Source organism: Nerophis ophidion, linkage group LG11 (assembly GCF_033978795.1).
Source record: "Nerophis ophidion isolate RoL-2023_Sa linkage group LG11, RoL_Noph_v1.0, whole genome shotgun sequence".
Lineage (NCBI taxonomy): Eukaryota > Metazoa > Chordata > Actinopteri > Syngnathiformes > Syngnathidae > Nerophis > Nerophis ophidion.
The window spans coordinates 19,927,094-20,052,830 of NC_084621.1; the positions used below are offsets into that span (position 1 = coordinate 19,927,094).

The 125,737-nt window shown below is 37.9% G+C and overlaps 1 protein-coding gene across 1 annotated transcript; it reads left to right on the top strand.

The window, feature by feature from the left end:
* The first annotated feature begins 39,305 nt into the window (after window positions 1-39,305).
* prkcg (protein kinase C, gamma) lies at window positions 39,306-120,457 on the top strand. The gene is made up of 17 exons (XM_061915305.1): window positions 39,306-39,496; window positions 49,204-49,432; window positions 60,843-60,874; window positions 60,965-61,047; window positions 68,482-68,593; window positions 69,692-69,820; window positions 83,398-83,554; window positions 85,206-85,407; window positions 88,297-88,479; window positions 92,288-92,461; window positions 100,557-100,648; window positions 100,930-100,992; window positions 101,825-101,963; window positions 108,345-108,425; window positions 108,498-108,605; window positions 111,374-111,514; window positions 119,921-120,457. Exons 1-17 carry the CDS (start codon window positions 39,463-39,465, stop codon window positions 120,080-120,082), a joined length of 2,121 nt encoding a protein of 706 aa, XP_061771289.1. The 5' UTR covers window positions 39,306-39,462; the 3' UTR covers window positions 120,083-120,457.
* The last annotated feature ends 5,280 nt before the right edge of the window (window positions 120,458-125,737 follow it).

Below are 125,737 nucleotides of genomic sequence, written 5' to 3' on the forward strand. Positions count from 1 at the left end.
TTACAAAAAAGAAGAAGCTTTTTGTGTTTAATTAAAGAAATGATGAAATGGAAACCTTTTTTCTTTTTCATAAAAACAGGGGGCTTTATTATCAAAAAGGGAAACTGCTTTTTCATTAAAAAAGGAAGATTTTTTTTAAATAAAAGAAAAAAAAAACAGAAAAAAAGGGATAACTGTTTCACTTGAAAAAAGGGGAAGTTTTATTTTTTTAAATGAAACAAATTGGAAAAAGGCAAAGATTTTTGTTTTTTAAAGGGGAACATTATCACCAGACCTATATAAGCGTCAATATATACCTTGATGTTGCAGAAAAAAGACCATATGTTTTTTTAACCGATTCCCGAACTCTAAAAGGGAGAATTTGTCGATTTAAATGCCTTTTAGTTGTTTGCTGTCGGAGCAATGACCTTTCACCCGTGACGTCACAACAGGAAGCAATCCGCCATTTTCTCAAACACATTACACACACCAAGTCAAATCAGCTCTGTTATTTTCCGTTTTTTCGACGGTAGGGTGTAACAACACGAACAGAGACGGATTCAAGTTGACTTACGTGGAGTGTACATCGATTAGCACGGCATGCTAATCGATGCTAACATGCTATTTAGGCTAGCTGTAAGTACATATTGCATCATTATGCCTCATTTGTAGCTATATTTGCATCCAGCATTTCCCTCCACCCACATTTAATGCCAAACAAACACATACCAATCAACGGATTCAAGTTGCACCAGTGGTCAAAAGATGCGAAAGTCCCTCGCACACTTTACCGACGATAGCGATGCTACGACAGAGATGGCACAGAGATGTGTGGATATCCTGCGACACACAAAGCAGATGCATTCCCAACGGTAAAGTCAACGAAATCACAAAGGTGAGTTTTGTTGATGTTATTGACCTATGTGCTAATCAGACGTATTTGGTCAAGGCATGACTGCAAGCTAATCGATGCTAACATGCTATTTAGGCTAGCTGTATGTACATATTGCATTATTATACCTCATTTGTAGCTATATTTGCATCCAGCCTTTCCCTCCACCCACATTTAATGCCAAACAAATACATACCAATCGTTGGTTAGAAGGCGATCGCCGAATTCGTCCGCGCTTCCTCCCGTTCCGCTGTCTGCCGTGATATGGCTCAATAGCTTCAGTTTCTTCTTCAATTTCGTTTTCGCTATCTGCCTCCACACTCCAACCATCCGTTTCAATACATGCGTAATCTGTTGAATCGCTTGCGCCGCTAAAATCTGAGTCTGAATCCGAGCTACTATGCTATACCTTTCTGTGCTATCCGCCATCTTTGTTTGTGGTGATGTCACGCTGTGACGTCACAGGAAAATAGACGGGTGGTTATAATGATTGTTAAAATCAGGCACTTTAAAGCAGTTTTTCGGGATTTTGCGTGATAGGGAAAATTTTGAAAAAAACTTCAAAAAATAAAATAAGCCACAGGGAACTGATTTTTATTGGTTTTAACCCTTTTGAAATTGTGATAATGTTCCCCTTTAATAAAAAAATAACAAGAAAAGTGAAAACTTCTTTTGGTTTTTGGAAAAAATAAGGGGGAGGATTTTTTATATGTTTAATAAAAAAAAAGAAAGATTTTTAAAGTGAAAAAAAATGACAAATTAGAAAGATTTTTAAAAAAAATTTTTAATTAATACAATTAAAATAAAAGGATAAGCTTTGGGGTTTTTTTTAAATTGTATAATTGTTTTTTATTAAAAAAGAAATATTTTGTATTACAAAAGTTTAAAAAAGAAAAGCTTTTCTCTCTAAAAAAGAGAAAGCTTTTTTCTTTTTCAATAAAAAAGGGAAGCATTTGAAAAAAAGCGGAACTTTTTTTTCATTAAAAATGTTTTTAAAAGGATACCATTTTTAATTAAAAAAAATTAAAGCTTTTTTTATTTAAACTTAATAAAAAAGAAGAAGCTTTTTTAAGTAAAACATTTTTTTTTCTTATTAAAAAACTAAAATAATAGGGAGAGCTATTTTTTCAATAAAAAGGAAATATTTCTTTTTTTAACTAAAAATATAAAAAATAGATTTTTTTTTTTATTTGAAAAGAAAATCTTTTTTTAAATAAAGACATGTTTTTTAAAATGAAAAATGGAGAACCGTTTTTCTTTTTTTCAGTAAAAAAAGAATATACCTTTTTTAATTAAAAAAAAGGGTAAGCGTCCTTTTTTTAATTACAAAAAAGAAGAAGCTTTTTGTGTTTAATTAAAGAAATAACGAAATGGAAACTTTTTTTCTTTTTTATAAAAACAGGGGGAAGGCTTTATTATTAAAAAGGGAAACTGCTTGAAGTAAAACAATTAAAAGGAGAAGCATTTTGAATGTAGTTTTCTATTAATGAAACTAAAATAAAAAGGATACCTCTTTTTAATAAAAAAGAAAGCTTTCTTTTTTTTAATAAAAGGGGGGATTTTCTTTGTTTGTTTTTAATTAGAGAAATAAAAAAGGAAAGATGTTTTTAAATAAATAAAAATTTCTTTTTTAACTAAATTTTGTTTTTAATACATTGCTTTCAAAATAAAAGGGAGACTTTTTTTTCTTTCTTTAGTTTAGCTTTTTTTTAATAAAACGGGAAGCTTTTTAAGTTAAAAAAAATTAAAAAGCTTTTTTATTATAAAACCTACAATAAATAAATGTCTTAAAATAAAAGAAAGCTAAACTAAACAAAATTAAAAAGGAAATATATATACATTTATATACACACATACATACATACATATATATATATATGTATATATGTATGTATATATATACATATATATATGTATATATGTATGTATATATGTATATATATATATATACATATATATATATATATATATATATATATATGTGAGAATAGTGGAAGGAGTACCAATTACATTATCCAATGTATTGGAAAATCAACAATATTGTAAAAAAAAAAGAAGAAGGGATTCATTCGGGGTTAAAAATACCAAGTTTTATTGTCCAAATCAGGTCAAAATGTTTTAATGGCGGAATCATTTAAATTAGTTGACAAATGCGTGAACAATAGTCTGGGGGGGAAAAAAATGGCCCCAAAAGAAAAAACATGAAAATGATGCTTGACTTTGCTCAAAAAGGTTCATTATGTCTTCTTATTTATATACTTTTAAAAATGTTCTTGTAATCAGACCATATATATATATATATATATATATATATATATATATATATATATATATATATATATATATATATATATATATATATATATATATTTATTTTTATTTTTTTAAGTATATATATACCATATATTTCATAATATATATATTTGATATATAATTAAAAATATCTTTAATTTTTTATATTTTGTAATATATATATATATGTATATATATATATATATATATCTATGTATATATATATATATAATTATTGTATTATTATTTTATTTACAATATATATATTTAAAAATATTTTATTTCTATATATAATATAATATAATATATATATATACTTAAAAAAATATATATATATGTATAGTATATATATTAGAAAAATGTTTATAATTAAAAACAACATTTTTACCGTAAGAGCGGTGATATTGGAGAATGTTTTGACACTTCAACAGGATTTGGGAGTTAGAGGCGGACCTAAAACGCTATGGAAGAAAAATAAATAGAAAAATGTTGTTGCAGAATAATAAAGTAAAATACATTATGGACCCATTTTTATTTTATTTTTTGCAATATCGATTTTGGATTTATTTATTTTTTCAGGTGATTAAGACTTGTTTCAAATAACAATCACGACTCATTGGAATTTATTATTTTTTTCCTGACAGCCCTAAAACCTGATATAAAGTCTGCAATTCTTGAAACCAATCAATTTTTTTAATTGATAAAATCAATAGACATCCTCTTAAAAACGACGTCGGATCGACACCTACGGGAGGTTGGGTCTCGGTCGCAGTTGGGTGTTCCAAACAGGACAATGACCCCCCCCCCAAACACACCTCAAAAGTGGTAAAGGAATGGCTAAATCAGGCTACAATGAAGTTGGACAATGCTGAAGAAACAAGTCCATGTCAGAAAACCAAAAATGTAGCTGAAATGCACCAATCTTTTTAAGAGGAGTGGCCAAAAATATACAAAAAAGTGTATATTCCGGAACACTGGCACAACCCAAAGTGGCCCCCAGGGTCAAAAAGTTTGGGGACCCCTGGCTTGTGTTTTGTGGAACATTTTCTCATCAAATTCAGTTCAAACTACTTTTCCAAACATGCTCACGCTGTCTATAAAAAAACACGGCTTTCATTAAAAAAAAATAAAAATAAAGAGAAGTGAAGTCGTTAAGTGTGATTACTATCGTGGCCCCGGGAGAAAACGTACGCGTCACACCCGTGTCGGTGTGGCCAAGCCATGTTCGAGTCGCAGTAACCTGGGAGCTGCTGGGTTGTTGCCACGGTAACGGCTCAACATCAATCCATCCCCTGCCTATATGTAAGGAGAGGAACATGGGCCGGACAGAAAGACCGCCAGGCAACACCCCAACAGCACCCGGCCCCCTGCGGGGAGGTTATTGTGCGGCGTTCTACCCACCGCCTCCAGCGACACGCTTCTGTGATTGGCTAATTGCACCTGTTTTGTCAGCGTGACGGGCTAATGGCTAATTGCACGGTGAGGCGAGTGACTGTACACCCACTAACAACCTCACGCTCCGGTTAGATTGACTGACGGCCGTTCCTAATGCTGTGTCCCCCAAACGCTGACATGGGGCCAACGCCGCACTTGCTCAAAGGTTCTACGGGCGACAGGGTAGGATTCGGGGCCCTAAGCTGATGCAGCCTTCCCCGTGACAAAAAGTTTTTGTCAGGTTTATATGGATCTCTGATTAGTGATCGTGACTGACCACTAACCAGAGGCAGGTGCAAAAAAGATCAGGGATATATATATATATATGTAGTCTTAGACTCGGATTGGTCAGATTTACTCTTAGACATAGATCGGTCATACCTAGTTTTAGACCTAGATTGGTCAGATCTAGTCTAGCGGCTGGTGCCAAAACCCCAAATCTTCCCAAACTCCTAAACCAGGGGGATGTGCCCGGGTAAGGATGGCTTCACCTTATGGTAGTGGGAAAAACAGCTAGTTTTAATGCAAAAGAGATCCGACTCACCTAAGTCTAAGACTAGATGTGATCAGTCTAAGTCTGAGACTAGATTTGACCAATCTAAGTCCAAGACTAGATGTGACCAATCTAAGTGTAAGACTAGATCCGACCAATTGAAGTCTAAGTCTAGCTGTGACCAATCTAAGTCTAAGACTGGATGTGATTGATCTTAGTCCAGGACCAGATGTGACCAATCTAAGTCTGAGACTAGGTGACCAATCTAAGTCTAAGACTGGATGTGACCAATCTAAGTCTAAGACTACAATTGACGAATCTCAGTCTAAGACTAGATGTGGCCAATCTAAGTCCAAGTCTAGATCTGACCAATCTAAGTCTAAGACTGGATGTGACTGATCTTAGTCTAGGACCAGATTGTGACCAATCTAAGTCTAAGACTAGGTGACCAATCCAAGTTTCAGACTAGATGTGACTAATCTTAGTCGAAGACTCGATCTGAACGATCTAAGTCTAAGACTGGATGTGACCGATCTAAGTCTAAGACTACATCTGACGAATCTCAGTCTAAGACTAGATGTGGCCAATTTAAGTCCAAGTCTCGATGTAACCAATCTAAGTCTAAGACTGGATTTGACTGATCTTAGTCCAGGACCAGATTGTGACCAATCTAAGTCTAAGACTAGGTAGCCAACCTAAGTCTAAGACTGGATGTGAGAGATATAAGTCTGAGACGAGATGTGACCAATCTAAGTCTAAGACTAGATGTGGCCAATTTAAGTCCAAGTCTAGATGTGACCAATCCAAGTCTAAGACTGGATGTGACTGATCTTAGTCTAGGACCAGATGTGACCAATCTAAGTCTAAGACTAGGTGGGACTAATCTTAGTCGAAGACTCGATGTGAAGGATCTAAGTCTAAGACTGGATGTGACCGATCTAAGTTTCAAGTATTCAAGTATTCAAGTTTATTGTTCTTCGGTCAATGGTCAACAAAGCAAACAAACAGTTGTACATTCATAGATTGAAAATAAAAAATGTTACAGACCGAAAGGGTTTAGGCTGAAGTTAAACACTTATTGCGCCTAACCCTATAAACAATTTCAAGTACAAAATAAACTTCCGAAAGTTATAAAATGTCCTTTGCACAACTTATTATAAATACACATTATAAACAACATTATAAACAACATGAACGTAGTTCAATTTTATACACAGTACAGGCATGTGAATTATCCCTGTGTACATATAGACCAGGGGTGCCCATTACGTCGATCGCGAGCTACCAGTCGACCGCGGGGGGTGTGTCAGTCGATCTCGAGCCAGGCTTTAAAAAAAAATAGACCTAAAAATTAGTGATCATCAATCTTCACCAAGACGTCACTTAAATGACATTCACGGTACCGGAGGGTCTTGTGAGTTGACGCTGGCTGCTGCAAGATCATTATTATGAAAATATGACCGAGAGGAAGGCGAGAAACACTTTTTATTTCAACAGACTCTCGCGCCGTACCTTCCGTCAAAACTCTAAAGGCCGACTGCACATTTCCTATCTTCACAATAAAAGCCCTGGTTCATGCTGCCTGCGGTAACTAAATACAGAGTCTCGGAAAACTGGCGTGCACAAGTGATGTGCACGCCAGCTTTCTGAGGGATCGCTTGTGCACGCCAGCTTTCCGAGACTCTTATTTTGTTAGCGCAGGCAGCATGAAGCAGGGCTTTTATTGTGAAGTTAGGAAATGTGCAGTCGGCCTTTAGAGTTTTGACGGAAGGGACGGCGCGAAAGTCTGTTGAAATAAAAAGTGTTTCTCGCCTTCCTCTCTGTCATTTTTTCATAATAATGAACTGGCAGCAGCCAGCGTCATCTCACAAGACCCTCGGGTGCCGTGAATGTCAATCAAGCAAGCTACGGAGTTTGCCGCCAATGTTTTTCTTGTAAAGTGTATGGAAGCTGGATGAATTAGATGCCAAAAACCAACCACTTTCATGTGGTATTGTACAGAAAGGACAACTTTTTTTCTCCTCCATTTGAAAATGTGGGCGTTATCATCATTACTGTCTGATTCCAATCAATGCAAGTCATCAGAATCAGGTAATACACCAACTTATATTCTTGTCTTCGTGAAAGAAAGACATCTATATGTGTTACACATGCTTGTATTATCATTAAACACATTTAACTTGTTTACAAAAATGTCTCTTTCATAAATAAATAAATATAAATGATATATATAAATGAGGTAGATCCCCTCGAGTTGGTCAATTGAAAAGTAGCTCGCCTGCAGAAAAAGTGTGGGCACCCCTGATATAGACTTTTGCACTAATTATATATACAATATGTACAAACAATTGTACTTCTATTATTATTTATATCTCATGTTTAATTTTTAATTAACATTAATCATAGTATTAACTACAATGTTAATTCAAGAGTGATATAGTTTTTCAAGACATTGGTCTTAAAGTGTTTTTTAAATGTGTGAATGGAACTGGAACATTTTAAGGAATCATCCAAGCTGTTCCACAGTTGAACTCCTCTAACAGAAACACATCTACTTTTTAAGCTTGTTCTTATTTTTGCTTTCTGAAAGAAAGCTGAACCTCTGAGGTCATAGGGATTCTCTCTGGGTTTAAATCCCACTTGTAGACACCCAGGCAGCATGTGGTTATGAGCTTTGAAAGCCACAATAGTAGTATTGAGGTCAACAAGATCGTGCAGTTTTAATGTTTTTAATTGAATGAACAGAGCATTGGTATGGTCAAGATAATTCGCATAAGTTACAATTCTAATCGCTTTCTTTTGAAGTAAAAATATAGAGTTGATGTTTGATTTGTAATTGTTTCCCCAGATTTCAACACAATAGTTAAGATATGGGAGTATGAAAGAATTATATAACATGATAAGAGCCTTTTGATTAACAGAGTTTTTAATTTTATGTAACATAGCAATATTTTTTTGCCATCTTTGTCTTAAGTATATTTATGTACAGTTTCCAATTTAATTTATCATCTATATAGATTCCCCAAAATGTTATTGAATACACACTTTCTATCTCCATATCATCAATTCTTATATGACGCTGTATGTTATTTTTCCTATTTCCAAAAATTATATATTTAGTTTTATTTAGGTTGATTGATAGTTTATTGGCATCAAACCATTGCTTTAGTATGTGGAGTTTGATCTCTACAGTCTCTAGGAGTTGGTCAAGGTCTTGCCCAGAACAGTACAGACTTGTATCATCAGCAAAAATAATACAGTTGAGTTTTTTAAGGATTTTAGAAATATCATTAATATACAGTAAAAACAATTTTGGTCCCAGTACAGAACCTTGTGGTACTCCTTGTGTTATGATCTTTTTGTCTGAATCTACATTGTTCATATGCACATATTGCTCTCTGCCACCAAGATAACTTTTCAACCAATCATGAGCAAGACCTCTGACACCATACCTCTGCATTTTGTTTAAAAGTAATGTGTGATCAATGGTGTCAAAGGCCTTGCTCAGGTCAATAAAAACACCAACAGCAAACTCCCTCTTATCAATTGCAGTGGTTACCTCCTCAACTAGTTCCATCACTGCCATCGAAGTGGACCTGTTAGATCGAAAACCGTATTGGTGTTCACTTAGCAAGTGATGCTTATCAATAAAACTCTAATCGACTACTGTAACGTATTATTTTCGGGTCTCCCCATGTCTAGCATTAAAAGATTACAGTTGGTACAAAATGCGGCTGCTAGACTTTTGACAAGAACAGGAAAGTTTGATCACATTACGCCTGTACTGGCTCACCTGCACTGGCTTCCTGTGCACTTAAGATGTGACTTTAAGGTTTTACTACTTACGTATAAAATACTACACGGTCTGGCTCCATCCTATCTTGCCGATTGTATTGCACCATATGTCCCGGCAAGAAATCTGCGTTCAAAGGACTCCGGCTTATTAGTGATTCCCAAAGCCCAAAAAAAGTCTGCGGGCTATAGAGCGTTTTCCGTTCGGGCTCCAGTACTCTGGAATGCCCTCCCGGTAACAGTTCGAGATGCCACCTCAGTAGAAGCATTTAAGTCTCACCTTAAAACTCATTTGTATACTCTAGCCTTTAAATAGACTCCCTTTTTAGACCAGTTGATCTGCCGTTTCTTTTTTTTTTCTTCTATGTCCCACTCTCCCTTGTGGAGGGGGTCCGGTCCGATCCGGTGGCCATGTACTGCTTGCCTGTGTATCGGCTGGGGACATCTCTGCGCTGCTGATCCGCCTCCGCTTGGGATGGTTTCCTGCTGGCTCCGCTATGAACGGGACTCTCGCTGCTGTGTTGGATCCGCTTTGGACTGGACTCTCGCGACTGTGTTGGATCCATTATGGATTGAACTTTCACAGTATCATGTTAGACCCGCTCGACATCCATTGCTTTCCTCCTCTCCAAGGTTCTCATAGTCATCATTGTCACCGACGTCCCACTGGGTCATTATTGTCACCGATGTCCCACTGAGTGTGAGTTTTCCTTGCCCTTATATGGGCCTACCGAGGATGTCGTAGTGGTTTGTGCAGCCCTTTGAGACACTAGTGATTTAGGGCTATATAACTAAACATTGATTGATTGATTGATTGAAAACTGTCATGTCTTGACACAAATAATTTTTCAAGGACTTTTGAAAATTGTGAGGGTAAAGAAATAGGCCTATAGTTTGTGAACTGATGCTTCTCTCCACTTTTGAAGATGGGAATGACTTTTGCCGTTTTCATTTTCTTTGGGAAGACACCTTTTATGAAAGAAATATTGCAAATATAAGTGAAGGGAACAGCTATAAAATCAACAACTTCCTTGATCAGAGAAAAGTCCAAGTCACAGCAGTCTGTTGACTTCTTGTTTTCCTGAGAATTTACAATTGTTTTGATTTCACTTTCATTAACGAGGGAAATAAAAAACGATTCTAAATTGTTTTGAATGGTTTGTTCATTAAATTTTGCACTGTTTTCAGGTTGTACAATTTCATTTGCTAGATAAGTTCCAACATTTACAAAAAAAATTGTTAAAAGCATCAGTTATCCCTTTAGGGTCATTTATAGTTAGATTATTTTCTATAAAATAGCTAGGATGTTCCTTATGTGTCATGTTTTTTTTTTTAATGATACCATTTAAAACTTTCCACGTAACCTGGATGCTATTTTTATGTTGTTCTAATAGGTTACAGTAATATGTTCGCTTGCAGTGCTTTATTATTTGTGTTAACTTATTTTTGTATGTTTTATATTTGTGTTCAGTTTCTTTGGTTCTGTACTTTAAATGTCTTCTGTAAAGATAATTTTTCTTTTTGCAAGACTTCAGTATTCCTCTTGTGATCCACGGTTTGTCTTTAACGGTGCTGTCTTTAATGACATGTTTTTTTAATTGGACAGTGCTTATCGTACAGTTTTATGAAAATATTAAGAAAAGTTTCATATGCCTCATCCGGGTCTGTGGAGGTATAAACCTCCCTCCAGTCTTGGGCACATAACTCAGACTTGAATGCTGCCATAGTTTCGAGTGTTTGATGTCTAATAAATCTATATTGGACAGCTTTTTTATCTTTTCTCCTATCAAAGAAATCGTGGAAAATGCTGAATACAGGTAGATGATAGCTTATATCATTAAATAGTAATCCTGCTGTTATTTGATTCTCCGGTTGATTGGTGAAAATGTTATCGATCAGTGTGGCAAAGTCTACGGTTATTCGGGTTGGTTTTGTTATAAGGGGAAATAAATTATTACTGTACAATCCTGTTATAAAATCTGTTGTTTTGGTACTGTCCATGGAATTCATAAGATTAATATTAAAATCACCCCACACAATATGGATTTTATTTGACTTACTAAATAGATAATCAAGTTTTTCATTGAATGTATCCAGACATGATCCAGGTGTTTTATAGACACAACTGACGTTTATTTTTTTAAATTTTTCTACTTCGACACAATATGGATTTTATTTGACTTACTAAATAAATAATCAAGTTTTTCATTGAATGTATCCAGACATGATCCAGGTGTTCTATAGACACAACTGACGTTTATTTATTTTTATTTTTTCTACTTCGATTTCTACAGTTATACATTCCAATACTCCAGCAATAGCAGTATATTTACTGTCAATCTTCCAACATTTTAAATCTTTATTTACAAAAAGTGCAACTCCTCCTCCCCTTATTTCAACTCTGTTTGTGGTGAATAATTCATAACCATCCAATCTCATTTCTCAGCACTTGTTATCGTCGAGCCAAGTCTCTGAGAATGCAACAACACTACATTTTTTGAACTGGCTCAAATATTCAGTAATATTGTCAAGATTTTTAAACAAGCTTCGGTTATTGAAGTGTATTACAGTAAATGACACATTTATATTGTTCATCTGTGTAGTACTCACAGTTTCTGGTAATATTATTGTAAAGATTGCAATCGGGATCTATATCACTGCCAAACTCATTTGAATTACAGTTATAAATGATATTGTCATAAAAGTCTAGTTGGGTATAATTATAATTATTACACAATTCACTACTATAAATATTATCAGTACTTCTACGTTCAATTTCCTTATTACCAATATTGGTAAAGATATTTTTCAATTCACATTCCATTTTATTCTAGTTTATTTTTCTTTGTACAAATGACACATTTGTATCCACCTCCAGTGAGACATGTGCATACAAACACACACACATAATATGATCATACAGTTCAGGTCTTAAACTCACTGTGACTCAGAAACACAGTTTGTTGATGGGATAGTTATGGAGAGTCTTTATACGCCTGGATGTAGCTGTCAGCTTCGGCCACTGATCCGAGCCAAACGCGGATGCCGTCCGTCTTTGTGATGCGGAGCTTGGGGGGGAAGAGTATCGAGGGTTTGAGTCCCATCTTGTTCAAAGACGCCATCACAGTCCGGTAGGCCCTCCGCTGATTGACTACCTCATGAGAGTAGTCCTCGTACACCCGGAAAGCATGCCCGTGGAAGTGCAGCGTTCCTCTCTTTCTAGCCTCCCGAATCAGCAGGTCTTTGTTCTGGAAGCGGTGAAAGGAAAGCAGGATAGGTCGCGGCCTGTCCCCGTGTCCCGGCTTGGGAGCCAGGCTACGATGAGCGCGGTCCAGCTCAGGTGGAGAGGCGAATACTTCCTCGCCAAGTACTTCCTTCATCCATCCATCCATCCATCTTCTTCCGCTTATCCGAGGTCTGGTCGCGGGGGCAACAGCCTAAGCAGGGAAACCCAGACTTCCCTCTCCCCAGCCACTTCGTCTAGCTCTTCCCGGGGGATCCCGAGGCGTTCCCAGGCCAACTGGGAGACATAGTCTTCCCAACGTGTCCTGGGTCTTCCCCGTGGCCTCCTACCGGTTGGACGTGCCCTAAACACCTCCCTAGGGAGGCGTTCGGGTGGCATCCTGACCAGATGCCCGAACCACCTCATCTGGCTCCTCTCGATGTGAAGGAGCAGCGGCTTTACTTTGAGTCCCTCCCGGATGGCAGAGCTTCTCACCGTATCTCTAAGGGAGAGCCCCGCCACACGGCGGAGGAAACTCATTTCGGCCGCTTGTACCCGTGATCTTATCCTTTCGGTCATGACCCAAAGCTCATGACCATAGGTGAGGATGGGAACGTGGATCGACCGGTAAATTGAGAGCTTTGCCCTCCGGCTCAGCTCCTTCTTCACCACAACGGATCGGTACAACGTCCGCATTACTGAAGACGCCGCACCGATCCGCCTGTCGATCTCACGATCCACTCTTCCCTCACTCGTGAACAAGACTCCTAGGTACTTGAACTCCTCCACTTGGGGCAGGGTCTCCTCCCCATCCCGGAGATGGCATTCCACCCTTTTCCGGGCGAGAACCATGGACTCGGACTTGGAGGTGCTGATTCTCATTCCGGTCGCTTCACACTCGGCTGCGAACCAATCCAGCAAAAGCTGAAGATCCCGGTCAGATGAAGCCATCAGGACCACATCATCTGCAAAAAGCAGAGACCTAATCCTGCGGTTACCAAACCGGAAGCCCTCAACGCCTTGACTGCGCCTAGAAATTCTGTCCATAAAAGTTATGAACAGAATCGGTGACAAAGGACAGCCTTGGCGGAGTCAAACCCTCACTGGAAATGTGTTCGACTTACTGCCGGCAATGCGGACCAAGCTCTGGCACTGATCGTACAGGGAACGGACCGCCACAATAAGACAGTCCGATACCCCATACTCTCTGAGCACTCCCCACAGGACTTCCCGAGGGACACGGTCGAATGCCTTCTCCAAGTCCACAAAGCACATGTAGACTAGTTGGGCAAACTCCCATGCACCCTCAAGAACCCTGCCGAGAGTATAGAGCTGGTCCACAGTTCCACGACCAGGACGAAAACCACACTGTTCCTCCTGAATCCGAGGTTCGGCTATCCGACGTAGCCTCCTCTCCAGTACACCTGAATAAACCTTACCGGGAAGGCTGAGGAGTGTGATCCCACGATAGTTGGAACACACCCTCCGGTCCCCCTTCTTAAAGAGAGGAACCACCACCCCGGTCTGCCAATCCAGAGGTACCGCCCCCGATGTCCACGCGATGTTGCAAAGTCTTGTCAACCAAGACAGCCCCACAGCATCCAGAGCCTTAAGGAACTCCGGGCGGATCTCGTCCACCCCTGGGGCCTTGCCACCGAGGAGCTTTTTAACTACCTCAGCGACCTCAGCCCCAGAAATAGGAGAGTCCACCACAGATTCCCCAGGCACTGCTTCCTCATAGGAAGACGTGTTGGTGGGATTGAGGAGGTCTTCGAAGTATTCCTTCCACCTATCCACAACATCCGCAGTTGAGGTCAGTAGAACACCATCCGCACCATACACGGTGTTGATAGTGCACTGCTTCCCCTTCCTGAGGCGGCGGACGGTGGTCCAGAATCGCTTCGAAACCGTCCGGAAGTCGTTTTCCATGGCTTCCCCGAACTCCTCCCATGTCCGAGTTTTTGCCTCCGCGACCGCTGAAGCTCCACACCGCTTGGCCTGTCGGTATGTGTCCACTGCCTCCGGAGTCCTATGAGCCAAAAGGACCCGATAGGACTCCTTCTTCAGCTTGACGGCATCCCTCACCGCTGGTGTCCACCAAGGGGTTTTAGGATTGCCGCCCCGACAGGCACCAACTACCTTGCGGCCACAGCTCCGATCTTCCGCCTTGACAATAGAGGTGCGGAACATGGTCCACTCGGACTCAATGTCCAGCACCTCCCTCGTGACATGTTCAAAGTTCTTCCGGAGGTGGGAATTGAAACTTTGTCTGACAGGACACTCTGCCAGACGTTCCCAGCAGACCCTCACAATGCGTTTGGGCCTCCCAGGTCTGTCCGGCATCCTCCCCCACCATCGCAGCCAACTCACCACCAGGTGGTGATCGGTAGAAAGCTCCGCCCCTCTCTTCACCCGAGTGTCCAAAACATGAGGCCGCAAATCCGATGACACAACTACAAAGTCGATCATGGAACTGCGGCCTAGGGTGTCCTGGTGCCAAGTGCACATATGGACACCCTTATGTTTGAACATGGTGTTTGTTATGGACAAACCGTGACGAGCACAAAAGTCCAATAACAAAACACCACTCGGGTTCAGATCCGGGCGGCCATTCTTCCCAATCACGCCTCTCCAGGTTTCACTGTCGTTGCCAACATGAGCGTTGAAGTCTCCCAGTAGGACAAGGGAATCACCCTGGGGAGCACTTTCCAGTACTCCCTCGAGTGTTCCCAAAAAGGGTGGGTACTCTGAACTGCTGTTTGGTGCATAAGCACAAACAACAGTCAGGACCCGTCCACCCACCCGAAAGCGGAGGGAGGCTACCCTTTCGTCCACCGGGTTGAACTCCAACGTACAGGCTTTGAGCCGGGGGGAAACAAGAATTGCCACCCCAGCCCGTCGCCTCTCACTGCCGGCAACGCCAGAGGGGAAGAGGGTCCAATCCCTCTCGAGAGAAGTGGTTCCAGAGCCCTTGCTGTGCGTCGAAGTGAGTCCGACTATATCCAGCCGGAATTTCTCGACTTCGCGCACTAGCTCAGGCTCTTTCCCTCCCAGTGACGTGATGTTCCACGTCCCAAGAGCTAGCTTCTGTAGCCGAGGATCGGACCGCCAAGTGCCCTGCCTTCGGCTGCCGCCCAGCTCACATTGCACCCGACCTCTATGGCCCCTGCTATGGGTGGTGAGCCCATTGGAGGGGTAACCCACGTTGCCTCTTCGGGCTGTGCCCGGCCGGGCCCCATGGGAACAGGCCCGGCCACCAGGCGCTCGCCATCGTGCCCCACCTCCCGGCCTGGCTCCAGAGGGGGGCCCCGGTGACCCACGTCCGGGCGAGGGAATCTGGGTCCATGATTTTTCTTCTTCATAAAGGTCTAGTTGGGTATAATTATAACTATTACACAATTCACTACTATAAATATTATCAGTACTTCTACGTTCAATTTCCTTATTACCAATATTGGTAAAGATATTTTTCAATTCACATTCCATTTTATTCTAGTTTATTTTTCTTTGTACAAATGACACATTTGTATCCACCTCCAGTGAGACATGTGCATACAAACACACACACATAATATGATCATACAGTTCAGGTCTTAAACTCACTGTGACTCACAAACACAGTTTGTTGATGGGATCGTTATGGAGAGTCTTTATACGCCTGGATGTAGCTGTCAGCTTCGGCCACTGATCCGAGCCAAACGTGGATGCCGTCCGTCTTTGTGATGCGGAGCTTGGCCGGGTAGAGTATCGAGGGTTTGAGTCCCATCTTGTACAAAGACGCCATCACAGTCCGGTAGGCCCTCCGCTGATTGACTACCTCATGAGAGTAGTCCTCGTACACCCGGAAAGCATGCCCGTGGAAGTGCAGCGTTCCTCTCTTTCTAGCCTCCCGAATCAGCAGGTCTTTGTTCTGGAAGCGGTGAAAGGAAAGCAGGATAGGTCGCGGCCTGTCCCCGTGTCCCGGCTTGGGAGCCAGGCTACGATGAGCGTGGTCCAGCTCAGGTGGAGAGGCGAATACTTCCTCGCCAAGTACTTCCTTCAGCAAATGGGGAAAAGACTTTGTTGGTTGCGGGCCTTCTATCCCTTCAGGTAAACCAACGAGCCGGGCATTACTCCGCCTCTTCCTTCCCTCCAGGTCGGCTAGCTTAGCTTTTAGCTTCATGTTGTCGGCCTGCAGCATGTCACAAACAGCCTCTACTTGCTCCCACCGCTGATGTACGGATTCGGCATTTTCCTCCAAAGAGGTCAGTCTGTGGTTATGATTGCTGACCGTCTCTTGCAGTCCGTCCAGCTTCTCATTCACCTCGCAAAAGGATGTTTTGAGCTCATTTAGCTGGGTTGATCTGTGGTCCGATAAGATAGCAATCAGCTCGGATTTGCTAACAGGTGTAGCATCGGCATCTGCCTTTTCTTGTGATTTTACGGATTTGGGAGGCATTGTCCGTCAGGAAGCGTGTTGTTTGTGAGTTGTAGTGGTAGAAAGACATTACCAGCAGTAGATGCTCGTGAAATTCAGGTAGGGTGCATGTCAAAGGAAGAGTGTAGCAGGAGCTGGAGGCTAACACGTCTTCACGCCATGGTGGATGTCTAAGACTACATCCGACAAATCTCAGTCTAAGACTAGATGTGGCCAATCTAAGTCCAAGTCTAGATGTGACCAATCTAAGTCTAAGACTGGATGTGACTGATCTTAGTCTAGGACCAGATGTGAGCAATCTAAGTCTAAGACTAGGTGAGCAATCTAAGTCTAAGACTAGATGTGACTAATCTTAGTCGAAGACTCGATCTGAACAATATAAATCTAAGACTGGATGTGACCAATCTAAGTCCAAGACTACATCTGACGAATCTCAGTCTAAGACTAGATGTGGCCAATCTAAGTCCAAGTCTAGATGTGACCAATATAAGTCTAAGACTAGGTGACCAATCCAAGTCCAAGACTAGATGTGACTAATCTTAGTCGAAGACTTGATCTGAACGATCTAAGTCTAAGACTGGATGTGACCGATCTAAGTCTAAGACTACATCTGACGAATCTCAGTCTAAGACTAGATGTGGCCAATCTAAGTCCAAGTCTAGATGTGACCAATCTAAGTCTAAGACTGGATGTGACTGATCTTAGTCTAGGACCAGATGTGACCAATCTAAGTCTAAGACTAGGTGAGCAATCTAAGTCTAAGACTAGATGTGACTAATCTTAGTGGAAGACTCGATCTGAACAATATAAATCTAAGACTGGATGTGACCAATCTAAGTCCAAGACTACATCTGACGAATCTCAGTCTAAGACTAGGTGACCAATCTAAGTCCAAGACTAGATGTGACTAATCTTAGTTGAAGACTTGATCTGAACGATCTAAGTCGAAGACTGGATGTGACCGATCTAAGTCTAAGACTACATCTGACGAATCTCAGTCTAAGACTAGATGTGGCCAATCTAAGTCCAAGTCTAGATGTGACCAATCTAAGTCTAAGACTGGATGTGACTGATCTTAGTCTAGGACCAGATGTGACCAATCTAAGTCTAAGACTAGGTGAGCAATCTAAGTCTAAGACTAGATGTGACTAATCTTAGTGGAAGACTCGATCTGAACAATATAAATCTAAGACTGGATGTGACCAATCTAAGTCCAAGACTACATCTGATGAATCTCAATCTAAGACTAGATGTGGCCAATCTAAGTCCAAGTCTAGATGTGACCAATCTAAGTCCAAGACTAGGTGACCAATCTAAGTCCAAGACTACATGTGACTAATCTTAGTCGAAGACTCGATCTGAACGATCTAAGTCCAAGACTGGATGTGACCGATCTAAGTCTAAGACTACATCTGACGAATCTCAGTCTAAGACTAGATGTGGCCAATCTAAGTCCAAGTCTAGATGTGACCAATCTAAGTCTAAGACTGGATGTGACTGATCTTAGTCTAGGACCAGATGTGACCAATCTAAGTCTAAGACTAGGTGACCAATCTAAGTCTAAGAATAGATGTGACTAATCTTAGTCGAAGACTCGATCTGAACGATCTAAGTCTAAGACTGGTTGTGACCGATCTAAGTCTAAGACTACATCTGACGAATCTCAGTCTAATACTAGATGTGGCCAATCTAAGTTCAAGTCTAGATGTGACCAATCTAAGTCTAAGACTGGATGTGACTGATCTTAGTCTAGGACCAGATGTGACCAATATAAGTCTAAGACTAGGTGACCAATCTAAGTCTAAGAATAGATGTGACTAATCTTAGTCGAAGACTCGATCCGAACGATCTAAGTCTAAGACTGGATGTGACCGATCTAAGTCTAAGACTACATCTGACGAATCTCAGTCTAAGACTAGATGTGGCCAATCTAAGTCCAAGTCTAGATGTGACCAATCTAAGTCTAAGACTGGATGTGACTGATCTTAGTCTAGGACCAGATGTGACCAATCCAAGTCTAAGACTAGGTGAGCAATCTAAGTCTAAGACTAGATGTGACTAATCTTAGTCGAAGACTCGATCTGAACGATCTAAGTCTAAGACTGGATGTGACCGATCTAAGTCTAAGACTACATCTGACGAATCTCAGTCTAAGACTAGATGTGGCCAATCTAAGTCCAAGACTAGATGTGACCAATCTAAGTTTAAGACGAGATGTGACCAATTTAAGTATAAGACTAAATCTGATGAACCTACTTGGACGCGAGGCGAACTATCGTCTAAGACAAACCAAACAGTCCAGTCACGTTTTATTGAATGCTCTGAGATGACAATGACCTGATGAGAACATTCATAGACAAAAGGCCCTATTGTTTCTACAACATGTCCTGGGTTTTACCTGAGGTCTCCTACCGGTCGGACATACCCTGACTACGTCCTAACGGAGACCTGCGGGTTAGGGGATTCCGAATAGATGCTTCAACTGGCTACTCTTGTTCTGGAGAAGTGACAAAGCTTCTCACCCTCCTCAGGCTACTCGTGGATCCTAAAAACTAAGCACTTCTAGAGTGGTGGATGGTAAGACTTAGACCAGTTCTTCAACCCACAAGCTGTCACGACACTGGACTTCTGCTTGTGAGGTCATGTCAACGATATCGTGGGTCTCTCTCTCAGTCGTCCTCAGACGAGTTTCCATCGGAGTCTCCAATGATTACGGTTCTCCATACACCCAGCCAGCTCCATAGAGCTTTCAGCTCCCGCATCTTTCTTCAGGATGTCCACGTACGTTAGCGCGGGACGTCCTCGCGATCGATGCCTGTGCGTTGTTTCCCATAGGACCAGCCTGCCGGCCGGGGGCTCCCAATGTCTGTGGCAGTGACCGGACAGCCTCATCCTCCTAGCTGTTACCTGGTTGCTGAGCCTCGGCAGTTCCCCGTACAGGTCTCTTGTTTGTGGTTTGGATGTTCTGGTCCACATTCTGAACAGCTCGTAATCTAGGGACTTCTGCAGGGTGGATTTCAGGGTCCAGCTTTCGCAGCCATACAGGAGGACAGACTCCACAGTGGCGTGGAGATTCCAGCACCACACTCTTGACATACCGTTCAGGGCCCTCCACGCTGGTGCCTTCCTGACCTTAAGGTTTTGTTCCGTGGAGTTCATCCAGGAACCCAAGTACTTGAAGTCCTTGACCTCTTGCAGAGCTTTGCCATCTGATATTGTTATTGGCGGGTGGTCCATGTGTGGGTTGTAGGTGATTACCTCAGTCTTCAGTCTTCTTTGCAAGGGTGGAGCAAAGATACGGGACATCAATGACCTGAAACCAGAGATCACTGATACCATTGACGAAGCAATGCTACAATTTACAGACATGCTGTCCATACTGAGGCGTATTAAACGAAGAAAAACTCGTTTTGTAATCATTTCCAATGTAAGACATTTGTTAAATTGTGAAGAGTCTTCGAAGGGACCACAGGAATAAAGATTAGGAAATCCTCTGATTCTACCTTGTTCTTCCCAGCACCTCATCAGCCAGTCAGCTCTCTGAGTCTGAACCCTCTGGCCCTCTGTTCCCTCCAGCACATTTTTTTTTTGTACACAGCCGTCACGGCGAGAGCGCCGCCGCCGCCGCCGTCAGCGACTGAGGATTAGGCTTGTTAGCATTCTGCACGTTGCCGGCGTTTTGTTTATCGGCTCGCCTCGGACGCGGATCTCATTAGACGCCGCACGGGACATGGTAGCACGTGTTGGCGGGGCGGCGAACCCAAGTGTTTGCGCAAACAAAGGCAGCGGAAGTCCCGAAATGCAGAGTGTCCGAGTTAGAAGAACAGCAAAATTGCGACGAAGCGTAAAGAATTGTAAAAGAGGAGTAAAAAAAGGCTAAAGACACCTTTTTAATCATGCGTTTTTTATTATATTGTGTTATTTATAGTTTATTTTTTACATTTGTTTTGTTGTGTTTTGTGCTGTGTATATGCATACATAGTTCAAACCCCTTCCGAGTCATACCAAAGACTATAAAAATGGGAGCCATTACCTCCCTGTTTGGCACTCAGCATCAAGGGTTGGAATTGGGGGTTAAATCACCAAAAATGATTCCCGGGCGCGGCACTGCTGCTGCTCACTGCTCCCCTCACCTCCCGGGGGGGTGATCAAGGGTGATGGGTCAAATGCAGAGAATAGATTTGCCAGACATCGTGTGTTTGTGACAACCATTGGTACTTTAACTTTAACATTAACATGCATATATATATATATATATATATATATATATATATATATATATATAAATATATATATACACATATATATATCTTTATTTATATATGTATATATATATATATATATATATATATATATATGTATACATATATGTATATATATACACACATATAAGTATATACATATAGATACATTTATACATATAAATATAAATATACATATATGCACAGATAAAAATACATATATATATACACATACATATGTATACATATATACATCTATACATATATATGTATGTATGTACGTATATACATACATACATACATACATACACATATATATACATATACACATATACATATAGATACATATACATATATGTACATATATATATATATATATATATATATATATAAATAAATATATATGTACATACATATATATGTACATATATACATATATGTATATGTATATAAATATATATGTTTATGTATATATGTATGTATATATACATATATATATATATATATATACAGGTATATATAGTATATATATATAATGTTTTTTTTTTTTTTTTTTATTAATTTAAATTATTTACTTAGATTTTATTTTATTTTGTCATTGTTATCCGTGTGTTCATCTGTGCATATATGTGTACATGTTTTTATTTATTTTTAATTTTGGTCATTTAAACATTGTATTTTGTTATTATTTTTTTATTTTAAATATTTATTTATTTCAATACTATTTATTTAATTTGTTTTATTAAAAGTTACAAAGGTAGACGGTGATTTAAATGATCCATATATCACTATTGTTGGTCGCCCTGTGTTTTATGAACGTGTAAATGAGAATTAAGTATTTTATATATATATTTTTTTTTTTTACTTTATTTGTATTTATTAGGAATCAGAGTTATTTCGACAGAAGTTTTTAATTCAGTTTTAGTCAAAGTCGTTTGTTGAAAATGTATTTTAGTATTTGTCCTATTTTAGTCATCTAAGTTGATTTAGTTTTAGTCAACTCGACTCGTCGACATTTTAGTCGATTACAATCACTTCCGTAGACTTAAAAGAGTCGATCAAAAAAACTGGAGTCGTTCGCGAACGTCCCATCCAGAGATAGTAGCCATCAGTGGTTTTTGCTGGGGTCCAGACGTGGATTCAGCAAAGCCTGGTACGGAATGCAAGGGAAGAGCATCCACAAAGTGGGTCTAAAAGTGATGTATTGTCTTCAGTGGACACGATGCCCTTGTCTCGCCTCTATTTGTTGTAGGAGTTTGATCAACAGCGAAACAATTATGTGGCGAGTGCTTGTTCACACTTAGTTAGTCGCCGGTGTTGACGCTGCCTCGTCGCCTGCCAAATTTGTCCTCTGACCGTCACGCAGGTTTCTTGCTTTCCTGCCAAAAACCCAGCAGACTCGGTTTAAAAAAATAGGATTGCATGGTAAAAAAAAAAACAAAAAAAACGATCCAACGTGTCCAACAGAAAACTAGTTTGAGCAAAAATCATCTTTTGAGAAAGAACAGAAAAATAAAAACTCTCTTACATCATGGAGATAAAATATCAGAGCACCTGTAAGCAGGGGTGTCCAAACCACGGCCAACGAGGGGCCAATCCCGGGGCCTTCAATTTGGCCAACGAGGGGCCACTAGTTTTACATGCAATCTGGCTGGGAATGTTGTTACATAACAAAATACGAATAATTAGTGGATTAATGGACACTTAATTGCACTCGTCTTGTGGTTGACTCAGTCCAGTGACCAATAAGCGTCATTTATTCTAACCTGATGCACTGCGTTCACTTTTATGACCTTATCCAAACAACCTTCTCTAGTCACGGTGCAAAAAAAAATGGAACCGTACAAAAAGACAACAAACATGGTTAACCACAAAATCTTTTGTCTTCTTCTTTATTTTTAAATCGATTAAGAGTTGGTACAGAATTAAAAAAAAATAGATTTTTTTCTCAACTTATTTTGGTCTATCAAAAATCCATACACAGAACAAAATTGTGATAGTGTAAACTTTTTGTATTATTATTATTATTTTAATCAATTAAGAATCGTTACAAAGAAATATAATGCCATTAATCCACAAATCGATTTTTTTGTTTTGTTTTAATCGATTTAGAACCGTTCCAAAGAGTATAATAGCGATTAATGCAAAAAAAAAAAGTTCTTATGATCGATTAAGAATTGTTACAGAAACACATTGTAAATAATCTAAAAATGTTTTTAAAAACAATAATAATCAATTAAGAATCGTTGCAAGGAAAAAAATCACGATTAATCGAAAGAAAAATAATGTCATTAATCCAAAATTAGATTTATTTGTTTTGTTTTAATCCATTTAGAACTGTTACAAAGAGTATGATATCAATTAATCCGAAAAAATATTTTTTTTCGTATAATTGATTAAGAATCTCTACAAAAACTAATTGAAATTAATCTAAAAATGTATTAAAAAAAATATTAAGAATTGTTACAAGGAAAAAAAGTCGCAATTAATCTACGTTAAAGAAAAATGATGCCATTAATCCAGAAATCGAATTTTTTGTTTTGTTTGAATCGATTTAGAACCGTTAAAGAGTAAAATAGTGGTGAATCCAAAAATAGATGTTTTTGTTTTTTCTATGATTGATTAAAACTGGTATAATCGATTAAGAATCGTTACAAAAACAAATTGCAATTATTCTAAAAATGTATTTAAAAAAAAATCAATTAAGAATCGCTACAAGGAAAAAATTTACGATTAATCCAAAAATGTGTATTTTTTTTTTTACGTATAATTGATTAAGAATTGTATGATCGATTAAGAATTGTTACAATAAAAAATTGCAATTAATTTAAAAATGGATCAAAAAATGTCAATTAAGAATCATTTCAAGGAAAAAAATCATGATTAATCTAAAAATCTATTTTTTTTTAATCGATTAAGAATCGTTCCAAAGAAAAATAATGCCATTAATCCAAAATTAGATTTGTTTGTTTTGTTTTAATCCATTTAGAACTGTTACAAAGAGTATGATAATAATTAATCCAAAAACATATATTTTTTTTGTATAATTGATTAAGAATCTCTACAAAAACAAATTTAAAGTAATCTAAAAATGTATTTTAAAAAATATTAAGAATTGTTACAAGGAAAAAAGTTGCGATTAATCTACGTTAAAGAAAAATAATGCAATTAATCCAGAAGTCGATTTTTTTTGTTTTGTTTTCATCGATTTACAACCGTTAAAGAGTAAAATAGTGGTGAATCCAAAAATAGATGTTTTATTTTTTTTGTATGATTGATTAAAAATTGTATAATCGATTAAGAATCGCGACAAAAACAAATTGCAATTAATCTAAAAATGTATTTAAAAAATAAATCAATTAAAAATTGTTACAAGAAAAAAATTCACGATTAACCCAAAAATTTGAATTTTTTTTTGTATAATTGATTAAGAATTGTATGATCGATTAAAAATTGTTACAATAAAAAATTGCAATTCATTTAAAAATGGATTAAAAAAATGTCAATTAAGAATCGTTACAAGGAAAACATTTAAAAAACGATTAATCTAAAAAAAAATGTTTAATCGATTAAGAATTGTTACAAAAAATTATGCCATTAATCCAAAATTCAATGTTTTTGTTTTGTTTTAATCTATTTAGAACTGTTACAAAGAGTATAATAGCGAATTTTAATCGATTTACAACCGTTAAAGAGTAAAATAGTGATGAATCCAGAAATAGATTTTTTTTTTTTTTATATGATCTATTAAAAATGTTATAATCGATTAAGAATTATTACAAAAACAAATTGCAATCAATCTAAAAATGTATTTAAAAAAAAAATCAATTAAGAATCGTTACAAGGAAAAAATTCACGATTAATGCCCAAAAATTATTATTTTTTTCCGTATAATTGATTAAGATTTGTATGATCGATTAAGAATGGTTACAATAAAAAATTATAATTAATTTAAAAATGGATTTAAAATATGTCGATTAAGAATCGTTACAAGAAAAAAATTAAAAACACGATTAATCTAAAAAAAAAATGTTTAATCGATTAAGAATTGTTATAAAAAAATATGCCATTAATCCGAAATTCAATTTTTTTGTTTTGTTTTAATCCATTTAGAACTGTTACAAAAAGTATAATAGCTACTAATGCAAAAATATATATTTTTTCGTATAAATGATTAAGAATCGTTACAAAAACAAAATGCAATTAATCCAAAAATGTATTGAAAAAAATATATATTTTAAGAATTTTTCAAGGAAAAAAATCATGATATATATATATATATATATATATAAATATATATATATACATATATATATATATATAAATATATATGTATATATATATATATATATCTATATATATATTTCGATTAAGAATCGTTAAAGAAAAATAATGCCATTAATACAGAAATCGATTTTTTTGTTTTGTTTTAATCAATTTAGAACTGTTAATAGTATAATAGTATAATAGTGATGAATCCCAAAAAAATATATATATTTTTTTTTTCGTATGATCGATTAACAATTGTATAATTGATTAAGAATCGTTACAAGGAGAAAAAAAATCACGATTAACCTAAAAATCGATTTTTGTTCATTTTAATCGGTTAAGAATTGTTACAAAGAAAAAAATTGCGAATAACCTAAACTTTTTTTAATTTTTTTATTTTAACCGATTAAGAATCATTACAAATAAAAAAAACGCAATTCATTTAAAACACCCCTACAAATGGATGAATAAATCGTTTGTAAATCAAAAAGTTTGCAAATGGAGAGGTTGCTAAATTGAGCTTCTACTGAACATGATTCACACTAAAAACGAACCGTCACTCCTGTCCACTTCAAGATAATCTTTCTAAGTACGAGGGAATATTTTCAAAAAGTATTTAAAACGACGCTACTTAGCGTCACGGGCGCGAAGTTGAAGTCAGTCATGATTCTATCAGCTGCTCTTCTGCACGATTACGCTGAGTCGACATTTATCATTGTCAGATAAGCCATGTTCACACTACTTTTTTTATTTTTTACTGACAACAACACACACACACACACACGCGCTTATCTCACTTGCTGACACTATTTTGCTCTCTAACAATCTTGCTAATTATAATTGGTAATTAATTCTCTGCCAGTGTCCTCGTCAGGAGAGGAATAACCTACATTTCCATTAATTAGACCTTCGGCCCCCTCGTCTCACCGTCCCACTCCAATCCACACCGTTGTCCCCGCCTGCCCGCGTCCTTGCCCTCATCCCGTCCCGCATCCCTTCCCTCGGCCCTGCCCTCGTTCCAGTCCCAAACCAGGGGCCTCATGTAACAAGAGTTGCGTGGATTTTCCGGCTTAAAAACAGACGTTCAAATCCAAAGACGGTGTGCGCAAATAAAAATTTGGACGCACAAATTGCAGAAATCCAAGCATATTTTGTTGTTTTTTTTCATCGCAATCAACTTGAAATTAGGCCACGCCCCCTTGTATACACGCAAACCATAGTGAGAGTAGCGGTGTGGCACCTTCTATTAGGGTAAAAAGTACGTCTTTCGACGGAGCGATTACCAGTCTGTCATTGCCACGTCTCCGAGAACTGAACACAAGGGGAGTCGGAACAAAATGAATCGATGTTTAGGTTAATGACAATTCTCATTTATAACGAATAAAAAAATAAAAAATAATAATAATAAATCTTTTTTTTTGCTGTTTTTTTATTTCCTCTCCAAATGATATTGTATATGTAGATCAGGGGTGTCCAAGCTAAGGGCAGCTGGCGTCTTCAATTTGGCCCAACGAGACATTGCAAATATTACAAAGAATCGAGCCGAAGGGAGATTTCCATTGATTTTAAAAGTCGTTCTACATGCTGCTGCTTTGTCGCCGTCTTGTGGACAAGATTATCACGCATTGAATGTAACATTTGCAGCATTTACTTATTTGATCCGATGCAAACAACATTCCCCAGTCCATCCATCCATCCATGTTATAGTTGAAGGAAGGAGTTATGACGGCTCAGAACCACAAGGGAGCAACAGTGCTCTGTGTATTTATTATACATATATACATAGCTATATATAAATGATATAATATAATAAAGAATGAACACTATATTTTGTTAAACAACAAGGAATGGTGCGTGAAAAAAATCCAAGTGTATAGTGTAAGACTCTGTGTAGGAATTAATTGCTGAGTGTTAACCAGAAGTGATGAGTGAGAGGCGGAAGGTCAGTGGGACAGAGGAGATCGGAGGTCCGTGAGACGAGCAGCAAGTCGGAAGCTGAGCGGGGCGTCAAGAAGGTCCGTGTCCAAAGCGAGGGGGTCGAGATCCAAGGGCAGCCAGAGAACCAGAGAGGGAAAACGAGGACGGGGAGACGAAGACGAGACGCACAGCTCTCGCCTCGCAGGAATGGGGATTTGCTGCAGTAACGACACGACACGACACGACAATCAAACACGTACATAAATATATATATATATATATATATATATATGTATATATATATATATATATATATATATATATATATATATATATATATATATATATATATATATATATGTATAAATACAATGTTGGGTTAAAAATAACCACATTTTAACTCAACATTTTGGCAAAATTTTTTCAACTCAACTTTGGGTTGAATTATATATATATATATATATATATATATATATATATATATATATATATATATATATATATATATATATATATATATATATATATATATATATATATATATATATATGTATGTATATATATAAATGTATATACATACATATGTATTTATATATATATATATATGTGTCTGTGTGATGTGTGTGTGTGTATAGATATACATATACACATATATATATATATAAAATTGAGTACAGAATTATTGTATTATAATGGATGTACAATTAATAATTAACATTATCGTATAATATAAATATATAAAAGTTTGACTCGTACCATGTTTACTTCTGTGGCGACCTTCTTAAGGTTTTTTAATATCAAGCAGCTAAAATGTGCCAAACATGGATGTGTGTGGAAAGAGTTTTTTGCATTTTCCCAACATCCCTAGTGATGAATTTAAATAAGGTTAAATTGATTTTTTTTTTTTTTTTTTTTTTTGGGGGGGGTACGTTTTTTTAGAACATCCACCAAGTTCAATGAGCAGGTTGTGTTATGCGTGACCATGTTTGTCGAATTCATTCGCGGGTTTTTTTTTATTTATTTTTCTCTGCACCATGACTAGGGAAGGTTGTCTGGATCGGGTTTTGTGAGTGTGTCCCTGAAAGTACAATTTATTGTTGAGCTACTTTCATTGACCACCAGATGGCGATAAAACCGGAGCTATCAGTCCGCTGATATGAAAACTCCGCCCGGCCAAATTGCTTCTTGGACTCATCCAGTCTCTGAAGTTGGACTCCAAAGTCATTGCCATCTCAGCATGCCAATCACCATAAATGATTCCCGGGCGCGGCACCGCTGCTGCCCACTGCTCCCCTCACTTCCCAGGGGGTGATCAAGCGGATGGGTCAAATGCAGAGGAAAAATTTCACCACACTTAGTGTGTGTGTGACAAACGTTGGTACTTTAACTTGTGCACAGGACTCCTGCCTTGCACTGGCGCCATGGCAACTGGAGAGAGAAAGAAAGAGGCAAGAGCGAGCGCAGACAGGAGAAGCAGGGAACCACAACAAAAAAAACCAAGAATGTATGGTAGTAGTTTTTGCTTTTGTCTTGATCAAATAATTGTGTGCAAGACAAGAAAAAAGTAAGGACTTTGAATATTGTGTTGATATTTTTACATGAACCATGAACACATTCAAACATGTGCTCCATACCATGGATCGGTACTATATCAGCATAAAACCCTGACCAGAACATCCATACATACAGACTTCCCTCTCCCCAGCCACTTGGTCCAGCTCTTCCCGGGGGATCCCGAGGCGTTCCCAGGCCAGCTAGGAGACATAGTCTACCCAATGCGTCCTGGGTCTTTCCAGTGGCCTCCTAACAATTGGACGTGCCCTAAACACCTCCCTCGGGAGGCGTTCGGGTGGCATCCTGACCAGATGCCTGAACCACCTCATCTGGCTCCTCTCCATGTGGAGGAACAGCGGCTTTACTTTGAGTTCCTCCCGGATGACAGAGCTTCTCACCCTATCTCTAAGGTAGAGACCCGCCACCGGGCAAAGGAAACTCACTTGGGCCACGTGTACCCGTGATTTTGTCCTTTCAGTCAAAACCCAAAGCTCATGATCAAAGGTAAAGATAGGAACGTAGATCGAACGGTAAACAGCGCTTTGCCTTCCGGATCAGCTCTTTCTTCACGACAATAGATCGATACAGCGTCGGCATTACTGGAGACGCCACACCGATCCGCCTGTCGATCTCACGATTCACTCTTCCCTCACTCGTGAACAAGACTCCGAGGTACTTGAACTCCTCCACTTGGGGCAGGGTCTTCTCCCCAACCCGGAGATGGCAGTCCATCCTTTTACGAGGCGAGAACCATGGACTCGGACTTGGAGGCGCTGATTGTCATCCCAGTCGCTTCACACTCGGCTGCGAACCGTTCTAGTAAGAGTTGAAGATCCTGGGTTAATTTTTTTCAACCCAACTTTTGCGTTTAATTATTTAACCAAAAAGTTGAGTTATGATAACTTAATGTTGGGTTATTCCCAACCAAACTATTGGGTTGATTTAGTCAACCCGAAAGTTGAATTAAGATAACTCAATGTTGGGTTATTCCCAACCAAACTATTGGGTTCAATTATTTAACCCAAAAGTTAAGTTTTGATAACTTAATGTTGGGTTATTCTCAACCAAACTATTGGGTGTCACGACTTGGACTTGGGCGTGGATTGTTTTTCTGAGGCAAAGGAAAGTTGGCACGGGCAAGACGTGAATGTAAGTACATAATTTATTTTAACATTAACAAACTACAAAAAAAGAAAGCAGACAAAAGGCGCGCACAATGGCGGAGAACAAACTTGACTAAAGAAAACAAAACTTGCACTATGGCATGAATAACCAAAACACTTTCTTTGACTGAGACAAGGATATGAGAAAAAAACAGCCTGGATATCATGGGTGCAGGAGGTGATGTTGCCAGGATGAACAACAGAAACAGACAGGCTTAAATTATACTGTGGTGATTAGTGAAAACAGGTGTGAGACATGAGGACAGGAGAGTGACATGAGGACAAGGTGAAAACTAATGAGTTGTCATGGTAACAAAACAAACCAGGAAGTGCAAAAACCGGAACTGAGTGTCCAAAAAACCAAACATAATCACGCAGACATGACATTGGGTTGAATTATTGCACCGCAAAAGTTGAGTTATGATAACTTAATTTTGGGTTATTCCCAACCAAACTATTGGGTTGAATTATTGAACCGAAAAAATTGAGTGGTGATAACTAAATGTTGGGTTATTCCCAACCAAACTATTGGGTTGAATTATTTAACCTAAAAGTTGAGTTATTATAACTTAATGTTGGGTTTTTCCCAACCAAACTATTGGGTTGAATTATTTAACCTAAAAGTTCAGTTATGATAACTTAATGTTGGGTTATTCCTAACCAAACTATTTGGTTAATTTATTTAACCCAAAAGTTCAGTTATGATAACTAAATGTTGGGTTATTCCCAACCAAACTATTGGGTTGAATTATTGAACCCAAACATTGAGTTATGATAACTTAATGTTGGGTTATTCCCAACCAAACTATTGGGTTGGATTATTAAACCCAAAAATTGAGTCATAATCATTTAATGTTGGGTTATTCCCAACTAAACTATTGGGTTGAATTATTTAACCTAAAAGTTGAGTTATGATAACTTAATGTTGGGTTATTCCCAACCAAACTATTTGGTTAATTTATTTAACCCAAAAGTTCAGTTATGATAACTCAATGTTAGGTTATTCCAGACCAAACTATTGGGTTGAATTATTGAACCGAAAAAATTGAGTGGTGATAACTAAATGTTGGGTTATTCCCAACCAAACTATTGGGTTGCATTATTGAACCCAAAAATTGAGTTATGGTAACTTAATGTTGGGTTATTCCCAACCAAACTATTGGGTTGGATTATTAAACCCAAAAGTTGAGTCATAATCATTTAATGTTGGGTTATTCCCAACCAAACTATTGGGTTGAATTATTTAACCTAAAAGTTGAGTTATGATAACTTAATATTGGGTTTTTCCCAACCAAACTATTGGGTTGAATTATTTAACCTAAAAGTTCAGTTATGATAATTTAATGTTGGGTTATTCCCAACCAAACTATTTGGTTAATTTATTTAACCCAAAAGTTCAGTTATGATAACTCAATGTTAGGTTATTCCCAACCAAACTATTGGGTTGAATCATTGAACCGAAAAAAATGAGTGGTGATAACTAAATGTTGGGTTATTCCCAACCAAACTATTGGGTTGAATTATTGAACCCAAAAATTGAGTTATGATAACTTAATGTTGGGTTATTCCCAACCAAACTATTGGGTTGGATTATTAAACCCAAAAATTGAGTCATAATCATTTAATGTTGGGTTATTCCCAACTAAACTATTGGGTTGAATTATTTAACCTAAAAGTTGAGTTATGATAACTTAATGTTGGGTTATTCCCAACCAAACTATTTGGTTAATTTATTTAACCCAAAAGTTCAGTTATGATAACTCAATGTTAGGTTATTCCAGACCAAACTATTGGGTTGAATTATTGAACCGAAAAAATTGAGTGGTGATAACTAAATGTTGGGTTATTCCCAACCAAACTATTGGGTTGCATTATTGAACCCAAAAATTGAGTTATGGTAACTTAATGTTGGGTTATTCCCAACCAAACTATTGGGTTGGATTATTAAACCCAAAAGTTGAGTCATAATCATTTAATGTTGGGTTATTCCCAACCAAACTATTGGGTTGAATTATTTAACCTAAAAGTTGAGTTATGATAACTTAATATTGGGTTTTTCCCAACCAAACTATTGGGTTGAATTATTTAACCTAAAAGTTCAGTTATGATAATTTAATGTTGGGTTATTCCCAACCAAACTATTTGGTTAATTTATTTAACCCAAAAGTTCAGTTATGATAACTCAATGTTAGGTTATTCCCAACCAAACTATTGATTCAACCCAACTATTGGGTTGAATCATTGAACCGAAAAAATTGAGTGGTGATAACTAAATGTTGGGTTATTCCCAACCAAACTAGTGGGTTGAATTATTGAACCCAAACATTGAGTTATGATAACTTAATGTTGTGTTATTCCCAACCAAACTATTGGGTTGAATTATTTAACCTAAAAGTTGAGTTAGGATAACTTAATGTTGGGTTTTTCCTGTGATGTTTTTATTTCCCTGCCATCTTTTTCGTTGTGATTTGTTTCCTCAGCTCGTTAGCCTCCAGCGAGGGGCGGACACTAGACTAACCTGCAACCATTTTCAACCAAGGAGTATATAAGCTCGTCACCCACAACTGGTCCTTGTCGGTTAATTTTTGATCCTGCACCTCCTACGTGCATGTACCTGCTTCGCCCCGTCGGTGTCATGCCTGTTAATCTGGTTTTATGTTTGATCATGTTTTGTTTTGTTTTCTGTACTCTTGTTCCGTTTTGCACTTCCTGGTTTGTTTTGTTACCATGTCAACCCATTAGTTTCCACCTGATCCCTCTAGTCACGCCCCGATCCTCAGCCCCTCACACCTGTTACTAATTACCACAGTCTGTATTTAAGGATTTTACTTTCTGTCCATCAACCTGGTCACAGTAAGTGTTTTTGTTTTAGTTGTTCATAGTGCTGCCACAGTGCAAGTTTAAGTTTATAGTTCATTGTATTTCATGCCATCGAGCAGGTGTTTTGTTTTCCTGTTTGTATTTTTGTAGCCAAGTTTTGTACCTCCTTGCGAGCGCCCTTAGTTTGTTTATTTTTGTGTTTAGTATTCAAATAAACAACCATGTACTCAGACTCTCGTCTGGCTCGTGCCAATCATCCTTTGCGTAAAAGAAGAAGCAAAACCAATCCAAGTCCGGGTGTGACAATCAGAGCAGTATTTTGACTTTCCTTATTCTTGTATTTCCTAACTTTATTGTATTTTGTTTTCTAGCCTCCCTGAGGCAGTAGAGACTTTTTCCCTGCGCACTAGTGCGTCCCGGCTTTTCCACTGCCAATCACTGAGGAACCGGCTTCATTTAGTTTTCATTGTGTGCATTTTATGCCCCATTGCTTTTCGTTGCACTTTTTGGACTGATTAAATGTATTCCCTTTTGATATTCAAATTTGCCTCCCGTCTCTGCATCCCAGGGTCCCCCCTTGACCAGTTCATAACATTTCCCAACCAAACTATTGGGTTGAATCATTGAACCCAATAGTTGAGTTATGCCCACTTAATTTTGGTTGATTCATAACCCAACTATTGGGTTGAATTATTTAACACAAAATCTGGGTTATGCTCACTACAATGTTGGGTTATTCCAAACCCGAATATTGGGTTGTGCAATTTAGCGCTCCTTGACCCAATAGTTGGTTAAAAAATTTTAATTTTACGACCGGTTTGTCGTACTCTTTCCCAACTACCGATTAAAATATTTTTATTCCATTTAAATATACTCAAAAGCAAGATATGAGTGACATTTTTTTACAAGAATTGCCATTTATGGTCATAGTAGTTCCATACTGCATGCTCATATATGTTCATGTACATAAGGTGTGTGATTGTAAATAATCTTAATTATATTAATGCATAAACAAAATCTTCTTCGAGAAAAAAGTACATTTTAATTAAAAAACTAAAAAAAAACAAAGCATCTTACCCAAGAATGGGTTACTCATTGAAAAACAACCCAAAAATGGTTCATAATTTGGAAAACCCAGAAAATGAGTTTTAAAAAAAAGCCATTGTAGCCCAAAAATGGGTTGCTCTTTATAAAAATAACTCCAAAATTTTACTCGACACTGTCATGTCTTTTTGATCATGTCTTGTTTGGCTATGTTCTGTTGACCTTTGCTATCTGTCAGTTCCTGTTTTTTCCCTACCTGTTTTGTTGCCATGACTACCAATCAGTTCACCTGTCCTCACAACTCACGCACCTGTTTTCAATCACCACATCAGTATTTAAGCTTGTCATTTCCAGTCAGTCCATTGTGATCTTTTCATGCTCTGTGCATGCCAGTTTTTTCATGCCAAAGTCCATGCTCCTCTTTTCAAGCCATAGTAAGTGTTTGATTTATGTTCATAGTCTGTGTATGTGTTAGTTTTGTTCCTTGGCCAAGTTGTGCCTCCGCTGTGAGCACTTTTTGTTTGTACCTTTTTTTTAGTTAAAATTAAATCATGTTTTTACCTAAACGCCATATAATGAGTAGTCGGTCTGTTTTCCTGGGAGAACGACCCCGCAGCAAGCTTCGACCCCCCCATCTTGACAGACACGAGCAACCCATAAACATGAGCAACCCATAAATCGGGTGTGCAGGCACAAGACGTTGAAATAACGTTGAGAACTTGTTGATCTAGGTCCTGACGTTGAGCAACTCAAACTTAACGTTGAAACAACATGCTTTTTGACGACGTTTAATCAATGTTGGTTTGTGACGTTGATTCAACCATTGAAATGTTGTGAAAAAAATTATTTTAAGTGCGCATTATAGTTCGGAAAATACGGTATCTTATTTGTTCGTATCATGTGTTTTTGAGAGGTTGTATAGTAAAATGTAAAAATGACAACCTTACACTCCTTTTTGAGAATGTATGTCGATCCGACATTGTGGGGACACGTTTCCTTTATTGCTACAAAGCCCCCAAAAAAACTTCCCAAATATTTTCGCGTGATCCGAGATTCCATGCCTTCAAATGTTGGAGCTAGACTTGTCCTGATATCAATATTTTGGTTCCATCCATTTCTTACCGGTTTTTCCTTTCAAGGTCGCGGGGGGTGCTGGAGCCTAAGTCAGCTAGGAAGGCGGCGTACACCCTGGACAATTCTCCACCTCATCACAGGGCCAACACAGATAGCTATAACAAAATAAATTGTCGTTAAATATATATAATATATGATTTTGTTTTTTATAGTAAAAAAATAACAAAATGGCATCCCCTTGCTTGACTTTTTAATACGCGGCCCTTGGTGGAAAAGGTTTAGACACCCCTGATCTAAAGAGTTAGACGCAATCAAAATAATATCAAAATATACTTGAAGTATAAACAAAGTTAAGTTATGTAAAAACATCAAATGATACTACCTTATGAATTATTTACCAAAAATATCTAGATACTTTTCGGCACTTTTCCATACTTTTCTAAATAAAGGGGACCACAAAATTTTTTATTATTGGTTTATTTTAACAAAAAGTCTTAAGGTACATGAACATTTTTGTTTATTATTGCAAGATTGTCCTTGAATAAAATAGTGAACATACTCGACAACTTGTCTTTTAGTAGTAAGTAAACATATACTTTGTCAACATTATTAAGGACAAGCAGTAGAAAATTAATTATTAATTTACAAACGTTTGTAGTTAATTTGTTTGTATCGTGTTTTTGAGAGGTTTTATGGTAAAATGTAAAAATGACAACCTTACACTCCTTTTTGAGAATGTACGTTGATCCGACATTGTGGGGACACGTTTCCTTTATTGCTTCAAACCCCTCAAAAAAACTTCCCAAATATTCTCGTCTGATCCAAGATTTCATGCCTTCAAATGTTGGAACTAGAGTTGTCCTGATACCAATATTTTGGTTCCATCCATTTCCTACCGGTTGTCCCTTTCAAGGTCGCGGGGGGTGCTGGAGCCTAACTCAACTAAAATCGGGCGGAAGGCGGGTTACACCCTGGACAAATCTCCACCTCATCACAGGGCCAACACAGATAGCTATAGCAAAAAAAACTGTCTTTAAATATATGATTTTGTTTTTTATAGTAAAAAAATAACAAAATGGCATCCCCATACTTGACTTTTTAATACGCGGCCCTTGGTGGAAAATGTTTAGACACCCCTGATCTAAAGTGTTAGAAGCACTCGAAATAATATCAAAATATACTTGAAGTATAAACAACGTTAAGTAAAAACATCAAATGACACTACCTTATGAATTATTTACCAAAAATATCTAATACTTGTCGGTACTTTTCCATACTTTTCTAAATAAAGGGGCCACAAAATGTTTTATTATTGGTTTATTTTAACAAAAAGTCTTAAGGTACATGAAAAATATGCTTATTGTTGCAAGATTGTCCTTAAATAAAATAGTGAACATACTCGACAACTTGTCTTTAAGTAGTAAGTAAACAAATACTTTGTCAACATTATTAAGGACAAGCAGTAGAAAATGAATTATTAATTAACAAACGTTTGTAGTTCGGAAAAAATGGTATCTTATTTGTTTGTATCGTGTTTTGAGAGGTTTTATAGTAAAATGTAAAGATGACAACCTTACACTCCTTTTTGAGAATGTATGTCGATCCGACATTGTGGGCACACGTTTCCTTTATTGCTAAAAAGCCCCCCAAAAAACTTCCCAAATATTTTCGCGTGATCCGAGATTCCATGCCTTCAAATGTTGGAGCTAGAGTTGTCCTGATACCAATATTTTGGTTCCATCCATTTCCTACCGCTTGTCCCTTTCGGGGTCGCGAGGGGTGCTGGAGCCTAACTCAGCTACAATCGGGCGGAAGGCGGGGTACATCCTGGACAATTCTCCACCTCATCACAAGGCCAACAAAGATAGATATAACAAAAAAAATGTATTTAAATATATAAAGTATATGATTATTTTTTTCCAGTAAAAAAAATAACAAAATGGCATCCCCATACTTGACTTTTTAATACGCGGCCCTTGGTGGAAAAGGTTTAGACACCCCTGATCTAAAGTATTAGAAGCACTTGAAATAATATCAAAATATACTTGAAGTATAAACAAAGTTAAGTTAAGTAAAAACATCAAATGACACCACCTTATGAATTATTTACCAAAAATATCTATATACTTGTCGGTACTTTTCCATACTTTTCTAAATAAAGGGGCCACAAAATGTTTTATTATTGGTTTATTTTAACAAAAAGTCTTAAGGTACATGAAAAATATGCTTATTATTGCAAGATTGTCCATAAACAAAATAGTGAACATACTCGAAAACTTGTCTTTTAGTAGTAAGTAAACAAATACTTTGTCAACATTATTAAGGACAAGCAGTAGAAAATGAATTATTAATTAACAAACGTTTGTAGTTCGGAAAAAACGATATCTTATTTGTTTGTATCGTGTTTTTGAGAGGTTTTATGGTAAAATGTAAAAATGACAACCTTACACTCCTTTTTGAGAATTTATGTCGATCCGACATTGTGGGGACACGTTTCCTTTATTGCTACAAACCCCCCAAAAAAACGTCCCAAATATTCTCGCCTGATCTGAGATTCCATGCCTTCAAATATTAGAGCTAGAGTTGTCCTGATACCAATATTTTGGTTCCATCCATTTCCTACCGCTTGTCCCTGTCGGGGTCACGAGGGGTGCTGGAGCCTAACTCAGCTACAATCGGGCGGAAGGCGGCGTACACCCTGTACAATTCTCCACCTCATCACAGGGCCAACAAAGATAGCTATAACAAAAAAAAAATTATTTAAATATATATTATATATGATTTTTTTTTTTCCAGTAAAAAAATAACAAAATGGCATCCCCATACTTGACTTTTTAATACGCGGCCCTTGGTGGAAAAGGTTTAGACACCTCTGATCTAAAGTATTAGAAGGACTTGAAATAATATCAAAATATACTTGAAGTATAAACAAAGTTAAGTTAAGTAAAAACATTAAATGATACTACCTTATGAATTATTTACCAAAATCATTTACGTACTTTTCAGTACTTTTCCATTCTTTTATAAATAAAGGGGACCACAAAAATGTCATTATTGGTTTTATTTTAACAAAAAGTCTTCAGGTACATGAAACACATGTTTATTATTGCAAGATTGTCCTTAAATAAAATAGTGAACATACTAGACAACTTGTGTTTTAGTAGTAAGTAAACAAATACTTTGTCAATTTTATTAAGGACAAGTGGTAAAAATTAATTATTAATCTACAAACGTTTGTAGTTCGGAAAATATGATATCTTATTTGTTTGTGTTGTGTTTCTGAAAGGTTTTATAGTAAAATGTAAAAATGACAACCTTACACTCCTTTTTGAGAATGTATGTCGATCCGACATTGTGGGGACACATTTCCTTTATTGCTACAAACCCCCCAAAAAAACTTCCCAAATATTCTCACGTGATCCGAGATTCCATGCCTTCAAATGTTGGAACTCGTGTTGTCCCGATATCAATATTTTGGTACCATCCATCCATTTCCTACCGCTTGTCCCTTTCGGGGTCGCTGGGTGCAGGAGCCTAACTCAGCTACATTTGGGCGAAAGGCGGGGTACACCCTGGACAATCCTCCACCTCATCACAGGGCCAACACAGATAGCTATAACAAAAAAAAAACTGTCTTTAAATATATATAATATATGATTTTTTTTTTCCCCAGTAAAAAAATAACAAAAATGGCATCCCCATACTTGACTTTTTAATACGCGGCCCTTGGTGGAAAAGGTTTAGACACCCCTGATCTAAACTGTTGGAAGCACTCGAAACAGTATCAACAAAGTTAAGTAAATACATCAAATGATACTACCCTCATATCACGCCCCTGTCCTCAGCCCTCACACCTGTTTGTAATGATCTTAGTTATTATTTAAGCCACAGTCACGTGATTGTCGGTTTGGCAACTTTGTACCTACACATCCCGTATTCTTCTGCTTCATGCCTTGCTGTTCGTTTTCGTCCACGCCAAGAAAGTTTTTGTATTTATGCCTCGGTGCAAGTTTTGTTTTTGCATGCCACAGTGCTTTTGTTTCATGTTTGTAGTTTGTAGCATTGTAGTCTTTTGTTTTTTCATTAGCCAAGTTGGTTTTCCGCCCTCGTGCGCGCTCTTTATTTGCCTTTTATTATAGTCTGTTTGTTTAGTAATAAATCAACATGTACTTACATTCACGCCTGGCTCATGCAAATCATCTTTTGCGTAGAAGAAACATCCCAAGTCCAAGTCCTTGTCTGACACCCAATAATTTTAGTGTGATTTTTTTTTTTTTTGCGTCATTGCTAAAAAAATAATAACAAATTGAAATCAATGTTATGTGTTGACATTTTTAAGGCTCCAATTATTCTATAATCTCAAATATTCCATTTTACAATTCTATTGGGGGAAACTATTGCATATTTTGTGGTTTTTTGTCCATTACAAAACAGGGTTTTCTTTGACAAAAAAGGGCATAAAACTTAAATATTTAAAAACGTTATATTGACAGATAGACCTAATGTTGATCTAGAGATTTAAATCTTGAATGACAATAATACAAAATTTCACATTTTTAAATAATTTTTTGACCAAAATCCTTTGGGGTCCCTGGGATCAAGCCTGAGTGGAGGCCTAAATGTATATTGTATTGGTTTTTTAAATAAAAACATATCAAAATGGACCCTGCTTGCCTATATTTTTCAGTGTGCGACCCTCAGTGGAAAACATTTGGACACCCCTGGTCTATCTGTGTTGGCCCTGCAATGAGGTGGCGACTTGTCAAGGGTGTACCCCGCCTTCCGCCCGATTGTAGCTGAGATAGGCGCCAGCACCCCCCGCGACCCCGAACGTGAATAAGCGGCAGAAAATGGATGGATGGATGGACCCCTGGTCTACACATGGTCTGCTTGTGAGTACTCAGTGATCGTGTGCTGCCGAACATGCTCCTCTGTTTGTAAAACCAGCAATGTCAGGACGTGGCGACGACATGGGGTTGCAAGGGATGGGGGACCGTTACTTTTTAGAGGCGGTATAGTACCGAATATGTTTAGTATGGCGGTGCTATACTAGTATCAGTAAACCGTACCTCCCTAGTTGGAATTTCCCCGTTCAAATTTTTGCATCCCTTCAGGGCCCGCTCATCTCTTGTCCCCGCACTCCGGTTCTTTCTGTGCTTCTTTTTCTTACAATCTGGCCCTCGCCGCTTCGCCTCTTCCCTTCCGCCTTCCTTCCTCCGTCTGCCACTCCAAGACGGAGCGAGTGCCAAACGTCCCTCGCCCGTGGTGACAAAAATCGCCGCTTCCCGTCCCCTCCGTCCCCCCTTTTTGTCCCTGCGCCTCCCTCGCCCCCTCTTGAGAGAATTAACCCAGATTTGGAAATGAACACGTTTTTTGTTTTTTTTTCCCCTTGAATCTCTCTCTCCCTCTGCTCTCGTTCTCTCTCTTTCACGATCTCTCCTTCTTTTTGGTCCTAAAAACAGCAACTGAGTCTTGGAGAGAAGCGAGTACCACCTCCATCCTTCCATCTCGTCCTCCTCCTCACCCTGCCCGTGGGCTCGTGGATATTTACCACTTCTCTCTTGGCTTTCCTGGAAAGCTACGCTCGCACTGGCTTTTCTGCTGTTTTTTGGCCAGAAAGCGTTTTTGTTTCCTGTTTTCTCTATTTTTTTTTTCACTTTTCCCCTTTCTTCGTTTTGTCTTTCCCAGCTTTTTGAGGCGGATCCACAGGTTTCTCGGGAAGAGCCCTCGGACATACTTTCAGGTATCCACCTGTCGGGTTTCAGGCTCAAAGTAGCGAAGGCGAACTTATTTGGTTTCTTGAAGGAAACATTTGTATTTTTCATCACAGAACTTTGCCCGGTCAAACGAAATCGGTGCTCCCAAACGAATACATATTTTAATCAGTTAATCACAATTTTGAAATACGATTAATCGTGATTAATCGCAGTAAGTTACCTATGTGCATAATTGAAATACATTTAAAAAAGACCAATATTTTGACACACTTTCTATGGTAAAAATATCGAACAAATAGTATTTTGTTTGTTCAGAAATTGCTAAAAATTTGTGCTGTCAAACGATTGCATATTTTTATCCGATATATCGCACTTTTGCACTTTGATTAATCGCGATTAATCGCAGTAAGTATGACATTTTATAGTCAGAATGTCATACCTAATATTTTATTTGTTCCAATTTGCTAACAATTCCTGCTGTTAAATGATTATTTATTTTTATCCGATAAATCAAATTTTTGCGATGTTAATAATCACGATTAATTGCAGTAAATTACTAATATGCATAATTTAAGTACTTTTAAAAAAGAACAATATTTTTGACGCACTTTTTATAGTCCGAATATCGTAATTATATTTTATTTTTTCAGAAATTGCTTACAATTTGTGCTGTCAAACGATTGCATGCTTTTATCCGATAAATCACACTTTTGCACTTTGATTAATCGCGATTAATCGCAGTAAGTATGACATTTTATAGTCAGAATGTCATACCTAATAGTATTTTATTTGTTCAAAAACTGCTAAAAATTCCTGCTGTTAAATGATTACATTTTTTTATCCGATAAATCAAATTTTGGCAATTTTAATAATCACGATCAATCGCAGTAAATTACTATTATGCATAATTTAAATATGTTTAAAAAAGACAAATATTTTTGACACACTTTTTATAGTAAAAATATCGTATGAATAGTATTTTGATTGTTCAGAAATGCTAAAAATTTGTGCTGTCAAACAATTGCATACTTTTATCCGATTAATCGCACTTTGATTAATCGCAATTAATCGCAGTAAGTATGACATTTTATAGTCAGAATGTCATACTTAATAGTATTTTATTTGTTCAGAAATTGCTAACAATTTGTGCTGTTAAATGATTATATAATTCTATCCGATAAATCACATTTTTGCAATTTGATTAATCACGATTAATCGCGGTGAATTAATAATATGCATAATTTAAATACATTTTAAAACGAACAATATTTTATAAATTTTGACACATATTTTGTAGTCCGAATGTTGTACTAATAGTATTTTATTTTTTCAGAAATTGCTTACAATTTGTGCTGTCAAACGATGGCACAAATTCTAAATTCTAAATTCTATCCAATAAATCAAATTTTTGCGATTCACTTTTGCACTTTGATTAATCACGATTAATCGCAGTAAGTATGACATCTTATAGTCAGAATGTCATACTTAATAGTATTTTCTTTGTTCAAAAATTGCTAACAATTCCTGCTGTTAAATGATTACATATTTTTATCAGATAAATCAAATTTTTGCAAATTTAATAATCACGGTTAATTGCAGTAAATTACTAATATGCATAATTTAAATACATTTTAAAAAGACCAATATTTTTGACACACTTTTTATAGTCGGAATATCGCAGTAATAGTATTTTATTTTTTCAGAAATTGCTTGCAATTTGTGCCGTCAAACGATTGCATACTCTTATCCGATAAATCGCACTTTTGCACTTTGATTAATCGCAATTAATCACAGTAAGTATGACATTTTATAGTCAGAATGTCACACCTAATAGTATTTTATTTGTTCAAAAATTGCTAACAACTCCGCTGTTAAATGATTACATGTTTTTATCCGATAAATCAAATTTTTGCGATTTTAATGATCACGATTAATCGCAGTCAATTACTAATATGCATAATTTAAATACATTTAAAAAATACCAATACTATTGGCACACTTTTTATAGTCCGAATATCGTAGTAATAGTATTTTATTTTTTCAGAAATTGCTTACAATTTGTGCTGTCAAACGATTGCATACTTGTATCCGATAAATCGCACTTTTTCACTTTGATTAATCGCGATTAATCACAGTAAGTATGACATTGAAATATTCAGAATGTCAAACTCAATAGTATTTTATTTGTTCAGGAATTGCTAACAATTTGTGCTGCTAAAAAATTATTTCAAACTTCTATCCGATAAATCAAATTTTTGCAATTTGATTAATCACGATTAATCGCAGTAATATGCATAATTTAAATACATTATAAAAAGAACAATATTTTGACACATATTTTATAGTCCGAATGTCGTACTAATAGTATTTTATTTGTTCAGAAATTTCTGAAAAAATGTGTGCTGTCAAACGATTGCATACTTTTATCCGATTAATCGCACTTTTGCACTTTGATTAATCATGATTAATTGCAGTAGATATGACATTTTATAGTCGGAATGTCATACTTAATAATATTTTATTTGTTCAGAAATTGCTAACAATTCCTGCTGTTAAATGATTACATAATTCTATCCGATAAATCAAATTTTTGCGATTTTAATGATCACGATTAATCGCAGTAAATTACTAATATGCATAATTTAAATACATTTTAAAAAGACCAATATTTTTGGCACACTTTTTATAGTCCGAATATCGTAGTAATAGTATTTTATTTTTCAGAAATTGCTTACAATTTGCGTTGTCAAACGATTGCATTCTTTTATCCGATAAATCGCACTTTTTCACTTTGATTAATTGCAATTAATCACAGTAAGTATGACATTGAAATAGTCAGAATGTCAAACTCAATAGTATTTTATTTGTTCAGAAATTGCTAACAATTTGTGCTGTTAAAAAAATATTTCAAACTTCTATCCGATAAATCAAATTTTTGCAATTTGATTAATCACGATTTATCGCAGTAGTATGCATAATTTAAATACTATTTAAAAAGAACAATATTTTGGCACATATTTATAGTCCCAATGTCGTACTAATAGTATTTTATTTGTTCAGAAATTGCTGAAAAAATGTGTGCTGTCAAACGATTGCATACTTTTATCCGATTAATCGCACTTTTGCACTTTGATTAATCATGATTAATTGCAGTAGATATGACATTTTATAGTCAGAATGTCATACTTAATAATATTTCATTTGTTCAGAAATTGCTAACAATTCTTGCTTTTAAGTGATTACATAATTCTATCCGATAAATAAAATGTTTGCAATTTGATTAATCGCGATTAATCACAGTAAATTACTAATATGCATAATTTAAATACATTTTAAAAGAACAATATTTTGACACATATTTTTTGGTCAGAATGTCGTACTAATAGTATTTCATTTGTTCAGAAATTGCTAACAATTTGTGCTGTCAAACGATTGCATACTTTTATCCAATAAATCGCACTTTTGCATTTTGATTAATCGCGGTTAATCGCAGTAAGTATGACATTTTATAGTCAGAATGTCATGCTTAACAGTATTTTATTTGTTCAGAAATTGCTAACAATTTGTGCTGTTAAATGATTTCATACTTCTATCTGGTAAATCACACTTTGCGATTTTATAATCATGATTAATCGCAGTAAATTACTAAAATGCATAGTTTAAATACATTTTAAAAGATCAATATTTTGACACACTTTTTATAATAAGAATGTCGTACTGATAGTATTTTATTTGTTGAGAAATTGCTAACAATTCGTGCTGTGTAACCATCACATGCTTTTTCCTATTAATCGCACTTTTGCAATTTGATTAATCACGATTTCCATCCATCCATTTTCTACCGCTTATTCCCTTTCGGGGTCGCGGGGGGCGCTGGCGCCTATCTTAGCTACAATCAGGCGGAAGGCGGGGTACACCCTGATCGCAGTAAATTGCTCCCATTCATAATTTAAATACATTTTTTAAAATCAGCTCTATTTTACACACATTTTATAATCAGAATGTCATACTACAAAATTCTAAAATAGTGTTTTATTTGTTCAAAAATTGCAAACAATTAGTGCTGTTAAACAATTACATACATACATACAATAAATCATCTTTTGCAATTTGATTAATCACAATTAATTGCAGTAAATTACTTATTTGCATGATTTAAATAAATTTTAAAAACACCAACATTTTGATGCACTTTATAGTCAGAATGTCATAATGAAATATTTAATATTATTTTATTTGTTAAAAAAATTGCTAAAAATTCATGCTTTCAAAAAATTACATATTTTTATCTGATAAATCACACTTTTGCTATCTGATTAATTCACGATTAATCGCAGTAAATTACTTGTGTGCATATACTAAATACACTTTAAAAAGACCAATACTTTGACACACATTTTATAGTCAGAATGTCATACTAATAGTTTTTTATTTGTTCAGAAATTACTATCAATTTGTGTGGTCAAACTATTACATACTTTTATCCACTAAATCACACTGTTGCTATTCGATTAATCATGATTAATCGCAGTAAATTACTCGCCTACACAATTTAAGTTGATTTTAAAAAGACCAATATTTTGACACACATTTTATGGTCAGAATGTCGTTCTGAAAATTGTAACAGTTTTTATTTGGACTAAAATTGCTAACAATTCGTGCTTTTAAACATTTACATACTTTTATCCGATAAATCACACTTTTGCTTTTTTTTCCACTTACTTTTGTTTTACTATTTTGTCAAAAAATAAATGAAAAAAAATCAAATAAGAAATAAATACATTTAATAATAATAAAATAATAATAATAATAATAACAAAAAAATATATTTTTTCTTACAATATCTCCCACAGTATTTTTCAAGAAAATTTTATGTGTAAAACGGCATACATTTTTTGTAAAAATTTGAATTTTGTCCCAAAATATTCCCCCAGACAATGACAACTTTATCTCACTATATTGCAAATTTTTCCGTAATAAATTGGACTTTAATCTTGTAAAATTACATAATATTGTCTTGTAGAATGAAATAAAAACATTCTCTCAGAATATTCCTAAAATAATTGTATGAAAACTTTTCATCACAAAACTTTTTCTTCAAAAAAACAAACGTCCACTGCTGAGGACGAGTGATGAATTAGATGCTGCTGACCAGTCAGTGCAGCACATCTGCGGGCAAGTAAGGTGAGAGGGCCGATGCCGGGGGCGGGGTGTTGTCGCCATGGCAACGGGAGGCAGAGTTGACACGGCGACCAGGGCGGGGCGAGCGAGGAGAGATAGTCGGCCGTTATGTGGGACGGTCGTGTTAATTGTTTGGCGGCTCCACGTCTCTCAGGAGGGTTTTTGTCGCTGCGTGCGAATTAACCTCCGCCTTCCTCATTACCGCCGCTCCTCTCGTCCGTACTCGTGGCGTTACCGCTTAAAAATACACCCACGCAGGTTCATGTGTGTCTTTTCTTACGGAAGCTTTCTCGCGATGAGTCGTAAAAGTCATTGCGTGAAAATTCAGTGCAAAAAAAAGTTATTTGGCAGCAGTAAATCCAGAATGCTGCTGCTCGAGTCCTGACTAGAATCAGGAAATACGACCGTATTAGTCTTCTTGAAGATGTGAGACAGGCCTTAAGGTTGGTAAAGTTTAAGTCCAGCCTGAAAACACTTTTATCTCATTGAGCATATTTAAATATTTCATCTACACTCTTTAATTGATTTTAATTATTCATGATTGTTTTATGATGATTTTATTTTCTGATTTTGATTTACATTATTTTTCCTTATTTAAATTTTCTGTGAAAACAACTTTGTGTACAAAAGTTTTATTTAAGTTATGTTCAGCCTTGTGTACAAGTTGTGCTCTATAAACAAAAATAGTCCTAATTAACAGGAAGTGGGTTTTGAGTTTGGAAGCAACAAATCTTTCTGCACTGATTTTTTTTTTTTTTTAACAGAATTTCTTTACACCGACACTGAATTTTTCTCCAGCTATTTATTTTACACTGAATTTTTTGCACTGAATTTGTTTTAAAACATGGATGGATGGATTTTAATACACTGATTTTTATACAATTTGTTTTTACACAGAATTGTTTCACATAAAATATTTTTACGCTGAATATTTATATGGTGCATTTTTTTACACTTACTTTTTTGGACTGATTTTTTATTTATTTTTTTGCATTGATTTTTATACAATGATTTTTTTTTATACACTGAAGTGGTTTGCATCAAAGTATTTTTTTACATTGAATTTTTATACACTGCATTTTTTACACTTATTTTTTTGCACTGAATTTTTTGTCCACTGATTTATTTATTTTTTTTACACTGACCTCTTATAGGCAGATTTTTTCAAACAGAAAGTTGTTTTTTCGCACATTTTTTTGCATTGATTTTTCAACACTAAATTTACTTTACTCTGTATTTAAATAAACATTTTAATACAATGATTTTTTTACACTGAATTGTTTTACATCAAAATATTTTTACACTGAATTTTTATACACTGCAATTTTACACTTACTTTTTTTGCACTGTTTTTGTCCACTGATTTTTTTTTTTTTACACTGACTTCTTATAGGCAGATTTTTTCAAACGGAAAGTTGTTTTTTGTCCCATTTTTCTTTTACACAGAATTTTTTTGCACAGATTTTTCTAGACTGAATTTTCTTTACACTGTATTTAAATATACTGTTATACAATTATTTTTTGAAAACTGAATTGTTTTGCATCAAAATATTTTCACACTGATTTTTTTATACACTGCATTTTTTACACATACTTTTTATGCACTAAATTTGTTGTCCAATTTTTATTCATTTTTTTTACACTGACTATAATTGGCTAATTTTTTTGCAAACTGAATTTAGTTTTTTTGCACCATTTTTTTTTACACTGAATTTTTTGGAACCTATTTCTTTACAATTAATTTTTTTTACACTTAGTATTTTTTACGCTGAATATAACTAGTCAGCGTAACTATACACTGATTTTTATGCAATTATTTTTTAAGTTGAAATGTTTCACATAAAAATGTTTTACTCTAAATTTTTATACACTACATTCTGTTTAGCACTCACTTTTTTGCACTGCATTTTTTACACTGAATTCATTTGCACTGTATTTTCTACATTTAATTTTATTTACACTGTATTTAAATACACTGATTTTTATCCAGTCCATTTTTTTTACACTAAATTGTTTTGCATCAAATATTTTTACACTGAATTTTTATACACTGCATTTTTTACACTTCCTTTTTTTTTGCACTGATTTTTTTGTTAACCGATTTTTTTTTACACTCACTTCTTATGCACTGATTTTTTTGGATCAGATTTTTTTGCACCAATTTTTTATAATGAAGTTTTTTGCACTTATTTATTTACACTGAATATTTTTTTCACTGTTTTCCAAATGCACTGATTTTTCTTCAATTAATTTTTACACTGGATTTTTTTCTGCACTGATTTTTTTTTACACTTAATATATTTTTACGCTAAATATTTCTACACTGCATTTTTTACTCTGACTTTTTTTGCACGGAATTTTTTTGTACACTGAATTTTTTAATGCTGATTTTTTTTCCTACCCACCAACTTTTTGCACACTGAATTCTACTGCACTGAATTTTCTTTACACTAAATTTGGAAACACTGATTACTATTTTTTTTTTACGCCGAACATTTTTACACTGAATTTTAAAACAACATTTTAACAAATTATATTTTCAAACACATTTTGCTCAAAACATTTTTATTTAATGAAATTAAATGTGTGATGTCAGTAGGAGTGTTTTCATGCATAAATATGCATGCTGTATATTGGGTGCTACTGTAATGTAATACATTTCCACACAATTAAAATTAATACGTTTTAACTTCTTTCGTGTAGCCAAACTCGCATCTCCGGTCCTAGATGGAAGAGTCTGACTTCCGAGAACGGTCCTTTATAAGGGGCCGATATTGATTATATGGTCGGCGGTCTGTAGGACTGCCGACCATGTTTTAACCAACTTAAACATAAATTATAATATTGTATGTCTGTTGGATAAACTGTCAATAAAACAAAAGTGCAAATGAAAATACAGCTTGACCACTGTCAGGTTCAAACACTGATGACTTCTATTAAACAGACAATGAAGCAAGGAATCAAACAGAGACAGAATTCAATTTGGCTCAAATGAGGAGAAAAATCTGGGCTGTACTCTTGTACAGTCTCCCACCACGCTCTGATGAAATATTGTACGCATCCTCTTTTATTTAGACTTTCCCTAATTATATGGCAACAGCTGTTTCTAAAGGGAAGGGGGTCGTAAACAGCCACCACCTTTGGGTACAAAACAGTTAAAAGAAAAGGTGCCTGGAGGGTGGTCCTCCCCGCTTTGTAGATCTCGGGTCAAGACAAACTCTTCCTGTGGATTATAATACATCAAAGAAACCGACAACCTCATGTCGCTTACCATCCTACAGAGTGGAGTTTTACAAGCCTTTTGTTTGGTAAGATCAAAGACAGCTATTGTCTGCTCGCCGGGAACTCATTGAAACACAAAGTTTTGTGATAACTTAGATACAGTTATCCTGACAACCGCTTTAGTCTCGCTTTTTGCGCTTAAAAGAAACTCCGACGTCTTCTGTTTGTTATTGTCATTGCTACCACAAGTGGTGGAAAACTGTATTACAACTGCAACTCCATACGGACCAGAGCTAAGGAACGGATCATTTTGGGGGGCCCCCGAGTTAAAAAACACTGCTAATTTGTAAGAAATATAATCCATTTAATATAAATATTAAGCGAGTTATAAAATCTTACCGTACTTTTTACCTTCTCCTCCTACCTTCCATCCCGCCTCCCCCGTCCTTGCACACACCCCCTCCTTCCTCCCACTGCAGGCGTCATGTCCGCCTCAGGACCCCCTCCCCCGCTGACGCTAGCCTCCCCGACGTCGGCAGCCTCGCCCTTGCCCTTGCCCTCGCCCCTCTCCCCCCCGCCCAGGGTGCCCGTGTTCCAAAGGAAGGGCGCACTCAAGCACAAGAGGATCGTGGAGGTGAAGGACCACCAGTTCACCGCCCGCTTCTTCAAGCAGCCCACCTTCTGTAGCCACTGCACCGACTTCATCTGGTAGTGCACACACACACACACACACACACACACACACACACACACACACACACACACACACACACACACACACACGTCTTTCCTACTTTGTGTGGACCCACGTTTGGTCAGTAGGTTGTGAAGGCCCCCCTTTCCACTATAGCTAGAAGGATGAAAAAATATATATCCACCACTAGATGGGAGTAGAGAGTTGCAACCTCACTTCAGAATACAAAACACACAAAGTAAAAATATTTTACTTCTGTAGTTGTGGGGACCGACTGCTGTTGGTAGGTAGATTTGACCGTACACACATAGTAATAGGTTCTGTGAGTTGGCCATTTTTAAGGTAGTGCATGCACACAAACACACACACACACACACACACAAACACACATTATTGTTTTTCCTACTTTGTGTGGACCCACGTTTGGTCAGTAGGTTGTGAGGGCCCCCCTTTCCACTATGGCTAGAAGTATGAAAAAAATATATCTAGCACTAGATGGCAGTAGAGAGTTACAAACTCACTTCAGAATGCAAAACACACAAAGTAAAAAAAAGATTTTACTTCTGTAGTTGTGGGGACCGACCGCTGTTGCTAGGTAAATTTGACCGTACTCACATTGTAATAGGTTCTGTGAGTTGGCCATTTTTAAGGTAGTGCATGCACACACACACAAACAAACACACACATACAAGTCTTGCCTACTTTGTGTGGACCCACGTTTGGTCAGTAGGTTTTGAGGGCTCCCCTTTCCACTATAGCTAGAAGGATGAAAAAAATATACCTAGCACTAGATGGGAGTAGAGAGTTGCAAACTCACTTCAGAATGCAAAACACACAAAGTAAAACACATATTTTACTTCTGTAGTTGTGGGGACCGACCGCTGTTGCTAGGTAGATTTGACTGTACACACACATAGTAATAAGTTCTGTGAGTTGGCCATTTTAAAGGTAGTGCATGCACACACACACATGCAAACACACATACACACACACACACACTCACTCACAAAAACACACACACATACATGTCTTTCGTACTTTGTGTGGACCCACGTTTGGTCAGTAGGTTCTGAGGGCCCCCCTTTCCACTATAGCTAGAAGTATAAAAAAAATATATCTAGCACTAAATGGCAGTTGAGAGTTGCAACCTCACTTCAGAATGCAAAACACACAAAGTAAAAAAAATATTTTACTTCTGTAGTTGTGGGGACCGACCACTGTTGCTAGGTAGATTTGACCATACTCACATAGTGATAGGTTCTGTGAGTTGGCCATTTTTAAGGTAGTGCATGCACACACACACACACACACACACACACACACACACACGTCTTTCCTACTTTGTGTGGACCCACTTTTGGTCAGTAGGTTGTGAGGGCCCCCCTTTCCACTATAGCTAGAAGTATGAAAAAAATATATCTAGCAGTAGATGGCAGTAGAGAGTTGCAAACTCACTTCAGAATGCAAAACACACATAGTAATTAGTTCAGTGAGTTGGCCATTTTTAAGGTAGTGCACAGACACACACACACACTTTAGTGTATTTCTTACCTTCAGGAGACCTGAGAAAAATGCCTCCCTTTTTAGGACCAGCCTTTGTAGATATATAAAGATGTGTATTTACAACATTAATAAAATATACACACTATGCAAATATAAAAATGCTTGTTGTGAAAAATGAGTTACAATTTCCCAAGAAAAAGGTCAGTATTATAATAAAAGTCGTCATTTTATTCGGCGCAAGTCAAAATTTGACAAGAAAAGCTGAACATTTGTGTAAAACTATGAGAAAAGTTGGAATTTTACTGAATAGCAGTCGCCATTTTACAAGTAAAAGCTTTAAAATGTTGGCAATTTTATAAAATGAGTGGTCATTTTACTCCACAAAAGTCACAATTTTATAAGAAAATGTTAAAATGTTGGCAATATCATAATAATAATCGGACCTTTACTCGGCAAAATGATGACCAAAGTCATAATTTTACTCAAAAAGTGTCACTGGTTTAGAAGAACAAAAAAAAATTGGCAATATTGTGATAAAAGTCAGAATTTTATTGAGAAAAGTTGGAATTTTACTCAATAAGAGTCGCAGTTCTACGAGAAAAAGCTTAAAATGTTGGCAATTTTATGTAAAGAGTCGTCATTCACTCGACAAAAGTCACAATTTTATAAGAAAACTTGAAATGTTGGCAAAGTGGTTATAATAATCGGAATTTTACTTGGCAAAATGATGATGAAAGTCATAATTTTACTCAAAAAGTGTCACTGTTTTACAAGAACAAAAGAAAAATTGGCAATATTGTGATAAAAGTCAAAATTTTTGGTGACAAATGTTGCCGTTTTGCATTAAAAAGTCGTAATTTTATGTTAAAAAAATCATAATTTTATGAGAAAATGTTGCAATGTTACAGAAACAGAAAGAATATGAGAAATTGTTCTCAATTTCATAAGAAAAAAGTCGACTCATTGTGAGAAAAAAACAGCTTTTAGTTCATTACTTAACTTTTTTTAATTTTTTCTTTGTAATTGGTTTTTAATCTTCATTATTTCCTTCAATTTATTACAGTATGTCTCCATATACATATTTATTTATTTTTTTTTGTATTCATTTTGGCCAGAGGGGGCGCATTTCAATTTCTAACACACACTTGTTATTTCATATGTTGACCAGAGGGGGAGCACTTTTAAAAGCGACACACAGTCGATTTGAAAAATCTATCATTTTGATAGGTTTCCCCACCAGGGGGTGCAAACAAGATCTCTTTTTTTTTCTTCTTTTTTTTTTTGTAATGTGCTTAATTACCGATGACAAAGGGGTCAGGGACCACCGATGGCCCCTGTGCCGCACTTTGGGCAACCCAGCTGTAGAAGCTAGCTGTTAATGGCCACTATAGTTTTAGTAGCGTAGTGTATTTATACATCCTATGGTCACATATGGCTTGGCTTACGTCCGCAACGGAAGTAAATCAACAACAAAAAAATCTGACTTTGGAGCAATGTTCACGGACTCTAGAATTTGGCTCTCTATTAAATGCAACGGTTTTCCGTATTGGGAGCATGATTTAGGTCCTAACTTGTTCACACCTCCTCATATAGAAGCTACTTTTCTTCGGTGATGTCTCAAGACCATACCGTTGTGTATTTGTTCATCCTAAGGTCACATACGGCTTGTCTTACGTCAGCACCAGAAGTGGTAAAATCAGCCGTTCATCTGCCTGTTTTTTCCGGGGGATGAATAGGGAAGTCCTTCTTAAACTGCCGTCTTGTTTTATCACATATTGCTGCCTTTGCACCTGTCAGTGTTTACTTTTGTACGCACATTAAATCAACAAAAAAATCCTGACTTTGGAGCAATGTTCACGGACTTTAGTATTTGACTCTTTATTAGATGCAATGGTTTTCTGTATTGGGAGCATGATTTCAGTTCTTACTCTTTCACCTGTCCTCATATGGAAGCTACTTTTCCTTGTTGATGTCTCAAGACCGTAGCGTAGTGTATTTGTTCATCCTATGGTCACATATGGCTTGTCTTACGTCAGCACCGGAAGGGGTAAAATCAGCCGTTCACCTGCCTGTTTTTCGGGGGATGAACAGGGAAGTCCTTCTTTAGCTGCAGTCTTGTTTTTATCACGTATTGCTGCCTTTGCGCCTGTCAATGTTTACTTTTGTACGGACATTAAATCAACCAAAAAATCCAGACTTTGGAGCAATGTTCACGGACTGTAATATTTTCCTCCTATTACATGCAACGGTTTTCCGTATTGGGACCATTATTTATGTCCAATGTTGTTCACACCTCCTCATATGGAAGCTACTTTTCCTTGTTGATGTCTCAAGAAGGCTACAAGAACACACACACACACATTTGCCGGAGGAGAAACCACCCCGGCAGATCTTAAGCCGCCCCCTCAGGCAACCCACTGTTGCATCTGACTCTACTGCACCTTTATTTATTTTTTTTTTATTATTATTTTTTTTTTTCCAGTTTCCTTAAGACTGAGTCAAGCATCCCACGCCAGTCAGCACCCTGACCCGCTCGGGTCACATGATCTCACCTCCACGCTGTAAAGCCCACGTGATCCGGCAGGTCACCTGGTTTCCAAATAAAACTGAACAACTCGGCATCGTTATCGTTTGAACTATTTGGTTTCCGTAAGCACACGTTGTAGCAAGTATTGTAATACACTTTAGAGTAGTCTGTGTACAGCTTGATGGCATAATGCACACATATATATGTATATATACATATATATGTATATGTATATATATATGTTTATGTATATGTATATATATATATATATATATATATATATATATATATATATATATATATATATATATATATATATATATGTATATATATGTTTATGTGTATATATATATATATATATGTATATGTATATATATATGTTTATGTATATATATGTATATATATATGTATGTATATATATATGTATATACATACACTTATATACACACATATGTACATATATACACGCATATATACACATATACACATGCATTTTTACACAAACATACACACTTTTGTATACATATATACACACATACTGTATATACACACATACACACATTTATATATACACATGTACATACACACATGTATACACACATTTTTTACACACATATACACACATTTTTGCACACATACATACATTTATAAATATATATATATATATATATATATATACATATATATATATATATATATATATATATATATATGTATATATATATATATATATATAAATGTGTGTGTGTGTATATGTATGTGTGTGTATATATGTATATATGTATGTTTATATTTTTGGGGGGGAAGGGATACAAACAAAGAAACTGAAAAGGCGGGTCACTGTTTGTGCTATGGCGTTGAAAACACTGCGCTTTCAACCGGAAGTAGAAGTGCCGTTCCGTCTTATGGCCGTCCACAGCGTTTCTACTCGTGTGGATTACGTCATCCGTCGCTCCGAGCATCGTTTTGCAAGTTTCACAACAGATATGACTGAGTGAAATGGTATCTATATATCTTATCTTATATTATTTTATATAATATATTATATTACAGTGAATTGATTAACGTGGACCCCGACCTAAAACAAGTTGAAAAACTTATTCTGAGTGTTACCATTTAGTGGTCAATTGTACGGAACATGTACTATACTGTGCAATCTCCTAAAAAAAGTTTCAATTTTCAATCATCTTCATTATTGAGTTAATTGTTGTAAAAATTTGAATACAACTTTGTAGTCGACAACATTGAAAGTCAATTTTTGTATCCATAAAAAATAGGGAGCGGATATTAGACGTTTTTAACTTCATTTTGCTCCTTTTCATTCGTAATTTACTTCCTTTTTTGATTTTTTTTTATGATCGGAAACAAATGAACTGAACTAAATAAAGTTTTACAATACAACAATAACAATTCATACTTTTTTAGAGAGTCCCATGTGTGATGTCCGTAGGAGTGTTTTTGTGCATATTAGTTTGCGATATCGTAAGATAACTGTCAGGTTTGTCGCTGACAGTTTGGCCGTGATTTAGTTTTTCCTCTGCGTTTGTCTTTGTTTCCTGTCAGCGCTCTTTTTTTGTCCGTTTCCTGTTTTTCTCCCCTACTGTGGCTGATTGGCACCGGGCCACACCTGGTGTCAATCAGCCAGTTACTATTTAAAGCTGGCTTCCCCTCCAGTCAGTGCTGGGTTATTGTCATTACGACTTGTCGCTCGTACCGTTTGTACCTGTGTCCTATAGCTGTTGGCAGCGTACTGTCATTTCGTCCAAGTTCCTGTTTCCTGGTATCTTTTTTCCTGTCTCCTAGTTCCTGGTTTGTGTTTTTCATTTTCAAAGATGAAATCATGTTTTCCTGTTCAATGTCTGCCGTCATCTCTGCATCTTGGGGTTCGTCAACAACTCAATCTGACAATAACCAAGCTAACGCTATTAGAATTAGCTAATAACACTATCGTATCATAATCAAGCTAATGCCATCAGCATTAGCTAATACGCTAACAGGTTTACGAGTGTACTCGTTAGAATTATTAACTTACAATGGAATTATTTTTATATTGTATTCACCAAAACGTCACCGTGGAGGTATTGGGTCGATGACGATGACTTGTGTTTTGTTTGATCAGCCGTTTTACTGCCCTGTTACGGACACTGTTTGGAAACAATTAAGGTGTGTATATAAACATTTACAGAATACTTCTGTGTAAATAACTAATTTCACAACAGATATATCTGCACACACGTGGCTCAACACAATTAAACCTATGGTGTGGCTTTATCGCTCTCTGCTGGGTAGAGGGAGTACTGCACACACCAGCAACCCTGCTTTGAATGGTTTCGTCATTTGGGCGATGTTCGGCGGGCCAGATTTAGAGCTTTGTCGGGCCGGCAGTTGGATAGGGCTGAGACAGAGTATGATATAGCGATATCAAGCAGATATCGACACCAGAGGGATACAGGTCATTTACATGTACAAAACTCAAAAGCAGTGAAGTTGTTCCGTTGGGTAAATGGTAAATAAAAAGAGAATACAATGATTTGCAAATCCTTTTCAACTTATATTCAATTGAATAGACTGCAAAGATATTTCATGTTAGAACGTAGAAAAATATAATTTTTTTGCAAATAATCATTAACTTAATTAACTTAAATAAGCAGGGGCGTCCATGGTAACGTTGTTTGGATGGCAACATATGTTGCTCCAAAACCTGTATGGACCTTTCAGCATTAACGGTGCCTTCACAGATGTGTAAGTTACCCATGCCTTGTGCACTAATGCACCCCCATACCATCACAGATGCTGCTTTTTACACTTTGCATCGAGAACAATCCGGATGCTTCTCTCCCTCTGTGGTCCGGAGAACACCACGTCCACAGTTTCCCCCAAAAATTTGAAATGTGGACTTGTCCGACCAGAGAACACTTTTACACTTTGCATCTTAGATGAGCTCGGGCCCAGGAAAGCGTACAGCGTTTCTGGGTGTTGTTGATAAATGGCTGTGGCCTTGCATAGTAGGGTTTTAACTTGCATTTACAGATGTAGCTAACAACTGTAGTTACTGACAGTGGTTCTCTGAAGTGTTCCTGAGCCCATGTGGTGATATCCTTTACACGCCGATGTGGTTTTTTGATGCAGTAATGCTTGAGGGATCCAAGGTGCGTAATATCATGGCCTACGTGCAGTCATTTTTCCGGATTCTTTGAACCTTTTGATGCTATCACAGAGTGTAGATAGTGAAATCCCCAAATTTCTTGCAATAGCTGCTTGAGAAATGTTGTTCTTAAACAATTTGCTGAGGCATTTGTTGACAAAGTGGTGACCCTCGCCCCGTCCTTGTTTGTGAATGACTGAGCATTTCATGGAAGCTGCTTTTTATACCCAATCATGGCACTCACCTGTTCCCCAATTAGCCTGCTCACCTGTGGGATGTTCTGAATTAGTGTTTTGATGAGCATTGTTCAACTTTCTCAGTCTTTTTTGCTACTTGTGCCAGCTTTTTTGAAACACGTCACAGGCATCAAATTCCACATGAGCTAATATTTGCAAAAAACAACAAGGTTTTCCAGTTCTTTTGTTAAATATATTGTCTTTGCAGTCTATTCAATTGAATATAAATTCAAAAGGATTAACAAATCATTGTATTCTCTTTTTATTTAGCATTTACACAACATTTGGGGGTTCTTACATATATATACCGAGCCAGGAAAAAAAAATGGAGCATTCGACATTGTTTGGCGACATATGGCGAGGGCGTATGTCGGCGCGTGCGCCAGCAGCCTCCGGGTAGTTTTCGGGACATTCCTCCGGTTGGAACGCCTTCTTCCACGCTGTGTGGGAGCTTGTTGGTGATAAAGGAATCCAAGGAGGCGGAGCTACTCTCCTAGCTACTCTCGGCGAGGAAAAGATGGCACTTTTAAATCAAACGTTTTTGTCAAGTTCATTTCTGTACAAAAATATAGAATGATTAACGGCACATACTCAAAAAGACACTTATATAAAAACCCTGTTTCCATATGAGTTGGGAAATTGTGTTAGATGTAAATATAAACGGAATACAATGATTTGCAAATCCTTTTCAACCCATATTCAGTTGAATGGACTAAAAATACAACATATTTGATGTTCAAAATCATAAACCTTGTTTTTTTTTTTTGCAAATAATAATTAACTTATAATTTCATGGCTGCAACACGTGCCAAAGTAGTTGGGAAAGGCCATGTTCACCACTGAGTTACATCACCTTTTCTTTCAACAACACTCAATAAACGTTTGGGAACTGAGGACACTAATTGTTGAAGCTTTGAAAGTGGAATTCTTTCCCATTCTTGTTTTATGTAGAGCTTCAGTCGTTCAAAAGTCCGGGTCTGCGCTACCGTATTTTACGCTTCATAATGCACCACACATTTTTGATGGGAGACTGGTCTGGACTACAGGCGGGCCAGGAAAGTACCCGCACTCTTTTACTACGAAGCACCGCTGTTGTAACACATGGCTTGGCATTGTCTTGCTGAAATAAGCAGGGGCGTCCATGATAACTTTGCTTGGATGACAACATATGTTCCTCCAAAACATGTATGGACCATTCAGCATGAATGGTGCCTTCACAGATGTGTAAGTTACCCATGCCTTGGGCACTAATGCACCCCCATACCATCACCCATGCTGGCTTTTGAACTTTAAACCTATAACAATCCGAATGGTTATTTTCCTCTTTGTTCTGGAGGACACCACGTCCTCTGTGTCCAAATATAATTTAAAATGTGGACTCGTCAGACCACAGAACACCTTTCCACTTTGCATCAGTCCGTCTTAGGTGAGCTCGGGCCCAGCCAAGCCGGCGGCATTTCAGGGTGTTGTTGATAAATGGGTTTGGCTTTGCATAGTAGAGTTTTAACTTGCACTTACAGATGTAGCGACCAACTGTAGTTAATGACAGTGGTTTTATGAGGTGTTCCTGAGCCCATGTGGTGATGTCCTTTACACACTGATGTCGGTTTTTGATGCAGTACCGCCTGAGGGATCAAAGGTCCGTAATATCATCGCTTACGTGCAGTGATTTCTCCAGATTCTCTGAACCTTTTGATGATTTTACGCACCGTAGATGGTAAAATCCCTAAATTCCTTGCAATAGCTCGTTGAGAAATGTTGTTCTAAAACTGTTCGACAATTTTACTTACAAAGTGGTGACCCTCACCCCATCCTTGTTTGTGAATGACTTAGCATTTCATGGAAGCTGCTTTTATACCCGACCATGGCACCCACCTGTTCCCAATTAGCCTGTACACCTGTGGGATGTTCCATATAAGTGTTTGATGAGCATTCCTCAACTTTATCAGTATTTATTGCCACCTTTCCCAACTCCTTTGTCACGTGTTGCTGGCATCAAATTCTAAAATTAATGTTTATCATTTTGAACATCAAATATGTTGTTTTTGTAGCATATTCAACTGAATATGGGTTAAACATTATCTGAAAATCATTGTATTCTGTTTATATTTACATCCAACACAATTTCCCAACTCATATGGAAACGTGGTTTGTACATACATATATGTATTTAGAGAGAGAGAGGGCGAGCGAGAGAGAGCGAGAGAGAGAGATAGCACGTACAAACATGCATGAAAACTTTGTGACAGGAATCACACATTAGCCGGTTTAGTAAGAAAGAATCGTTTTAGTTATATTATAAAACTTACAAACGTTACTTGGAGTGACGAGCGAAGGATCCGTACGAGTGGGAACGCTATGGACGGCAGGAAGACGGAACAGCGCTTGTGCTTCCGGTGGAATGCGCTTCACAGAAGAGCGCTTTCAAAGCTCGTCCAAAAGATGGCGCTATAGCACAAAATGGTAGCACACATTTTTCAGTGTCTTTACTTGTTTTTGTCGTTGTTGTTTTTTTTGAGCAAGGAAAAAAAAAAATCCATAAATCAGTCACAGGGTTCAAAGCGTAGGGAAAAAGTAGCGGCTCGTAATTTACAGTACAAATGTAACATTCCTGAAGGAATTAAATCTTGCTATTTTGACAATTATTTTTTTTAGTTTGTTTTGTTTTTGCTCAATGTTTTTTAACCTGTAAAGCACTTTTAGTCCAATTTTAAACATTTTGTAAACGTGCTATATTAATAAACATGCCTTGCCTTACCAATACAGGAAGTGGGGACAATAAAAGATAGTTTGAATTAATATTAAAATCAATATTAATATTTTTAATCATATATAATTAATTATTCAATGTCCTGTAGATTTAATAATTAATCAGATATGATTTGAAAATATAAATTTTAATATTAATATTTATAAATCATACGTAATTAATTGTTCAATGCCCTGCACATTGAATAATAATTAGATATGATTTACAAATATTAATATTTTCAAAGCACATTTGATCAATTTTTAAATCATATGTAATTACTTATTTAATACCCTGCAAATTGAATAATTAATTAGATATGATTTTAGAATATTAATATTGATATTCATATTTTAAATCACATTTAATTAATTTTTAAAACATATCTAACTAATTTAACAATGTCCTGCACATTCAACAATCATTTAGATATGATTTGAAAATAGTCATATTGATATTAATATTTTTAAATCATACTGACATTTTGAAATCATAGCTAATTAATTATTTACTGTCATGCACATGTAATAATCAATTAGATACGATTTGAAAATGTTTATATTATTATTGATATTTTTAAATCATATCTAATATTTTTTTAATTGAAATCTAATCAAGTATTCAATGCCTTGCACATTTAATAATTAATTAGATATAACTTGAAAATATTAATATTAATATTAGTTGTTTTTTTAAAATCCCAAATAATGTATTATTTGATGCCCTGCACATTGAATGATTAATTAGATATGATTAAAAAAATATTAATATTAATATTATTTGCTTTATAAAGAATATTAATTTCAAAAAGCATTTATATATTTAATGTCCTGAAAATGGCCTTTTGCATTCAGTCATAGTTAATTGCCGCTTATAGGCTGGTTCTTTGTCGCTCTCTGCTGGTAACAAAGCAGTTTGCATTCACATGCCGCACCACATCATTTCTTGCTTATTTGTCTTACTTCTCCTGAAAAAAAAAAAAAATAAATAAATAAAAATCTTACAACCTCTTTATCATGCTGACTTGACGCCGAGTGGACCTTTTACTTGAACCACGGCTTTAATTATTCAATTAAAGCCCGAAGGAGACGCTGGCAAGCAGCCAGTGTTGCATTCAGGAACCGTAGGACACCTGTGCTCTGTCCGTGCGTGACATTGCAGAGAAAAGTACTTAAACAAACAAACAAAACAAAAAAGAAAGCTACTTAATTAGTAAAGGAGATTGTGTTTGCGCACTAATTGTGTGTCTCTCTCTCTCACGCAGGGGCATCGGCAAACAAGGATTCCAATGTCAAGGTGTGCAAGGATCGATACGGACTCATTCATCTTCTCAGAACAAAATGTCAAACTCAGTTTGCTCTTCTTTTTTTTTTTTTTTTTGTCTAGTTTGCAGTTTTGTGGTGCACAAAAGATGCCACGAGTTTGTGACCTTCACCTGTCCCGGCTCCGTGACGGCCCCCAGACCGGATGTGAGCGTCATCCCTTTTTCAATGTGAAACATTGTTCAATGTATAAGTTATCATTATCCAAACAAAAAAAACTGAATTGACTGCAAAGACAAAATATTTAACGTTCGAACTAGAAAACGTTATTTTGTGCAAATATTAGCTCATTTGGAATTTGAAGCCTGCAACGTGTGTCAGTAGAGCTGGCACAAGTGGCAAAAAAGACTGAGAACGGTTGAGGAATGCTCATGAAACACTTATTTGGAACATCACACAGGTGAACATAGCTAATTGGGAACAGGTGCGCGTCATTATTGGGTTTAAAAGCAGCTTTCGTCGAATGCTCAGTCGTTCACAAACAAGGACGGGGCGAGGGTCACCAATTTGTCAAAAATTTGTGTGCAAATTGTGTAAGGACAACATTTGTCAACAAGCTATTGCAAGGAATTTAGGGATTCCACCATCTACCGTCTAATATTACCAAAAGGTTCAGAGAATCTAGAGAAATCATGATGTTATGCACCTTGGATCCCTCAGGAGGTACTGCATCAAAAAGCCACATCGGTGTGTAAAAGATATCACCACATGGGCTCTGGAACACTTCAGAAAACCACTGTCAGTAACTACAGTTGGTCGCTACATCTGTAAGTGCAAGTTAAAACTCTACGATGCAAAGCCACAGCCGTTTATCAACAACACCCAGAAATGCAAAGTAGAAAAGTTTTCTGACGAGTCCACATTTCGAATTGCTTTTGGGAACTGTGGACGTCGTGTCCTCCGGACCTAAGAGGAAAAGAACCAGCCGGCTTGTTCTAAGCGCAAAGTGTAAAAGGCAGCATGTGTGATGGTGTGGGGGTGTATTAGTACCCAAGGCATGAGTAACTTACACATCTGTGAAGGCACCATTAATGCTGAAAGGTACGTGCAGGTTTCGGAGCAACATATGTTGCCATCCATTAAATGGACGCCCCTGCTTATTTAAGCAATGTGTTGAATTCAAAGTTAATGATTATTTGCACACAAAAAAACAATGTTTCTCCGTACGAACATGAAACAACTCACACATCTGTGAAGGAACCATTAACATATGTTGCCATCCAAGTGACGTTATCATGGACGCCCCTGCTTATTTCAGCCAGATGATGCCAAGCCACGTTTTACAACAGCGTGGCTTCGTAGTCAAAGAGTGGATCAAGGCAACTTTTACTGAAATCAGTCCAAAAATAACTGAAGTGGCGACTTCAACATTGACTTAGACAAACAAACACAAAATATAGCTTGACTTTGTATACTAAAATCCCGAGGCCATGCAGGACACACCACCGTACTTATTCTTTTTTTTTTTTTAATTATTATTAAAAATTTGATGACACCTCAATACTTCAATCCGACATCAGCGGGTCGTCCGCCTGATTGATTGACAGGATACGCCCCTGCAGGGAGGATGTGAATGCAGGGACTGTAAGATAAACGAACTAGAGGATTGTGTGTGTGTGTGTACCGAAGTGTGTGTGTGCTGAAGTGAGAAATGACAAGGCCTGCAAAAGTGCACGCTCAGCAGGATGGAGGATTTTCCAACACAGTAAAGCAGAGAACGGTGAACAGGACGAGGGTGCTGATGAGAGATAAAAATGCATCAACGCTCTCACACACTCTCACATTTACACTCACACACACACACACACACACGCATTTATCCCTTAGAACTTGGATAGGGTAAGATAGACTCTGTTTATCACTCAATAGGGAAACGACTGGGTTGCCGTGCAGATAGAAAAAGGCCTCGAAAAATGATAGACCACAAAGGACGTGAAAGACAGTAATAGAGCACGACCAGAGAAAGGAACACGGTCAACAAAGCAACCGGGAGAACCGACTCCGTCCGAGGCTACCCACTAGCTCTCGGCCAATGTCCCAGAATCCGTAACGGGAGACCGCGGCGTCCGAAACGTGCTCATTCACTTCGCAGCCCCAATCTCTTTCTTCGTACGCAAACGCAAATAAATACATGTAAACATTTGCACGTGTAAACATTTACACATGTACACACACGCAAATGTAGACATAAACACATGTAAACATATGCACATGTGAACATTTGCACATGGAAACATTTGCACATGGAAACATTTGGACATGTACATATACACAAATGTAAACATAAACACGTGTAAACATACGCACATTTGAACATATATACATGTGAACATTTGCACATGTAAACATTTACACATGTACAAACATGCAAATGTAAACATAAACACATGTAAACATAGGCACATTTGAACATTTGCACATGTCAACATACGCACATGTAAACATAAACACATATAAACATACGCACATGTGAACATATGAACATATGCACATGTACACATTTGCACATGTAAACATTTGCACGTGTACACACACGCAAATGTAGACATAAACACATGTAAACATACGCACATGTGAACATATGCACATGTAAACATTTGCACGTGAACATTTGCACATGGAAACATTTGGACATGTACATATACACAAATATAAACATAAACACGTGTAAACATACGCACATTTGAACATATATACATGTGAACATTTGCACATGTAAACATTTACACATGTACAAACATGCAAATATAAACATAAACACATGTAAACATAGGCACATTTGAACCTTTGCACATGTCAACATACGCACATGTAAACATAAACACATATAAACATACGCACATGTGAACATATGAACATATGCACATGTACACATTTGCACATGTAAACATTTGCACGTGTACACACACGCAAATGTAAACATAAACACGTGTAAGCATACGCACATTTGAACAGATATACATGTGAACATTTGCGCATATCAACATACGCACATGTAAACATAAAAACATGTAAACATATGCACATGTGAACATATGAACGTATGCACATGTGAACATTTGCACATGTAAACATAAACACATGTACACATACGCACATGTAAACATAAACACATGTAAACATACGCACATGTTACCATATGAACATATGCACATGTACACATTTGCACATGTAAACATTTGCACGTGCACACACACGCAAATGTAGACATAAACACGTGTAAACATACGCACATTTGAACAGATATACATGTGAACATTTGCGCATGTCAACATACGCACATGCAAACATAAACACATGTAAACATATGCACATGTGAACATATGAACGTATGCACATGTAAACATAAACGCATGTAAACATATGCACATGTGAACGTATGCACATGTGAACATTTGCACATGTAAACATTTACACATGTACACAGACGCAAATGTAAACATAAACACATGTAAACATACGCACATGTGAACATAAACACATGTAAACATATGCACATGTGAACATATGAACGTATGCACATGTGAACATTTGCACATATAAACATTTACACATGTACACATACGCACATGTAAACATAAACACATGTAAACATATGCACATGTGAACATATGAACGTATGCGCATGTGAACATAAACACATGTAAACATACGCACATGTAAACATAAACACATGTAAACATACGCACATGTAAACATAAACACATGTAAACATATGCACATGTAAACATATGAACGTATGCACATGTAAACATAAACGCATGTAAACATATGCACATGTGAACGTATGCACATGTGAACATTTGCACATGTAAACATTTACACATGTACACATACGCACATGTAAACATAAACACATGTAAACATACGCACATGTGAACATAAACACATGTAAACATATGCACATGTGAACATATGAACGTATGCACATGTGAACATTTGCACATATAAACATTTACACATGTACACATACGCACATGTAAACATAAACACATGTAAACATATGCACATGTGAACATATGAACGTATGCACATGTGAACATAAACACATGTAAACATACGCACATGTAAACATAAACACATGTAAATATACGCACATGTAAACATAAACACATGTAAACATATGCACATGTAAACATATGAACATATGCACATGTGAACATTTGCACATGTAAACATTTACACATGTACACATACGCACATGTAAACATAAACACATGTAAACATACGCACATGTGAACATATGAACATATGCACATGTACACATTTGCACATGTAAACATTTGCAGATGTACACACACGCAAATATAAACATAAACACATGTAAACATACGCACATTTGAACATATATACGTGTGAACATTTGCACATGTCAACATACGCATATGTAAACATAAACACATGTAAACATACGCACATGTGAACATATAAACGTATGCACACGTGAACATTTGCACATGTAAACATTTACACATGTACACAGACGCAAATGTAAACATAAACACATGTAAACATACGCACATTTGAACATATATACATGTGAACATTTGCACGTCAACATACGCATATGTAAACATAAACACATGTAAACATACGCACATGTGAACATATGAACATATGCACACGTGAACATTTGCACGTGTAAACATTTACACATGTACACATACGCAAATGTAAACATAAACACATGTAAACATACGCACATTTGAAGATACATACATGTGAACATTTGCACATGTAAACATATGCACATGTAAACATAAACACATGTCAACATATGAACGTATACATGTGAATATTTGCACATGTAAACATTTGCACATGTACACATTTCCACATGTACACATATGCACATGTAAACATATGCACATGTGAACATATGCACATGTAAACATAAACACATGTAAACATATGCACATGTGAACATTTGCACATGTAAACATACGCACATGTAAACATTTACACATGTACACACATACGCACATGTAAACATAAACACATGTAAACATAAACACATGTAAACATATGCACATGTGAACATATGAACATATGCACATGTACACATTTGCACATGTAAACGTTTGCACATCTACACACATGCAAATGTAAACATAAACACATGTAAACATTCGCACATTTGAACATATGTACATGTGAACATTTGCACATGTAAACATACGCACTTGTAAACATAAACACATGTAAACATATGCACATGTTCAACATATGAACGTATACATGTGAACATTTGCACATGTAAACATAAACACATGTTAACATATGCACATGTTCAACATATGAACGTATACATGTGAATATTTGCACATGTACACATTCGCACACGTAAATAAACAAACACCTGTAAACATACGCGCATGTAAGCGTGTACACACGTAAACATGTACAATGCAAACATACACACATGTAAACTCATGTAAACATAAACACGTTAATATACACACATGTGAACATATGAACGTATGCACATGTGAACATTTGCACATGTAAACATACGCACATGTAAACATAAACACATGTAAACATATGCACATGTACACATTTGCACATGTAAACATACGCACATGTAAACATACGCACATGTAAACATATGCACATGTAAACATACGCACATGTAAACATAAACACATGTAAACACATGCACATGTAAACACATGCACATGTGAACATATGCACATGTGAACATATGCACATGTAAACATATGCACATGTGAACATATGCACATGTGAACATATGCACATGTAAACATATGCACATGTGAACATATGCACATTTAAACATAAACACATGTGAACATATGCACATGTAAACATTTACACATGTACACATACGCACATGTAAACATAAACACATGTAAACATATGCACATGTAAACATATGCACATGTGAACATATGCACATGTAAACATATGCACATGTGAACATATGCACATGTAAACATAAACACATGTGAACATATGCACATGTAAACATTTACACCTGTACACATACGCACATGTAAACATAAACACATGTAAACATATGCACATGTGAACATATGAACATATGCACATGTACGCATTTGCACATGTAAACGTTTGCACATCTACACACATGCAAATGTAAACATAAACACATGTAAACATTTGCACATTTGAACATATGTACATGTGAACATTTGCACATGTAAACATACGCACATGTAAACATAAACACATGTAAACATATGCACATGTTCAACATATGAACGTATACATGTGAACATTTGCACATGTAAACATAAACACATGTAAACATATGCACATGTTCAACATATGAACGTATACATGTGAACATTTGCACATGTAAACATTTGCACATGTACACATTCGCACACGTAAATAAACAAACACCTGTAAACATACGCGCATGTAAGCGTGTACACACGTAAACATGTACAAATGCAAACATACACACATGTAAACTCATGTAAACATAAACACGTTAATATACACACATGTGAACATATGAACGTATGCACATGTGAACATTTGCACATGTAAACAAACACACCTGTGAACATATGCACATGTAAACATGTACACATGTAAACATAAGCCCAAGTAAATGTGCGCACATGCAAACATGCGCACATGTTAACATACACAAACGTAGACATATGCACATGTAAGTATATGTACATGCAAACATACACATGTAAATATATGTATATGTAAACATACGTATATGTAAACATATGTATATGTAAACATACACAAACGTAAACATATGCACATGTAAACATACGGACATGTAAACATATGCACCTGTAAACACGCACATGTAAGTAGATGTACACGCATACATACACATGCAAATATATCTATATGCAAACATACGTATGTGTAAACAAATGCAAACGTAAACATATGCACATGTAATATCTACGCACGCATAAACATACGACCACATAGGCACATGTAAACACGCACATGTGAATATAAATACAGTATATTTACATGTGTGTACGGTTAAACAACGGCACATGTCAACAGATATACATGTAAACATACACACGCACACCGCTTTGTCGACAAATGCCTGAGCAAACAGTTTGAGAACAACATTTCTCAACTAGCTTTTGCAAGGAATTTAGGGATTTCACCATCTACGCTCCGTAATATCATCAAAAGGTTCAGAGAATGTGGAGAAATCACTGCACGTAAGCCATGATATTACGCAGCTTGAATCCCTCAGGCGGTGCTGCATCAAAAATCCACATCGGTGTGTAAAGGATATCACCACATGGGCTCAGGAACGCTTCAGAATACCACTGTCAGTCAATACAATTGGTTGATGCATGTGTAAGTGCAAGTTAAATCTCTACTATGCAAAGCCACAGCCATTTATCAACAACACCCAGAAACGCCTTCGGTTTCGCTGGGCCCGAGCTCATCTAAGATGCACTGATGCAAAGTGGAAAGGTGTTCTGTGGTCTGGAAAGTCCACATTTCATTTATATATGTTCATATATATATATATATATATATATATATATATATATGCATGCATGTGTCCATGTCCATGTGTTTGTTTCCTTCCAGGACCTGAGGAGTTGCCACGCGTTTAAGATCCACACGTACGCCAGTCCCACCTTCTGCGACCATTGCGGCTCGCTTCTCTACGGTCTCCTGCACCAGGGCATGAAATGTGGCTGTAGGTACAACTCTGGAAGACAAAAATATGTATATGTATCTTTAAGAAAATATTTAAATAGTGTTTATGCCACGAGCCGGCCTGAGTAGTTCTAAACCACAGCAACTCATTCCGAGACAGAACCTACTAAATGCCCACCTCTACCTACTCTATGTCAGATGTACATACATACTAAAAAATACTGGGTTATTTTGATAACCCAATGTATGAGTTGCTAGTGTTGGGTTATTTTGGAGTTTTTTTTATGCATAGCAATCCATTTTTTGGGTTATAAGGGTAAGATTTTGACTCAGGGTTTTTAAAATGATGACCCATTTTTGGGTTGTTTTTTTCAACGAGTATCGCCTTTTTGGGTAAAATACTTTTTATTATGGGTAAATATCATTAACATTATTTACAATCACACAACATTGAGTTAGTATAACTCAACTTTTGGGTTAAATAATTCAACCCAATGAATTGGTTGGGAATAACCCAACATTGAGTTAGCATAACTCAATTTAAGGGTTAAATAATTCAACCCAATAGTTTGATTGGGAATAACCCAACATTGAGCGAGCATAACTCAATTTAAGGGTTAAATAATTCAACTCAATACTTTGGTTGGGAATAACCCAACATTGAGTTAGCATAACTCAACTTTTTGTTTAAATAATTCAACGCAAAAGTTGGGTTGAAAAAATCAACCCAAAATGCGAGTTAAAAATAACTCAAAAATGGGGTTCGTCCTTTTCTGAACCAAAAGTTGGGGTAAACTTTTATTTTAAACTTGGGTTATTAATCTTGGGGCGATATTGCTCGGTTGGTAGAGCGGCCGTGCCAGCAACTTGAGGGTTGCAGGTTCGATCCCCGCTTCCGCCATCCTAGTCACTGCCTTTGTGTCCTTGGGCAAGACACTTTACCCACCTGCTCCCAGTGCCACCCACACTGGTTTCAATGTAACTTAGATATTGGGTTTCACTATGTAAACTGCTTTGAGTCACTAGAGAAAAAGGGCTATATAAATACATGAGTTATTCACTTCACTTATTTTTCAACCCAACATTTTTGTGTGTAAAAACGCTACAAAATTAGTGATCATATTTACGATCCACACAGGTTGTGACATGAATGTCCATCGGCGATGTGAGACCAGCGTCCCCAGTCTTTGCGGCCAAGACCACACGGAGAAGCGAGGCCGCATCCACCTGATGGTCCGAGGCGAAAATGAGGATGTCTTTGTCACAGGTGAGGAGTCTGAAAACTAGGAACACTGACAACGTCTCTCGGCTCTCCCGACGACTTCCTGTTCCTCTCGCTGCAGTGCTGGAGGCCCGGAACTTGATGCCCATGGATCCAAACGGCCTGTCGGGCATCAAGTAGTAGGGTTTTAACTTGCATTTACAGATGTAGCTAACAACTGTAGTTACTGACAGTGGTTCTCTGAAGTGTTCCTGAGCCCATGTGGTGATATCCTTTACACGCCGATGTGGTTTTTTGATGCAGTAATGCTTGAGGGATCCAAGGTGCGTAATATCATGGCCTACGTGCAGTCATTTTTCCGGATTCTTTGAACCTTTTGATGCTATCACAGAGTGTAGATAGTGAAATCCCCAAATTTCTTGCAATAGCTGCTTGAGAAATGTTGTTCTTAAACAATTTGCTGAGGCATTTGTTGACAAAGTGGTGACCCTCGCCCCGTCCTTGTTTGTGAATGACTGAGCATTTCATGGAAGCTGCTTTTTATACCCAATCATGGCACTCACCTGTTCCCCAATTAGCCTGCTCACCTGTGGGATGTTCTGAATTAGTGTTTTGATGAGCATTGTTCAACTTTCTCAGTCTTTTTTGCTACTTGTGCCAGCTTTTTTGAAACACGTCACAGGCATCAAATTCCACATGAGCTAATATTTGCAAAAAACAACAAGGTTTTCCAGTTCTTTTGTTAAATATATTGTCTTTGCAGTCTATTCAATTGAATATAAATTCAAAAGGATTAACAAATCATTGTATTCTCTTTTTATTTAGCATTTACACAACATTTGGGGGTTCTTACATATATATACCGAGCCAGGAAAAAAAAATGGAGCATTCGACATTGTTTGGCGACATATGGCGAGGGCGTATGTCGGCGCGTGCGCCAGCAGCCTCCGGGTAGTTTTCGGGACATTCCTCCGGTTGGAACGCCTTCTTCCACGCTGTGTGGGAGCTTGTTGGTGATAAAGGAATCCAAGGAGGCGGAGCTACTCTCCTAGCTACTCTCGGCGAGGAAAAGATGGCACTTTTAAATCAAACGTTTTTGTCAAGTTCATTTCTGTACAAAAATATAGAATGATTAACGGCACATACTCAAAAAGACACTTATATAAAAACCCTGTTTCCATATGAGTTGGGAAATTGTGTTAGATGTAAATATAAACGGAATACAATGATTTGCAAATCCTTTTCAACCCATATTCAGTTGAATGGACTAAAAATACAACATATTTGATGTTCAAAATCATAAACCTTGTTTTTTTTTTTTGCAAATAATAATTAACTTATAATTTCATGGCTGCAACACGTGCCAAAGTAGTTGGGAAAGGCCATGTTCACCACTGAGTTACATCACCTTTTCTTTCAACAACACTCAATAAACGTTTGGGAACTGAGGACACTAATTGTTGAAGCTTTGAAAGTGGAATTCTTTCCCATTCTTGTTTTATGTAGAGCTTCAGTCGTTCAAAAGTCCGGGTCTGCGCTACCGTATTTTACGCTTCATAATGCACCACACATTTTTGATGGGAGACTGGTCTGGACTACAGGCGGGCCAGGAAAGTACCCGCACTCTTTTACTACGAAGCACCGCTGTTGTAACACATGGCTTGGCATTGTCTTGCTGAAATAAGCAGGGGCGTCCATGATAACTTTGCTTGGATGACAACATATGTTCCTCCAAAACATGTATGGACCATTCAGCATGAATGGTGCCTTCACAGATGTGTAAGTTACCCATGCCTTGGGCACTAATGCACCCCCATACCATCACCCATGCTGGCTTTTGAACTTTAAACCTATAACAATCCGAATGGTTATTTTCCTCTTTGTTCTGGAGGACACCACGTCCTCTGTGTCCAAATATAATTTAAAATGTGGACTCGTCAGACCACAGAACACCTTTCCACTTTGCATCAGTCCGTCTTAGGTGAGCTCGGGCCCAGCCAAGCCGGCGGCATTTCAGGGTGTTGTTGATAAATGGGTTTGGCTTTGCATAGTAGAGTTTTAACTTGCACTTACAGATGTAGCGACCAACTGTAGTTAATGACAGTGGTTTTATGAGGTGTTCCTGAGCCCATGTGGTGATGTCCTTTACACACTGATGTCGGTTTTTGATGCAGTACCGCCTGAGGGATCAAAGGTCCGTAATATCATCGCTTACGTGCAGTGATTTCTCCAGATTCTCTGAACCTTTTGATGATTTTACGCACCGTAGATGGTAAAATCCCTAAATTCCTTGCAATAGCTCGTTGAGAAATGTTGTTCTAAAACTGTTCGACAATTTTACTTACAAAGTGGTGACCCTCACCCCATCCTTGTTTGTGAATGACTTAGCATTTCATGGAAGCTGCTTTTATACCCGACCATGGCACCCACCTGTTCCCAATTAGCCTGTACACCTGTGGGATGTTCCATATAAGTGTTTGATGAGCATTCCTCAACTTTATCAGTATTTATTGCCACCTTTCCCAACTCCTTTGTCACGTGTTGCTGGCATCAAATTCTAAAATTAATGTTTATCATTTTGAACATCAAATATGTTGTTTTTGTAGCATATTCAACTGAATATGGGTTAAACATTATCTGAAAATCATTGTATTCTGTTTATATTTACATCCAACACAATTTCCCAACTCATATGGAAACGTGGTTTGTACATACATATATGTATTTAGAGAGAGAGAGGGCGAGCGAGAGAGAGCGAGAGAGAGAGATAGCACGTACAAACATGCATGAAAACTTTGTGACAGGAATCACACATTAGCCGGTTTAGTAAGAAAGAATCGTTTTAGTTATATTATAAAACTTACAAACGTTACTTGGAGTGACGAGCGAAGGATCCGTACGAGTGGGAACGCTATGGACGGCAGGAAGACGGAACAGCGCTTGTGCTTCCGGTGGAATGCGCTTCACAGAAGAGCGCTTTCAAAGCTCGTCCAAAAGATGGCGCTATAGCACAAAATGGTAGCACACATTTTTCAGTGTCTTTACTTGTTTTTGTCGTTGTTGTTTTTTTTGAGCAAGGAAAAAAAAAAATCCATAAATCAGTCACAGGGTTCAAAGCGTAGGGAAAAAGTAGCGGCTCGTAATTTACAGTACAAATGTAACATTCCTGAAGGAATTAAATCTTGCTATTTTGACAATTATTTTTTTTAGTTTGTTTTGTTTTTGCTCAATGTTTTTTAACCTGTAAAGCACTTTTAGTCCAATTTTAAACATTTTGTAAACGTGCTATATTAATAAACATGCCTTGCCTTACCAATACAGGAAGTGGGGACAATAAAAGATAGTTTGAATTAATATTAAAATCAATATTAATATTTTTAATCATATATAATTAATTATTCAATGTCCTGTAGATTTAATAATTAATCAGATATGATTTGAAAATATAAATTTTAATATTAATATTTATAAATCATACGTAATTAATTGTTCAATGCCCTGCACATTGAATAATAATTAGATATGATTTACAAATATTAATATTTTCAAAGCACATTTGATCAATTTTTAAATCATATGTAATTACTTATTTAATACCCTGCAAATTGAATAATTAATTAGATATGATTTTAGAATATTAATATTGATATTCATATTTTAAATCACATTTAATTAATTTTTAAAACATATCTAACTAATTTAACAATGTCCTGCACATTCAACAATCATTTAGATATGATTTGAAAATAGTCATATTGATATTAATATTTTTAAATCATACTGACATTTTGAAATCATAGCTAATTAATTATTTACTGTCATGCACATGTAATAATCAATTAGATACGATTTGAAAATGTTTATATTATTATTGATATTTTTAAATCATATCTAATATTTTTTTAATTGAAATCTAATCAAGTATTCAATGCCTTGCACATTTAATAATTAATTAGATATAACTTGAAAATATTAATATTAATATTAGTTGTTTTTTTAAAATCCCAAATAATGTATTATTTGATGCCCTGCACATTGAATGATTAATTAGATATGATTAAAAAAATATTAATATTAATATTATTTGCTTTATAAAGAATATTAATTTCAAAAAGCATTTATATATTTAATGTCCTGAAAATGGCCTTTTGCATTCAGTCATAGTTAATTGCCGCTTATAGGCTGGTTCTTTGTCGCTCTCTGCTGGTAACAAAGCAGTTTGCATTCACATGCCGCACCACATCATTTCTTGCTTATTTGTCTTACTTCTCCTGAAAAAAAAAAAAAATAAATAAATAAAAATCTTACAACCTCTTTATCATGCTGACTTGACGCCGAGTGGACCTTTTACTTGAACCACGGCTTTAATTATTCAATTAAAGCCCGAAGGAGACGCTGGCAAGCAGCCAGTGTTGCATTCAGGAACCGTAGGACACCTGTGCTCTGTCCGTGCGTGACATTGCAGAGAAAAGTACTTAAACAAACAAACAAAACAAAAAAGAAAGCTACTTAATTAGTAAAGGAGATTGTGTTTGCGCACTAATTGTGTGTCTCTCTCTCTCACGCAGGGGCATCGGCAAACAAGGATTCCAATGTCAAGGTGTGCAAGGATCGATACGGACTCATTCATCTTCTCAGAACAAAATGTCAAACTCAGTTTGCTCTTCTTTTTTTTTTTTTTTTTGTCTAGTTTGCAGTTTTGTGGTGCACAAAAGATGCCACGAGTTTGTGACCTTCACCTGTCCCGGCTCCGTGACGGCCCCCAGACCGGATGTGAGCGTCATCCCTTTTTCAATGTGAAACATTGTTCAATGTATAAGTTATCATTATCCAAACAAAAAAAACTGAATTGACTGCAAAGACAAAATATTTAACGTTCGAACTAGAAAACGTTATTTTGTGCAAATATTAGCTCATTTGGAATTTGAAGCCTGCAACGTGTGTCAGTAGAGCTGGCACAAGTGGCAAAAAAGACTGAGAACGGTTGAGGAATGCTCATGAAACACTTATTTGGAACATCACACAGGTGAACATAGCTAATTGGGAACAGGTGCGCGTCATTATTGGGTTTAAAAGCAGCTTTCGTCGAATGCTCAGTCGTTCACAAACAAGGACGGGGCGAGGGTCACCAATTTGTCAAAAATTTGTGTGCAAATTGTGTAAGGACAACATTTGTCAACAAGCTATTGCAAGGAATTTAGGGATTCCACCATCTACCGTCTAATATTACCAAAAGGTTCAGAGAATCTAGAGAAATCATGATGTTATGCACCTTGGATCCCTCAGGAGGTACTGCATCAAAAAGCCACATCGGTGTGTAAAAGATATCACCACATGGGCTCTGGAACACTTCAGAAAACCACTGTCAGTAACTACAGTTGGTCGCTACATCTGTAAGTGCAAGTTAAAACTCTACGATGCAAAGCCACAGCCGTTTATCAACAACACCCAGAAATGCAAAGTAGAAAAGTTTTCTGACGAGTCCACATTTCGAATTGCTTTTGGGAACTGTGGACGTCGTGTCCTCCGGACCTAAGAGGAAAAGAACCAGCCGGCTTGTTCTAAGCGCAAAGTGTAAAAGGCAGCATGTGTGATGGTGTGGGGGTGTATTAGTACCCAAGGCATGAGTAACTTACACATCTGTGAAGGCACCATTAATGCTGAAAGGTACGTGCAGGTTTCGGAGCAACATATGTTGCCATCCATTAAATGGACGCCCCTGCTTATTTAAGCAATGTGTTGAATTCAAAGTTAATGATTATTTGCACACAAAAAAACAATGTTTCTCCGTACGAACATGAAACAACTCACACATCTGTGAAGGAACCATTAACATATGTTGCCATCCAAGTGACGTTATCATGGACGCCCCTGCTTATTTCAGCCAGATGATGCCAAGCCACGTTTTACAACAGCGTGGCTTCGTAGTCAAAGAGTGGATCAAGGCAACTTTTACTGAAATCAGTCCAAAAATAACTGAAGTGGCGACTTCAACATTGACTTAGACAAACAAACACAAAATATAGCTTGACTTTGTATACTAAAATCCCGAGGCCATGCAGGACACACCACCGTACTTATTCTTTTTTTTTTTTTAATTATTATTAAAAATTTGATGACACCTCAATACTTCAATCCGACATCAGCGGGTCGTCCGCCTGATTGATTGACAGGATACGCCCCTGCAGGGAGGATGTGAATGCAGGGACTGTAAGATAAACGAACTAGAGGATTGTGTGTGTGTGTGTACCGAAGTGTGTGTGTGCTGAAGTGAGAAATGACAAGGCCTGCAAAAGTGCACGCTCAGCAGGATGGAGGATTTTCCAACACAGTAAAGCAGAGAACGGTGAACAGGACGAGGGTGCTGATGAGAGATAAAAATGCATCAACGCTCTCACACACTCTCACATTTACACTCACACACACACACACACACACGCATTTATCCCTTAGAACTTGGATAGGGTAAGATAGACTCTGTTTATCACTCAATAGGGAAACGACTGGGTTGCCGTGCAGATAGAAAAAGGCCTCGAAAAATGATAGACCACAAAGGACGTGAAAGACAGTAATAGAGCACGACCAGAGAAAGGAACACGGTCAACAAAGCAACCGGGAGAACCGACTCCGTCCGAGGCTACCCACTAGCTCTCGGCCAATGTCCCAGAATCCGTAACGGGAGACCGCGGCGTCCGAAACGTGCTCATTCACTTCGCAGCCCCAATCTCTTTCTTCGTACGCAAACGCAAATAAATACATGTAAACATTTGCACGTGTAAACATTTACACATGTACACACACGCAAATGTAGACATAAACACATGTAAACATATGCACATGTGAACATTTGCACATGGAAACATTTGCACATGGAAACATTTGGACATGTACATATACACAAATGTAAACATAAACACGTGTAAACATACGCACATTTGAACATATATACATGTGAACATTTGCACATGTAAACATTTACACATGTACAAACATGCAAATGTAAACATAAACACATGTAAACATAGGCACATTTGAACATTTGCACATGTCAACATACGCACATGTAAACATAAACACATATAAACATACGCACATGTGAACATATGAACATATGCACATGTACACATTTGCACATGTAAACATTTGCACGTGTACACACACGCAAATGTAGACATAAACACATGTAAACATACGCACATGTGAACATATGCACATGTAAACATTTGCACGTGAACATTTGCACATGGAAACATTTGGACATGTACATATACACAAATATAAACATAAACACGTGTAAACATACGCACATTTGAACATATATACATGTGAACATTTGCACATGTAAACATTTACACATGTACAAACATGCAAATATAAACATAAACACATGTAAACATAGGCACATTTGAACCTTTGCACATGTCAACATACGCACATGTAAACATAAACACATATAAACATACGCACATGTGAACATATGAACATATGCACATGTACACATTTGCACATGTAAACATTTGCACGTGTACACACACGCAAATGTAAACATAAACACGTGTAAGCATACGCACATTTGAACAGATATACATGTGAACATTTGCGCATATCAACATACGCACATGTAAACATAAAAACATGTAAACATATGCACATGTGAACATATGAACGTATGCACATGTGAACATTTGCACATGTAAACATAAACACATGTACACATACGCACATGTAAACATAAACACATGTAAACATACGCACATGTTACCATATGAACATATGCACATGTACACATTTGCACATGTAAACATTTGCACGTGCACACACACGCAAATGTAGACATAAACACGTGTAAACATACGCACATTTGAACAGATATACATGTGAACATTTGCGCATGTCAACATACGCACATGCAAACATAAACACATGTAAACATATGCACATGTGAACATATGAACGTATGCACATGTAAACATAAACGCATGTAAACATATGCACATGTGAACGTATGCACATGTGAACATTTGCACATGTAAACATTTACACATGTACACAGACGCAAATGTAAACATAAACACATGTAAACATACGCACATGTGAACATAAACACATGTAAACATATGCACATGTGAACATATGAACGTATGCACATGTGAACATTTGCACATATAAACATTTACACATGTACACATACGCACATGTAAACATAAACACATGTAAACATATGCACATGTGAACATATGAACGTATGCGCATGTGAACATAAACACATGTAAACATACGCACATGTAAACATAAACACATGTAAACATACGCACATGTAAACATAAACACATGTAAACATATGCACATGTAAACATATGAACGTATGCACATGTAAACATAAACGCATGTAAACATATGCACATGTGAACGTATGCACATGTGAACATTTGCACATGTAAACATTTACACATGTACACATACGCACATGTAAACATAAACACATGTAAACATACGCACATGTGAACATAAACACATGTAAACATATGCACATGTGAACATATGAACGTATGCACATGTGAACATTTGCACATATAAACATTTACACATGTACACATACGCACATGTAAACATAAACACATGTAAACATATGCACATGTGAACATATGAACGTATGCACATGTGAACATAAACACATGTAAACATACGCACATGTAAACATAAACACATGTAAATATACGCACATGTAAACATAAACACATGTAAACATATGCACATGTAAACATATGAACATATGCACATGTGAACATTTGCACATGTAAACATTTACACATGTACACATACGCACATGTAAACATAAACACATGTAAACATACGCACATGTGAACATATGAACATATGCACATGTACACATTTGCACATGTAAACATTTGCAGATGTACACACACGCAAATATAAACATAAACACATGTAAACATACGCACATTTGAACATATATACGTGTGAACATTTGCACATGTCAACATACGCATATGTAAACATAAACACATGTAAACATACGCACATGTGAACATATAAACGTATGCACACGTGAACATTTGCACATGTAAACATTTACACATGTACACAGACGCAAATGTAAACATAAACACATGTAAACATACGCACATTTGAACATATATACATGTGAACATTTGCACGTCAACATACGCATATGTAAACATAAACACATGTAAACATACGCACATGTGAACATATGAACATATGCACACGTGAACATTTGCACGTGTAAACATTTACACATGTACACATACGCAAATGTAAACATAAACACATGTAAACATACGCACATTTGAAGATACATACATGTGAACATTTGCACATGTAAACATATGCACATGTAAACATAAACACATGTCAACATATGAACGTATACATGTGAATATTTGCACATGTAAACATTTGCACATGTACACATTTCCACATGTACACATATGCACATGTAAACATATGCACATGTGAACATATGCACATGTAAACATAAACACATGTAAACATATGCACATGTGAACATTTGCACATGTAAACATACGCACATGTAAACATTTACACATGTACACACATACGCACATGTAAACATAAACACATGTAAACATAAACACATGTAAACATATGCACATGTGAACATATGAACATATGCACATGTACACATTTGCACATGTAAACGTTTGCACATCTACACACATGCAAATGTAAACATAAACACATGTAAACATTCGCACATTTGAACATATGTACATGTGAACATTTGCACATGTAAACATACGCACTTGTAAACATAAACACATGTAAACATATGCACATGTTCAACATATGAACGTATACATGTGAACATTTGCACATGTAAACATAAACACATGTTAACATATGCACATGTTCAACATATGAACGTATACATGTGAATATTTGCACATGTACACATTCGCACACGTAAATAAACAAACACCTGTAAACATACGCGCATGTAAGCGTGTACACACGTAAACATGTACAATGCAAACATACACACATGTAAACTCATGTAAACATAAACACGTTAATATACACACATGTGAACATATGAACGTATGCACATGTGAACATTTGCACATGTAAACATACGCACATGTAAACATAAACACATGTAAACATATGCACATGTACACATTTGCACATGTAAACATACGCACATGTAAACATACGCACATGTAAACATATGCACATGTAAACATACGCACATGTAAACATAAACACATGTAAACACATGCACATGTAAACACATGCACATGTGAACATATGCACATGTGAACATATGCACATGTAAACATATGCACATGTGAACATATGCACATGTGAACATATGCACATGTAAACATATGCACATGTGAACATATGCACATTTAAACATAAACACATGTGAACATATGCACATGTAAACATTTACACATGTACACATACGCACATGTAAACATAAACACATGTAAACATATGCACATGTAAACATATGCACATGTGAACATATGCACATGTAAACATATGCACATGTGAACATATGCACATGTAAACATAAACACATGTGAACATATGCACATGTAAACATTTACACCTGTACACATACGCACATGTAAACATAAACACATGTAAACATATGCACATGTGAACATATGAACATATGCACATGTACGCATTTGCACATGTAAACGTTTGCACATCTACACACATGCAAATGTAAACATAAACACATGTAAACATTTGCACATTTGAACATATGTACATGTGAACATTTGCACATGTAAACATACGCACATGTAAACATAAACACATGTAAACATATGCACATGTTCAACATATGAACGTATACATGTGAACATTTGCACATGTAAACATAAACACATGTAAACATATGCACATGTTCAACATATGAACGTATACATGTGAACATTTGCACATGTAAACATTTGCACATGTACACATTCGCACACGTAAATAAACAAACACCTGTAAACATACGCGCATGTAAGCGTGTACACACGTAAACATGTACAAATGCAAACATACACACATGTAAACTCATGTAAACATAAACACGTTAATATACACACATGTGAACATATGAACGTATGCACATGTGAACATTTGCACATGTAAACAAACACACCTGTGAACATATGCACATGTAAACATGTACACATGTAAACATAAGCCCAAGTAAATGTGCGCACATGCAAACATGCGCACATGTTAACATACACAAACGTAGACATATGCACATGTAAGTATATGTACATGCAAACATACACATGTAAATATATGTATATGTAAACATACGTATATGTAAACATATGTATATGTAAACATACACAAACGTAAACATATGCACATGTAAACATACGGACATGTAAACATATGCACCTGTAAACACGCACATGTAAGTAGATGTACACGCATACATACACATGCAAATATATCTATATGCAAACATACGTATGTGTAAACAAATGCAAACGTAAACATATGCACATGTAATATCTACGCACGCATAAACATACGACCACATAGGCACATGTAAACACGCACATGTGAATATAAATACAGTATATTTACATGTGTGTACGGTTAAACAACGGCACATGTCAACAGATATACATGTAAACATACACACGCACACCGCTTTGTCGACAAATGCCTGAGCAAACAGTTTGAGAACAACATTTCTCAACTAGCTTTTGCAAGGAATTTAGGGATTTCACCATCTACGCTCCGTAATATCATCAAAAGGTTCAGAGAATGTGGAGAAATCACTGCACGTAAGCCATGATATTACGCAGCTTGAATCCCTCAGGCGGTGCTGCATCAAAAATCCACATCGGTGTGTAAAGGATATCACCACATGGGCTCAGGAACGCTTCAGAATACCACTGTCAGTCAATACAATTGGTTGATGCATGTGTAAGTGCAAGTTAAATCTCTACTATGCAAAGCCACAGCCATTTATCAACAACACCCAGAAACGCCTTCGGTTTCGCTGGGCCCGAGCTCATCTAAGATGCACTGATGCAAAGTGGAAAGGTGTTCTGTGGTCTGGAAAGTCCACATTTCATTTATATATGTTCATATATATATATATATATATATATATATATATATATGCATGCATGTGTCCATGTCCATGTGTTTGTTTCCTTCCAGGACCTGAGGAGTTGCCACGCGTTTAAGATCCACACGTACGCCAGTCCCACCTTCTGCGACCATTGCGGCTCGCTTCTCTACGGTCTCCTGCACCAGGGCATGAAATGTGGCTGTAGGTACAACTCTGGAAGACAAAAATATGTATATGTATCTTTAAGAAAATATTTAAATAGTGTTTATGCCACGAGCCGGCCTGAGTAGTTCTAAACCACAGCAACTCATTCCGAGACAGAACCTACTAAATGCCCACCTCTACCTACTCTATGTCAGATGTACATACATACTAAAAAATACTGGGTTATTTTGATAACCCAATGTATGAGTTGCTAGTGTTGGGTTATTTTGGAGTTTTTTTTATGCATAGCAATCCATTTTTTGGGTTATAAGGGTAAGATTTTGACTCAGGGTTTTTAAAATGATGACCCATTTTTGGGTTGTTTTTTTCAACGAGTATCGCCTTTTTGGGTAAAATACTTTTTATTATGGGTAAATATCATTAACATTATTTACAATCACACAACATTGAGTTAGTATAACTCAACTTTTGGGTTAAATAATTCAACCCAATGAATTGGTTGGGAATAACCCAACATTGAGTTAGCATAACTCAATTTAAGGGTTAAATAATTCAACCCAATAGTTTGATTGGGAATAACCCAACATTGAGCGAGCATAACTCAATTTAAGGGTTAAATAATTCAACTCAATACTTTGGTTGGGAATAACCCAACATTGAGTTAGCATAACTCAACTTTTTGTTTAAATAATTCAACGCAAAAGTTGGGTTGAAAAAATCAACCCAAAATGCGAGTTAAAAATAACTCAAAAATGGGGTTCGTCCTTTTCTGAACCAAAAGTTGGGGTAAACTTTTATTTTAAACTTGGGTTATTAATCTTGGGGCGATATTGCTCGGTTGGTAGAGCGGCCGTGCCAGCAACTTGAGGGTTGCAGGTTCGATCCCCGCTTCCGCCATCCTAGTCACTGCCTTTGTGTCCTTGGGCAAGACACTTTACCCACCTGCTCCCAGTGCCACCCACACTGGTTTCAATGTAACTTAGATATTGGGTTTCACTATGTAAACTGCTTTGAGTCACTAGAGAAAAAGGGCTATATAAATACATGAGTTATTCACTTCACTTATTTTTCAACCCAACATTTTTGTGTGTAAAAACGCTACAAAATTAGTGATCATATTTACGATCCACACAGGTTGTGACATGAATGTCCATCGGCGATGTGAGACCAGCGTCCCCAGTCTTTGCGGCCAAGACCACACGGAGAAGCGAGGCCGCATCCACCTGATGGTCCGAGGCGAAAATGAGGATGTCTTTGTCACAGGTGAGGAGTCTGAAAACTAGGAACACTGACAACGTCTCTCGGCTCTCCCGACGACTTCCTGTTCCTCTCGCTGCAGTGCTGGAGGCCCGGAACTTGATGCCCATGGATCCAAACGGCCTGTCGGACCCGTACGTTAAACTGAAACTGATTCCCGACCCCAAGAGTCACAGCAAGCAGAAGACCAAGACCATCCGTTCCACGCTCAATCCCGTCTGGAATGAGAGTTTCACCTTGTGAGTCTATTGAACGTTTGTCCTAGACCAGTTTGGCTGGGCCACGAGTACTTTGGTAACCCTAGCTCCCTGACAGCCTCAAGAGCAGTGTTGACTACATAGTCGATAGCTCTGGATTTTAGCTTGATAGCTAGCACACACGTCCCTCATGCCGGACGCCCCAAGTTTGAGTCCTGGGTGGAAGTAAAAAAGCAGGGACAGAACCAGGTGTGTTACTGTGGTGCCCTGACCCGGATGAGATTGAGGTTTAGGCGGGTGATTGTAACATAGGCCAGTCGGTCTGGATGGGCCATGTGTACGTTGGTACACCTCACTCAACATCAACAGCAGTGCTGGATACTGGGTTGATAGCTGGGATTCTGGCTTGGTAGCTAGCATACTCGTCTCTCATGCCGGATTCCCCAGGTTCGAGTCCTGGGTGGAAGTGAAGAAGCATGGACAGAACCAGGTGTGTTACTATGATACCGTGACCCGGGTGAGAGTAAGGTTCAAGAGCAGTGCTGGTGATAGCCGGGATTTGGGCTCGGTAGCGAGCACGCTGGTCTCTCATTGCCGGACGCCCCAGGTTTGAGTCCTGGGTGGAAGTGAAGAAGCATGGATAGAACCAGGTGTGTTACTGTGGTGCCGTGACTCGGATGAGAGTGAGGTTTAGGGAGGGTGATTGTAACATAGGCCAGCCGGTCTGGCTGGACCATGTGTACGTTGGTAAATCTCACTCCTTGGCAACCTCAAGAGCAGTGTTGGCTACCGGGTTGATAGCTGGGATTCTGGCTTGACAGTGAGCATGCTTGTCCCTCATGCCCGAAGCCACAGGTTCGAGTCGAGGGTGGAAGTGAAGAAACATGGACAGAACCAGGTGTGTTACTGTAGTGTCATTACCCAGATGAGAGTGAGTTTTAGGGGAATGGGCCACTCCCTGACTACTTTTAGAGCAGTGCTGACTACAGAGTTGATAGCTCGGGAACTATCACATGCTTGCGCCCCAGGTTTCAGTCCTGTGGGACAGAACCAGGCATGTTACCGACCCGGATGAGAAAGAGGTTTAGGGGGGTGATTCTAACACAGATTTTGGGGCCATGTGTACGTTGGTAAACCTCCCTCCGTGACAACCTCAAGAGCACTGCTGGCTACTGGGTTGATAACCAGGTTTGAGTCCTGAGTGGTAGAGAAGAAGCAGAGACAAAACCAGGCATGTTACTGAGGTGCCGTGACCCGGATGAGAGCAAGTCCAGGTCCAGATTCATAACCGCTGTACCTAAATTTACCAAGTAGGGATCAGAGCATGTCACAGACCCTGAAGATTCATAAAAATACAACTTGTGATTATGAACCTCCAAGGTCAAGAGATTAATCTAGTCCATAAGTAAGAACTCCAGTTCTGGTGGACTGATGCGGTCTAAACGCTGCAAAAAGGGATACATGGCTTTAATGCATTTTCCTTGGTAGATCAAAGGTTTCACAAATCAAAAAATGTGTTTTTACAAAACTTCACGGTCTGCAGGATAGTCCGAGTCCAGATGTAAGAAGTTTAAATCCTTCGATTTTGATCTGGACTACTATGATGTGATCGCAAATAGATTAAATTTGAGAACCTAACTGGTATTTATTTAGTTTTTTGTTGACGGATCCTGAAAGGTTTTTGTCCCCGCAGTTCAGTGCGAGGCCACCAGTGGGACCGCCGTCTCTCCGTGGAGGTCTGGGACTGGGACCGCACGTCCCGCAACGACTTCATGGGGGCGCTGTCCTTCGGAGTGAGCGAGATCTTCCGGCGTCCCATCAGCGGCTGGTTCAAGCTGTTAGCCCAGGACGAGGGCGAGTACTACAACATCCCCGTGCCGGACCCAGACCTGCAGGTAAGACCCCTTCAGCGGGTAAAACATAAAACGCGTGCTTTGTTTTTTAATCTGCTAATTGTAAACGAACGGCAATTACCTTTTTAATGCGCTGCCACTTATCCTCGGGCTTGTGAGACTACCAATAAAACCGAGCAGCTGTGGATCTTCTACGGGTGCTGCTTGGTATTCAATATGGTACTACATCAAGCCCATGGGCTCTGCCAGACCATGGCAGTGATTCGGAACATAAATGGAAACATTCTGGCAGATCGGGCTTTTGCTTGGTTTCTGACATGATTTCCTGTCCTGTGCTTTTATTTTGTTACATCTCTTTCCTATCTGGAGCTAAATGCATTACCCTTTGCCCCCACCAGAGGGCGCCACAGACCAGCGTTACCAGGAATCGTCTAATGTTTAAGTTTATTTCGTACATGCATAAAGTTACAACATGATATATCGCAATAATTTAGTTCGCATTTTTATTTTATTTGATTTTTAACCATTTTTTTAATAAATACAGCGATTAAAATTGTACTCAATGTAACAGAGTAAAAGTAGCTCCAGTAAAAGTAAAAGTATGCTCAATTAAAACTACTCCGACAAGTAAAGTTACTTAGGTAAATGTAACGGAGTAAACGTAGCAACCCACCTCTGCTTAGCATGATATTGAAATGTAATGTTAGCATGTAGCATACATAGCTATACTAGTGTTACTAACCTCGCGTGAGATCAAAATCTTATGTTAGCATGTAGCTCATATAGCTCTACTTGTGTTGTTAACTTAGAATGATGTTAAAGTTTAATATTAGCATGTAACTCACAAAGCTATGCTAGTGTTGCTAATTTAGCATGATGTTAAAGTGTAATATTAACATGTAACTCACAAAGCTACGCTAGTGTTGCTAACTTATTATGATATTAAACTTTAATATTAGCATATAACTTACAAAGCTACGCTAGTGTTGCTAACATGGCATGCTGTCAGAGCGTAATGTTAGCATGTATCTGGCACAGCTATGCTAGTGTTACTAACCTAGCATGATATTTAAATTGCAATGTTAGCATGTAGCGCACAGGCTCTGCTAGTGTTACTGACCTTGCCTGATGTTAAAAGTGTAAGAATGGCACGTAGCTCACACACGTATACTAGTTTTCGTTAACTTAGCAATTAACCTGATGTGAAAGTGTAATAGTAATATGTGACTCACACGGCTATGCTAGTTGTGATGCTAAAGCCTAATGTTGGCATGTAGCTGACAGCGCTACGGCGGTATTACAAACCTAGCATTGTGTTCAAATTTACTATTAGCATGAAGCACATGTAGCTACGCTACTGTTACTATCATAGCATGATGTTAAAACGTGTGTGTGTGTGTATATATATATATATATATATATATATATATATATATATGTATATATATAAGTGTATATATATATATATGTATGTATGTGTATTTATATATACATACAGTACATAAATATATACATACATATATATGTGTGTGTGTGTGTGTATATATATATATATGTATGTATATATATATATTTGTATTGTATGTATATGTGTATAAATATATATATACATATGCATACATATATATATAAATATAATTATACAATATACATTCATATGTATACATACATATATAGGCACTTTCACTATATATATATATTTATATATATATATATATATATATATATATACATATATATATATATATATATATATATATATATATATATATATATATATATATATATATATATATGTGTGTGTGTGTGTGTGTAAAAAAATTACCAAAACAATGTTGTTTTTCATTATGTATATATATATATATATATATATATATATATATATATATATATATATATATATATATATATATATATATATATATATATATATATATATAGTGACAGTAAAAATATTACATATTAATATATGACATGTTTTTAACACTTAAATAAGTGGGGGTCTTTTGGATACATTTTTTTTAATGCCCATTATTCCAAAAAAAATTATAATGAATCCCCAAAAAAATGTCAATTTTTTCCCTATTTATTTTACATCAAATATTCCACTTGAATTTATTATTACTTTGTGGATTCTGTTTCATTGACAACAAAAAAAAAAACATAAAACATGAAAAAATAATTATGTCAACGGATTGATTGGAAGTATTTTAGCGTAGAAAGTTTATATATATATATATATATATATATATATATATATATATATATATATATATATATATATATATATATATATATATCAGAATCAATTTTAACATTTTGTTGCCTTTTTGGTCCCAAGGACCTCAAACGTTGACCAAAATCTTATTATTTTGGTTTTGAAAATGAAACATATCAAATTGGCCCCCAAATGCTGTCATTTTTCAGTGGGTTCATGCAGAACGTAAAATATCAACTTTTATGCTCTCGTTCAGTAAAATGTTCATTAAATTTTTATTTAAATGATTTAATTTATTATTATTAATATGGGTCCTTACATAATACCAGTCAAAGTTTCGGAGGGACTTTACACATGCCCAACACATGCCCAACGGAGTCTTACAAAACCATTCTGTATGTTATTGATATCACTCAATCAAAGTTTATTTACATAGCCCTTAATCACATGTGTCTCAAAGGGCTGCACAAGTCACAAGCCATCCTAATAGCAAGTGTCCCCGCTGCTGCAATACAATGTCCCTCCACCAGGGCGCAGGCTTGGAGGTTCTGGATCCACGTGTGTGTGTGTGTGTGTGTGTGTGTGTGTGTGTGTGTGTGTGTGTGTGTGTGTGTGTGTGGTGTGTATGTGTGTGTATGTGTGTGTGTGTGTGTGTGTGTGTGTGTGTGTGTGTGTGTGTGTGTGTGTGTGTGTGTGTGTGTGTGACGTCACAGGAGCCGCTGCCGGATGGTACCACGCCCCTGCTGCCTCAGATGGGACCGGGCCCCCCGTGTGAGGCCCTCACACCTCTGCCCTCAGCGTTCTCACCAGCCCACTCCCAGGGCCCGGGAAAGGGCCGGGTGGGGGTCCAGGACTTCAACTTCCTCATGGTGCTGGGTAAAGGCAGCTTTGGCAAGGTAAACTCCGTACTCCCTTCCTTCTCGGCCAGGGGGCACCAAAGTGCGGCCCCGGGGGCTACTTGTGGCCCGCGGAATTTTTTTTTTTGTTTAACGTCCTGCCGCACATTCTAAAAATACTATTTCAAGAAAACGAACCAAAATAGTAGAATAAAAGAGCAGATAAGTGAAATGTAACAAGACAAAGTTGCAGTCAAAAAATAATAATGAATCCAAATCAACGTTATTAGGAATTATTTACATATTTAAGGCTCCAATTACCTCACATTAAATATCATAGATGTAATTGTTTTTGGGGGTTATGTTATTTATTTATGTATTTTTTTAAACAAAAACATTATAAAACATGAAAGTGAAAAAAAATAAAAATTATTTAGGAATCTTTTGAGTTCCTCAGGATATTTGATGTTGCTTTGTCATTTCCCAAAAAAAAAAAAAAACGAATAACGAAAGCATAAAAGCATTAAAAATAAGTCATATATTATTTATTTATTTATTTTCAATTTCAATATTTTATGGCCTTTTTGTTAAAAAAAAATTAATGTACATTTTTTTTTTTTTTTTTTTACATTTTGTTGTTGTCATTTTTGTTAAAGAAAACTGGATTTTTAAAAAAAGTGATATTTTCAAAAAATAGTAATGAATCAAAATCAATGTACTTCTGAATAATTGGCATATTTTATAAATTATTCTAAGAGCATAGTCTGACAAATACAGTACAGTAAAAGTGCCTTATTGCATTATAATAACCATAACAGGGTGGTCAACAATGGGAGGACTCTTAAGGGGACCCCCCCCTGCCACCCCCCCCCCCCCCTGACCCCCCACCCCCACGAGTCTCCCTGCTCCCGCTGCAGCGGAACCACAGCCCCCCCTTATCTTCTCCAGCATGCAATCTAAGACGACAAAACCCCGCGTTGACGTCGACGCACAATGAAACGTGTGCAGCTGGGGACCGGAGGAACGTGCACAACGTCGCTTAATTGAACCCCCGTCGACACCGAAAACAGTGTTAAAAAAAAAAAATGTTAGTTCATAGAATGGAAATGGCGGGCGTGACACACTGACCGCGCATCAGCTGGCACGTGCAGCTACTTTACTGACTCACTTCCCCTCCAAGCCGCTTGCCTCTGTATCGTCTATAAATACACACTTAAGTCTATTCATCAACTCACTTCTTCCTCTTTAGCCAGCGGTCACAACAATACGCACACCTGCACAATATAAATATGTATATGTTTACATACAGTATGTATAGATACATACATCTATACATATAGATACAGTATATAAACACATACAAAATGAAGTTGTCACGTTGTGTAAATGGCAAATAAAAAACAAAATACAATAATTTGCATATCCTTTTCAACTTATATTCAATTGAATAGACTGAAAATATAAGATATTTCACATTCAAACTGGTAAACATTGTTATTTTGGGCAAACATTAGCTCATTTGGAGTCAAAAATAACATAAAGAAGCCTCAAAAAAGACTGAGAAAGGTTGAGGAATGCTCATCAAACACTTATTTGGAACATCCCACAGGTGAACAGGATAATTGGGAACAGGTGAGTGCCATGATTGGGTATAAAAACACCTTCCATGACGTGCTCCGTCGTTCACAAAGAAGGACCGGGCGAGAGTCACCGCTTTGTCGACAAATGCCTGGGCAAATTGTTTGAGAACAACATTTCTCAACTAGCTTTTGCAAGGAATTTAGGGATTTCACCATCTACGCTCCGTAATATCATCAAAAGGTTCAGAGAATGTGGAGAAATCACTGCACGTAAGCCATGATATTACGCAGCTTGAATCCCTCAGGCGGTACTGCATCAAAAAGCCACATCGGTGGGTAAAGGATATCACCACATGGGCTCAGGAACGCTTCAGAAAACCACTGTCAGTCGATACAATTGGTTGCTACATGTGTAAGTGCAAGTTCTACTATGCAAAGCCACAGCCATTTATCAACAACACCCAGAAACGCCTTTGGTTTCACTGGGCCTGAGCTCATCTAAGATGCACTGATGCAAAGTGGAAAAGTGTTCTGTGGTCTGGGAAGTCCACATTTCATTTATATATATATATATATATATATATATATATATATATTACGTATATTATGTATGTGTGTATATTATATATACACACATACATACACACACTTATATACACATATATTTATATACACACATAAACACACTTATACACACACACACATATATATATATATATATATATATATACTGTATATACATAATTATGTACATATATACACACATATATACACACATTTTTACACACATATACATGCTTGTATACACGTTTTTACACACATATTATACACACATACTGTATATACACACGTAAATACACATTTATACACACACATATATATACACACATTTATAAACACATGTACACACTTTTATACACACATATATACACACACATATATACACACGTTTTTACACACATGTACTTTAACTTTAACATATACACACTTGTATAAACATTTGTACACACATATATACACACAAACTGTATATACATATTTATATACACACAGATATATATATATATATATGTATATATATATATATATATATATATATATATATGTATATTTATATATGTATATATATACATATATATATATATATATACACACGTATATACACACATCTATACACACATTTTTACACGTATATACACACATATACACACTTTTTTACACGTATATACACACATATGTACATATATACACACATATATACACTTTTATATACATATAGACACACACATATATACACACATTCTGTATATACACACATATACACATTTCTATATACACATGTACATACACACATGTATACACATTTTTACACACATATACACACATTTTTGCACATATACATACATTTTTAAATATATATATATATATATTAACACATATTTACACATATATATACGCACATATATACGCACATATATACGCACATATATATACACATTTTTACACACACATATACACACATATATACACATTTATATACACACATATATACACATATATACGCATATATATATACACATTTTTACACGCATATATATATGTATAGATATATATATACTGTATGTATATATAGATAGATAGATAGATAGATAGATAGATAGATAGATATATATATACACACACCCCTTATATATATATATATATATATATATATATATATATATATAAGGGGTGTGGAAAAAATCGATTCGAATACGTTCTGCAATTCAGAATCGATTCTCTTTTTTTTTTTAAATCGATTTTGTTTTTTTGTTGGTTTTTTTTTTTGCTTTTTTTATCAATCCAACAAACCACTACACAGCAATACCATAACAATGCAATCCAATTCCAAAACCAAACCTGACCCAGCAACACTCAGAACTGCAATACACAGAGCAATTGAGAGGAGACACAAACACGACACAGAACAAACCAAAAGTAGTGAAACAAAAATGTATATCATCAACTACAGTATCAATATTAATTATAATTTCAGCATAGCAGTGATTAAAAATCCCTCGTTGACATTATCATTCAATATTTATAAAAATAAAATAAAAAGAACAATAGTGTCACAGTGGCTTACACTTGCATCACATCTCATAAGCTTGACAACACACTGTGTCCAATGTTTTCACAAAGATAAAATAAGTCATATTTTATATTCACACGTAAATACACATATACATATATACACATACACACACATATATATATATGTATATGAGTGTTTCTATTCCTGTCGTCAGGTTCTGCTGGCAGAGGAAGGAGGCACCGAGCGCCTGTTTGCTGTCAAGGTCCTGAAGAAGGACGTCCTCTTCCAGGACGAGGACACGGAGAGCGCCCTGGTGGAGAGGCGGGTTCTGGCGCTCCCGTCTCGCCCTCACTTCCTCACCTCGCTCTACTGCGCCTTCCAGACCCAGGTGTGTGCCTGTCTAATAATGATTTGGAGTGCATGAAAAATTAATAGGCAGCTTTCGTTGACATTTATGAACAAGTTAATTGGACAACACGGCAGCAGCAGAACCAATGTTGTGATGGCACTAAGGCGCAAAGTGCTAAGTCGGCGTTAATACCACCGAGGAGGTCTTCGCAAGTATGAGTTTGACTCCGGCATTGAGCATCATTTTATCTATAAGGCGCGCTTAAAATCCTTATTTTTCTTCTCAAAACTCGACTATGTGACTGCCATCCACTGGTCATACTTATTATTACACCATGTACCAAATAAAATAGCTTTGAGGGGGGTTTTGAGTTCTTTTTCGCGACCACTCGCCCATGTCGAAAATATTTGTCTGTGGAACGCTCTCCCTGACCACCTGAGGGCACCTCAGACTGTGGATGCTTTTAAAAAAGGCTTAAAAACCCATCTTTTTAAAAAAAAGAAAAAAAAATGAAAGCCTTTTCATGGACATGCATGCTGGTTCTAGCTATCTGGCTGTTTCTAGTTCTACGTTTTATCTATTTTTATTATATTTGTATTATTATTATTATTATCATTACAATTTTTTACACTGTGGCACTTTGAGGTTGTTTGCTCAACGTAAAGTGCTTTTTTTACAAATAAAATCTATTATTATTATTATTTTCTTTACGTTGAACAGATGGCCTTGCTCGGGGAAGAACGAGGATGCGACCGACCCCAAAAAACAAAAAAACAACGTTTTTTGGCGAATTCTACTGCTGTTTTTTTATATATTATACTGTTTTGTTTTATTATTATTTTTCCCAAAAAGTTGTTCCCTTCCTCTGTTTTACAGTAAAATAGAAGTTGGATTGTATTGAAATGGACGATATACAATAATAGGCAAATTTCACCTAAAAAAAAAAAATTGCTTTGAGGACGGTAAGCAAAACCAGAATTATTCCCTAAAAAAAGGTACAAAAGGTTATGAGGCGCACTGACGAGTTTTGAGGGAATAAAAGGATTTTAAGTGCGCCTTATAGTCCGGAAAATACGGTAATAACTTGAGAAAGTGGGAAAGGTCAGCAACCTGAGGATTCCTGGTTCGATCCCCAGCTTCTACCAACCTCGTCACGTCCGTTGTGTCCTTAAGCAAGACACTTCACCCTTGCTCCTGATGGGTGGTGGTTAGGGCCTTGCAAGGTTAGCTCCCGCCATCAGTGTGTGAATGGGTGAATGTGGAAATATTGTCAAAGCGCTTTGACTAACCCATTTACTATAAATTCTTGGAATTTCGGGAAAACCGAGAATTTTTACGGTTTAAAAAAACAACTTTGTTTTTTTGTTACCTGATTAAGAGAAATGTTTTGGGATGGGGGGGATGCTTGAAGTGGGTTGAATAATGTAGATGGAGTAGTCGCCAGAAAAAAGGGTAAAAAAAGTGAATTCCTGGAATTTTTTTTTTTTCTTGGAAAAATGATAGCGTGAATTCCCGAATAGTTTAAATGGCTTGAAAATGTGGAAATAGTGTCTTGAGTACCTTGAAGGTAGAAAAAACTATACCAGTATAACCCATCTACCATCAATTCCTGGAATTTGGGGAAAACTGGGAATTTTCACTGTTCAAAAATGTTTTTTCCCCGATTAAGAGGAATGTTTTGAAGGTGAAATGCTTGAAGTGGGTTGAAAAATGTAACAGTCGTCGCCAGAAAAAAGGGTCAAAAAAAGGGTTGGAAAATGCAAATTCCTGAATTTTTTTTTTTGAACTTGGAAAAATGATAGCTTGAATTTCCAGAATTTTTTTTAGAGTTGTTTAAGTATAGCACACAATTCCCAAACAGGCTGAATATTTTGAATTTGTAACAGTCTGAATCTGTTGAAAAATGTGCGGGTTGTGGAACTTTGAAGAATGTCCCATTCATTTCAATGGGAATTTCCCAAAAATGTGGGGATTTCAGGAAAAGCGGGATTTTATTTTTTTAAATGGTAAAAAATTTGAATGCTCTAAATGAGTGATTTTGGAATTTTTCAAATCAATTGAGAACTATTTTAACTGAGAAAATTATATTAAGGAATTCCTGGAATTTCGGGAAAACCAGGAATTTTTTACTGTTAAAAAGAAAACTTGTTTTTTTTCCCTGATTAAGAGAAATGTTTGGACGGTGGAATGCTTGAAGTGGGTTGAAAAATGTAGAAGGAAACGTTGCCAGAAAAAAAGGGTCAAAAATGGTTGGAAAATGCGAATTCCTGGGGGGGAAAAAAATTACTTGGATAAATGACAGTCTGAATTTCCAGAATAGTGGAATATGTTGAAGGTGAAATGGTTTAAATGGGTTGAATATGTGGAAATAGTGTCTTGAGTACCTTGAAGGTAGAAAAAAACTTATACAATTATAACCCATTTACCATCAATTAAATGGGTTATAATTGTATAGTTTTTTACCCATTTACCATCAATTCTGGGCTCACCACCCATAGCAGGGGCCATAGAGGTCGGGTGCAATGTGAGCTGGGCGGCAGCCGAAGGCAGGGCATTTGGCGGTCCGATCCTCGGCTACAGAAGCTAGCTCTTGGGACGTGGAACGTCACGTCACTGGGGGGGAAAGAGCCTGAGCTAGTGCGCGAAGTCGAGAAATTCCGGCTGGATATAGTCGGACTCACTTCGACGCACAGCAAGGGCTCTGGAACCACTTCTCTCGAGAGGGATTGGACCCTCTTCCACTCTGGCGTTGCCGGCAGTGAGAGGCGACGGGCTAGGGTGGCAATTCTTGTTTCTCCCCGGCTCAAAGCCTGTACGTTGGAGTTGAACCCGGTGGACGAAAGGGTAGCCTCCCTCCGCCTTCGGGTGGGGGGACGGGTCCTGACTGTTGTTTGTGCTTACGCACCAAACAGCAGTTCAGAGTACCCACCCTTTTTGGGAACACTCGAGGGAGTACTGGAAAGTGCTCCCCCGGGTGATTCCCTTGTCCTACTGGGAGACTTCAACGCTCACGTTGGCAACGACAGTGAAACCTGGAGAGGCGTGATTGGGAAGAATGTCCGCCCGGATCTGAACCCGAGTGGTGTTTTGTTATTGGACTTTTGTGCTCGTCACAGTTTGTCCATAACAAACACCATGTTCAAGCATAAGGGTGTCCATATGTGCACTTGGCACCAGGACACCCTAGGCCGCAGTTCCATGATCGACTTTGTAGTTGTGTCATCGGATTTGCGGACTTATGTTTTGGACACTCGGGTGAAGAGAAGGGCGGAGCTTTCTACCGATCACCACCTGGTGGTGAGTTGGCTGCGATGGTGGGGGAGGATGCCGGACAGACCTGACAGGCCCAAACGCATTGTGGGGGTCTGCTGGGAACGTCTGGCAGAGTCTCCTGTCAGACAAAGTTTCAATTCCCACCTCCGGAAGAACGTTGAACATGTCACGAGGGAGGTGCTGGACATTGAGTCCGAGTGGACCATGTTCCGCACCTCTATTGTCGAGGCGGCAGATCGGAGCTGTGGCCGCAAGGTAGTTGGTGCCTGTCAGGGCGGCAATCCTAAAACCCCTTGGTGGACACCAGCGGTGAGGGATGTCGTCAAGCTGAAGAAGGAGTCCTATCGGGTCCTTTTGGCTCATAGGACTCCGGAGGCAGTGGACAGGTACCGACAGGCCAAGCGGTGTGCAGCTTCAGCGGTCGCGGAGGCAAAAACTCGGACATGGGAGGAGTTCGGGGAACCCATGGAAAATGACTTCCGGACGGCTTCGAAGCTATTCTGGACCACCGTCCGCCGCCTCAGGAAGGGGAAGCAGTGCACTGTCAACACCGTGTATGGTGCGGATGGTGTTCTGCTGACCTCAACTGCGGATGTTGTGGATAGGTGGAAGGAATACTTCGAAGACCTCCTCAATCCCACCAACACGTCTTCCTATGAGGAAGCAGTGCCTGGGGAATCTGTGGTGGACTCTCCTATTTCTGGGGCTGAGGTCGCTGAGGTAGTTAAAAAGCTCCTCGGTGGCAAGGCCCCAGGGGTGGACGAGATCCGCCCGGAGTTCCTTAAGGCTCTGGATGCTGTGGGGCTGTCTTGGTTGACAAGACTTTGCAGCATCGCGTGGAAATCGGGGGCGGTACCTCTGGATTGGCAGACCGGGGTGGTGGTTCCTCTCTTTAAGAAGGGGGACCTGAGGGTGTGTTCCAACTATCGTGGGATCACACTCCTCAGCCTTCCCGGTAAGGTTTATTCAGGTGTACTGGAAAGGAGGCTACGCCGGATAGTCAAACCTCGGATTCAGGAGGAACAGTGTGGTTTTCGTCCTGTTCGTGGAACTGTGGACCAGCTCTATACTCTCGGCAGGGTTCTTGAGGGTGCATGGGAGTTTGCCCAACCAGTCTACATGTGCTTTGTGGACTTGGAGAAGGCATTCGACCGTGTCCCTCGGGAAGTCCTGTGGGGAGTGCTCAGAGAGTATGGGGTATGGGACTGTCTTATTGTGGCGGTCCGCTCCCTGTACGATCAGTGCCAGAGCTTGGTCCGCATTGCCGGCAGTAAGTCGAACACATTTCCAGTGGCTGTCCTTTGTCACCGATTCTGTTCATAACTTTTATGGACAGAATTTCTAGGCGCAGTCAAGGCGTTGAGGGGTTCCGGTTTGGTAACCGAAGGATTAGGTCTCTGCTTTTTGCAGATGATGTGGTCCTGATGGCTTCATCTGACCGGGATCTTCAGCTCTCGCTGGATTGGTTCGGAGCCGAGTGTGAAGCAACCGGAATGAAAATCAGCACCTCCAAGTCCGAGTCCATGGTTCTCGCCCGGAAAAGGGTGGAATGCCATCTCCGGGTTGGGGAGGAGACCCTGCCCCAAGTGGAGGAGTTCAAGTACCTAGGAGTCTTGTTCACGAGTGAGGGAAGAGTGGATCATAAGATCGACAGGCGGATCGGTGCGGCGTCTTCAGTAATGCGGACGTTGTACCGATCCGTTGTGGTGAAGAAGGAGCTGAGCCGGAAGGCAAAGCGCTGTTTACCGGTCGATCTACGTTCCTATCCTCACCTTTGATCATGAGCTTTGGGTTTTGACTGAAAGGACAAAATCACGGGTACAAGTGGCCCAAATGAGTTTCCTCCGCCGTGTGGCGGGGCTCTCCCTTAGAGATAGGGTGAGAAGCTCTGCCATCCGGGAGGAACTCAAAGTAAAGCCGCTGCTCCTTCACATCGAGAGGAGCCAGATGAGGTGGTTCGGGCGTCTGGTCAGGATGCCACCCGAACGCCTCCCTAGGGAGGTGTTTAGGGCACGTCCAACCGGTAGGAGGCCACGGGGAAGACCCAGGACACGTTGGGAAGACTATGTCTCCCGGCTGGCCTGGGAACGCCTCGGGATCCCCTTGGAAGAGCTAGACGAAGTGGCTGGGGAGAGGGAAGTCTGGGTTTCCCTACTTAGGCTTTTGCCCCCGTGACGCGACCTCGGATAAGCGGAAGAAGATGGATGGATGGATGGATTACCATCAATTCCTGGAATTTCAGGAAAACAGGGAATTTTTACGGTTTAAAAAAACAACTTAGTTTTTTTCCCCAATTAAGAGGAATGTTTAGACGGTGGAGCGGTTGAAGTGGGTTGACAAATGTAGAAGGAGTAGTCGTCAGAAAAAAGGGTCAAAAAAGAGTTGGAAAATGTGAATTCCAGGGGAAAAAAATTTTACTTGGAAAAATTCCAGCTTGAGTTTCCAGAATAGTGGAATATGTTGAAGGTGAAATGGTTTAAATGGCTTGAAAATGTTAAAATAGTGTCTTGAGTAACTTGAAGGTAGAAAAAAAACTATACAAGTATAGCCCATTTCCCATCAATTCCTGGAATTTCGGAATAACCGGGAATTTTGAAAACGTTATTTTTTCCCCAATTAGGAGGAATGTTTTGATGGTGGAACGCTTGAAGGGGGTTGAAAAATGTAGGAGTAGTCACCAGAAAAAAGGGTCGAAAAAGGGTTGGAAAATGCAAATTCCTGGATTTTTTTTTTAACTTGGAAAAATGATAGCGTGAATTTCCCGAATAGTGGAATATGTTGAAGATGGAGTGGTTTAAATGGGTTGAAAATGTGGAAATATTGTCTTGAGTACCTTGAAGGTAGAAAAGCGCTATGCAATTATAACCCATTTACCATCAATTCCTGGAATTTCAGGAAAACCAGTAATTTTTACGGTTCAGAAAAACTTTTTTTTCCCCCCCCTGATTAAGAGGAATGTTGTGAGGGTGGAACGCTTGAAGTGGGTTGAAAAATGTAGGAGTAGTCGTCAGAAAAAAGAGTCAAAAAAGGTTTGGACAAAGCAAATTCCTGGAAAAAAAAAATTTTAACTTGGAAAATTTCCAGTTTGAGTTTCCAGAATAGTAGAATATGTTGAAGGTGGATTTTTTTAAATGGGTTGAAAATGTGGAAATAGTGTCTTGAGTACCTTGAAGGTAGAAAAGCGCTATGCAATTATAACCCATTTACCATCAATTCCTGGAATTTCAGGAAAACCAGTAATTTTTACGGTTCAAATAAACTTTTTTTTTTCCCTGATTGAGAGGAATGTTGTGAGGGTGGAACGCTTGAAGTGGGTTGAAAAATGTAGAAGGAGTAGTCGCCAGAAAAAATGGTCAAAAAAAGAGATGGAAAATGCAAATTCCTGGATTTTATTTTTTTAACTTAGAAAAATCATAGTTTGAATTCCCAGAATTTTTTTTTGAATTTTTCAAGTAGAGCACGCAATTCCCAAACAGGCTGTATATGTTGAAGTTGGAACAGTTTACATCCAATGAAAAATGTGGGAGTTGTGAATCTTTAAAGAATGTCCCATTTATGTCAATGGAAATTTCCCAAAAATGTGGGAATTTCAGGAAAACCGGGAATTTTTACAGATTAAGAGGAAAGTTTAGACGGTGGAGCGGTTGAAGTGGTTTGAACAATGTAGAATGAGTAGTCGTCAGAAAAAAGGGTCAAAAAAGGGTTGGAAAATTTGAATTTCTACAAAAAAAAATGTAACTTGGAAAAATTCCAGTTTGAGTTTCCAGAATAGCGGAATGTGTTGAAGGTGGGATTTTTTAAATGGGTTGAAAATGTGGAAAAATGGTGTCTTGAGTAGCTTGAAGGTAGAACAAATCCATAGTGTACAAGTATAACCCATTTCCCATCAATTACTGGAATTTCGGGAAAAGCGGGAATTTTTACGGTTTAAAAAAACAACCTAGTTGTTTCCTCAATTAGGAAGAATGTTTTGATGGTGGAACTCTTGAAGGGGGTTGAAATATCTAGGAGTACTTACCAGAAAAAGAGATCAAACAAGTGTTGGAAAATGCAAATTCCTGGAAAAAAAAAATCTTTAATTTGGAAAAATTATTTGAATTTCCAGGATTCTTAAAGTGTAGCACACAATTCCCAAACAGGCTGAATATTACGAATTTGGAACAGTTTGAATTTGATGAAAAATGTGGGAGTTGTGGAACTTTGAAGAATGTCTCATTCATTTCTTTGGGAAGTTAGCAAGAATTTGGGATTTTCTGGAAAAGCGAGATTTTTTTTTAAAATAGTTAAAAAAAAACTTGAAATGCTTGGTGTTAGAATTTTTCAAATCAATTGAGAAATGTTTTAATTGAGAAATGGTATTAAGGAATTCCTGGAATCAAGAGGAACGGTGGAACGCTTGAAGTGGGTTAAAAAATGTAGTCACCAGAAAAAAGGGTCCAAAAATTATTGGAAAATTTGATTTCCTGGAGAGAAAAAAAATGTTGAACGAGGAAAAATGGTAGCGTGAATTTCCCGAATAATGGAATATGTTGAAGGTGGAATGGTTAAAATGGGTCAGAAATGTGGGAACGACGTGGCGCCGGTTGGGAGAGTGGCCGTGCCAGCAACCTGAGGGTTCCTGGTTCGATCCCCAGCTTCTACCAACCTTGTCACGTCCATTGTGTCCTTGAGCAAGACACTTTATCCTTGCTCCTGATGGGTGGTGGTTAGGCAGCTCCTTCCATCCGTGTGTGAATGGGTGTGTGTGAATGGATGAATTTGGAAATAATGTTGAGTACCCTGAAGGCAAGAAAGCGATTTATCAGTTCAACCCATTTGCCATTTGCCATTTGCCATGGTGTGTGTGTGTGTGTCTTCTCAGGACCGTCTGTACTACGTGATGGAGTACGTGGACGGAGGAGACCTGATGTTCCACATTCAGATGATGGGGAAGTTCAAAGAGCCTCACGCAGCGTACGTCCATCACCTCTTATCTCCCGGCTGTGTTCATCAGCCTCCGCCTCTTCCTCCTCATCCTCTCATCCTCTCGCCCGCATCCTCCCATAATCTTCCATCAACTATCCCTGACCAATTCCCAGCCTGTCGCTAAATTTTTTTCTCTTTATTTCCCCTTTTTTTTTCTCGGCGCCCTTTCATCTCTTTGGTTGCGGAGGCTTTCATCAGCCACTCGCTTTAATTTCCTGCGGCCGTCTCTCTCTCTCTCTCTCTCTCTCTCTCTCTCTCTCTCCCGCCAGGTTCTACGCGGCAGAGATAGCAGTGGGCCTCTTCTTCCTGCACGGCCAGGGCATCATCTACAGGTAGGGAGGAAGGCACCATGCGCCCCTTGGCATTGATGCAACCTGCATTATACTGTATGTCCATGTCCTTTAAAGCTGACCAACGTTGCAAAATAGTTGTCTTCGTATCTTGAGACAACGTTGGTGGTCTAACATTGGATCCACGTCGTTGGTTGGGAAATGAACAAATTTCATCGGTCAAATCAACGTCAAAACCCGACATTGAATAAATGTTGACAAAAAGCATATTGTTTCAACATTGCATTTGTGTTGTGTGTGTATATATATATATATATATATACATACAGAATATATATATGCATAAATATACAAAACTATACATATATACATATGCATATATACATAAACATATATATATGTACAGTGTATATATTTATGTATATACTAATATATATATATATATATATATATATATATATATATATATATATATATATGTCTTGATTGGATTATCCAGAGAATAGTGCTCGATACCGTGGTAGAGCGCAATATGTAGGTGTGGGAAAAAAAAATCTCCTGATGATTGAGGGAACCCCTCATGAAACAGATCTGTAGAGATGAAGTAGTCTTGTGATTTTTTCCCACACCTACATATATATATATATATATATATATATATATATATATATATATATATATATATATATATATATATATATATAAATTCCCCGCGACCCCGAAAGGGAATAAGCGGTAGAAAATGGATATATATAATATGTATATATTTTATTTTTTTGGAAGCATCTATTGTTAAAAGACGTTTTTTAAGCCATGCACCTGTAACCTGTTGAAGCTGAGATTGACCCCGATGACCTTGATTGACCTCCCCCAGGGACCTGAAGCTGGACAACGTGCTGCTGGACAGCGAGGGCCACATCAAGATCGCCGACTTTGGGATGTGCAGGGAAGGGATGTTTGAGGGCGACACCACGCAAACCTTCTGCGGAACCCCGGACTACATTGCCCCTGAGGTAGGTTCCTTCCCACCACGAGGATTTCAAAGTAAGGTTCCCACAGGAAATCAAAATCAATCTCTTAATGTAGACATCAAAATTATAAATTTGATCCCTAAATTAGTTTTTTGCTGGGGTTTTTTAAGACCGAATTTATGTGTTAAAAATTTCTAGCCGAGTTTGTGTTGGGCTTGACCCCAGGATGCAGGGAAGGCAGGCAAAGTGCAGGTAAAACGTACTTAAAATAAAAGTGGCGCAGGGAGGTGCACTTATAAAGAACATACTGGCATATAAAGCATCCTGGTTGCCAATCCCGAACAGGTGAGGAAGCCAGCGCTTTCGACTGGAGGGCAGGTGACAAACAGGAAATGGCATTGAAAATAAGAGCACTGGAAATGGATTTATACAAATAAATCATGACAAGTCATTACATAGGTAACATTTTAACTTGCTTGGTGGAAATGTAAATGAAATTGCGTAAAATATCTAAAAAAAGTAATTGTGGCATACGCAGGGTTTTATTTACAGGAATTATACGATTTTTGTCAAACTCTTTTATCAACCTGAAATATATTTTAGACTTTTTCAATGAGCTTTCATTCAATTTCATGTATGTTTTGTACCAAAAAATATAATTTGTAGCAGTGCTTGGAATGTGGCAGGGTTGTGTTGGTCTTGACCCCAGACTGCACGGGCGGCAGGCAAAGTGCAGGTTAATGGGTTATACAGTACATGTATAGCGCTTGGATCCCTTCAAAGTACTCAAAAAAAGTATTTGATTAGAAAAATAAAGGGGAAAAAATTCAACACAGATGACAGGGCGGGCAATAAGGTACAGGCGTGGGCTGATTGCCAATCAGGGACAGGTGAGAAAGCCAGTGCTCAGGCTCGAGAGCAGCAGGAAATGACACTTAAAATAAGAGCCCTGGAAATAAAATAATACAAGGCACTGGCATATAAATAAAGTCCAAAACCTTATTTTAACATAAATATGACAAACAGAATTTATTCAAACTTTTTTATGGATGTGGAATTTATTCTCGACTTTATTTACTTTGATAAAATGAATTATGGAAAAATTATTCTTTGTGTGTAAAATAGTGACGTTAACATAATGAAAACATGAGTTAGCATGTTATAAAACAGCCGGGACTCTCTGAATCCACAATATTGATCAGGCACACGGAGGGACGGGCGCCCAATCCGGGACTTTAGTAAGTAACAACTGTTTTAGTTATATTGTAAAATTTACAAACGTTGCGAGGAGTGATTAATGAAGAATCCATACGAGTAGAAATGCTATGGACGGCTTGAAGATGGAACGGCACTTGTATTTCCGGTTGAAAGCTCAGTTTAGCACCTGAAGTGAGTAAACCTGTCCAAAAGAAGAACAACTGTTGAGAAAAAGCATGTCTGCTGTTGTGTGTCCCCGAGTATGCAAGAATCCAGGAGAGTTGAGTGAAGGTAAGAAAATAATTTAATACTCATAAGAAACAGAAATAAACATGAAGCAGTTTTGCATAGTAAATTTTCCAACATAGATTTTATCATCGAGCCCTGAGGAGTGCTCGAGTGAAACATGAATAGAGACTAGTGTGATTGACAGCAGGTGTGAACCGCTGCCAATCAACGAAAACAGAAAAACAACCGTGCTCCGTGAATAAAACAGGAAATACAACAAAATAAGAGCACTGAACAGGAAGTAAATACAAAAACACGAAAAACTAACAGAAATTAAGTGACAGATTGTCACAACAACAATAACACACCTATTCAGTGTATTGGCTTTTTTTTTTTGTTTCCATTATGGCCGTCAGCAAAGAAAAAAAACATAAATCAGACGCGTCGTTTTATAGGCTGCAGGGTTCAAAGTGTAGGTGAAAATATAGGGGCTTATAGTTCGGAATTGACAGTATGTATGAAGACAAACCTTAGTGTTTGTGACAAGGTGGTTATTTCGGGGGTGTCCAAAGTGCGGCCAGGGGCCAATTTGTGGACAAAGCCTTCAATCAATCATTGATTATTTATATAGCCCTAAATCACAATTGTCTCAAAGGGCTGCACAAGCCACAACGCCTTGTGTTGTGTTGGCCCGCAACATTTTTTCGGGATTAAAAAAAACAGTAAAAATGTAGGGAAAAAAAAAAAGAGTAAAAAGACATAATGTAATGAAAAAATCTAAAATGTTGATACTAATAACTAATCATAATACAAATTGTCACTTAAAACATATAATGTCTGTTCCCTACCGTGTGTGTGTGTGTGTGTGTGTGTGTGTGTGTGTGTGTGTGTGTGTGTGTGTGTGTGTGTGTGTGTGTGCATTTCTACCCTCTTGAGACATCAAGAAGGAAAAGTATCTTCCACATGAGGAGGCGTGAACAAGTGATGACATAATTCATGGTCCCAATAACATTGCATCTAATGGAGAAGTAATTAATGAAGATTAAAAACCAAAAACAAACAAAAAATAAATAAAAAAAACAAATAAATGAACTAAAATCTGTTTTTTCTCACAATGTGTTGACTTTTTCTTAATGAAATTTGGGGAAAAATATCATATTCTTTCTGTTTCTGTAATATTGCAATATTTTCTCATAAAATTATTACTTTTTTAAGGTAGAATTATTACTTTTTAATGCAAAACGATGACGTTTGTAATATAATATTATGACTTCTATCGCAATATTGCAAATGTTTTTCGTTGTTCTTGTAAAACAGTGACATTTTTTTGCATAATATTGTGCCTTTTGCCATCATTTCGCGAAGTAAAATTCAGATTATTATTACAATATTGCCAGAATTTTAGCGTTTTCTTATAAAATTGTGACTTTTTGTCGAGTAAAATTACGACTCTTTTAAGGTTTTTCTTTTAAAACTGCGACTGTTATTGAGTCAAATTCCAACTTTTATCATAATATTGCACAAATGTTCATTTTTTCTTGTCAAATTTTGACTTGCGTTGAGTAAAATGACGACTTCTATTATAACACTGCCAAAATTCTACGCTCTTCTTGTGAAATTGGGACATTTTTCTTGTGAAATTCCAACTATCCATCCATCCATCCATTTTCCTACCGCTTACTCCCTTTGGGGTCGCGGGGGGTGCTTGTGCCTATCTCAACTACAATCGGGCGGAAGGCGGCATACACCCTGGACAAATCGCCCCCTCATCACAGGGCAAATTCTAACACATTTTTCCCAACAAGCTCATTTCATATTTGCATGGTATGTGTATATTATTAATGTTGTAAACACACATCTTTATATATTTAGAAAGGCTGGTCCTCAACAGGGAGGCATTTTTCTCAGGTCCCCAGAAGGTCAGAACTACATAAACGTGTGTGTGTGTGTGTGTGTGTGTGTGCGTGTGTGTGTGTGTGTGTGTGTGTGTGTGTGTGTGTGTGCGTGCGTGCGTGCATGCGTGCGTGCGTGCATGCGTGTGTGCGTGTGAGAGAGAGAGAAAGTACTCCAACTCGTAAAGGAGTTAGACAAAGAGACAAAAAACCGGAGGACGTGACTTGTTGTGCGATTCTTCGATCAAGCTTCGTGGCCCCTGAGTATTGACTCTCTTACGTAAACGCCCATCTATTCTGCAGTGTCGGACATTTTGGATGTGATGCAACATATTTCCCCGTGGGGGTCTGCGTGTTTGCTCCCTTATGTCACACATTATCATAGTTAGTATAGTACCGCGATACTAATTAATCATATTCGGTACTACACCGCCTCTAAAAAGTACCGGTACACACTCCCTCCCAAGGAAACTCCCAGAAAACTGGCAAATCTAGTCCGATCTATTTATTTGGGACACATGAAAAAATCCGTTAGGATGAGGATTAAAAAAATAAAGACCCATAATGCGCTGCGTTAGGGTTGTAAGGGATACCGGTACTAGTATAGTATCGCAGTACTAATGAATCAAAAACGGTACTATAGTCTGTTTGAAAATGACCAATTCTCAATTATCATTATTATTATCGTTGTTTTTAACGGGCATGATGTTGTGATGTTGCTGGTTTTACAAGCAGAGGAGCATTTTTGGCAGTGCGCACGCACAGAGTACTTACAAGCAGACACAGTGTGTAGACAGAAAAGGGACAACGGACGCATTTTGGCGTAAAAAGTAAAGATAAAGGTGAACTTATAACGCTGAAACACCCTCAGGAAGAGGTGCTTTAAGACATGGCTAGCTAGCTAGCGGCTAACATCCATCCAGGTACTTCTAAATCACTAATCCTCGTCTCCATGGCGACAAATAAAGTAAGTTAATCACAAGTAGCATTATCACTGCAGGACCAGGAATAGCTAAACATGCTTCACTACACACCGTAGGAGGATACAATAACTCACCGGCGTCACCTGATATCCACTGTAATGATACCAAGTACAGGAGCGTATCTAGTTGAAATTACTATGATTACATCGATATTTTTTAGCATTACAAAATCTTCTTCTTTTTTTTTTTTTTAATTCATATCATGTTCATAAACTCAGGAAATACGTCCCTGGACACATGAGGACTTTGAATATGACTAATCTATGATCCTGTTACTACTTGGTATCGGATTGATACCCAAATGTATCCTCTCTTTCCTCCTGCTCCTAGCCGCTTACTGTTAAAGACAACAGATGATTAGATTAACATGTACCGCCTGTGAAATCCAATCACCTGCCCCCCATCCAATGGTGCTCTGTCCTCAGCACCATGGACAGAGGCAGTGACTTTTGCTCCTGCAGGCAGCGCTGGCCACATCTCCCTCCACAAAGTGATTATTACATTTTGACAGAAGTGTAAATAGAGCATGTTGAAAGAGAAAGTAAGCAGATATTAACAGGAAATTAACATGTAGATTAATAATCCATTTTCTACCACTTGTCCTTAATAATGTTGACAAAAATAATAGGTAGATAAATGACACAATAGGGGCAGGAGAGATTTGACAACTGTCTGCAATACTTTATTTACCATAAATACATCAATTACAGATTATTAACATTTGCTAATCAATATTGTATGAAAATCGATCATATTCCCCACCTCTAATTTTGGTTGCAATTTATTTTATTGGTACAAATCGTTTTGGGGTTGTTGTTTTTTTGCTTACAAATCAATTTTTGGGGGGTTGCAAATTTTTTTCACGAACAAATTTTTAATTGGTTGCAAATCAATTGGGTTTTTTTGTTTTTTATTGCAAACAATTTTTGGGTGGAATTGTTTTTGGGGGGGTCACAAATTTTAATTTTGGGTTGCACATCATTAGGTTTAGAATTTTATTTGGTAACAGATTTTTTAGTTAAAATAATTGTTTCAGGAAAAAAAAAATTTTTTTTACAAATATTTGTTTGGGTTAATTTTTTTAGGGGCAAATCTTTATTTATTTTTTTTTTTTTTGGGTTACAAATATTTATTTTGTTTAAATGTTTTTCTTTTGTCACAAATCTATTTTTTGGTGCAATATATATATATAAATATATATATATATATATATATATATATATATATATATATATATATATATATATATATATATATATATATATATATATATATATCCATCCATCCATCCATCCATTTTCTACCGCTTATTCCCTTTTGGGGTCGCGGGGGGCGCTGGCGCCTATCTCAGCTACAATCGGGCGGAAGGCGGGGTACACCCTGGACAAGTCGCCACCTCATCGCAGGGCCAACACAGACAGACAGACAACATTCACACTCACATTCAAACACTAGGGCCAATTTAGTGTTGCCAATCAACCTATCCCCAGGTGCATGTTTTTGGAAGTGGGAGGAAGCCGGAGTACCCAGAGGGAACCCACACATTCACGGGGAGAACATGCAAACTCCACACAGAAAGATCCCGAGCCTGGATTTGAACCCAGGACTATATATATATATATATATATATATATATATATATATATATATATATATATATATATATATAGATTTTGTTATGGTTAGAAATGTTTATTTTGGTTACCAATAACCAATAAAGTCGGATTTTAATACAACCTAACATCAATTTTGTGGGCGAGACTTCCTCTGAAGAGATATGTTTGAAGCCTTTCTATTGGTCGGTATCGCCCACTGCTAGTTGGTATTTTCCCTCAAAATGTATTGAAGGCGGATGTAGTCAAACACTGTTTGACCATATATGGGCATGACTGTTTGACAAACAGTCATGTCCATATATGGTCACGTCATCATCTCCTACTGAAATAAACAATAGAAAGAATTTAATACACTCTAAATTGCAGTTAGTTGTAACGGTAATAAGAATACATATTCATAATCACATAAAATGACCTTCTAATCACAATTTTTGGCAAAGGAAAAATAAAAGTAAAATATATTAAAAAGGGACATTAAATATTAATAAAGATGTTCTTCACTTTCAGATTGTGGCCTACCAGCCTTACGACAAAGCGGTGGACTGGTGGTCCTACGGCGTGCTGCTCTATGAAATGCTGGCAGGACAGGTCATAAATGTCACATATTTATATTCCCTCCACTCCTTCTTGTTCACCAAACCATTTTTTCCTCCCTCCCAGCCGCCGTTTGATGGCATCGACGAGGACGAGCTCTTCCAGTCCATCATGGAGCAAAGTGTCTCCTACCCTAAGAGTCTTTCCCGTGAAGCCGTCGCCATCTGCAAAGGAGTACGTACATGAAAGTTGTTCAACCGTCCGGGGTCTTGTCTGGGTGTTGTTGATAAATGGCTGTGGCTTTGCATAGTAGAGTTTTAACTTGCACTTACAGATGTAGCGACCGACTGTAGTTACTGACAGTGATTTTCTGAAGTGTTCCTGAGCCCATGTGGTGATATCCTTTACACACTGATGTCGCTTTTTGATGCAGTACCGCCTTAAGGATCCAAGGTCCATAATATCATCGCTTACATGCAGTGATTTCTCCAAATCCTCTGAAAATGTTGATGATATTATGGAGCGTAGATGGTGAAATATCTCAATTCATTGCAATAGCTGCTTGAGAAATGTTGTTCTTAAAAATTTGCTCAGGCATTTGTTGACAAAGTGGTGACCCTCGCCCCGTCCTTTTTTGTGAACGAGTGAGCATTTCATGGAAGCTGCTTTTATACCCAGTCATGGCACCCACCTGTTCCCAATTAGCCTTTTCGCCTATGAGATGTTCCAAATAAGTTTTGATGAACATTCCCTCAACTTTCTCAGTCTTTTTTGCCACTTATGCCAGCTTTTTTGAAACATGTTGCAGGCATCAAATTCCAAATGAGCTAATGTTTGCAAACAATAACAAAGTCTACCAGTTGAAATGTTAAGTATCTTGTCTTTGCAGTCTATTCAAGTGAATATAAGTTGAAAAGTTGACTGGTGCCCTGTGATGAGGTGGCGACTTGTCCAGGGTGTACCCCGCCTTCCGCCCGATTGTAGCTGAGATAGGCGCCAGCGCCCCCCGCCACCCCAAAAGGGAATAAGCGGTAGTAAATGGATGGATGGATGGAAGTTGACTGGTTTTGGAGTTTGTAGCTTCTGCTACATCAGCAAAAAAGTTGAGTAATGCTTATGTAGCAACAGTGATTAATCGCGATTAATCAAAATACAAAACTGTGATCAATCTCATTCAAAATAAAACAATTGTTGACAGCACTGATGTAAAGGGCCGTGAATGTTTAGGCACCATTCGGTTCGATTCGATTCTTGGGGGGTAATGATTCAATTCAGAATCAATTCCCGTTTCAAAACAATTCTCGATTCAATATCAATTATTTTTAATAACATTTGAAAACCAACTGTCCATCATTCCTTCACATTCAGCTTCCATTAGCAGTGAAGTCGCAGCAGGCAGAACCTTTCATTTCCTGCTCTAAAATAAATAAATAATAATAATAAAAATAGTAATATAAATAGCAATAATAATTGTATTATTAATAATAATAATAATGACAACAAACATATTGTAATAAAAATAATAGTGACATTAATATTGATTTAAAAAATTATCACAATAATACTATATTAATTATAAAACTCTTAGTTTACTTCAGTTTAGACATGCCAGGTTGAAGCAGTTGTAAAAAAATGTAAATATTATTTTAAAGAAATGTTAATAATATTAGTAACAATAATAATAACAAAATTAATAACAAAAGCAACAACAATAATAAAAGTAGTTATGATAATAATAATATTATTAATACAACAATGATATCAATAATATTAACAGTAATAGTAAAAATGATATTAAATATAACAGTAACAATAATATTAATTATTATAATAGTGATAATAATAATAATAACAAAATTAATAAAAGCAAAAATAATATTAACAGTAGCAATTATAATAACAATATTAATTATACAATAATAATAACAATAAAATTACTAGTCAGTAATAACAGTAAAATAATTATAATAATTTGACCAATAATGTTAATGATAATAGTAACAATAATGTAATAATAATAATAGTATTATTAATAATAATAATAATAAAAACAATAATATCAACAATAATAGTAATAATAATAATAATAATAATAACAAACATATAACAACAATAATAATAGCAATAACAATAGAAAATATTAATAATACAATAATAATAATAACAGTAACAATAATAATGATAACGGTAACAATAGTTATAATAACACTATCAACAATAATTACAGTGACAATAATATTAAAATAATAATAATAAAAATAGCAACAACAATAATATTTAAAAAATAAAAACACCAACAAAAAAAATAATAGCAATACTAATAACAATATTAGAAATACAATTATTATAATAACGGTAACTAATAATAATAAAAGTAACAGTAATTATAATAATAATAATAAGAAGAAGAAGAAACGCAACAATATTATATCGATAATATTGATGATAATGTCAGTAATAATAATAGCAACAATAAAAATGGTAATAATAATAATAACAGTAATATTAGCAAAATTATAACAGCAACAAAAATAATAGCAATACTAATAATATTAAAAATACAATGATAATAATAATAATAACGGCAATTAATAATAATAAAATTAACGATAATAATAATAAGAAGAAGAAACGTAACAATATTATATTAATACTATTGATAATAATGTCAATGATGATTATATTAATATTTATACAAATAATAATAATACTAATGGAAATAATATGAATATTATTAATGACGATACATACATTTAAAAAGTGTTTGATAAATTAATCAATGAAAATAAAATTAAAAAAATATTAAAAAACAGATGAATATAAAGACATGCTTCCACATGAGAGTTCCCAGTGCACCCAACTAGGTCCATGCCTAAAATTTGTGTGACCTGTAACCTCACAAATGTACAAAAAGCTCTCTGACCATCGCCCCAAAGTTTATTATTATTTTGTTTTCCTTTTTTACTGCGACTCTGACTAAAACCTGTCATCTCTCCCCCCAGCTCCTCACCAAGCACCCCGCCAAGCGCCTGGGCGGCGGGCAGGACGGCGAGCGAGAGATCCGCGAGCATCCCTTCTTCCGCTGGATGGACTGGGAGCGCCTGGAGAGGCTGGAGATCCCGCCGCCCTTCGTCCCGAGATCTGTCAGTCACGACTCTTTGCACCTCGCTACCGCCTGCCGTCCGCCATTGTCACTCGTCCTGCTCCCTCTCCTTCCTTCAGCTGCCATTATCAGTGCACCACCTTTCACCTCCCGCCCGACCGTATGCAAATATCTTTCGTTATTAGCGACCCGTTTGCCCGTCTGGCAGCCCGTCTCGGCAGGTGATCATGCCTGGGGGTTAGAGGTCAGGCCCGTTAGCCGAAAGAGAGTGGAATAATGATGTTTTCAGCAACAAAATCATCCAATTTATGAAGGAATTAAAGTATAATCCAGGAGTGTCTGCAGCGGAAAAAATGTCAGTTCATATCTTTGGAAAATGAAAATAGTTTTTTAGTAATGAGGTGTATTAGATATAACACTAGCAAATAGAATTTGAATGCCATGTGTGCCGTCACATGTATGTATGTATGTATATATATATATATATATATATATATATATATATATATATATGTAGCAAGATCCTTCTTGTTCTTCTGGGAGCACAGGGAAGGAGCAGCACACTCGAAGCAGGTTTACATGTTTTAATTACTGTTTGTTCACACAAATTTCAGTGTTGGCTTTTCAGCCCGTATTTGCAATCCACAATGTTCGTTTTAGTTATTTCTTCACTTCGGCTTTTCAGTCGATCGTCCTCCGCTCCGCGTGTGTCCTCCGCTCCGCCTGTGTCCTCTCCCCTCAAGGTTTCCCGCGCCGCTAATAAAGGAACAGGTGAATAGATAACTCGTTCCAGCTGAGCTCATCTACTCACCTGTCAGCTGCTTCATGGCCGATCGCTGCACACACTCCGCCCGCAGGGAACGCGTGGACCACGCCCCTGCCACATGCCTCCACCGCCAGACTCAGGCCGGACACCCGTCTGGCCGTGCCCACTCCCCCCACCCCCCTGGGCGAGAGAGGAAGTCGGCCACCCGGAAGTTGTAGGGCTGTAATGCCAGGTACCACCGGGTGGTCCGCGCATTGGGGTCCTTCATGCGGTGGAGCCATTGTAGCGGTTTGTGGTCTGAGCAGAGACTGAAGGCGCGCCCCAGCAGGTAGAAGCGGAGGGCCCCCACCGCCCACCGGATGGCGAGGCACTCCCTCTCCACTGTGCTGTACCTTGCCTCCCGGTCCAAAAGCTTCCGGCTGATGTACAGTACGGGGCAGTCGGCGCCCTCCACCCGCTGTGACAGTACCGCCCCCAGTCCCCAGCTTGACGCGTCCGCCTGCGGACAAAAAGGGATGTTAAAATTTGGCATGTGCAGTACCGGCTCCTCACAGAGTGCTGCTTTTACCTTCTCAAATGCCCGCTGGCACTGCTCCGTCCACTGGACCAGTTCTGGAGCACCCTTTCGGGTGAGGTCAGTCAGTGGGCTGGTCCATTCCGCGAACTGGGGAATGAACCGGCGGTAATAGCCTGCCAATCCCAAAAACTGCCTCACCTCTTTTTTCGTCTTGGTAGGTGGACAGGCCGCGATGGCCGCCGTTTTGTCCACCTGGGGCCGCACCTGTCCCCCCCCCCCCCAAGTGGTACCCCAGATACTGTACCTCCCTCCGGCCAACGGCGCACTTCGCCGGGTTGGCGGTGAGCCCCGCCCGCCTCAGGGACTCGAGCACCGCTCCCACCCGCCGCATGTGCTGTTCCCAGCTGCTACTCTGGATGATGACATCATCCAGGTAGGCAGCCGCGTATGCCGCATGGGGTCGCAGCACTCAGTCCATGAGGCGCTGGAACGTGGCCGGCGCACCGAACAACCCAAACGGAAATGTCACGAATTGGTACAAACCTTCCGAAGTAACAAAGGCCGTTTTTTCTCGGGACTCTGGAGACAAGGGAATCTGCCAGTAGCCCTTCGTCAAGTCCAGTGTCGTAAAAAAACGAGCAGTGCCCAGCCGATCTAGGAGCTCGTCGACCCGATGCATTGGGTACGCGTCAAAACGTGAAATGTCATTCACCCTGCGGTATTCCAAACAGAACCGCACAGTCCCATCCTTCTTCCCTACTAAGACAATGGGACTGCACCATGCGCTGTGGGATTCTTCTATCACCCCCAACGCAAGCATGGTTTTTAATTCTTCCCGAACCACTTTACGCTTGTGTTCGGGCAGCCGATATGGCCGAGACCGCACCGTAACCCCCGGGCTGGTCTCTATGTGATGTCGGACAAGATCCGTGCGCCCGGGCCGAGAGGAGAACTCATCTGAGTAGCGCCGCTGTAATTCAGCCACCTCCGCTCTCTGCGCCAATGTGAGCTGGTCATCACAGGAAAGCTGAGGGGTTGGGCCAGAGCGCGGGCTCCCTGGCCCGAACTCCCCCCCCCCCCCCCTCTACTGTTACCATGGCGACAGGTTCGGCCTCTCTCCATGCCTTCAGCAGGTTCAAACGGTATATTTGGGTGTCTCCGCGTCGGTCCGAGCGCCGGACCTCATAATCGACATTCCCCACTTGCCGTGTGACCTCAAAGGGTCCTTGCCACTTTGCAAGTAATTTGGAGCTTGACGTTGCAAGCAACACAATCACTTTTTCTCCCGGTGAAAATTTACGCAGTTGGGCCCGCTTATTATACGTGCGCTGTTGACGCTCTTGGGCAAGGCGCAAATTCTCACGTGACGAGTCCCCCACCTTGTGGAGTTTTGCCCGCATGTCCAAGACGTATTGAATCTCATTTTTGCTGGAGCTTGGACCGTCCTCCCAGCTTTCCTTAATGACGTCCAATACTCCGCGGGGCCTTCGGCTGTACAGCAACTCGAACGGTGCAAAACCGAGGGAGGCCTGAGGTACCTCCCGCATCGCAAACATTAGGGGGTCCAAGCATTTATCCCAATTTTGTTTGTCCTCGTGCATAAATTTACGGATCATGGTTTTAAGCGTTTTGTTAAACCTCTCCACCGTTTGTGGATGGTATACGCTGGTGCGGATGGCCTTAATCCCCAGTAATCCGTAAAGTTCCTTTATCGTGCGTGACATAAAGGACGTGCCATGGTCCGTCAAAATCTCTTTCGGGATTCCGACGCGGGAAATGACCGTGAAGAGTGCTTGCGCCACACTCTTGGCGGAGATGGAGCGCAGCGGCACTGCTTCGGGATACCGCGTTGCGTAATCCACCAGAACTAACACAAAGCGGTATCCCCGTGTGCTCGGGTTAAATGGTCCGATGAGGTCCATCCCAATTCTTTCGAACGGGACCTCCTTGAGTGGTAATGGCCGTAAAGGCGCCTTTGGGGGGGCTGCGGGGTTCACCCGCTGGCAGTCCGGACAGGCCGCGCACCATCGGTGTATGTCTGCCCGGAGGCCCGGCCAATAGAATCGGACCATAACCCGATTGAGTGTTTTATCATATCCTAAATGGCCAGCCATGGGATTGAAATGTGCCGCCTGGAAAACCATTTCCCAATTGGGTGTATTCTCCCCCGGTTTGCGTGCCACGGCCCACTCGATACAGTCTATCCCTAATAATGGAAAAATGGGGGAATACCCGCGCTTTCCCCGGGCGCACCAAGCTGACCGTCCACAAAATCGACCTGATCCCAGGCCTCGCGCAAAGTTTCATCACGGGCCTGCTCGAGGGGAAAATCCTCCGTAGGTTGCCATCATGGGACCGGGGGGGGGCCTCCCGCGAAGCCCCCACCGGTTGCCGCCCGGCATTCCCGGATTAAACTGCGTCGCCGCTGAGAACTGCGCGGATACTCCCCTTGCCTACTGTCCGTGAACGCCCCCCCACACAATGTGTCACCAATTGATTGAATCCCGGCCAATTCGTTCCCAAAATTATAGGGTGCGTAAGTTGCGCACTTACGGCAACTTTAACTTTATGCTTTTGGTTTTTATACAGAATTTCCACTGGCACAATCGGATATTCGTGTATATCCCCATGCACGCACCTAATTTTTATACGTGTTGCATGCACCAAAGCCCCGGGCCGAACCAGGTTTGGGTGGATCATGGACTGCCTGCAGCCCGAATCCACCACCGCCCGGTATGTACTCCCTTGTATCCTTACCGGTATGCCGTACGTCTCTCCTAGATCGGGGGCGGATGCTGGAGGCCCGGCAACCCGCAACACCTGCCCCGCCTCCATCACCGAGCACTCCCGGCGCATGTGCCCAGGTTGCTCGAACCCCCAGCACACCGGCCCTGGTATTTGAGGTGCACTCCTTGAGGGAAGCCGCCTCTCAGCAGCGCCGGGACCCTGAAACACACAGGAAGACACCCCATCATTCCCTTGTGTGCCCCCCAGTGATGTGTGTGTCTGTGTGCGTGTGAGTGTGTTCGTGTGGGAACCCTGTCTCTCGGCAGTGATTTTTCCCGGCTCGCCGAATGTCTGGTTCCCCCCCTCCCCAGTCGTCGTCTTGGCTCCGGGGCGGTTTTCTCGGTTCTTGCCGTCGTCGTCTCCCGGTGCACCGCCAGGTGTTCCTCCGCCATTCTCACCGCTGCTTCCACGTCCGGCGGACTGTGGTGCCGCACCCACTTGGAGGTTTTCACCGGGATGCCCTCCAGGAATTGCTCCAGCACCATCGCCTCCAACATCTCGGTGTGCCGCCCGTTGGGCTGGAGCCACCGGGTCGCCTCATCCCTTAGCCGGTGCGCGAATACGAAGGGCCGGTCCTCCGACGCCAGCTTCATGGCCCGGAACCTTCGGCGGTGATCTTCTGGGCCGAGGATGGCGTGCCGTTGGTTCGCATAATGCATGCGGGCCGACGCCGCCCGCTGCGCCTCCCCCATCAGGAGCGGCAGCAGCCTCGCGCCCCATTCTTCCTCCGGCCATTTGCACGACCTCGGCGTGGCCTCGAACGCGTCCAGGAAGGTATGTGCGTCCTCCCCCTCCACCATGCGCTCCATGGAGGCCGGGCCTCCCGCTGTTTCCGTGCGGCTCATTCAGGCCCGCAGCACCTGGGTCTGCAGCCGGCTTGCCGCCGACACCTCGGCCAAGGCTTGGCCCAGCGTTTGCAGGGTTAGTGATGACATCATTCCGTGATTATTTTCGTTGGGCGCCACTGTAGCAAGATCCTGCTTGTTCTTCTGGGAGCACAGGGAAGGAGCAGCACACTCGAAGCAGGTTTACACGTTTTAATTACTGTTTGTTCACACAAATGTCAGTGTTGGCTTTTCAGCCCGTACTTGCAATCCGCAATGTTCGTTTTAGTTATTTCTTCACTTCAGCTTTTCGGTCGATCGTCCTCCGCTCCGCTTGTGTCCTCCGTTCCCCTTGTGTCCTCTCCCCTCAAGGTTTCCCGCGCCGCTAATAAAGGAACAGGTGATTAGATAACTCATTCCAGGTGAGCTCATCTACTCACCTGTCAGCTGCTTCATGGCCGATCGCTGCACACACTCCGCCCGCAGGGAACGCGTGGACCACGCTTCTGCCACAATATACAAACCCCGTTTCCATATGAGTCGGGAAATTGTTTTGGATGTAAATATAAACAGAATACAATAATTTGCAAATCCTTTTCAACCCATATTCAATTGAATGCACTACAAAGACGAGATATTTGATGTACAAACTCATAAACTTTTTTTTTTTTTTGCAAATAATAATTAACTTAGAACTTCATGGCTGCAACACGTGCCAAAGTAGTTGGGAAAGGGCATGTTCACCACTGTGTTACATCACCTTTTCTTTAAACAACACTCAATAAACGTTTGGGAACTGAGGAAACTAGTTTTTGAATCTTTGAAAGTGGAATTCTTTCCCATTCTTGTTTTATGTAGAGCTTCAGTCGTTCAACAGTCCGGAGTCTCTGCTACCGTATTTTACGCTTCATAATGCGCCACACATTTTCGATGGGATATAAGTCTGGACTGTAGGCGGGCCAGGAAGTACCCGCACTCTTTTACTACGAAGCCACACTGTTGTAACACGTGGCTTGGCATTGTCTCGCTGAAATAAGCAGGGGCGTCCATGATAGCGTTGCTTGGATGACAACCTATGTTGCTCCAAAACCTCTATGACCCTTCAGCATTAATGGTGCCTTCACAGATGTGTAAGTTACTCATGACTTGGGCCCTAATGCACCCCCATACCATCACAGATGCTGGCTTTTGAACTTTGCGCCTACAACAATCCGAATGGTTATTTTCCTCTTTGTTCTGGAGGACACCACGTCCTCTGTTTCCAAATTTAATTCGAAACAGAACACTTTTCCACTTTGCATCAGTCCATTTCAGATGATCTCGGGCCCAGCAAAGCCAGCGGCGTTTCAGGTAGTTGTTGATAAATGGGTTTGGCTTTGCATAGTAGTTTTAACTTGCACTTACAGAAGTAGCGACCAACTGTAGTCACTGACAGTGGTTTTGTGAAGTGTTTCTGAGCCCATGTGGTGATATCTTTTACACACTGATGTCGGGTTTTGATGCAGTACCGCCTGAGGGATCAAAGGTCCGTAATATCATCGCTTACGTGCAGTGATTTCTCCAGATTCTCTGAACCTTTTGATGATTTTATGGACCGTAGATGGTAAAATCTCTAAATTCCTTGCAATAGCTCGTTGAGAAATGTTGTCCTAAAACTGTTCGACAATTTGCTTACAAAGTGGTGACCCTCCCCCCATCCTTGTTTGTGAATGACTTAGCATTTCATGGAAGCTGCTTTTATACCCAATCATGGCACCCACCTGTTCCCAATTAGCCTGCACACCTGTGGGACGTTCCAAATAAGATTTTGATGAGCATTCCTCAAGTTTATCAGTATTTATTGCCACCTTTCCCAACTTCCTTGTCACGTGTTACTGGCATCAAATTCTTAAGTTAATGATTATTTGCACAAAAAAAAAGTTTATCAGTTTGAACATCAAATATGTTGTCCCTGTAGCATATTCAACTGAATATGGGTGGAAAATGATTGGCAAATCATTTTATTACGTTTATATTTACATCTAACACAATTTCCCAATTTAACACAATATATATAAACTAACGGGGTTTGTGTGTATATATATATATATATATATATATATATATATATATATATATAATGTGTATGCATATGCAACTGGCATAAAAATTTGGATACAATAAAAATATGAATGCACATTTATACAAATATGAAATAAATAAAATAAATGAAAAAGTGAGGACAAGCATTAATTAATATCATTCATTTTAATACTAATATAATTTGTCCCTAAAATTTTTGTAAGTACACCTCTGCATAACATTTTGGTATATTCCAACATCATTATACTGGTACTTTAAATGATCAATTGATGTACTTGATGTAAATAAAGTATTGATTTATTTGCCATTTAAGGCTGCTGAGCACATTTTTCGGCTTTCTGTATTATTATTTTATAACACAAAAGTACTTAAAAATTCGTATCGTCGAGTACTTCCCAGGGCACTTGCAATTAGTGCCGTATCGGTTTAAATGTGAATAGTCCGCATCCCTACGTATACCATATAGTAGGTGCGGGTATCGCCTTTTTAAAGTTGTATTCCTAAAAAAAAAGAGAAGGAAAAAAGTGCATCAGTTCTAACTTCACTGAAATGTGCAATAAACTGCTTGCAAACGGGCGACTCACATTTAAGAGCCGTTCAAACGACTCGACTCGTTGGAGAATGTCCCACCAGTGAAAACAGGAATTAAAGATGCACATTTTTTGCTCGTTCCAACTCAGACAGTTTTCAGTTAACTGAAATGTGTGATAAACTGCAAACGAACGACTCACAATTATGAGCCGTTCAAAAGACTCGACTCGTTGGTGAATGTCCCACCAGTGAAAACAGGACTTAAAGATGCACATTTTTTGCTCGTTCCAACTCAGACAGACAGTTTCCAGTTAACTGAAATGTGCGATAAACTGCTTGCAAACGAACGACTCACAATTTTGAGCCTTTCAAAAGACTCGGCTCGTTGGCGAATGTTCCATGAGTGAAAACAGGACTTAAAGATGCACATTTTTTGCTCCTTCCAACTCAGACAGACAGTTTCCAGTTAACTGAAATGTACGATAAACTGCTTGCAAACGAACGACTCACAATTATGAGCCGTTCAAAATACTCGACTCGTTGGCGAATGTCCCACCAGTGAAAACAGGACTTAAAGATGCACATTTTTGCTCGTTCCAACTCAGACAGATAGTTTTCAGTTAACTGAAATGTGCGATAATTTGCTTGCAAACAAACAACTCACAATTATGAGCCGTTCAAAAGACTCGACTCGTTGGCGAATGTTCCATGAGTGAAAACAGGACTTAAAGATGCACATTTTTTGCTCGTTCCAACTCAGACAGACAGTTTTCAGTTAACTGAAATGTGCGATAATTTGCTTGCAAACGAACGACTCACAATTATGAGCCGTTCAAAAGACTCGACTCGTTGGCGAATATCCCACCAGTGAAAACAGGACTTAAAGATGCACATTTTTTGCTTGTTCCAACTCAGACAGCGTCTAACTTTCCTCCACAGGGCGGAAGGAAAGGCGAAAACTTCGACCAGTTCTTCACCGCCGCCCCGTCGGCGCTCACGCCCTCCGACCCGGACGTGCTGGCCGCCATCAACCAGGAGGACTTCCTGGGCTTCTCCTTCGTCAATCCCGAGTGTGCCACCTCGCCGCTCACCGCCGTCTGACGCTGACATGGAGTCCACTTTTGTACTTCCTCGCATCTCTCACGCCATGCGCTCGCCTTCAATGCATGTTTCTTTTCCACGGTCACGGGTGGAAACAATACACAACACAAAGGACACATTAGACAACATTTGAATAGAGAAAGCCTGTTTGTATTTGTGCATGCAGTTTATTTAGAATCCAGTCATTTGATGATGAGGATTCCTCTAGAAGTTTCCGGAAATGTTCCAAGGATGTTTTATGTACACAACAAAAGCTATGTTGAATTGAAATGAATGATATTAGAAAGTAGTATAGCATTGTTTTTTACGCTAAAATCATGTCAGAAGTATTGAACCAAATATATATATAAACATATATAAACATATATATATATACTGTATAGTCGAGGTTATTGTGGTTTATCCGTTATACAGTGCTCAATACCGGGAATATACGTTAGGCCGGGTAAAACCACAGAGGCTATGTCATCCCTACAGCCTGTTTCGCAGGTTTCCCTACTCTTCAGGGGAGTTTCAGGGAGAAAAAACACCCTGAATATATATATATATATATATATATATATATATATATATATATATATATATATATATATATATATATATATATATATATATACACACACACGTTAGGTCAGGAAAAACCACAGAGGCTATGTCATCCCTACAAGCCTGTTTTGCAGGTTTCTCTGCCTCTTTCAGGGGATTTGATTCTACTTTAATAAAATCCTCCCAAAGAGCGAAGAAACCTACGAAACAGGCTTGTAGGGATGACATAGCCTCTGTGGTTTTTCCTGACCTAACGTGTATTCCGCCCTACCATGGCATATATGTATGTTTATACGCACATATGTATACATACCTAAATACACATATGTATTTAGGTATATATATATGTGTGTGTGTGTGTGTATATGTATATATTATGTATGTATATATATATACATAGAAATATACACATATGTATATATACATAGAAATATACATACATACATATATAAATATATATACAGACAGAGTTCAATTTTGCTCATGAGGAGAACGCATGGAGCTGCCCACTCAGTTTCAGTCTCACCCTACAGGTCTGAGGAACAGTCCACGCGTTCCTCTATTTATTCATTTTGGGAGTTCCCTAGTTACTTGCTAAGGCTGCTTCTAACGAGAGGGTTCACACATTATGCAAAGCAGCTCCAGTACGCACAATACGTGACGTAATGTGCTGGGGGCCTTGTGATTGCGCTTTGTCCCTGCTTTGTCCGTCTGCTGTTGAAATGACTTATCTTCATTGAGGTGCTCGTTCGTCCTTAGCTCTTAGAAGGCTGAAAGACAGAAAAACATCTGCGGCGAGGCCACTCCTCACATGCCATGGAAGATAACAAGTTGTGTGCCCTTGCAAGAAACAGAAAAAGTAAAGAATAGACAATAACTAGAGTAATGGTCTTTAAGCATAAGAGTTGTGTGATAACGTATATATAATTATTCTAACATTTTCATCCTGTTTATCACATAACTTCTCCAGGATCTCCTTATCCTTAATAACTTCTTCTTGCGATTTTCAGTTAATGGTTAATTTTCTAAGGGCCAAGTTATGTTTACACTCAGAGTTCAACATCATTTTCTTCCCTCATAGTCACTAGGGTGTGGAAACAGATCAGGAACACCGTCCAGGTAGGTATCCTTTTCATCAGATGAAACATCTCCTGGCGTCCGCCAGGAGGTACTTCTGAACAGTTCTGTAATCTGCTGGGTTAATCGCTGTGGTATTCAGATGGTTAAGCGGAGACAGGGAATACAACAACATCCACACAACGTCAGTATTGCTGCAAACACAGCCATAGATACTAAAATTGATGATACCAAGGACTTGTATTTGCCGGACACATCCAACCATCCATCCCACATATATGTATCTATGCCATAGTGATCTTTCATTTTACCGTTGAGGGTGCGCAGGCCTTCCAGTGCTTTGGCCAGGCTACCATCTGCATCAGTGTAGTTTGGTACGTAAGTGCAACACTGTTCACAAAATATTGTGCGCACACCTCCTTTTTCCGATAACATGTCCAGCGTCAAACGGTTTTGAAAGGCCATGGGGGAGGTTGCGGTGAGTTGATCAGCGCCCTGTCATTCATTAATTTATAGTCCACCTGCGCTTATTTACACAAAACAGGGCCCCCACAGAATGTTGGGCTCTATGCACAGCGCGTATTTTGTCTATATATATATATATATATATATATATATATATATATATATATATATATATATATATATATATATATATATATAATATATATATAAATGTATATATATATATATATATATATATATATATATATATATGTACATATATGTGTGTGTGTATATATATATATATATATATGTGTGTATGTATGTATGTATGTATATATATATATATATGTACATATATGTGTGTGTATATATACACATATATTTATATATATATATATATGTACATATATGTGTGTGTGTATATATATATATATATATATATATATATATATATATATATATATATATATATATATATGTACATATATGTGTGTGTGTATATATATATATATATATATATATATATATATATATATATATACACACATATATGTATACATAGATACACACACACATATACATGTGTATATATATATATATATATATATATATATATATATACATATGCGTGCGCTTATTCATTCTTATTTTTATATACATATATATTAGGGATGCACCGATTAATCGGTAACCCAATATATTCGGCCGAATATGGCAAAAAAAGCCACATTCGGCCTTCGGTGGAATGAGTTAAAAACAAGGCCGAATAGTGGCGTGTGACGCAATTTTTTGACGCGGTGACGCAATCAACCAATGTGCAGTGACGTGGTGACGTTGGGATATGTTGTGTACCTGTATAAGTGTATGAGGGTACAAGCACACACTTATTGAGATTTAGTGGGGCCTCTGTTTACATTATTAGCCTATCTACTGTGGCTAAGCAGACTTTTGCCAAAAGGACAATAATTCATTTGTTGTGGGTTTATCCACTTTAATGCACTTATTTTTTTTTTTTGGAATGCATGTTTTGTTTGAAGGCCTAATATAAATGAAAAACTGTGCTTTTTTTTAAAAGCAAAGACTACTGGAATATTAAAAAAATGTCAATATTCAATAAAAAATTACTTCATTTGAAAAACATGTCTAAATATTTATTCTAGGCTATTTATGCAATATTTAAAAAATTGTGAAAAACTGCATTCATTATTCGTTATTCGGTATTCGGCCTTCGGCCAAGCGTTTAAATTTTATTCGGCTTCGGCTTCGGCCACAAATTTTCATTTCGGTGCATCCCTAATATATATATATATGTATATATATACACATATATATATACATATATATATATATTTTTTTTTTTTTAAATATATATATATATATATATGTATATATATATATATATATATATATATATATATATATATATATATATATATATATATATATATATATATATATATATATATATATAAATCATGACCTTTAGAGCTACCCTCAGTTTGGTCCCAGGGAACCAGAAGGGTAATAAAAAAAATAAAAATAAGTGAAATATTGTTTTTATTTAATTTTTTATTCAACACTCGAAGGGGCCGTAGTTTGGGGCCCGCTGCTCTCGAGCATCTTCAGGACTATCCGTCAATATTGAGAATTTTCTTTATTTTTACAGTATGTTTAATGCCTTTTTTTGTCTTTTTTTATGGCAAAAACACAAAAATATGCAATATTTCCTTCTAAGATTTTCAAACAGGTCAATAGTCCATAACAGCATTTCTTTAAATTCTTTAATATATTTTGAGGAATTAGTTGGGTTTTTTTTTTGTTTTTTAAGTTCATGCGCTACACGTTTTGGGGTTCACTTATAAGAATTTAAGAGCTCACACATTTTTGATTTTATTTACCACGGCCACCGTTTGACACATCACACACTGCAGTCCTGGAATAAATGAACATATAAGCAGATTACGTCATCACCGTGCTGGGATGTTCATCAAAAAAATGAGTCAGCGTCCTCAGAATGATGCAACCGCCTGTGGCCCTATGGAATATGCATTTTTCAGAAGGGGTCACGCAGGGCTGAGTGGAGACCTAAGCACGCGACTAAAGAGTGAATCTTGCCAAATTGGAGTACTTTTCGGAAAATACAACTTAAAGTAGTGTAATGCTAATACAGTAAACACCTATTTCTAATCTTATCAAATTTGGAATTATTAATCATCAATCGCTCATTTTCATAGTAATTCCATTAAAAAAACCTTCCAAATATGTTTTTGTTTTTAACAATATGAGCACCTGAGGCTGAGCCAATCAGTGGCCACGATACTGAACTGCACGCTCCGATCGAATTGGTCTGATACTGCTGTGATCGTCATGTTTTTACTTGATTTTGCCACTTTTGTGCTCAGAAAAAAATGCTGATATCACACCTGGAAAAAATATGTGATAAATGGAAGCTGCAGGCTGTGATGTTCCACTAGGTTTTATGATGATTATATTGAAATATTATTGTTCACTGTAAAGTTTCAATCGTAGGAGACAACAACAGCAATATTTAAAATAAACATGCATTCTTCTTCTTCTTTTCTTTCTTCCTTCCTTTATACTTTTTCCCTTCCTTACTTCATTCCTTCTCTCCTTCCTTCCTTCTTCTGTTCTTTCCTTCATGCCCTTTTTCATTCCTTCCTTTGTTTCTTCTCTCATTTATTCCTTCCTTCCTTCAAACCTTTTTTTCCCTCCTTTATTTTTTCCTTCCTTCCTTCCTTCCTTCCTTCCTTCCTTCCTTCCTTCCTTCCTTCCTTCCTTCCTTCCTTCCTTCCTTCATTCCTCCTTCGTTCGTTTGTTCCTTCCTTTATTCCTTTTTTCCTTCCTTACTTCCTTACTTTATTCCTTCTCTCCTTCCTTCCATCTTCTTTCCTTCGTTCCTTCCTTTATACCATTTCCCTTCCTTCCTTCATTCCTTCTCTCCTTGCTTCCTTCATTCCTTCCATACACCCTTTTTCCTTCCTTTGTTTCTTTTCTTCTTCCTTCCTTCCTTTTTCTTTCCTTACTTCATTCCTTCTCTCCCTCCTTCCTTCCGCTCTTCATTCTTTTATACCTTTGTTCCCTCATTTGTTCCTTATCTCATTCCTTCCTTCTCTCCTTCCTTCATTCCTTCTTCTTTGCTTCCTTTATACTTTTTTACCTTCCTTCCTTTTTCCTCCTTTCCTTTTTACTTTTGTATTTCTTCTTCCTTCCTTCCTTCCTTCCTTCCTTCCTTACTTCCTTCCTTACTTACTTACTTTTCTCCTTCCTTCCTTCCTTTCTTCCTTTCTTCTTTACTTTATGCCTTTTTCGCTTGCTTCCTTTGTTCCTTCTCTCCTTATTTCTTCCTTCTTCATACCTTTTTTTCTTCTTTCATTCCTTCCTTCTCTCCTTTCTTCCTTTGTTCCTACTCTCCTTTCTTCCTTCCTTCATTTATACTTTTTCCCTTCCTTACTTCATTCCTTCTCTCCATCCTTCCATCCTTCTTCTCTTCTTTTCTGTATGCCCTTATTCTTTCCTTCCTTCCTTTGTGTCTTCTCTCCTTTCTTCCTTTCTTCCTTCTCTCCT

Coding starts and splice junctions, on each gene's coding strand:
- prkcg (XM_061915305.1), top strand. CDS start 39,463: ATGGATGGACCCCTGGTCTACACATGGTCTGCTT. Junction 49,433..60,842: donor CACTGCACCGACTTCATCTG/GTAGTGCACACA, acceptor TCTCTCACGCAG/GGGCATCGGCAAACAAGGAT. Junction 88,480..92,287: donor GTAAAGGCAGCTTTGGCAAG/GTAAACTCCGTA, acceptor TCCTGTCGTCAG/GTTCTGCTGGCAGAGGAAGG.